Source organism: Pseudophryne corroboree, chromosome 1 (assembly GCF_028390025.1).
Source record: "Pseudophryne corroboree isolate aPseCor3 chromosome 1, aPseCor3.hap2, whole genome shotgun sequence".
NCBI lineage: Eukaryota > Metazoa > Chordata > Amphibia > Anura > Myobatrachidae > Pseudophryne > Pseudophryne corroboree.
Window position 1 is genome coordinate 54,686,224 of NC_086444.1, and position 115,000 is coordinate 54,801,223.

General features: G+C 47.2%; 1 long non-coding RNA gene across 1 annotated transcript; it reads right to left on the reverse strand.

The window, feature by feature from the left end:
• Positions 1-4,207: 4,207 nt before the first annotated feature.
• LOC134904534 (uncharacterized) lies at positions 4,208-111,379 on the reverse strand. The gene is made up of 5 exons (XR_010175759.1): positions 111,268-111,379; positions 92,104-92,149; positions 43,584-43,681; positions 20,882-21,052; positions 4,208-4,410 (listed from the first exon to the last, which is right to left on the reverse strand). It is a non-coding gene; the product is annotated as an uncharacterized LOC134904534 (long non-coding RNA).
• Between the last annotated feature and the right edge of the window lie 3,621 nt (positions 111,380-115,000).

The window sequence follows — 115,000 nt, forward strand, 5'->3', positions numbered from 1 at the left end:
GCTGGTCAGGTATGATGGTGATCGCTCAAAGTCTGTCTGGGAGATCATCAGTGATGAATCCTGCATCTACAGTTTTGACCTCGAGACCAAACAACAGTTGGCCCTAGTTGGAGGAGTGTCCCACAGAGGTTTCAATGTGAAAGGAGCGTTGATTAAGAGGTGGATACAGTTGCTTTCGCAAATGAGGTTTCACACGCAACAGATCTGTAATAGTATTGTAATGACTCAGGGCTACAGGGATTTATACAGAGACAACTGAACGTGCCTCTCATCGCTGCTTGCTTACAAGGTTGCGCATCACTTGCACCATTGCTTATGCCCTTCTGCTCCACGGGAGGCTCCTGATCTCTCTGAGCTCACCTTAGGATACTTGCACAGGAGGTTTCTGATCCCCCTGAGCTTATCTTAGGATACCTGTGTGGGGGGTTCCTGTTCCCCTTGAGCTCACCTTAGGGTAACTGCATGGGAGGTTTTTGTTCACCCTGAGGTAACCTTAGGATACCTGCATGGGAACTTTAAGTTCTCCCTGAGCTCACAATAGGGTACCTGCATGGGTTTTTATTGTTCCCCCTGAGATCACCTTAAGGTACCTGCCCTAGAGGTTCCTGTTCCCCCTAAGCTCACCTTAGGATACTTGCATGGGAGATTTTTGTTCCCCCTAAGCTCACCTTAGGATACCTGCATGGGAGCTTTAAGTTCTCCCTGAGCTCACCTTAGAGTACCTGCATGGGCAATTCCTATTCCCCCTGAGCTCACCTTAGGGTACACAGGAGGTTTCTGTTCTCCCTGAGCTCACCTCAGGATACCTGAATGGGAGGTTTTTGTTTTCCCTGAGCTCACCTTAGGGTACCTGCATGGATGGTTATTGTTCCCCCTGAGCTCACCTTAAGCTAACTGCACTAGAGGTTCCTGTTCCCCCTAAGCTCACCTTAGGATACCTTCATGGGTGGTTACTGTTCCCCCTGAGGTCACCTTAGAGTACCTGCGTGGGAGGTTCCTATTCCCCCTGAGCTCACCTTAGGGTACCTGCACAGAAGGTTCCTGTTCTCCCTGAGCTTACCTTAGGATACCTGCATGGGAGGTTCCTGTTCTCCCTGAGCTCACCTTAGGGTACCTGCATAGGAGGTTCCTGTTCCTCGTGAGCTCACCTGAGGATACCTGCAATGGAGGTTTCCATTCCACCTGAGTTCACCTTAGGGTATCTGTATGGTCAATTACTATTCCTCCTGAGCTCACCTTAGGGTACTTGCATGGTAGGTTCCTGTTCTCCCTGAGCTCACCTTAGGGTACCTGCACGGGAGGTTCCTGTTCTCCCTGAGCTCACCTTAGGGTACCTGCATGGGAGCTTCCTGCTCCCCCTAAGCTCACCTGAGGATACTTGCAATGGAGGTTTCCATTCTCCCTGAGCTCACCTTAGGGTACCTGCACGGGAGGTTACTGTTCTCCCTGAGCTCACCTTAGGATACCTGCATGGGAGGTTCTTGTTTTCCCTGAGTTCACCTTAGGACACCTGCATATGAGCTTTCTTTTCTCCCTGAGCTCACCTTAGGATACCTGTGTTACAGTTTGACAGGTGTCAAACTGTATTTTCTAATTAGGTATACCATTGACTATGTCCCATCCTTTATCTTGTAATACATGCAAGTTAGGAATACTCTGTAGTTTATTCCCTCTGTGTCTCTCCATCCTCATTGCGCCTGTGCCTCTCCAGCGTCATTCCTCGTATCCCTCCAGCCTCATGCACCTGTGCTTCTTCAGCCTCATTCGTTCTTTGTCTGTACAGCCTCATGCCCCTTGTGCCTCTCCAGCTCATGTCACCTGTGCGTTTGCAGCCTCATGCCTCCTGTGTCTATCCAGCCTCGTGCCCCCTGTGCCTCTCCAACCTCATGTCCCCAGTCTCTACAGCTTATCCCCCATTTTTCCCCAGCCTCATATTCCCTATTTCTCTCCAGACTCCTGCCCCCTGTGTCACTCCAGCCTCCTACTGTCTGTGTCTCTTCAGCCTCATCACTGTGTCTCTCCAGCCTCATGCCACCATGTCTCTCCAGTTCATCACCCCTCTGTCTCTCCAGCCTCATGCCCCCCTGTGTTTCTCCCATCTATTTTCCCCTGTGTCTCTTCAGTTTCATTCTCCTTGTCTCTCAAGCCTCATTCTCCTGGGTCTCTCCAGGCTCCTGCCCCTGTGTCTCTTCAGTCTCCTGCCCACTGTGTCTCTCCAGCCTCATGCTCCCTGTATTTCTCCAACCTCTTGCTCCTGGTGTCTTTCTCTGTATCTCTCCAGCTTTATGCCCACTCTGACACTGTAACCTCATGTCACCTGTGCTTCTCCAGCTCATGAGCACTTTGTCTCTCCAGCCTCAAGCCCTTGTGCCTCTCCAGCTTAATGCTCCCTGTGCCTCTCCAGCCTTTTGCTCCTCCTCTGTCTCTCCAGCCTCATGCTCTCCATGTCTCTGCAGCCTCATGCCCCTGTGCCTCTCTATCCTTGTGTCTCATGTAGGGTGACCATATTATCCCTTTTACCTGGGACGCTCACAGGTTCTGTGGTTGATTAAAACCAGCTGAAAGTCAGTGATTTATTAGAGCAGCACTCTGTGATTTAAAATCTGACAAACCCCCAGCGAGACATCTTCTCAACAAAACTCACCAAGTGTCCAGCCATAGATGTCGCCAGGTCCTCCATGTCCTGCGCTGTGACCCCCAGTGCAGTAAAGTGATGCTGCAAAGCGGCAGCTCACTTTACAGCACCGGGGGTGACAGCAGCGTACAGGATCCGGTGCCCGGCAGCCCTGCAGGAGCAACGATCACCGGCTCCCTGGACTAGTATGTACCGTTGGGGGGTGGGTCTGCAGCGCACGGGGGGGTAGTCGCGATGGGGGGGTCAACCCGGCGGTGGTGGTAGTGGCGATGACGGCGCATGCACAGCAGGATACTGTTGCTCATTGTCATCGTAGGGACAGAGCTTGCTCGCAAGCTCTGTCCCTGCATGTGATAATTAATACATCCGTGCGATGTAATCAATTATCGCAATGCAGATTCGGTCGATTTTATCACATGCCATCCGCATCCTTGGATGCAGATGGTGATAAAAAGGCCTCTAAGTTGTTTTACTGTGATCCATCATAGCTTTTGTAGCTTTTGCAGGGGATTAAGAGAAAGCCTGAATGGAACTCCGGACCGGACCAGCTACCTGCAGCAACCTCAGCTGCTGTGAAGCTCTCTGTGTACGTCTCTCTGCACCATTTGCTGTGTGACAGCTGTCACATACACAGAGACAGGCACAAGAGAGCTCAACACTGGCAAAAGTCGCTGTAGGATCCAGTCTGGTGTTCCAGAGTCTGGACCGTTCCGGCCGCGCTACTTCCATCCTCCCTGCCTGAGTGCAGCAGCTGCGAGTCAGGAGTGGGCTGTACATTTGCCTGCACCATATGCAGTGTGTCATACATGGGGACATGCACAGAGAGATCCACAGCAACACGGGTCGCTGCAGGGAGCCAATCCGACGTTCCGGAGTCCAGGTCATTCCAGCTTTCACCCAATCCCCTTATGCTGGGGCTCTTCATAAAAGAAGAAAAAACAAAAAGGTTTTTCCCACGCACCCCAAGGGCTAATAGTAACAAGACCTGTATACTATATGGTCATAGAAAATGTAGATATCTTGGTTACATATATGTTGCAAAAAATATCATAAGCCTCCAGCCCACATCAAGGCGTCTCTATTACCGGAGGTCCCTAATACTAAGTATAAAACCAGGGTGCGGGGGCTTATCATATTTTTTGCAAAATATATGGAACCAAGATCTCCAAATTTTCTATAACCATATAGTGCACAGGTCTCGTTACTAATAGCCCTTAGGGTGCATGAGAGGAAAAAAACTTTAGTTTTTTTGTCTAGAACCACCCCCTCCCGCAGCACCTGAGGAATGTTACCAGTTTGATTTGAGCAGTTTGCCATTATATATTGCGCTTCATGAAACAAACCAAGGAAAAAAAACAAATGGTGATTACCGAGCTGCTTATCCTAGCCAGGCACAGTGAAGAAACACCTCTTTTTTTTTTCCAGGCATTGCAGTTTAAGAATAAATGATTCAATAAGTAGGATCGCTCTATAAAAGTTTCTGAATATAAATACTGTATATAAAATTGAAAATAAAGTAACATCTCTATAAAAGTCACAACCCCATATTTAATGTTCTGCGTTGTACAGAGAGGTCTGACATGAAAAGAAAGTGTTTTACGGACCTCTTGCGCTGTGTTATTCTGTAAGTGACGAGCAATCCCCAGATCGCTTCCTTCAAGGGTCTGCAGTGATAACTTTATTCTTCCTGCTTCTCCTGCCAAGTAGAGTGGTGTTCTAGGAGTTTTACACCTTGTAAAGACATTCCAGCCGATCCTCGTGCACCCGGGCAGATGCTGTGAAAAGGATACAAAGGATAAAGACAGAACCTTCTGCCAGATGTTTGTGTATGCACAGTAACACCGCGCTCTCATAAACTAGCTCGCTGATATCATTGTTGTGAGCTGTGTTCTCCGAGCCAAGACATAATTCCACTGCCAAAGATAATAACTCCTTTAACTCTAAATGGGAAAAAAAACACATTCAATGGATAATGAAAGCAAGTATATAATGTGTGTGTGTGTGGGGGGGGGGGGGGGGGGGGGGTACACATATCTATATTCCATTTATATTTCCATGTATTCAACAATCAGCGATTTCTTTTTCCTTAAAAATATATTTATTTAAAGGGCTCGCTTTTGCCAAAGAGAGGGCGCGCTATTTTCCTAAACAGAGGACGTCCTTGCTGCCTTTTATTCTTGCTAGGTTTGGTCAAGTGTGGCTTCTGAGGGAATCTAAGTTGGTGTGTGTGGTCATCTTCCCTCTCACGTGTTCTCCTACTACAGAGGAGAGAAGATACAACAGAGGCCATGCACTTCTGGGAGATGGACACCTTTATTGCAACTTACTTCAATCGACTTAATAAAAGATTGTTAAGCTGAGATAGATAGATAGATAGATAGATAGATAGATAGATAGATAGATAGATAGATAGATAGATAGATAGATAGACAGACAGAGAGATGTGAGGCTGGCACTTTTCGTGTTTTGTGTTTTGGTTTTGGTTCTAATTTCCAGCTCGTGTTTTGGTTTTGGATTGGTTTTGCCAAAACCACCCTTTCGTGTTTTGGTTTTGGATCTGGATGATTTTAGAAAAAAACATAAAAACAGCTAAACTCACAGAATTTGGGGGTAATTTTGATCCTACGGTATTATTAACCTCGATAACATTAATTTCCACTCATTTCCAGTCTATTCTGAACACCTCACACCTCACAATATTGTTTTTAGGCCAAAAGGTTGCACCGAGGTGACTATGACTAAGCTAAGCGACACAAGTGTGCGGCACAAACACCTGGCCCATCTAGGAGGGGCACTGCAGTGGCAGACAGGATGGCACTTAAAAAAACTAGGCCCCAAACAGCACATGATGCAAAGAAGAAAAAGAGGTGCAAGATGGAATTGTCCTTGGGCCCTCTCACCCACCCTTATGTTGTATAAACAGGACATGCACACTTTAACAAACCCATCATTTCAGTGACAGGGTCTGCCACACGACTGTGGCTGAAATGACTGGTTTGTTTGGGCCCCCACCAAAAAAGAAGCAATCAATCTCTCCTTGCACAAACTGGCTCTACAGAGGCAAGATGTCGACCTCATCCTCATCCTCTTATTCCTCACCCTTTTCACTGTGTACATCCTCCTCCTCACAGAGTATTAATTCGTCCCCACTGGAATTCACCATCACAGGTCCCTGTGTACTTTCTGGAGGCAATTGCTGGTCAAGGTCTTTCCGAAGGAATTTATAATTAATTTTGATGAACTTCATCTTCTCCACATTTTGTGGAAGTAACCTCCGACGCCGATCGTTGACAAGGTTACCGGCTGCACTAAACACAAACACTCTTTCGGAGTACATACTGGGGGGGGGGGGGGGGGGGGGGTCAACTTAGGCAAAATAAAGCCAGTTTGTGCAAGGGCGTCCAAATTGCCTCTTTTTCCTGCCAGTATACGTACGGACCGTCTGACATGCCTACTTGGATGCTGTCACTTATATAATCATCCACCATTCTTTCAATGGTGACAGAATCATATGCAGTGACAGTAGACATGTCAGTAATCATTAGCAGGTCCTTCAGTCCGGATCAGATGTCAGCACTCGCTCCTGACTACCCTACATCACCGCCAGCAGGTGGGCTAGGAAATCCTATCCTTTTCCTCACAGCCCCAGTTGCGGGAGAAAATGAAGGCGGAGCTGTTGACGGGTCACGTTCCACTTGAGTTAACAATTTTCTCACCAGCAGGTCTTTGAACCTATGCAGACTTGTGTCTGCTGGAATGAGAGATACAACATAGGCTTTAAACCTAGGGTCGTGCACGGTGGCCAAAATGTAGTGCTCTGATTTCAACACATTGAATCCTGGCAAAGTAAATGAAGGGCTCCATCCACAAGTCCCACATACTTTGCAGAATCACTCCATCTTAGCTCCTCCTTCAATTTCTCCAGCTGCTTCTGCAAAAGCCTGATGAGGGGAATGGCCTGACTCAAGCTGGCAGTGTCTGAACTGACTTCACGTGTGGCAAGTTCAAAGAGTTGGAGAACCTTGAACAAGATGGAAATCATTCTCCACTGCGCTTGAGTCAGGTGCATTCCCCATCCTTTGCCTATATCGTAGGTGGATGTATAGGCTTGAATGGCCTATTGCAGCTCCTCCATCCTCTGAAGCATATAGAGTGTTGAATTCCACCTCGTTACCACCTCTTGCTTCAGGTGATGGCAGGGCAGGTTCAGGAGTGTTTGATGGCGCTCCAGTCTTCGGCACGCGGTGGCTGAATTCCGAAAGTGGCCTCCAACAGCACCTCCTGCATGCCCCTGCCATTTTTAAAAAAATTCTGCACCACCAAATTAATTGTATGTGCAAAACATAAGTTGTGCTGGAATTTGCCCAGATGTAATGCACGCACAATATTGGTGCGTTATCCGATATCAGAAAATCCCCAGGAGAGTCTAATTGGGGTAAGCCATTGTGCATGTCCGTTACGGAAAGCGGTGATACATAGCGTAGCCTGCTTAGGAACGGGTTGGCGTTTGCGAGATGCTGCTACTGGTGCCGCTGCTGTTGTTGCTGCGGGAGGCCATACATCTACCCAGTGGGCTGTCACAGTCATATAGTCCTTAGTCTGCCCTGTTCCACTTGTCCACATGTCCATGATTAAGTGGATAGTGGATACAACTGCATTTTTTAGTACACTGAGGACACTTTTTCTGACATCTCTGTACATTCTTGGTATCGCCTGCCTAGTGAAGTGGAACCTAGATGGGATTTGGTACCTGGGACAGTACCTCAAACAATTCTCTAAGTCCTTCTGAACTAATGGTGGATACCAGACGCACGTCTAACACCAACATAGCTGTCAAGGCCTCAGTTATCCGCTTTGCAAAAGGATGACTGCTGTCATATTTCATCTTCCTCACAAAGTACTGTTGGATAGTCAATTGCTTAGTTGAAGTAGTACAAGTGGTCTTCCAACTTCCCCTCTGGGATGACGATCGATTCCCAGCAGCAACAACAGCAGCGGCAGCAACAGCAGGCGTACTACTCAAGGATCCACCGGAGGAATCCCAGTTAGGAGAGGACTCCTCAGTCTTGCCAGTGACATGGCCTGGAGGACTACTGACGTTCCTGACTGAGGAGGAAGTTGACGTTGAGGGAGTTGGTGGATGTCACTTGCAGAAGCTTGGGTACAAGAGGAAGAAGGGATTCAGGTGTCAGTGGACTGCTTACGCTCTTACCCAAAGTTTCACAACACTGACTTCTGATGAATGCGCAGCAGGTGATGTATAAGGGAGGATGTTCCTAGGTGGTTAACATCCTTACCCCTACTTATTACAGATTGACAGAGGCAACACATGGCTTGACACCTGTTGTGTGGATTTGTGGAGAAATAATTCCACATCGAAGAGGGGGATTTTTTTATATTTTGCCCAGGCATCACAATGGGCTTCTTCATCCCACGGACAACAGGTGTCTCCCCCGGTGCCTGATTTAAACAGACCACATCACCATCAGAATCCTCATCGTCAACTTCCTCCTCAGCGCCAGCAACACCCATATCCTCATCCTGGTGTACTTCAATAGTGACATCTTCAATTTCAATATCAGGAACTGGACTGGCTTTTACACGCCCCTTAGTATCACATTGGGCGTCGGCCTTGGCAGATGACGTTGATGGGATTTCATTGTCTATGCCATGGCTAGTGGCAGCAGCTTCAGCACTAGGAGGAAGTGGTTCCTGATCTTTCCCTATTTTATCCTCCAAATTTTTGTACTCCATTATTTTTCTGGAGTTATATAACAATGGCCCTCATTCCGAGTTGTTCGCTCGCTAGCTACTTTTAGCAGAAATGCAAACGCAAAGCCGCCGCCCTCTGGGAGTGTATCTTAGCATAGCAGAATTGCTAACGAAAGATTAGCAATTCTGCTATTAAGTATTTCCTTGCAGTTTCTGAGTAGCTCCAGACCTACTCTTAGATTGCGATCACCTGTTTAGTTCCTGGTTTGAAGTCACAAACACACCCAGCGTCCATCCAGCCACTCCTGCGTTTTTTCCTGTCACGCCTGCGTTTTTTAGCACACTCCCTGAAAACGGCCAGTTTCCGCCCAGAAACACCTGTCAATCACACTACGATCAGCAGAGAGATTGAAAAGCTTTGTTCGCCCGTGAGTAAAATAGCATAGTTTTGTGTAAAATTGCTTAGCGCGTGCGCCCTGCTGTGCATATTAGCTGCCTATTAGCAATTCTGCTAAAAATAGCAGCGAGCGAACAACTCGGAATGACCACCTATATGCGGTACAGGAGATTGTACCTCTACACCACACAGGGCAAACCCAGTGAAAATTATTTGGATTAAATATTAATAACCCCTTTATTTGGAGTAAATAATAAACAGAACAGGAGAGCACCACTGAACTTATATGGTAGCACCACTGGACTGGATTTATACAGAATTATATGGAATTATACGGCAGTACCGCTGTACATATACGGCAGTTTCAATGGACATATACGGCAGTATCACTGGACATATACGGCAGTATCACTGGATTTATACGGCAGTATCACTGGACTGGACTTATACGCCAGTACCACTGGAATTATATGGCAGGATCACTGGACTTATACGCCAGTACCACTGGAATTATATGACAGGATCACTGAATTTATATGGCAGTACCGCTGGACATTTACGGAAGTATCAATGGACATATACGGCAGTATCAATGGACATATACGGCAGTATCACTGGACATATACGGCAGTATCACTGGACATATACGCCAGTACCACTGGAATTATACAGCAGGATCACTGGAATTATACGGCAGGATCACTGGATTTATACGTCAGTACCACTGGACATTTACGGCAGTGTCAATGGACATATACGGCATTATCACTGGACACATATGGCAGTATCACTGAACATTTATGTCAGTATCACTGGACTGGATTTATACGCCAGTACCACTGGAATTATATGGCATTATCACTGGAATTATACGGCAGGATCACTGGATTTATACGTCAGTACCGCTGGACATATACGGCAGTATCACTGGACACATACGGCAGTATCACTGGACTGGACTTATATGCCAGTACCACTGGAATTATACGGCAGGATCACTGCACTTATACGCCAGTACCACTGGAATTATATGGCATGATCACTGGAATTATAAGGCAGGATCACTGGATTTATACGGCAGGATCACTGGATTTATACGGCAGTACCACTGGACATATATGGCAGTATCAATGGACATATAGGCAGTATCAGTGGACTGGATTTATATGCCAGTACCACTGGAATTATACGGCAGGATCACTGGATTTATATGCCAGTACCACTGAATTATACGGCAGGATCACTGGATTTATACGGCAGTACAATTCACATATAGTGGCAAGCTGCTCAATCAGATTGTGATGTCACTCAGGTGCTAAAAGGGAGGGGTAATTCTGTAATTCTGCACCCCGGACCCATACCTAGTATTAGGGACCCCCAGTGACGGAGACGCCTTGCCGATCGGCATGGGGGCTTAACCCTATGGCCCTCATTCCGAGTTGTTCGCTCGGTAAATTTCATCGCATCGCAGCGATTTTCCGCTTAGTGCGCATGCGCAATGTCCGCACTGCGACTGCGCCAAGTAAATTTGCTATGAAGATAGGATTTTTACTCACGGCTTTTTCTTCGCTCCGGCGATCGTAGTGTGATTGACAGGAAATGGGTGTTACTGGGCGGAAACACGGCGTTTTATGGGCGTGTGGATAAAAACGCTACCGTTTCCGGAAAAAACGCGGGAGTGGCTGGAGAAACGGAGGAGAGTCTGGGCGAACGCTGGGTGTGTTTGTCATGTCAAACCAGGAACGACAAGCACTGAACTGATCGCAGATGCCGAGTAAGTCTGAAGCTACTCTGAAACTGCTACGAGGTGTGTAATCGCAATATTGCGAATACATCGTTCGCAATTTTAAGAAGCTAAGATTCACTCCCAGTAGGCGGCGGCTTAGCGTGTGCAATACTGCTAAAATCGCCTTGCGAGCGAACAACTCGGAATGAGGGCCAATATCTGCAGATATACGCAACTAAGATCTCCGTATTATCTGATTATTATGTAGTAATATTTTTCACTCAGTGTGCATTAGGGAACACATTGTTTTTTCATATACGGCAGTACCACTGGACCAGTGACGTGCGGTGATGTCAATGGCTGGGGAGGCACTGGCTTCTCCAGTACATCCCCAGTACATGATGTGCCTGGTGCGAGGCAGCACACGCACTGGCGTCTATACAGCCACTATGTTATAGTAATACTCAGGAGTCACGCATCGTCTGCTTGGAGCTCAACATTCTATTCTGGCTGCCAGTCCCCATTCCCCGAGTACATGTACTGAGGTCTCCCTTATAGGCACTCTAGATGTGATGGTATGTGACCCCTTATGTGTATGTATGGGCCATACACTTATGGGTGACTCCAGGGTCACTGTGCGTACTGTGCAGCGCCTGGTGACAGGCGGGCGCTGCTGAGGATGCTACCTGAAAGGAGGAGGAGAGCACCGGGCTGTACAATGCACTTCCAGCTTACCTCCGCCACTGCCTCCAGGTCCGGTGCCGCTGATTATCTGCACCTTGCTCTCCGGCCTCACTGGCACTGCCAGCTGAGGTGTAATGGAGAGCACCAGGCGCCGCTGCACAGAGCACTTCCAGCTTACCTCCGCCACTGCCTTCAAGTCCGGCGCCGCTGATTATCTGCTACTTGCGCTCCAGCCTCCCCGGCACTGCCAGCTGAGGGGTGTATCTATTGGTCTGTGCGCCCCTGCCAAAGTAAGGAACTGGCGCCTCCCATGTTACAAATAGGGACAGCGCACAGAGAAAAAGGGGCATGGTCTTGTGGGGAAGAGACATGGCCACAGAATAGTACCCCCAATTAAAATTACGCCACACAGTAGTGCCCCTTATTCACATAACAACACACAGTAGTCCCCTTATTCACATTACAGCCACAGTAGTCCCCTTATTCACATTACACGACAAAGTAGTCCCCTTATTCACATTACAGCACACAGTAGTCCCCTTATTCACATTACAGCACACAGTAGTCCCCTTATTCACATTACAGCACACAGTAGTCCCCTTATTTGCATTACAGCCACAGTAGTCCCCTTATTCACATTACAGCCACAGTAGTCCCCTTATTCACATTACACGACACAGTAGTCCCCTTATTCACATTACACAACACAGTAGTCCCCTTATTCACATTACAGCACACAATAGTCCCCTTATACACATTACAGCCACAGTAGTCCCCTTATTCACATTACACGACACAGTAGTCCCCTTATTCACATTACACAACACAGTAGTCCCCTTATTCACATTACAGCACACAGTAGTCCCCTTATTCACATTACAGCACACAGTAGTCCCCTTATTTGCATTACTCCATAGTAGTACCCCTTACTCACATTATACTGCATAGTAGTGTTCTTTATTCATATTACACAACACAGTAGTACCCCTTATACACATTACACCACACACTATAGCCCCTTATTCATATTACACCACACTATAGCCCCTTATTCACATTACACCACACAGTAGTACCCCTTATACATGTTATGTCACACACAGGAATAAATCCCCCACGAGGGAGCAGCAGTCAGCATCGTCTGCAGCTACGATTTGGCATCATTGATCCCTATGTAAAATGGATCTTCAAATGTACATGGGCTTATAAAACCAGAAGCATAAAATAATTAGAAGAACTGCCTTGACTTATTCTTTTTCTAAAATCATATTTACACTTAAAACCAGTTTTACATAGGTATTAACATTAACAAAATTCTCACTGCTCCGCTAATGCGATGCAGGTAAACAATGATCGGGACCACCTCCTACTGAGGATGCAATCTAGAACATCTAATAAAGTAGCAATCTGACATGTCATTCTACAGTGCCCACAGGCAAGGGCATAGCTACCATAGGTGCAGAAAGTGCAGTAGCTATCAGGCCCAAAGCTGAAAGGAGCCACCTTCCCTGTCACAGTTAAATGTGTTATATACATTTTACCCCATTGGGTGATACATAGGGGCCTTTACATCCTTACAAACTTTTGCCTTGGGTCCTAGAAAAAATAAGTTACGCCCCTAGACCTGCTCATTGTAATGTGGTATAATATGAACTGGGTAAATTGTATGTCGTAATGTGAATTGGGGGTACTATACTGTAACAACAATTCATGACATACACAGTTCTGTCCCACACACCACCATATATTCCCTTCTCCCTCCCCTCCCCTTCTGTGCCGCACTTGATAAATTAATATTAATTTCAGTATACAGACTGCAGTGTTTTCTTCTGTTATTTTAAGCCCCGTTATACCGTCTCGTCATGCCCCAGGACCGGTACCTGGAAGCTGCCTTTGTTGCCTTGCTTCTAGGGCAGCCCCAGCACTGTCCTACTCCTCCTGCAGTCTCCCCCTTATGATGAGCGGAGCCAGAGAAGCCCCCCTCAGCCAGCCCCCTGCGAACCAAGTAACAAAATCGGACAGCAGCCAGATGCAGTTCCCAGAGATCTCTGGGAAATGTAGTTCTCTAATCACCGTTCTGTGGCCTCCGGCACCTAGCTGAGCACCCGGGTCGGTCTACAGCTCCCATGATGCCTCATGGCCGCGGGTGGCACAGCCGGGCGGCGCTCCTCCCTCTGTCAGCGCCCCTGGCAAGTGCCGCTGCAATATGCACTCCCAGCTTACCTCCGCCACTGCCTCCAGGTTCGGCGCTGCTAATTAGCTGTACCTTGCTTTCCGGCCTCCCCGGCGCTGCCAGCTGCGGTGTAATGGACGCACCAGGCGTCAGGAAGGCTCACATCACCCCCAGCAGGACAGGTGTCAGGGGGAATGAAGAGAGGTGAGCCTTGCTCCGGTCTTCGTATCTGTGATTGGATCAGAGTATCCAGCACTGGATCCGCTGTCCAATCACATGTGCCTCGCTGGCACATGTATAAGTGCCGCTTTCACTGCTTTTTTTCAATGGGCTTTTAGAGCCCAGTGCTTGGCTCCGCCCCCCGCTCTATCCCGTTACCGTTGTCAACGGGAGGCACTTGCTATCAGTGCCTCCCAAGCTTATTTTATGCCTTAAAATTATTAGAATACTATAAAGAAGATACTTATGACACAGAATATGTGTCATAAGTATCTACTTTGTATTACTGTAATCATTAATGACAGGGGAGGCACTGCCTCCCCTGACTGCACGTCCCTGCTGACATATGCAGCAGCACAGGGACACCACCACTGGACTGATGTAGGACAACACAGCACCACTGCAATAGACTGGACTTACACAGCTACACTGGACATATGGCAGCAGAGGACACCACCACTGTGACTGGACTGATGCAGCACAAGACACCACCACTGGACTGATGCAGCACAACACAGCACCACTGGACTGGACTTATACAGCAGCACTGGACATATGGCAGCAGAGGACACCATCACTGTGACTGGACTGATGCAGCACAAGACACGGACACTGAGGACACTGAGAGGACGGAGACACGTCCTCTCTCTACACTCTCCAATGCCGGAGTGAAAATGGCGGGGACGCGCGGCTCCTTATATGGAATCCAAACCCCGCGAGAATCCGACAGCGGGATGATGACGTTTTGCCTCATTCTGGTTTCCGAGTCAGGCGGGAAAACCCAAGCCTGACTCGGTTCCGGGCTCATGACAGGAACTCCGGGGAGGTTCGGTTCTCTGAGAACAGAACCCGCTTATCTCTAATATATAAATATATATATATATATATATATATACACACAAGTGGATCAAGTGCCGGCACTCCCTCCTAATACGGACAATGCCCAGTTGCCTCCAAATAGGTCCAAAACCCTGATAAACATCTTGAAGCGGCAGTGGCACTCACGGGGCTTGATAGAAATAACGACTCAGGTCAAAGGTGCTAAATCAACATTTCGGTAATTTAATACCGTCTTCAGAATCAAACACATACGTGTAAAAAACGAGTTTTATGGTAAGAACTTACCCTTGTTAAAACTCTTTCTGCGAGGTACACTAGGCTCCACAAGTCTGGACAATGGGGTGTAGAGTAGGATCTTGATCCGAGGCACCAACAGGCTCAAAGCTTTGACTGTTCCCAGAATGCACAGCGCTGCCTCCTATATCACCCCGCCTCCCAGCACAGGAGCTCAGTTTAGTTAACCAGCCCAATGCAGTAGCAGGAAAAGAGATGACAACGGTTAGTAGCCACATACACCACACTCTCACGACAAGAGAAGTGTCAGCGGCTAATGCCATATCAACCCAAAGAAGCTAAGTGCGTCAGGGTGGGCGCCTTGTGGAGCCCAGTGTACCTCGCAGAAAGAGTTTTAACAAGGGTAAGTTCTTACCATAAAACTCGTTTTCTGCTGCGGGGTACACTGGGCTCCACAAGTCTGGACAATGGGGATGTCCTAAAGCAGTTCCTCATGGGAGGGGACGCACTGTAGCGGGCACAAGAACCCGGCGTCCAAAGGAAGCATCCTGGGAAGCGGCAGTATCGAAGGCATAGAACCTTATGAATGTGTTCCCGGAGGACCACGTAGCCGCCTTGCACAATTGATCAATGGTCGCACCACGTTTGGCCGCCCAAGAAGGTCCAACAGACCGAGTAGAATTGGCCGTAATATGAACAGGAGCTGACAGACCAGCCTTCACATAAGCATGCGCAATCACCATTCTAATCCACCTGGCCAGAATCTGCTTGTGAGCAGGCCAGTCACGTTTGTGAAATCCAAACAAAACAAAGAGAGAATCAGACTTTCGAATAGAAGCAGTTCTCTTCACATAGATACGGAGAGCCCGTACCACATCCAAAGACCGCTCTTTGGGAGACAAATCAGGAGAGACAAAAGCTGTAACCACAAACTCCTGATTAAGGTGGAACGAAGAAACCACCTTAGGTAAATATCCGGTACGAGTCCTAAGAACCGCCCGGTCACGGTGAAAATCAGATATGGGGAACTACAAGACAAGGCACCCAAATCCGACACTCTTCTAGCAGAGGCAATAGCCAGCAAGAACACCACCTTAAGGGAAAGCCACTTAAGGTCAGCTGAACCAAGAGGTTTAAATGGAGGCTCCTGCAATGCCTCCAAAACCACCGACAAGTCCCAAGGAGCCACAGGCGGGACATAGGGAGGTTGGATACGCAACACACCCTGAGTGAAAGTATGAACATCAGGTAAAGTCGCAATTTTTCTCTGAAACCACACCGACAAGGCAGAAATATGAACCTTGAGGGAGGCCAGACGCAGGCCTAAATCTAGGCCCTGCTGTAGAAAAGCCAAAAGTTTGGCTGTACTAAACTTGGAAGCGTCATAATGGCGCACCAAGTAGGAATGCCAGACCCGATGGTAAATCCGAGCAGAGCCCGGTTTCTGGGCCCGCAACATAGTTTTAATGACCTCTTCAGAAAAACCCTTAGCGCTTAAGACGGAAGCTTCAAGAGCCACGCCGTCAAAGACAGCCGGGCTAGGTCCTGGTAGACACAGGGGCCCTGAACGAGGAGGTCTGGGCGTTGTGGAAGTAGAAGTTGACGCTCTGCTCTGACGATAGGCCTTGCAGGTCTGAGAACCAGTGCCGTCTGGGCCACGCCGGAGCTTTGAGAAGCAGATTTCCTTTTTCTTGCTTGAACTTCCGAATTACCCTGGGTGTTATGATTCTAATACTCAGGTCTGGGGTGATCTTATATGAAAGGACCTGAATACCAGAACGTAATGCTGGGAAAGGGGAAAGGAATGGGAATAGCCCCTGGCGCCCTATCTCCGTTGTCTCGCCCGTGCTGTCAGTACACTCTTGCGAGACTATGGTTGCTTGGGCCCATGGCAGCCGCGTTTGAAGGGCGGATTACGTCTGCCCAACTCCGATGCCCCCTCAGGTCTTAATGAGAGACAAAGAGTGAACCGAGACAGGGTGATAACAAGGGGCCCTCTAACTAAACAACAAGGCCAGGGGCTACTAACAAACCTAAAACTAAAGTATGCGCGGATTACCGCCAGGGAAAAGAACAACCAAAATACTCCACTTGTCCACTCGCCGAGTTCCGGAGAGGACTGTGGAAGCGGATACCTCCGCAAATGCTCCAAAACCAGAACACAATATAAAGCGGCCTAGGCCGCAGCACGCGGCAGAGCCGCCACTCACGAAACCAAACGAGATCCTCTAAAGACTGTCACAGGTAAATGAGGACCAGGAGAACTCCTTGGGATGAGATAACAAACACCCAAGACTCAGGAACTCAGAGGACTGAAATGACCGGGCACAGCAGACCAGGAACAGACGTTCACCAACGTGAGCAGCATGCAGGAAACTATCACCGGCGTCTGTGTGAGGCACTGAGAAGGTATTTAGCAGGGAATCCTCCAATCAGAGTCCAGATCCTGATACAATGAATGTCGTACAGCTGCCTTGCTGCACGACCAGAAAACATGTGTGCACAGTTAAATAATCAACCCAGCAACGGGGAACGTGGTCCGTCCGTGGCGTCCCCGTTGCTAGGGTCTTGGCGGCTCGGCGCGCCCGGCGTCCTAGCGTTGCTAGGGAGCCGGCGGCTCAGCGCGCACGGCGTCCTAGCGTTGCTAGGGACCCGGCGGCTAAGCGCGCTCGGCGTCCCTAGTTGCTAGGCACCGGGCCGGGAGGAAGTCCCGGACCGCGGCCCCTAACAGTACCCCCCCTTGAGGAGGGGTCAACGAACCCCTAAAGCCAGGTTTCTGAGGAAATTCCTGAAAGAATAATCTCTTGAGTTTACGGGCATGTAGATCCTTATCCAAGACCCAAGACCTTTCCTCCAGACCATAGCCTTTCCAGTGAACCAAAAAATAAAGCCGACCCCGGGAAACTTTTGAATCTAACACCTTCTCTACCAAGAACTCCTGTTGTCCCTGCACATCCACTTTAGATCTACCCTGGGAGGTCCTCCGAGGAAATCTGCTGGAAGAAACATATTGTTTCAACAGGGAACAATGGAAAGTATTCCCAATTCTGAGAGATCTTGGCAAGCGTAGCCGAAAAGCAACTGGGTTGACCTTCTTAATGATAAGAAACGGTCCAATAAATTTGGGTCCCAGTCTAGCCGAGGGTTGTCGAAGCTTGATGTTGCGAGCTGACAACCATACCTTATCTCCCACCTTAAAAGTGCAAGGACGTCGGAGCCTATCAGAAAATTTATTTTCTCGGAAGGCCGCTTTTCTGAGGGCAAGGTGCACTTTTCTCCAAATTGCTCTGAGATGGGAGGTTAAGGTCAACGAGGAAACTGGAGAATGATGGAAAAAAGAGTTGGCTCTAGGATGAAAACCAAAGACTGAAAAGAATGGGGACTCCTTGGTGGAGGAATGACAAGAGTTATTATAAGCAAATTCGGCCAAAGGAAGAAACTCGGACCAATCATTCTGGAGTTTGGCCGAATACAAGCGTAAGTACTGTTTTAATGACTTAGTTGACTCGTTCGGTTTGCCCGTTAGACTGTGGATGGTAACCCGATGTTAAAGACAGTTTCATCTTCAAAGAGGCACAAAAACGTTTCCAGAATCGTGCGATGAATTGTGGACCCCGATCAGAGACAACATCAGTGGGCAAACCATGGAGCCTGAACACATGGCGGAGGAACAAAACAGCCAACCCTTGAGCAGAGGGTAATCGGGGAAGAGCAATGAAATGAGCCATTTTACTAAAACGGTCCACTACCACCCACCCTCATGCACCTGTGCTTCTTCAGCCTCATTCGTTCTTTGTCTGTACAGCCTCATGCCCCTTGTGCCTCTCCAGCTCATGTCACCTGTGCGTTTGCAGCCTCATGCCTCCTGTGTCTATCCAGCCTCGTGCCCCCTGTGCCTCTCCAACCTCATGTCCCCAGTCTCTACAGCTTATCCCCCATTTTTCCCCAGCCTCATATTCCCTATTTCTCTCCAGACTCCTGCCCCCTGTGTCACTCCAGCCTCCTACTGTCTGTGTCTCTTCAGCCTCATCACTGTGTCTCTCCAGCCTCATGCCACCATGTCTCTCCAGTTCATCACCCCTCTGTCTCTCCAGCCTCATGCCCCCCTGTGTTTCTCCCATCTATTTTCCCCTGTGTCTCTTCAGTTTCATTCTCCTTGTCTCTCAAGCCTCATTCTCCTGGGTCTCTCCAGGCTCCTGCCCCTGTGTCTCTTCAGTCTCCTGCCCACTGTGTCTCTCCAGCCTCATGCTCCCTGTATTTCTCCAACCTCTTGCTCCTGGTGTCTTTCTCTGTATCTCTCCAGCTTTATGCCCACTCTGACACTGTAACCTCATGTCACCTGTGCTTCTCCAGCTCATGAGCACTTTGTCTCTCCAGCCTCAAGCCCTTGTGCCTCTCCAGCTTAATGCTCCCTGTGCCTCTCCAGCCTTTTGCTCCTCCTCTGTCTCTCCAGCCTCATGCTCTCCATGTCTCTGCAGCCTCATGCCCCTGTGCCTCTCTATCCTTGTGTCTCATGTAGGGTGACCATATTATCCCTTTTACCTGGGACGCTCACAGGTTCTGTGGTTGATTAAAACCAGCTGAAAGTCAGTGATTTATTAGAGCAGCACTCTGTGATTTAAAATCTGACAAACCCCCAGCGAGACATCTTCTCAACAAAACTCACCAAGTGTCCAGCCATAGATGTCGCCAGGTCCTCCATGTCCTGCGCTGTGACCCCCAGTGCAGTAAAGTGATGCTGCAAAGCGGCAGCTCACTTTACAGCACCGGGGGTGACAGCAGCGTACAGGATCCGGTGCCCGGCAGCCCTGCAGGAGCAACGATCACCGGCTCCCTGGACTAGTATGTACCGTTGGGGGGTGGGTCTGCAGCGCACGGGGGGGTAGTCGCGATGGGGGGGTCAACCCGGCGGTGGTGGTAGTGGCGATGACGGCGCATGCACAGCAGGATACTGTTGCTCATTGTCATCGTAGGGACAGAGCTTGCTCGCAAGCTCTGTCCCTGCATGTGATAATTAATACATCCGTGCGATGTAATCAATTATCGCAATGCAGATTCGGTCGATTTTATCACATGCCATCCGCATCCTTGGATGCAGATGGTGATAAAAAGGCCTCTAAGTTGTTTTACTGTGATCCATCATAGCTTTTGTAGCTTTTGCAGGGGATTAAGAGAAAGCCTGAATGGAACTCCGGACCGGACCAGCTACCTGCAGCAACCTCAGCTGCTGTGAAGCTCTCTGTGTACGTCTCTCTGCACCATTTGCTGTGTGACAGCTGTCACATACACAGAGACAGGCACAAGAGAGCTCAACACTGGCAAAAGTCGCTGTAGGATCCAGTCTGGTGTTCCAGAGTCTGGACCGTTCCGGCCGCGCTACTTCCATCCTCCCTGCCTGAGTGCAGCAGCTGCGAGTCAGGAGTGGGCTGTACATTTGCCTGCACCATATGCAGTGTGTCATACATGGGGACATGCACAGAGAGATCCACAGCAACACGGGTCGCTGCAGGGAGCCAATCCGACGTTCCGGAGTCCAGGTCATTCCAGCTTTCACCCAATCCCCTTATGCTGGGGCTCTTCATAAAAGAAGAAAAAACAAAAAGGTTTTTCCCACGCACCCCAAGGGCTAATAGTAACAAGACCTGTATACTATATGGTCATAGAAAATGTAGATATCTTGGTTACATATATGTTGCAAAAAATATCATAAGCCTCCAGCCCACATCAAGGCGTCTCTATTACCGGAGGTCCCTAATACTAAGTATAAAACCAGGGTGCGGGGGCTTATCATATTTTTTGCAAAATATATGGAACCAAGATCTCCAAATTTTCTATAACCATATAGTGCACAGGTCTCGTTACTAATAGCCCTTAGGGTGCATGAGAGGAAAAAAACTTTAGTTTTTTTGTCTAGAACCACCCCCTCCCGCAGCACCTGAGGAATGTTACCAGTTTGATTTGAGCAGTTTGCCATTATATATTGCGCTTCATGAAACAAACCAAGGAAAAAAAACAAATGGTGATTACCGAGCTGCTTATCCTAGCCAGGCACAGTGAAGAAACACCTCTTTTTTTTTTCCAGGCATTGCAGTTTAAGAATAAATGATTCAATAAGTAGGATCGCTCTATAAAAGTTTCTGAATATAAATACTGTATATAAAATTGAAAATAAAGTAACATCTCTATAAAAGTCACAACCCCATATTTAATGTTCTGCGTTGTACAGAGAGGTCTGACATGAAAAGAAAGTGTTTTACGGACCTCTTGCGCTGTGTTATTCTGTAAGTGACGAGCAATCCCCAGATCGCTTCCTTCAAGGGTCTGCAGTGATAACTTTATTCTTCCTGCTTCTCCTGCCAAGTAGAGTGGTGTTCTAGGAGTTTTACACCTTGTAAAGACATTCCAGCCGATCCTCGTGCACCCGGGCAGATGCTGTGAAAAGGATACAAAGGATAAAGACAGAACCTTCTGCCAGATGTTTGTGTATGCACAGTAACACCGCGCTCTCATAAACTAGCTCGCTGATATCATTGTTGTGAGCTGTGTTCTCCGAGCCAAGACATAATTCCACTGCCAAAGATAATAACTCCTTTAACTCTAAATGGGAAAAAAAACACATTCAATGGATAATGAAAGCAAGTATATAATGTGTGTGTGTGTGGGGGGGGGGGGGGGGGGGGGGTACACATATCTATATTCCATTTATATTTCCATGTATTCAACAATCAGCGATTTCTTTTTCCTTAAAAATATATTTATTTAAAGGGCTCGCTTTTGCCAAAGAGAGGGCGCGCTATTTTCCTAAACAGAGGACGTCCTTGCTGCCTTTTATTCTTGCTAGGTTTGGTCAAGTGTGGCTTCTGAGGGAATCTAAGTTGGTGTGTGTGGTCATCTTCCCTCTCACGTGTTCTCCTACTACAGAGGAGAGAAGATACAACAGAGGCCATGCACTTCTGGGAGATGGACACCTTTATTGCAACTTACTTCAATCGACTTAATAAAAGATTGTTAAGCTGAGATAGATAGATAGATAGATAGATAGATAGATAGATAGATAGATAGATAGATAGATAGACAGACAGAGAGATGTGAGGCTGGCACTTTTCGTGTTTTGTGTTTTGGTTTTGGTTCTAATTTCCAGCTCGTGTTTTGGTTTTGGATTGGTTTTGCCAAAACCACCCTTTCGTGTTTTGGTTTTGGATCTGGATGATTTTAGAAAAAAACATAAAAACAGCTAAACTCACAGAATTTGGGGGTAATTTTGATCCTACGGTATTATTAACCTCGATAACATTAATTTCCACTCATTTCCAGTCTATTCTGAACACCTCACACCTCACAATATTGTTTTTAGGCCAAAAGGTTGCACCGAGGTGACTATGACTAAGCTAAGCGACACAAGTGTGCGGCACAAACACCTGGCCCATCTAGGAGGGGCACTGCAGTGGCAGACAGGATGGCACTTAAAAAAACTAGGCCCCAAACAGCACATGATGCAAAGAAGAAAAAGAGGTGCAAGATGGAATTGTCCTTGGGCCCTCTCACCCACCCTTATGTTGTATAAACAGGACATGCACACTTTAACAAACCCATCATTTCAGTGACAGGGTCTGCCACACGACTGTGGCTGAAATGACTGGTTTGTTTGGGCCCCCACCAAAAAAGAAGCAATCAATCTCTCCTTGCACAAACTGGCTCTACAGAGGCAAGATGTCGACCTCATCCTCATCCTCTTATTCCTCACCCTTTTCACTGTGTACATCCTCCTCCTCACAGAGTATTAATTCGTCCCCACTGGAATTCACCATCACAGGTCCCTGTGTACTTTCTGGAGGCAATTGCTGGTCAAGGTCTTTCCGAAGGAATTTATAATTAATTTTGATGAACTTCATCTTCTCCACATTTTGTGGAAGTAACCTCCGACGCCGATCGTTGACAAGGTTACCGGCTGCACTAAACACAAACACTCTTTCGGAGTACATACTGGGGGGGGGGGGGGGGGGGGGGTCAACTTAGGCAAAATAAAGCCAGTTTGTGCAAGGGCGTCCAAATTGCCTCTTTTTCCTGCCAGTATACGTACGGACCGTCTGACATGCCTACTTGGATGCTGTCACTTATATAATCATCCACCATTCTTTCAATGGTGACAGAATCATATGCAGTGACAGTAGACATGTCAGTAATCATTAGCAGGTCCTTCAGTCCGGATCAGATGTCAGCACTCGCTCCTGACTACCCTACATCACCGCCAGCAGGTGGGCTAGGAAATCCTATCCTTTTCCTCACAGCCCCAGTTGCGGGAGAAAATGAAGGCGGAGCTGTTGACGGGTCACGTTCCACTTGAGTTAACAATTTTCTCACCAGCAGGTCTTTGAACCTATGCAGACTTGTGTCTGCTGGAATGAGAGATACAACATAGGCTTTAAACCTAGGGTCGTGCACGGTGGCCAAAATGTAGTGCTCTGATTTCAACACATTGAATCCTGGCAAAGTAAATGAAGGGCTCCATCCACAAGTCCCACATACTTTGCAGAATCACTCCATCTTAGCTCCTCCTTCAATTTCTCCAGCTGCTTCTGCAAAAGCCTGATGAGGGGAATGGCCTGACTCAAGCTGGCAGTGTCTGAACTGACTTCACGTGTGGCAAGTTCAAAGAGTTGGAGAACCTTGAACAAGATGGAAATCATTCTCCACTGCGCTTGAGTCAGGTGCATTCCCCATCCTTTGCCTATATCGTAGGTGGATGTATAGGCTTGAATGGCCTATTGCAGCTCCTCCATCCTCTGAAGCATATAGAGTGTTGAATTCCACCTCGTTACCACCTCTTGCTTCAGGTGATGGCAGGGCAGGTTCAGGAGTGTTTGATGGCGCTCCAGTCTTCGGCACGCGGTGGCTGAATTCCGAAAGTGGCCTCCAACAGCACCTCCTGCATGCCCCTGCCATTTTTAAAAAAATTCTGCACCACCAAATTAATTGTATGTGCAAAACATAAGTTGTGCTGGAATTTGCCCAGATGTAATGCACGCACAATATTGGTGCGTTATCCGATATCAGAAAATCCCCAGGAGAGTCTAATTGGGGTAAGCCATTGTGCATGTCCGTTACGGAAAGCGGTGATACATAGCGTAGCCTGCTTAGGAACGGGTTGGCGTTTGCGAGATGCTGCTACTGGTGCCGCTGCTGTTGTTGCTGCGGGAGGCCATACATCTACCCAGTGGGCTGTCACAGTCATATAGTCCTTAGTCTGCCCTGTTCCACTTGTCCACATGTCCATGATTAAGTGGATAGTGGATACAACTGCATTTTTTAGTACACTGAGGACACTTTTTCTGACATCTCTGTACATTCTTGGTATCGCCTGCCTAGTGAAGTGGAACCTAGATGGGATTTGGTACCTGGGACAGTACCTCAAACAATTCTCTAAGTCCTTCTGAACTAATGGTGGATACCAGACGCACGTCTAACACCAACATAGCTGTCAAGGCCTCAGTTATCCGCTTTGCAAAAGGATGACTGCTGTCATATTTCATCTTCCTCACAAAGTACTGTTGGATAGTCAATTGCTTAGTTGAAGTAGTACAAGTGGTCTTCCAACTTCCCCTCTGGGATGACGATCGATTCCCAGCAGCAACAACAGCAGCGGCAGCAACAGCAGGCGTACTACTCAAGGATCCACCGGAGGAATCCCAGTTAGGAGAGGACTCCTCAGTCTTGCCAGTGACATGGCCTGGAGGACTACTGACGTTCCTGACTGAGGAGGAAGTTGACGTTGAGGGAGTTGGTGGATGTCACTTGCAGAAGCTTGGGTACAAGAGGAAGAAGGGATTCAGGTGTCAGTGGACTGCTTACGCTCTTACCCAAAGTTTCACAACACTGACTTCTGATGAATGCGCAGCAGGTGATGTATAAGGGAGGATGTTCCTAGGTGGTTAACATCCTTACCCCTACTTATTACAGATTGACAGAGGCAACACATGGCTTGACACCTGTTGTGTGGATTTGTGGAGAAATAATTCCACATCGAAGAGGGGGATTTTTTTATATTTTGCCCAGGCATCACAATGGGCTTCTTCATCCCACGGACAACAGGTGTCTCCCCCGGTGCCTGATTTAAACAGACCACATCACCATCAGAATCCTCATCGTCAACTTCCTCCTCAGCGCCAGCAACACCCATATCCTCATCCTGGTGTACTTCAATAGTGACATCTTCAATTTCAATATCAGGAACTGGACTGGCTTTTACACGCCCCTTAGTATCACATTGGGCGTCGGCCTTGGCAGATGACGTTGATGGGATTTCATTGTCTATGCCATGGCTAGTGGCAGCAGCTTCAGCACTAGGAGGAAGTGGTTCCTGATCTTTCCCTATTTTATCCTCCAAATTTTTGTACTCCATTATTTTTCTGGAGTTATATAACAATGGCCCTCATTCCGAGTTGTTCGCTCGCTAGCTACTTTTAGCAGAAATGCAAACGCAAAGCCGCCGCCCTCTGGGAGTGTATCTTAGCATAGCAGAATTGCTAACGAAAGATTAGCAATTCTGCTATTAAGTATTTCCTTGCAGTTTCTGAGTAGCTCCAGACCTACTCTTAGATTGCGATCACCTGTTTAGTTCCTGGTTTGAAGTCACAAACACACCCAGCGTCCATCCAGCCACTCCTGCGTTTTTTCCTGTCACGCCTGCGTTTTTTAGCACACTCCCTGAAAACGGCCAGTTTCCGCCCAGAAACACCTGTCAATCACACTACGATCAGCAGAGAGATTGAAAAGCTTTGTTCGCCCGTGAGTAAAATAGCATAGTTTTGTGTAAAATTGCTTAGCGCGTGCGCCCTGCTGTGCATATTAGCTGCCTATTAGCAATTCTGCTAAAAATAGCAGCGAGCGAACAACTCGGAATGACCACCTATATGCGGTACAGGAGATTGTACCTCTACACCACACAGGGCAAACCCAGTGAAAATTATTTGGATTAAATATTAATAACCCCTTTATTTGGAGTAAATAATAAACAGAACAGGAGAGCACCACTGAACTTATATGGTAGCACCACTGGACTGGATTTATACAGAATTATATGGAATTATACGGCAGTACCGCTGTACATATACGGCAGTTTCAATGGACATATACGGCAGTATCACTGGACATATACGGCAGTATCACTGGATTTATACGGCAGTATCACTGGACTGGACTTATACGCCAGTACCACTGGAATTATATGGCAGGATCACTGGACTTATACGCCAGTACCACTGGAATTATATGACAGGATCACTGAATTTATATGGCAGTACCGCTGGACATTTACGGAAGTATCAATGGACATATACGGCAGTATCAATGGACATATACGGCAGTATCACTGGACATATACGGCAGTATCACTGGACATATACGCCAGTACCACTGGAATTATACAGCAGGATCACTGGAATTATACGGCAGGATCACTGGATTTATACGTCAGTACCACTGGACATTTACGGCAGTGTCAATGGACATATACGGCATTATCACTGGACACATATGGCAGTATCACTGAACATTTATGTCAGTATCACTGGACTGGATTTATACGCCAGTACCACTGGAATTATATGGCATTATCACTGGAATTATACGGCAGGATCACTGGATTTATACGTCAGTACCGCTGGACATATACGGCAGTATCACTGGACACATACGGCAGTATCACTGGACTGGACTTATATGCCAGTACCACTGGAATTATACGGCAGGATCACTGCACTTATACGCCAGTACCACTGGAATTATATGGCATGATCACTGGAATTATAAGGCAGGATCACTGGATTTATACGGCAGGATCACTGGATTTATACGGCAGTACCACTGGACATATATGGCAGTATCAATGGACATATAGGCAGTATCAGTGGACTGGATTTATATGCCAGTACCACTGGAATTATACGGCAGGATCACTGGATTTATATGCCAGTACCACTGAATTATACGGCAGGATCACTGGATTTATACGGCAGTACAATTCACATATAGTGGCAAGCTGCTCAATCAGATTGTGATGTCACTCAGGTGCTAAAAGGGAGGGGTAATTCTGTAATTCTGCACCCCGGACCCATACCTAGTATTAGGGACCCCCAGTGACGGAGACGCCTTGCCGATCGGCATGGGGGCTTAACCCTATGGCCCTCATTCCGAGTTGTTCGCTCGGTAAATTTCATCGCATCGCAGCGATTTTCCGCTTAGTGCGCATGCGCAATGTCCGCACTGCGACTGCGCCAAGTAAATTTGCTATGAAGATAGGATTTTTACTCACGGCTTTTTCTTCGCTCCGGCGATCGTAGTGTGATTGACAGGAAATGGGTGTTACTGGGCGGAAACACGGCGTTTTATGGGCGTGTGGATAAAAACGCTACCGTTTCCGGAAAAAACGCGGGAGTGGCTGGAGAAACGGAGGAGAGTCTGGGCGAACGCTGGGTGTGTTTGTCATGTCAAACCAGGAACGACAAGCACTGAACTGATCGCAGATGCCGAGTAAGTCTGAAGCTACTCTGAAACTGCTACGAGGTGTGTAATCGCAATATTGCGAATACATCGTTCGCAATTTTAAGAAGCTAAGATTCACTCCCAGTAGGCGGCGGCTTAGCGTGTGCAATACTGCTAAAATCGCCTTGCGAGCGAACAACTCGGAATGAGGGCCAATATCTGCAGATATACGCAACTAAGATCTCCGTATTATCTGATTATTATGTAGTAATATTTTTCACTCAGTGTGCATTAGGGAACACATTGTTTTTTCATATACGGCAGTACCACTGGACCAGTGACGTGCGGTGATGTCAATGGCTGGGGAGGCACTGGCTTCTCCAGTACATCCCCAGTACATGATGTGCCTGGTGCGAGGCAGCACACGCACTGGCGTCTATACAGCCACTATGTTATAGTAATACTCAGGAGTCACGCATCGTCTGCTTGGAGCTCAACATTCTATTCTGGCTGCCAGTCCCCATTCCCCGAGTACATGTACTGAGGTCTCCCTTATAGGCACTCTAGATGTGATGGTATGTGACCCCTTATGTGTATGTATGGGCCATACACTTATGGGTGACTCCAGGGTCACTGTGCGTACTGTGCAGCGCCTGGTGACAGGCGGGCGCTGCTGAGGATGCTACCTGAAAGGAGGAGGAGAGCACCGGGCTGTACAATGCACTTCCAGCTTACCTCCGCCACTGCCTCCAGGTCCGGTGCCGCTGATTATCTGCACCTTGCTCTCCGGCCTCACTGGCACTGCCAGCTGAGGTGTAATGGAGAGCACCAGGCGCCGCTGCACAGAGCACTTCCAGCTTACCTCCGCCACTGCCTTCAAGTCCGGCGCCGCTGATTATCTGCTACTTGCGCTCCAGCCTCCCCGGCACTGCCAGCTGAGGGGTGTATCTATTGGTCTGTGCGCCCCTGCCAAAGTAAGGAACTGGCGCCTCCCATGTTACAAATAGGGACAGCGCACAGAGAAAAAGGGGCATGGTCTTGTGGGGAAGAGACATGGCCACAGAATAGTACCCCCAATTAAAATTACGCCACACAGTAGTGCCCCTTATTCACATAACAACACACAGTAGTCCCCTTATTCACATTACAGCCACAGTAGTCCCCTTATTCACATTACACGACAAAGTAGTCCCCTTATTCACATTACAGCACACAGTAGTCCCCTTATTCACATTACAGCACACAGTAGTCCCCTTATTCACATTACAGCACACAGTAGTCCCCTTATTTGCATTACAGCCACAGTAGTCCCCTTATTCACATTACAGCCACAGTAGTCCCCTTATTCACATTACACGACACAGTAGTCCCCTTATTCACATTACACAACACAGTAGTCCCCTTATTCACATTACAGCACACAATAGTCCCCTTATACACATTACAGCCACAGTAGTCCCCTTATTCACATTACACGACACAGTAGTCCCCTTATTCACATTACACAACACAGTAGTCCCCTTATTCACATTACAGCACACAGTAGTCCCCTTATTCACATTACAGCACACAGTAGTCCCCTTATTTGCATTACTCCATAGTAGTACCCCTTACTCACATTATACTGCATAGTAGTGTTCTTTATTCATATTACACAACACAGTAGTACCCCTTATACACATTACACCACACACTATAGCCCCTTATTCATATTACACCACACTATAGCCCCTTATTCACATTACACCACACAGTAGTACCCCTTATACATGTTATGTCACACACAGGAATAAATCCCCCACGAGGGAGCAGCAGTCAGCATCGTCTGCAGCTACGATTTGGCATCATTGATCCCTATGTAAAATGGATCTTCAAATGTACATGGGCTTATAAAACCAGAAGCATAAAATAATTAGAAGAACTGCCTTGACTTATTCTTTTTCTAAAATCATATTTACACTTAAAACCAGTTTTACATAGGTATTAACATTAACAAAATTCTCACTGCTCCGCTAATGCGATGCAGGTAAACAATGATCGGGACCACCTCCTACTGAGGATGCAATCTAGAACATCTAATAAAGTAGCAATCTGACATGTCATTCTACAGTGCCCACAGGCAAGGGCATAGCTACCATAGGTGCAGAAAGTGCAGTAGCTATCAGGCCCAAAGCTGAAAGGAGCCACCTTCCCTGTCACAGTTAAATGTGTTATATACATTTTACCCCATTGGGTGATACATAGGGGCCTTTACATCCTTACAAACTTTTGCCTTGGGTCCTAGAAAAAATAAGTTACGCCCCTAGACCTGCTCATTGTAATGTGGTATAATATGAACTGGGTAAATTGTATGTCGTAATGTGAATTGGGGGTACTATACTGTAACAACAATTCATGACATACACAGTTCTGTCCCACACACCACCATATATTCCCTTCTCCCTCCCCTCCCCTTCTGTGCCGCACTTGATAAATTAATATTAATTTCAGTATACAGACTGCAGTGTTTTCTTCTGTTATTTTAAGCCCCGTTATACCGTCTCGTCATGCCCCAGGACCGGTACCTGGAAGCTGCCTTTGTTGCCTTGCTTCTAGGGCAGCCCCAGCACTGTCCTACTCCTCCTGCAGTCTCCCCCTTATGATGAGCGGAGCCAGAGAAGCCCCCCTCAGCCAGCCCCCTGCGAACCAAGTAACAAAATCGGACAGCAGCCAGATGCAGTTCCCAGAGATCTCTGGGAAATGTAGTTCTCTAATCACCGTTCTGTGGCCTCCGGCACCTAGCTGAGCACCCGGGTCGGTCTACAGCTCCCATGATGCCTCATGGCCGCGGGTGGCACAGCCGGGCGGCGCTCCTCCCTCTGTCAGCGCCCCTGGCAAGTGCCGCTGCAATATGCACTCCCAGCTTACCTCCGCCACTGCCTCCAGGTTCGGCGCTGCTAATTAGCTGTACCTTGCTTTCCGGCCTCCCCGGCGCTGCCAGCTGCGGTGTAATGGACGCACCAGGCGTCAGGAAGGCTCACATCACCCCCAGCAGGACAGGTGTCAGGGGGAATGAAGAGAGGTGAGCCTTGCTCCGGTCTTCGTATCTGTGATTGGATCAGAGTATCCAGCACTGGATCCGCTGTCCAATCACATGTGCCTCGCTGGCACATGTATAAGTGCCGCTTTCACTGCTTTTTTTCAATGGGCTTTTAGAGCCCAGTGCTTGGCTCCGCCCCCCGCTCTATCCCGTTACCGTTGTCAACGGGAGGCACTTGCTATCAGTGCCTCCCAAGCTTATTTTATGCCTTAAAATTATTAGAATACTATAAAGAAGATACTTATGACACAGAATATGTGTCATAAGTATCTACTTTGTATTACTGTAATCATTAATGACAGGGGAGGCACTGCCTCCCCTGACTGCACGTCCCTGCTGACATATGCAGCAGCACAGGGACACCACCACTGGACTGATGTAGGACAACACAGCACCACTGCAATAGACTGGACTTACACAGCTACACTGGACATATGGCAGCAGAGGACACCACCACTGTGACTGGACTGATGCAGCACAAGACACCACCACTGGACTGATGCAGCACAACACAGCACCACTGGACTGGACTTATACAGCAGCACTGGACATATGGCAGCAGAGGACACCATCACTGTGACTGGACTGATGCAGCACAAGACACGGACACTGAGGACACTGAGAGGACGGAGACACGTCCTCTCTCTACACTCTCCAATGCCGGAGTGAAAATGGCGGGGACGCGCGGCTCCTTATATGGAATCCAAACCCCGCGAGAATCCGACAGCGGGATGATGACGTTTTGCCTCATTCTGGTTTCCGAGTCAGGCGGGAAAACCCAAGCCTGACTCGGTTCCGGGCTCATGACAGGAACTCCGGGGAGGTTCGGTTCTCTGAGAACAGAACCCGCTTATCTCTAATATATAAATATATATATATATATATATATATACACACAAGTGGATCAAGTGCCGGCACTCCCTCCTAATACGGACAATGCCCAGTTGCCTCCAAATAGGTCCAAAACCCTGATAAACATCTTGAAGCGGCAGTGGCACTCACGGGGCTTGATAGAAATAACGACTCAGGTCAAAGGTGCTAAATCAACATTTCGGTAATTTAATACCGTCTTCAGAATCAAACACATACGTGTAAAAAACGAGTTTTATGGTAAGAACTTACCCTTGTTAAAACTCTTTCTGCGAGGTACACTAGGCTCCACAAGTCTGGACAATGGGGTGTAGAGTAGGATCTTGATCCGAGGCACCAACAGGCTCAAAGCTTTGACTGTTCCCAGAATGCACAGCGCTGCCTCCTATATCACCCCGCCTCCCAGCACAGGAGCTCAGTTTAGTTAACCAGCCCAATGCAGTAGCAGGAAAAGAGATGACAACGGTTAGTAGCCACATACACCACACTCTCACGACAAGAGAAGTGTCAGCGGCTAATGCCATATCAACCCAAAGAAGCTAAGTGCGTCAGGGTGGGCGCCTTGTGGAGCCCAGTGTACCTCGCAGAAAGAGTTTTAACAAGGGTAAGTTCTTACCATAAAACTCGTTTTCTGCTGCGGGGTACACTGGGCTCCACAAGTCTGGACAATGGGGATGTCCTAAAGCAGTTCCTCATGGGAGGGGACGCACTGTAGCGGGCACAAGAACCCGGCGTCCAAAGGAAGCATCCTGGGAAGCGGCAGTATCGAAGGCATAGAACCTTATGAATGTGTTCCCGGAGGACCACGTAGCCGCCTTGCACAATTGATCAATGGTCGCACCACGTTTGGCCGCCCAAGAAGGTCCAACAGACCGAGTAGAATTGGCCGTAATATGAACAGGAGCTGACAGACCAGCCTTCACATAAGCATGCGCAATCACCATTCTAATCCACCTGGCCAGAATCTGCTTGTGAGCAGGCCAGTCACGTTTGTGAAATCCAAACAAAACAAAGAGAGAATCAGACTTTCGAATAGAAGCAGTTCTCTTCACATAGATACGGAGAGCCCGTACCACATCCAAAGACCGCTCTTTGGGAGACAAATCAGGAGAGACAAAAGCTGTAACCACAAACTCCTGATTAAGGTGGAACGAAGAAACCACCTTAGGTAAATATCCGGTACGAGTCCTAAGAACCGCCCGGTCACGGTGAAAATCAGATATGGGGAACTACAAGACAAGGCACCCAAATCCGACACTCTTCTAGCAGAGGCAATAGCCAGCAAGAACACCACCTTAAGGGAAAGCCACTTAAGGTCAGCTGAACCAAGAGGTTTAAATGGAGGCTCCTGCAATGCCTCCAAAACCACCGACAAGTCCCAAGGAGCCACAGGCGGGACATAGGGAGGTTGGATACGCAACACACCCTGAGTGAAAGTATGAACATCAGGTAAAGTCGCAATTTTTCTCTGAAACCACACCGACAAGGCAGAAATATGAACCTTGAGGGAGGCCAGACGCAGGCCTAAATCTAGGCCCTGCTGTAGAAAAGCCAAAAGTTTGGCTGTACTAAACTTGGAAGCGTCATAATGGCGCACCAAGTAGGAATGCCAGACCCGATGGTAAATCCGAGCAGAGCCCGGTTTCTGGGCCCGCAACATAGTTTTAATGACCTCTTCAGAAAAACCCTTAGCGCTTAAGACGGAAGCTTCAAGAGCCACGCCGTCAAAGACAGCCGGGCTAGGTCCTGGTAGACACAGGGGCCCTGAACGAGGAGGTCTGGGCGTTGTGGAAGTAGAAGTTGACGCTCTGCTCTGACGATAGGCCTTGCAGGTCTGAGAACCAGTGCCGTCTGGGCCACGCCGGAGCTTTGAGAAGCAGATTTCCTTTTTCTTGCTTGAACTTCCGAATTACCCTGGGTGTTATGATTCTAATACTCAGGTCTGGGGTGATCTTATATGAAAGGACCTGAATACCAGAACGTAATGCTGGGAAAGGGGAAAGGAATGGGAATAGCCCCTGGCGCCCTATCTCCGTTGTCTCGCCCGTGCTGTCAGTACACTCTTGCGAGACTATGGTTGCTTGGGCCCATGGCAGCCGCGTTTGAAGGGCGGATTACGTCTGCCCAACTCCGATGCCCCCTCAGGTCTTAATGAGAGACAAAGAGTGAACCGAGACAGGGTGATAACAAGGGGCCCTCTAACTAAACAACAAGGCCAGGGGCTACTAACAAACCTAAAACTAAAGTATGCGCGGATTACCGCCAGGGAAAAGAACAACCAAAATACTCCACTTGTCCACTCGCCGAGTTCCGGAGAGGACTGTGGAAGCGGATACCTCCGCAAATGCTCCAAAACCAGAACACAATATAAAGCGGCCTAGGCCGCAGCACGCGGCAGAGCCGCCACTCACGAAACCAAACGAGATCCTCTAAAGACTGTCACAGGTAAATGAGGACCAGGAGAACTCCTTGGGATGAGATAACAAACACCCAAGACTCAGGAACTCAGAGGACTGAAATGACCGGGCACAGCAGACCAGGAACAGACGTTCACCAACGTGAGCAGCATGCAGGAAACTATCACCGGCGTCTGTGTGAGGCACTGAGAAGGTATTTAGCAGGGAATCCTCCAATCAGAGTCCAGATCCTGATACAATGAATGTCGTACAGCTGCCTTGCTGCACGACCAGAAAACATGTGTGCACAGTTAAATAATCAACCCAGCAACGGGGAACGTGGTCCGTCCGTGGCGTCCCCGTTGCTAGGGTCTTGGCGGCTCGGCGCGCCCGGCGTCCTAGCGTTGCTAGGGAGCCGGCGGCTCAGCGCGCACGGCGTCCTAGCGTTGCTAGGGACCCGGCGGCTAAGCGCGCTCGGCGTCCCTAGTTGCTAGGCACCGGGCCGGGAGGAAGTCCCGGACCGCGGCCCCTAACAGTACCCCCCCTTGAGGAGGGGTCAACGAACCCCTAAAGCCAGGTTTCTGAGGAAATTCCTGAAAGAATAATCTCTTGAGTTTACGGGCATGTAGATCCTTATCCAAGACCCAAGACCTTTCCTCCAGACCATAGCCTTTCCAGTGAACCAAAAAATAAAGCCGACCCCGGGAAACTTTTGAATCTAACACCTTCTCTACCAAGAACTCCTGTTGTCCCTGCACATCCACTTTAGATCTACCCTGGGAGGTCCTCCGAGGAAATCTGCTGGAAGAAACATATTGTTTCAACAGGGAACAATGGAAAGTATTCCCAATTCTGAGAGATCTTGGCAAGCGTAGCCGAAAAGCAACTGGGTTGACCTTCTTAATGATAAGAAACGGTCCAATAAATTTGGGTCCCAGTCTAGCCGAGGGTTGTCGAAGCTTGATGTTGCGAGCTGACAACCATACCTTATCTCCCACCTTAAAAGTGCAAGGACGTCGGAGCCTATCAGAAAATTTATTTTCTCGGAAGGCCGCTTTTCTGAGGGCAAGGTGCACTTTTCTCCAAATTGCTCTGAGATGGGAGGTTAAGGTCAACGAGGAAACTGGAGAATGATGGAAAAAAGAGTTGGCTCTAGGATGAAAACCAAAGACTGAAAAGAATGGGGACTCCTTGGTGGAGGAATGACAAGAGTTATTATAAGCAAATTCGGCCAAAGGAAGAAACTCGGACCAATCATTCTGGAGTTTGGCCGAATACAAGCGTAAGTACTGTTTTAATGACTTAGTTGACTCGTTCGGTTTGCCCGTTAGACTGTGGATGGTAACCCGATGTTAAAGACAGTTTCATCTTCAAAGAGGCACAAAAACGTTTCCAGAATCGTGCGATGAATTGTGGACCCCGATCAGAGACAACATCAGTGGGCAAACCATGGAGCCTGAACACATGGCGGAGGAACAAAACAGCCAACCCTTGAGCAGAGGGTAATCGGGGAAGAGCAATGAAATGAGCCATTTTACTAAAACGGTCCACTACCACCCAAATGACTCGCAATCCGGCTGAAAGGGGAAGGTCCACCACGAAATCCATGGAAATATGAGACCATGGCCTGAGAGGAACGGCTAAAGGCATAAGTTGCCCGATAGGCAACGAACGAGGAACCTTATACTGTGCACAAACCTGACAGGAATGGACGAATTCCTTAACGTCTTTAGAAAGACTAGGCCACCACACTGAGCGAGAGACTAACTCCAAGGTCTTAGTGATACCCGGATGCCCCGAGACTTTGTTGTCATGAAACTCAGTTAAAACTGTGCCTCTCAAAAATTCAGGGACAAAAAGACGACCAGCAGGAGTAAGTCTAGGAGCTTGGTGTTAAAGCTGGTTTAACTGAGTAAATAAATCCTGTGTGAGGCCTGCCCGGATGACTGAAGATGGAACTATGGGGGTAGTAACAGGATTGCTATTGTGAACCGGAAGAAAGCAACGTGACAGGGCATCAGCTTTCGTATTCTTGGAACCAGGCCTGAAGGTGATTATAAACCTGAAACGAGTAAAAAACAATGCCCAACGTGCCTGCCGAGCATTAAGCCGTTTAGCTGATTCAATATATTGCAGGTTCTTATGGTCCGTAAAAACAGTAATAGTATGCCTAGCTCCCTCCATCCAATGCCTCCATTCCTCGAAAGCCCATTTTACTGCCAGTAATTCCCGATTACCAACGTCATAGTTGGATTCAGCGGAGGAGAATTTCCTGGACATGAAGGCACAAGGATGTAACTCCTGAGACTCCGGATCTTCCTGAGAAAGGATAGCCCCCACTCCAACCTCTGAGGCATCAACCTCCACAATAAAGGGAAGTTCCGGATTAGGATGTCTGAGGACAGGAGCTGAGACAAAGGCCTGCTTCAAGGCCCGGAAGGCTAACTCAGCTTCAAGCGACCAATTGGAGGGATCTGCTCCTTTTTTAGTCAAAGCTACTATGGGAGCGACCAGGTCAGAAAAAGTATGAATGAACCGCCTATAATAATTAGCAAACCCTAAAAAGCGCTGAATTGCTTTTAAATTAGTGGGTTGCGCCCAATTAAGGATGGCCTGGAGTTTTTTCGGTTCCATGAAAAATCCCTGGGGAGAAATAATGTACCCCAAGAAAGACACCTCTGTGATGTGAAAATCACACTTCTCAAGCTTGGCATATAAATGATTCTCTCGTAATTTTTGAAGAACCAGACGCACCTGGGTAACATGTTGTTCCATAGACTCAGAGTATATCAAAATGTCGTCAAGATAAACGACCACGAACTTCCCAAGGAAGTCACGGAGAACATCGTTAATGAGGTCTTGAAAAACCGCCGGAGCATTTGACAGGCCGAACGGCATCACCAGGTATTCATAGTGACCCGACTGAGTGCTGAAAGCCGTCTTCCACTCATCCCCAGATTTTATTCGGATGAGGTTGTAAGCTCCCCTAAGATCAATTTTCGAAAAGATCACGGCGGAGCGTAACTTATCAAAAAGCACTGAAATTAATGGCAAAGGATAGGTGTTTTTCACAGAGATCTTATTCAGAGCCCTAAAATCAATACATGGTCTAAGTGACCCATCTTTTTTCTCAACAAAGAAAAATCCTGCACTCAACGGAGATTTTGAAGGCCTAATAAAACCTTTTTTAAGGCTTTCCTGAATGTAATTATTCATGGCCGTGGTTTCTGGCCCGGACAGGGCATATAATCTCCCTTTAGGCAAAGTGGCACCTGGTACTAACTCAATTGCACAATCGTAGGACCGATGGGGAGGCAGAATGTCCGCATTGCCTTTGGAGAACACATCGGCAAAATCCTGATATTCCACAGGAATAAGCTCTGGGACGATTGCTGCAACCCGGACTGGATAAGAAATACATTCCTTAACACAAAAAGGACCCCATTGGGAAATCTCCCCGGACCACCAATCAATGGTGGGATTATGAAAGGCAAGCCAAGGGTGACCCAAAACTACAGGAACTGCCGGACAATGTGTAAGGTAGAATTCTATATCTTCAGAATGTAAGGCTCCTACTGTAAGTAATACTGGAGGTGTGCGGTGAGTAATTATCCCATTGGAAAGCGGACCCCCATCTAACTCGTGCATGGTGATACGTTTATCCAACGGTATCTGTGGAATGCCTAAGGCCTTAGCCCAAGTTAAATCCATAAAATTTCCTGCAGCTCCACTGTCGACAAAGGCCGACACCAATGAACTGAGGCTGCCAAAGGAAATCTTAACAGGGACTAAGACAGAGTCATTTGAGGAGATAAGCTGCAGACCTAAGTGAACCCCCTCACAATTCACTTGGTTAGAGCGTTTCCCGACTTGTTCGGGCAGTTGCGAGCAATATGTCCCTTACCACCACAGTACAAACAAAGACCAGAACTTAATCTTCTGGTTCTTTCCTCTGGGGACAGCCGGGAGAGACCCATCTGCATGGGCTCCTCGACGTCCTCTGGAAAGGTATAAACACAAGGACTAGGCCTAACAGTTGTTCCTCTTTCAGCCCTCCGCTTTCGGAGACGACGATCTATTTTTATAGCAAGCTCCATGAGTTTATCGAGAGTCTCAGGAGCGGGGTACTGGAGGAGACTGTCTTTAATAAGTTCAGATAAACCGAGGCGAAACTGACTGCGCAGGGCTGGGTCATTCCAGCCACAGTCGTTCGACCAGCGGCGAAATTCGGTACAATACACCTCTGCTGGATTTTTACCTTGTTTGAGAGCACGCAGGTGACTCTCAGCTGACGCCTCTCTATCTGGGTCATCATACAACAGACCTAATGATTTAAAAAAGGCGTCTACAGATAACAAAGCAGGATCTTCAGCTTTTAACCCAAACGCCCAGGTCTGTGGATCCCCCTGGAGTAACGACATAATAATCCCAACCCGCTGAGATTCAGTACCAGAGGAACTAGGCCTTAAACGAAAATATAGCTTACAAGCTTCTTTAAAATTAAAAAAATCTTTTCAGTTACCCGAAAAACGGTCGGGTAAATGCATCTTTGGTTCTGGGACCACCCTCGGGGAGGCTCGCAAAAGATCTTCCTGCGATCTCACCCGAAGAGAAAGGTCCTGAACCATCTGAGTAAGTTCTTGAATTTGGTTAACTAAAAGCTGACCGGGATTTGGTCCTAACCCTGCCGGATTCATGAAGCCGGTTAACTCTTACCAAAACTGAATAGGAAAAAATTTAAAAACCCCTTTTTTTTTTTTTTTTAAGTTTTTAGGGCCGGTGATAATGTTATGATTCTAATACTCAGGCCTGGGGTGATCTTATATGAAAGGACCTGAATACCAGAACGTAATGCTGGGAAAGGGGAAAGGAATGGGAATAGCCCCTGGCGCCCTATCTCCGTTGTCTCGCCCGTGCTGTCAGTACACTCTTGCGAGACTATGGTTGCTTGGACCCATGGCAGCCGCGTTTGAAGGGCGGATTACGTCTGCCCAACTCCGATGCCCCCTCAAGTCTTAATGAGAGACAAAGAGTGAACCGAGACAGGGTGATAACAAGGGGCCCTCTAACTAAACAACAAGGCCAGGGGCTACTAACAAACCTAAAACTAAAGTATGCGCGGATTACCGCCAGGGAAAAGAACAACCAAAATACTCCACTTGTCCACTCTCCTACACGGCACCGCCGAGTTCCGGAGAGGACCGTGGAAGCGGATACCTCCGCAAATGCTCTAAAACCAGAACACAATATAAAGCGGCCTAGGCCGCAGCACGCGGCAGAGCCGCCACTCACGAGACCAAACGAGATCCTCTAAAGACTGTCACAGGTAAATGAGGACCAGGAGAACTCCTTGGGATGAGATGACAAACACCAAGACTCAGGAACTCAGAGGACTGGAATGACCGGGCACAGCAGACCAGGAACAGACGTTCACCAACATGAGCAGCATGCAGGAAACTATCACCGGCGTCTGTGTGAGGCACTGAGAAGGTATTTAGCAGGGAATCCTCCAATCAGAGTCCAGAGCCTGATACAATGAATATCGTGCAGCTGCCTTGCTGCACGACCAGAAAACATGTGTGCACAGTTAAATAATCAACCCAGCAACGGGGAACGCGGTCCGTCCGTGGCGTCCCCGTTGCTAGGGACCCGGCGGCTAAGCGTGCTCGGCGTCCCTAGTTGCTAGGCGCCGGGCCAGGAGGAAGTCCCGGACCGCGGCCCCTAACACTGGGCAGGAGTGACACCGGAGGGAACATGTACAGCAGCCGAAACCTCCACGGCACTGCCAGCGCATCCACGAATGCTGCTTGAGGATCCCTTGTCCTTGCTCCGAAGACCGGAACCTTGTGATTGTGTCGAGACGCCATCAGATCCACATCTGGAAGACCCCACCTTTCCACGAGGAGTTGAAACACTTCTGGATGGGGGCCCCACTCGCTTCCCAATTCAGGACCCCCGGAATGAATATTGCCGATATTGCCGGTAGATGGCGTTCTGCCCACTGTAGAATCCGTGAGTCTACCTTCATAGCCAAACAGCTTCGAGTGCCGCCTTGATGATTTATGTAAGCCACTGTGGTGGCGTTGTCCGACTGTACTTGAACAGGACGGTTCTGAATCAAATGCTGGGCTAGGTTCAACGCATTGAAGACCGCCCGCAATTCCAGAATGTTGATCGAGAGGAGAGATTCCTCCTTGGTCCAACGACCCTGCAAGGAGTGCAGCACCGCGCCCCAACCTCTTAGACTGGCATCTGTCGTCAACAGGACCCAGTTGGATATCCAGAAGGGACGGCCTCTGCACAATTGTCGGTCCTGGAGCCACCAGAGCAGCGACAGACGGACCTCCGGAGTCAAAGAGATCATTTGAGACCCGACCCGGTGAGGCAGGCCGTCCCACTTGGCTAGAATCAGCTTCTGGAGGGGGCGAGAATGGAATTGAGCATACTCTACCATGTTGAATGCTGATACCATGAGGCCCAGCACCTGCATTGCCGAATGTATCGACACTTGCGGACGAGAAAGGAAGCAATGAATCCTGTCCTGAAGTTTCAGGACTTTCTCCTGAGACAAGAACAACCTCTGGTTGTGAGTGTCCAACAGCGCTCCCAGATGCACCATGCTCTGAGCAGGGACCAGGGAGGATTTCTTCCAGTTGATGAGCCACCCGTGGGCTTGTAGAAACCGGACCGTCATATCCAGATGACGCAGGAGAAGATCTGGGGAATTTGCCAGGATTAACAAGTCGTCCAGATACGGCAGTATCCTGACCCCTTGACGGCGGAGTACCACCGTCATCACCGCCATGACTTTGGTGAATACTCGCGGAGCCGTTGTTAAACCAAAAGGTAACACCCAAAACTGGTAATGGAGGTTGCCAATAGCGAACCTCAGGTATTGCTGATGTGACACTGCTATAGGAATATGCAGATAAGCATCCTGTATGTCCAGGGTTACCATGTAGTACCCAGGTTCCAAGGCCAGAACTATAGAGCGAAGGGTTTCCATACGGAACTTGGAAACCTTCACAAACTTGTTCAGTGCCTTGAGGTTGAGAATGGGCCGGGAGGACCCATTCGGTTTCGGGACTAGAAACAGCGGAGAATAGTACCCCCGGCCCCTCTGATCAAGAGGCACCTGTACTACGACTCCTGTATCCAGGAGGGTCTGTACCACCGAATACAGAGTGTTTGCCTTTGTCTGGTCCGACGGGACGTCTGTCTGGCAAAATCGATGAGGGGGCGGTTTTTGAAGGCTATGGCGTAACCTCGAGTGACGACTTCCCGTACCCAGGCATCTGAAGTGGTCTTCAACCATTCCTGGGTTTACCCTAGAAGCCGGCCCCCCACCCTGGGATCCCCCAGGGGGAGGCCCGCCCCGTCATGCGGCAGGCTTATCGGTCTTGGCTGCTGGTTGATGGGCAGCCCAGGCTCTTTTGGGCTTCGGCTTACCAGGTTTGGAAGTGCGGGCCTGCTTATGGTACGCCTGACCTTTTGCTTTACCTGAAGGACGAAAGGGGCGAAAGGACGTGCCTTTGGCCTTCAACACAGAAGGAGCTGTATTAGGCAGACAGGCAGTTTTGGCAGTAGCCAAGTCAGCCACTATCTTATTTAAGTCCGCCCCAAACAGAATATCCCCCTTGAAAGGAAGTACCTCCAGGAATTTTCTAGAGTCCAGATCCACAGACCAGGATCTCAGCCACAGTATCCTGCGAGCCAGGACTGACGTAATAGAGGCCTTGGCTGCTAGGATACCGGCATCAGAAGCCGCCTCTTTAATATAGCGAGAAGCTGTGACAATATATTACAAGCATTGTCTAGCATGGTCAGAGGAGATTTCAGCTTCTAACTCCAAGGCCCATGCTTCAATAGCCTCTGCCGCCCATGTTCCTGCAATAGTGGGCCTTTGTGCAGCACCCGTGAGGGTGTAAATCGCTTTCAGACAACCCTCGACACATTTATCCGTAGGCTCTTTTAGAGACGTGACGGTAGTGACAGGTAGAGCTGAGGAAACCACCATCCTAGCCACATGTGAGTCTACTGGAGGAGGCGTTTCCCAATTCTTAGACAGCTCTGGCGCGAGGGGATAGCGAGCCAGCATCTTCTTTTGAGGCACAAACTTCGTACCCGGGCTTTGCCAGGGTTCCTGACGTATATCCACTAGGTGGTCAGAGTGTGGTGAAACTTGTTTAATCACCTTCTGACGCTTGAACCTATCTGGTTTCTTAGGAGGAATGGATGGCTCGGGATCATTCGTAATCTGCAGAATTAACTTAATAGCCTCTAAAAGATCAGGAACATCCACATGTGAACTAGCCTCCCCATCAGCCGTATCTGAGTCAGAACCTGTGGGGTCAGTGTATGTGCTGTCTTCATCAGACGAGGTGTCAGTGACAGCAGTGGATTGCGAGGAGACGAGCGCTCGCTTAGAGGACCTCTTGGACTTAGGCGAGCGATGGTCAGACTTTTTAGTAGTCAGGGACTGGTTCAACTTCTTTAATTGAGCAGATAAATCGTCCGCCCACGGCAGGTTAGCCGCAGGGACCACATACGGTTGTACCGGCATTGGGGGTCCCATAGGGGGTGTTAGTTTATGAACTAGCGTATGCAGAAGCGTGGAAAAAGCGGCCCACGGAGGGTCAGTATGTGCCTCCGTTGCCACAGTCCCACTGGGGGGCAAAGAGCCCCCAGAACCAGAGCCCACAGCTGCTATATTCTCCCCATATGTGCCTGTGGCTTCAGCAACACCAGCAGTGTGTTCCGCCCCAGAACCGTTACCCTCAGAAGCAGACATGATATAACTTGCAGTATGAGGTAACACAGTACAATTATTAGCAGCACTATACCTCTAAACCCAAACCCCTGCGCAGTGTAGTCAGCACCAGCAGAGATAAAGGAGAGATATGGTGACTAAATCACAGAGAAAAATATGTAATACAGTATATCTTTGTGAAAATCCTATATTAGATAAAACCTGACGCACCAAGTCCCCTCAGGTTATAGAATATAGGGATAGCAGGTTGAGTGAAAGACACGAAATGGACACCACTCAGCTATCAATGCACACACAGATAGTCACAGTTTGTACAATGCAGAGGTTATTACAGACAATAATACTGCACTGGACTAGCTTACACAGCTATATAGTCAATAGCTATAACACTACACAGTAAGAACTGGATGTATATCACAGGGTAATTGTACTATAAACCCCTGACTAAATGCACTCTTTCTTACTAACACTGACTAAAAAGGCAGGTAGAATACTTAAGTGTCATGTAAAGGCACAGCACTGACAACCAGGCGGCTTTACATAGGATGATTTGTCCAAGCAGTCCCAGGAACAGTGAGCTGAGGGATAATGGCGCCGCAGACACTGACAGGGAGTGAGGAAAAGACAGAGATGCAGCTCCAGGGCGGGAACACTTGCTAGAAATGGCGCCCTGGGGCTGGGGGAGGGGCTTCAGGTCTAAGCCTTATCCCCCTTGCTGGCAAAACCACCGGGTACTGTGGGCAATATTAAAATCGGTTTTAAGAGAAAACCTGACCTGCGCCCATGCCCTGGTGATCTAGTGGGATCGCCTGTACTGCCACAGTGTCCACCGCCAGCGCGCGCGGCCTGCCTCCCACTGACCACGCCGGATCGCCTTAAAGACCGGGTCCCGCGAGCGGGACCCACTTACCACCTCCCGAAGCGCGGCAACGCGATCCTGGAGAGCCCCAGCCGTGTGTGTCTAACATGAAGAAAACCGGAGCCTCTGCTGTAGGTACCCGGCAACCAGGGCTCGGGAGTGTACAGCGCCGCTGGGGAGAGCTGGAGCTGCAGCAGTGAATGTCACAAGACATTTACCACCGCTGCTGCCCTTGAAGTCTTCACTTTTTACCTCATAAAAAGCTTTTCTCAGGGCTGCTTGGAGCAGCCCCTCTGTTCAGTGCCTGCTTACTGCAGCACCAACTGACAAACTGAGCTCCTGTGCTGGGAGGCGGGGTGATATAGGAGGCGGCGCTGTGCATTCTGGGAACAGTCAAAGCTTTGAGCCTGTTGGTGCCTCGGATCAAGATCCTACTCTACACCCCATTGTCCAGACTTGTGGAGCCCAGTGTACCCCGCAGCAGAAAACAGGTTTAAATACCCCCTTACCTCACCATGACTGGAGCTGCCGTCCCGCCAACCGTGTCCTCTGATGTCAAAACCCTGCGACGCGCACGTTCCATGCGCCCGTCCGTCAGGATGGTAGCCTAGCAACCAATAGCAACAAAAACAAATGTGAATAAACACATAACAGTGCCAGACATTGCAATATGGGCGCAGGCTGTAGAAACATCACACACTCATGATTTATATAATAATGCTCTTTATATTATATAAATCATGAGTGTGTGATGTATATATATATATATATATATATATATATATATATATAGCAACTTAGCACCAAAGTGCAAACATTATTGCAAATTGAACGTGCAGTAAAGATTAAATGTACCATCCAACGTCTGATTTTTTATATATTAACACCGGACCGGAGATAGAATAAAACACTTCGCCAGTAAGCTACAAAAACTTTAATGTTTGAAGAACAATGTTTAATCAGCCTCAGAGAAGCACTGTAGTTTGTAGACCGGAATAGTGCACTGTTAAATAAAAGCACAGAGACCAAATAAAACAGTATTTTAAATATTTAAAATAAATATTGTTGCAAATATATTCCAAATGGTAACAACATTTCTACGCAAAAAAAGACAGCCACTGTGATAAAATGGAAACGTGTTGGAAGTAATAAAAGGAAAGCATCCTACATCCTTAGTATTAGAAAGGGCCAATAAGTCATGGATTGTAGAAGTAGAAGGAATGTAGAAGATTAAGTTTAAAAAAAACAGAAACATCTTAGCAAAGGCTGAAATAAGTAAAACATTGTAAATGTAATACTGAAAAATGTTTCCAAATGCATAAAGAGCAAGAAAAGTAAAATTGGTAACACTGTGTCACTACATGGTAACGTAGGAAGACTAACTGCAAAAATATAAAGTGAAAGTTGATCAAATAATTATATCCTGCGTTTACAAAGGAGAAAGTATTTGGAAACATTGGGGGTCATTCCGAGTTGATCGCAGCCAGCAACTTTTTGCTGCTGCTGCGATCAACTAGTATACGCCTATGGGGAAGTGTATTTTAGCTTAGCAGGGCTGCGATCGCTTGTACAGCCCTGCTAAGCTAAAAAAATAAGATTTTAAACCTACCTGTAAATCTTTTTCTCCTAGTCCGTAGAGGATGCTGGGGACTCCGTAAGGACCATGGGGTATAGACGGGCTCTGCAGGAGACATGGGCACTCTAAAGACTTTAGAAGGGTGTGCACTGGCTCCTCCATCTATGCCCCTCCTCCAGACCTCAGCTAGAGAACTGTGCCCAGAGAAGACGGACAGTACGAGGAAAGCATTTTTGTTAATCTAAGGGCAAGATACATACCAGCCCACACCATCCACACCGTACAACATAGAATATACGAACCAGTTAACAGTATGAACAAAACAGCATCAGCCAAATACTGATCTAAGCTGTAACATAACCCTTATGTAAGCAACAACTATATACAAGCCTTGCAGAAAATTAGTCCGCATTGGGACGGGCGCCCAGCATCCTCTACGGACTAGGAGAAAAAGATTTACCGGTAGGTTTAAAATCTTATTTTCTCTTACGTCCTACAGGATGCTGGGGACTCCGTAAGGACCATGGGGATTATACCAAAGCTCCAGACCGGGCGGGAGTGTCCGGACGACTCTGCAGCACCGATTGAGCAAACATGAGGTCCTCATCAGCCAGGGTATCAAACTTGTAGAAGTTTGCAAAAGTGTTTGAACCCGACCAAGTAGCTGCCGTAGAATGAGCCTGCTGAATTGTGTTACAGATCCAGCGAGCAATAGTCTGCTTAGATGCAGGAGCGCCAACTTTGGACAAACAGTGCCTCTGTTTTTCGAACTCAAGCCGTCCTGGCTACATACATTTTTAAGGCCCTGACTACATCAAGAGACTTGGAATCCTCCAAGCCCCCCGTAGCCACCGGTACCACAATAGGTTGGTTCATATGAAACGACGAAACCACCTTAGGCAGAAATTGCGGACGAGTTCTCAATTCTGCTCGATCCACATGGAAAATCAGATAGGAGCTCTTGTGAGACAAAGCCGCCAATTCGGACACCTGCCTTGCAGATGCCAAGGCCAGCAACATGACCACTATCCAAGTGAGAAACTTTAATTCAACCGTTTGAAGAGATTCAAACCAGTGTGATTTAAGGAACTGTAACACCACGTAAGGTCGCATGGGGGCACAAAAGGAGGCCGGATGTGCAGCACTCCCTTTACAAAAGTCTGGACTTCTGGGAGAGAAGCCAATTCCTTCTGAAAGAATATTGATAGGGCCGAAATCTGCACCTTAATGGAGCCTAACTTCAGGCCCATATCCACTCCTGTCTGTAGAAAGTGGAGAACGCGGCCCAGGTGGAAATCTTCCGTAGGAGCATCCTTGGCTTCACACCAAGATACATATTTCCTCCAGAAACGGTGATAATGTTTCGCCGTTACCTCCTTCCTAGCTTTGATAAGAGTAGGGATGACTTCCCCCGGAATACCTTTCCTAGCTAGGATTTGGTGTTCAACCGCCATGCCGTCAAACGTAACCGCGGTAAGTCTTGGAACACGCAGGGCCCCTGCTGCAACAGGTCCTCCCTGGGAGGAAGAGGCCACGGATCTTCTGTGAGCATTTCCTGAAGATCTGAATACAAGGCCCTTCGGGGCCAATCCGGAACAATGAGTATTGTCTGCACTCTTTTTCGTCTTATGATTCTCAATATTTTTGAGATGAGCGGAAGAGGAGGGAACACATAGACCGACTGAAACACCCATGGTGTCACCAGGGTGTCCACCGCCACTGCCTGAGGGTCCCTTGACCTGGAACAATACCTCCAAAGCTTCTTGTTGAGGCATGACGCCATCATGTCCATCTGAGAAAGTCCCCAACGACTTGTTATTTTTGCAAAAACTTCTTGATGAAGACCCCACTCTCCTGGATGGAGATCGTGCCTGCTGAGGAAGTCTGCTTCCCAGTTGTCCACTCCCGGAATGAAAACTGCTGACAGAGCGCTTACATGATTTTCCGCCTAGCGAAGAATCCTGGTGGCTTCCGCATTGCCACTCTGCTTCTTGTCTCGCCTTGGCGGTTTACATGAGCCATGGCTGTGACGTTGTCTGATTGAATCAGAACGGGTAGGTCGCGAAGAAGATTCTCCGCTTGCCGTAGGCCATTGTATATGGCCCTTAATTCCAGCACGTTGATGTGTAGACAAGCCTCCTGGCATGACCATAGTCCCTGAAAATGTCTTCCTTGTGTGACTGCCCAACATCCTCGGAGGCTCGCGTCCGTGGTCACCAGAACTCAGTCTTGAATGCCGAACCTGCGACCCTCTAGAAGGTGAGCACTTTGCAGCCACCACAGGAGATACACCCTGGCCCTGGGGGACAGGCTTATTTTCTGATGCATTTGTAGATGGGACCCCGACCACTTGTCCAGAAGGTCCTACTGAAACGTCCTCACATGGAACCTGCCGAAGGGGATGGCCTCGTAGGCTGCCACCATTTTTCCCAGTACACGAGTGCATTGATGAACAGACACTCTTTTTGGTTTTAGCAGGTCTCTGACCATGTTCTGGAGTTCCTGGGCTTTTTCCGTTGGGAGAAAAACCCTCTTCTCTTCCGTGTCCAGAATCATGCCCAAAAATGATAGCCGAGACGTTGGAATCAACTGCGACTTTGGTACTTTTAGAATCCAGCCGTGTTGCTGCAGCACTCTCAGGGAGAGCAACACGCTTTTCAGCAATTGATCTCTCGATCTCGCTTTTATCAGGAGATCGTCCAAGTATGGGATAATTGTGACTCCTTGCCAGCGCAGGAGCACCATCATTTCCGCCATTACCTTGGTGAAAATCCTCGGGGCCGTGGAAAGCCCAAACGGCAATGTCTGAAACTGGTAATGACAGTCCTGTACAGCGAATCTCAGGTACGCCTGGTGAGGGGGATAAATGGGTACATGAAGGTATGTATCCTTTATGTCTAGTGATACCATAAAATCCCCCCCTTCCAGGCTGGAGATCACTGCCCGGAGAGATTCCATCTTGAATTTGAACTTTTTCAAATACAGTTTCAGGGATTTTAGATTCAGAATGGGTCTGACCGAGCCATCCGGCTTCGGAACCACAAATAGGGTTGAATAGTACCCTTTCCCCTGTTGCATCAGGGGAACCTTGATAATCACTTGTTGTTGACACAGCTTTTGTATGGCAGCTGAAACTATTTCCCTCTCTGGGGGAGAAGCTGGCAAAGCCGATTTGAAAAATCGTCGAGGAGGCACTTCTTCGAATTCCAGTTTGTAGCCTTGGGATACAATTTCGATCGCCCAAGGATCCACATCCGACTGAACCCAGACCTGGCTGAAGAGTCGAAGACGTGTCCCCACCGCCGCGGACTCCCTCAGTGGAGCCCCAGCGTCATGCGGTGGATTTTGTAGAAGCCGGGGAGGACTTTTGTTCCTGGGAACTAGCCGTAGCAGGCATTCTTTTCCCTCTGCCTTTACCTCTGGCGATGAAGGAAGAGCCCCGACCCTTTCTGAACTTATGCGACCGAAAGGACTGCATCTGATATTGAGGTATTTTCTTTTGCTGTGGGGGAACATAAGGCAAAAAAAGAAGACTTACCCACGGTAGCTGTGGAAACCAGGTCAGCGAGGCCCTCGCCAAATAAAACCTCACCCTTGTAAGGTAAAGTTTCCATATGTCTCTTTGAATCGGCATCACCCGTCCATTGGCGGGTCCACAGGGACCGCCTAGCAGAAATTGCCATGGCATTAGCTCTTGAACCCAACAGCCCAATGTCTCTCGCAGCCTCTCTCATATATAAGGCTGCGTCTTTAATGTGACCTAAGGTTAATAAAATGCTATCCTTATCTAAGGTCTCAATGTCAGATGACAAGTTATCTACCCATGCTGCAATTGCGCTACCCACCCATCCCGACGCTACTGCCGGTCTGGGCAAGGCACCCGTATGTGTATAAATCGATTTCAAGGTAGTTTCCTGTCTGCGATCAGCAGGATCCTTGAGGGCTGCCATGTCTGGAGACGGTAGCGCCACCTTTTTTGGACAAGCGCGTCAAAGCCTTGTCCACTGTGGGCGAGGATTCCCACCGTAACCTGTCCTGTGAGGGGAAGGGATACGCCATAATAATTCTCTTGGGAATCTGCAGTTTCTTGTCTGGAGTTTCCCAAGCTTTTTCAAATAAGGCGTTCAGCTCATGAGATGGGGGAAACGTTACCTCAGGTTTCTTTTCCTTAAACATGCATACCCTCGTGTCAGGCACAGAGGGGTCCTCTGTGATATGCAAAACATCTTTTATAGCCATAATCATATAATGAATACTCTTGGCCACCCGTGGGTGTAATCGTGCATCATCATAGTCGACACTGGAGTCAGAATCCGTGTCGGTATCAGTGTCTGCTACCTGGGAAAGGGGACATTTTTGAGACCCCAAAGGGCCTTGTGACACAGTCAAAGCCATGGATTGACTCCCTGCTTTTTCCCTGGACTCTGCTTTGTCCAATCTTTTATTTGCATTTAAAACATTCCACATATCCAACCAATCAGGTGTCGGCGGCGCCGACGGAGACACCACAATCATCTGCTCCACCTCCTCCCTAGACGAGCCTTCCGCTTCAGACATGCCGACACACACGTACCGACACCCCCACAGACACTGGGATAAATAAATATGGGGACAGTCCCCCAATAAGGCCCTTTGGAGAGATAGAGAGAGAGTATGCCAGCACACACCCAGCGCCACTGGACACTGGGACAAAATCCCAGTCTGTACAGCGCTTTATAGATCAATAATACACTCACTGCGCCAATTAAATGTGCCCCACCCCCTCATTTTTGCCCTCTGTACTTGCTCAGCAGGGGAGAGTCCGGGGAGCAGTTTCTCTGCAGCGTGCTGTGGAGAAAATGGCGCTGGTTAGTGCTGGAGGATCAAGCTCCGCCCCCTCAACGGCGGGCTTCGGTCTCGCTCAAATTCTTTATACTGGCGGGGGTTTTTTAATATACAGCCTCCGCAGTATATAATATGTCAGCCAGTGTCCCTTGAGGTAATTCTTGCTGCCCAGGGCGCCCCCCTGCGCCCTGCACCCTTACAGTGCCGTCAGTGTGTGTGAATGTGGGAGCAATGGCACGCAGCGTTACCGCTGCGCGGTACCTCAGTGAAGATCTGAAGTCTTCTGCCGCCTGTGAAGTCTTCTTTCTTCTTATACTCACCCGGCTTCTATCTTCTGGCTCTGTGAGGAGGACGACGGCGCGGCTCCGGGACGAACAGCGAGGATGAGACCTGTGTTCCGACTCTCTGGAGCTAATGGTGTCCAGTAGCCTAAGAAGCAGAGCCTATCAGTTAAGTAGGTCTGCTTCTCTCTCCTCAGTCCCATGATGCAGGGAGCCTGTTGCCAGCAGTGCTCCCTGAAAATAAAAAACCTAACAAAAGACTTTTCAGAGAAACTCAGTAGAGCTCCCCTGCAGTGCATCCAGTCTCCTCTGGGCACAGGATCTAACTGAGGTCTGGAGGAGGGGCATAGAGGGAGGAGCCAGTGCACGCCCTTCTAAAGTCTTTAGAGTGCCCATGTCTCCTGCGGAGCCCGTCTATACCCCATGGTCCTTACGGAGTCCCCAGCATCCTCTAGGACGTAAGAGAAAATGTCAAGTAAAACTAGACCAGCCCTGGACATACTTACCGGGTGGTCTTCAGTATGCCGACTGACGGGATCCCGGCGCCGGGATCCCGACAGCCGGCATACCGACACTTATTCTCCCTCGTGGGGGTCCACGACCCCCTGGAGGGAGAATAAATAGTGTGGCGTGCGTAGCGTGGCGAGCGCAGCGAGCCCGCAAGGGGCTCATTTGCGCTCGCCACACTGTCGGTAAGCCAGCGGTCGGGCTCCCGGCGCCGGTATGCTGGTCTCCGGGAGCCCGACCGCCGGCATATCGTAGTGAACCTATACTTACCCTGTGCGACGATCTCAGTGATGCTGGGGTCGGCTTTGACGTCAGACATCCGCCCTCCATTCTCCAGGACACGCCTGCGTTTTCTTATCCACTCCCCGAAAATGGCTAGCAACAGTCTGGTGACGCCCAGGTACGCCTTCTTTCTGTCAATCTTCTTGCGGTCGGCTCTGCGACCGCTTTCTTCGTTGTCCTGGGCGTAACCCAGCGACCTCTGTCGCCGGGCAACATCACGTGTGCGCAGTGCGGCCGCCGTGCAAGCGCATTCTGGACCCGTTCGCACCACAGCGGCAAACCGCTGCGTGCGAATGGGTCAGAATGACCCCCATTGTGTTGGCCATGTATATATTGTGTGGCCCATTGTGTGGCCCATGCATTATGTGGCCCATGTTATGCACACACCGAGGAGGATCAGTCACGCCTAAACAAGCGTAACACAGATAAAACACCTGGCCCAGATGGCCAAAGTAATTAAGGGGCTATTTACTAAGCTTTGAATGGAGATAAAGTGGACGGAGATAAAGTACCAGCCAATCAGCTCATAACTGTCATGTCACAGGCAGTGTTTGAAAAATGACAGTTAGGAGCTGATTGGCTGGTACTTTATCTCCATCTAGGGCTTAGTAAATAGACCCCTATGCTCAGTAATTGACGCTCCACTGTTACGGACTCATACAGGGATAAGCGCCAACAAAAGTGACACCAAAAAGAGAACAAAGCCAGAAACCGGATATTATAGACCTGCAGTCCCGTACTTTGACATGGGGAAGTTATATGAGTTCTGATGGATGTGATTCGCTAGTAATTGATACAAATGATTGTAGAAGTATTATCTTTATTGTGAGAAGGTAAGTTACAAACCATTTCTTTGTAGTACAACTGATGTACATTTGGATCTGCAAAAGATTCCGAGGCACTTCTACAAAAATGTCTTGTACAGTACATTAACTAGGAATTAGTATGGGGGCAGGGCTGCCATCAGAAATTATGGGGTCCGGGACTGACAAATTAGGCAGGGCCCCCCCACCACACACGCTGCCCCATAGCTGCTATACACTGCTTCATAGCTCCCTCCTGCATCACCCAAAGCTGACCTTTATGAGGGGGCCTGGGTCGCAGCAGTGAGGATTGGGGGCACACCAGCAGGCAGCCATGGAGGGACAAAGCCACTGCGGTATTCTGACTAAAGAGCCGGCGGTGAGCCAATTGGAGTTCGCGAACCGGCAGCCAATCAGAAGTAGCCACTAGGCTGGAGTACCAACCCCCCCCCCCCCCCCTTCTCTGGATGTTGGACCTGTTGGGGTGATTTGTACATGGAAGAGAACTTGGTTGAGGTTATACAGTAAGACAAAGGATAGTTATCACTGACCTTGTATAAATCATAGGCAGTATGGTATCCATATTTGCGGATGACACCAAGGGGGGACATGTACTAAGCAGTGATAAAAGTGAAGAATTGAGCCAGTGGAGAAGTTGCCATTGGCAACCAATCAGCTGCTCTGTATACATTTATAGTATGCAAATTCTAAATGTTACGTCAATGCTGATTGGTTGCCATGGGCAACTTCTCCACTGGCTCACTTCTCCACTTTTATCACTGCTTAGTACATGCCTCCCTAATGCTATATATGGTTATTGGGACAGAGCAAGATAGTAACATGCTACAGAAAAATACATCTTGGTAACGTGGCAGATGAAATTCATTGCAGATAAATGTAGGGCTATGTACCTAGGTCATAGTAATGACTGTACTTTCACATTACATGGAATACAGTTTGGGAAAACCCAGACAGAGAAGTACATGGGGATAGTAACTGGCAGAAAACTGAATGTGAGACAGTGAACTAAATTCTGGGGCTAAAAACAGAGGGTGTAGCTATAGTATAAAGGCCCATATAGATGGGCCGATGCGGGAGAGATGTGTGCTGAGCGAACCGCTCAGCACACATCTCTCCCCCTGCTCAGCACAGCGCGATCTGTGCTGAGCGTGCGGGGGGAGACGGGGGGGCCGCTCACTTCACCCAGCGGGTGAAGTGAGCGACCTGCTAGATTGGCCTGCATGCGGGCCAATCTAGCAGCAGCGATAGCGTTGTGCGGGGCTGCGCATCGCTAACGCTGTAGAGGGTACACACGGAGGGATAATGCTCAAATTCTAAGCAATCTAGTCAGATTGCTTAGAATATCGCTCCGTGAGTACCCCCCTTAACATTATGTAAATCACTAGACTGGTTGCTGTTAGCCATCTCACTGTGGAGGAGATGTACCTAGCCTTGGAGAGAGATAAAGTGGAGAAACTGCCCGAAGCAATCAATAACCTTTAGCACAGTCTATGAGATGACAGTCAGGAGCTGATTGGTTACTTTGGGCAATTACTCACCGCTATCTCTCTTCAAGGATTGGTACATCCCCCCTTATAGGAACAGTGGTTGGCAACCTCATTAATGGAGGAAATTAAAGAGCTCATTTATAAAGAGATGTCAGAAAACTAGACCAGTTTACATTGGAAAATTCCACAGTAGAGGTGACCCAATATACCTGAATGGTATGTAATGGGCTTGTCGCCATTCAGTCAGATCTGTGTAATGAGAGCTGGACAGCGCACAATACATTTAAGGTAAATGATAAAGGGTTCTATGTAGTTAAGCCTTGGAGAGAGATAAAGTAAATGGAGATAAAGTACCAGCCATTCAGTTACTAACTGCCATGACACAGGCTGTATTTGAGAAAGGGCAGTTAGGAGCTGGTTGGTTGGTACTTTAAATCTGTCCACTTTATCTCCACCCAAGGCTTAGTAAATAGACCCCCTTAAAAAACAAGTAACTGGGCAAAACCATGTGCACTGCAGGTGGGGCAGATGTAACATGTGCAGAGAGAGTTAGATTTGGGTGGGGTTTGCTGAAACTGAAATCTATTTTATAAGTGTAAAAGTAAAGCAGCCAGTATTTACCCTGCACAGAAACAATCTAACCCACCCAAATATAACTCTCTGCAAGACTGCACATGCAGAGCCGGTCCTAGGCATAGGCAAACTAGACAAATGCCTAGGGCATTTGGAATGCCTAGGGGCACAAGCAGATTCTGCTGATTAAAATGATATGCGGCATGCCTATATTCTGTGTGTGTGACTGCAGCTGTATCTGCATACGAAATGCTACGTTACAGTGTATTCCTAGAAATCACTGTAACATAGCATTTTGTATACAGAAACAGCCACAGTCGCACACAGAATATAGCCATGCCACATATCATTTTAATCAGTAGAAGCTGCTTGTGCATCCTAGTCACATAGCAATGAAAATAAGATTTCATTTCTGCAAAAAAAAGGAGCCCAACGTTAGCAGAGCTGGACAGGAGCTGCATGGAATGAGGCAAGATGTATGAGGACACATCTGTATCCAAGCAAAGGCAGAGGTCACAGTGTTAGCAGCTGTGTGAGTGCTGTGTGGGTGGGTAGATTCATTGTGCAATAGTGTTCGGCATATATGTAAGGGGCATTATGTGTGTCGTATATAAATGCATCAATAATGTGCAACATATGTGTAAGGGATATTATGTGTGTCATTATGTATATAAGGGCTTTAATAAAGGTAGCATAATGTGTAAGGTGCATTATGTTTATAAGGACATTAATAATGTGTGTCATATGTGTAAGGGGCATTACTGTGTGGCATTATGTGTATAAATGCATTACTAATGTGTGGCATTATGTGTATAAGTTGCTCTACTGTGTGGCGTAACGTATAGAAAGGCACTACTGTGTGGTCTAATGTGAATAACGAGCAATATGGTGTGGTGTAATGTGAATAAGGATCAATTCAGTGTGATATAATGTGAATGAGGGGCACTACTGTGAGGAGTAACGTATATAAGGTAAAGTGGTACTACTGTGTGATGTAACGTGAAGAAGGGACACTGGGGATAATTCAGATTTGTTAGCAGTTGGGCAAAACCATGTGCACTGCAGGTGGGGCAGATATAATATTTACAGAGAGAGTTAGATTTGGGTGGGTTATATTGTTTCTGTGCAGGGTAAATACTGGCTGCTTTATTTTTACCCTGCAATTTAGATTTCAGTTAGAACACACCATACCCAAATCTAACTCTCTCTGCACATGTTATATCTGCCCCCCCCCCTGTAGTACACATGGTTTTGCCCAACTGCTAACAAATTTGCTGCTGCGTTCAACTCTGAATTACCCCCACCATTGCATGATATAATGTGAACAACTACTCTGTGGCGTAATTTGAATTGGGGGTTCTATTGTGTGGTCATGGCCGTTCCCCAAAAAACACACCCCTTATTGGGTAGCACGCAGAATGTGCGTACTGTTCCTATTTAAAATCTAGGGGGTAGGAGCACCAAAATGAAGACTGCTATGACTGAGGGGTGATGGTGCTGGGAAAGGGGTGCAGAGTCAAAGGCGGAACTAGCAGCAGTGATAGGGGGCACCAGCCAAAATCTTGCCTAAGGCATCATATTGATTAGGGCCGGCTCTCTGCACATGTTACATCTGCCCCACCTGCAGTGCAACATAGTTTTGTCCAGTTGCTTGATTTTTTGGTTTGCTACCAACTCTGAATAACCCCGTTAGACAACAAATAATTAAACTGGTGCCGTTGTTAAAAACGGGGGGGTCTTCAGTTTGCTGGCTGTTAGGATCCCGGCGCACAGTACACCGGCACCGGAATCCCAACACCTGGCATACCGACACCTTTTCAATCTCTTGGGGGTCCACAACCCCCCTGGAGGGAGAATAGATAGCGTGGCGCGCGTAGCGTGCCACCGTCCCCGCAGCGCGGCGAGCCCGCAAAGGGGCTCATTTGCGCTCGCTCAGCTGTTGGTATGCCAGCGGTCGGGATTCCAGCGCCAGTATGCTGGCCGCCTGGAGCCTGGCCGCCGGCATACCATACTACACCCCTTAAAAACATAGTAATGTCCTTTAGTGTATTTAAAGCTACAGTGTAATCAACGAATATTTTGACTGCATCTACTATTGGACCTGAGACAAAGATCATTCTGAACGTGGATTCCCCGCAGTTTTCTGCTGCATAAACCCTGCTGCCCTTGGAAAAAATCCTCAGTATTCCCTGTTACAGGCAGAGCCGGCCTTAAGCATAGGCAAACTAGGCAAATGCCTAGGGCATTTGGTATGCTTAGGGGCACCAGCAGCTTCTGCTGATTAAAATGATATGCGGCATGCCTAGATTTTGCGTGACTGCTGCTGTATCTGCATACGAAATGCTACGTTTCAGTGTATTCCTGGAAATCACTGTAATGTAGCATTTCATATGCAGATACAGCCGCAGTCGCACACAGAATATAGGCATGCTGCATATCATACTAATCAGCAGAAGCTGCTTGTGCATCCTATCCACATAGTAATGCAAATAAGATGCATTTTCATAAACAAAAGGCGCCCGACCTTAGCAGAGCTGCCAGCTGACTCATGCCAGGCATCTCCTGCAGAACTAGCGGCGGTGCTATGGGGCACCAGCCAAAATCTTGCCTAGGGCATCAAATTGGTTAGGGCCGGCTCTGGTTACAGGATCACCCTGCCAATTACACTGAGACACCAGGATAATGTCAACATTATCCATGTAATCTGACATAGCCGTGAAATATGCAGACTGTAATAATATCTCCATAACGCCTCGGTATCAGCTGTCTGCGGAACAATAGTGGTAGGAAGTAACATAAACATAACATTCATTTTCTCAGAGAGTAATAAGAAAAACCTTTTTTGCTTTTTTTTTTTTCCTCCTTGGAACGTACTTTTGTAATGAGTGACACACTTATAATCTGTCTGTTTTATTATCTGTGAATTTAATGTGGAGGGAAAGTGGTCTTGGGGAGTAAAATATATGTTGCAAAGGTTACAGAGAAGTCACCAGGCAATTTTTATTGTCTATGCTTCATCAAGATAGCAAAAGTTGAAAATTTCCCCCAGTGTTAATAATACGGTATTAGTTACACATCAGTGGCTTATTGGAGGTAGGCCAACATGACTTCTGCCACAGAGTCCTGGATTTCTCTAGCGGCCAGTTATTTCAAAAGAGAAAATCTGCCGTAATCTGTTATATAGGTCAGTATGCACCAAGGAGAGCCGCAAAGAGATATTACATTATTTGGGATTCTGAGCTGAGCTGTTTTATAGCTAGCCATTAAAAAAAAAAAAAACAAATTACTCGTGCAATGCTCAAATGTAATAAATGCAATAGTGTAATTAATTGTTTAAATCTATTTTACTGAGAACGTGAAATGCAGTGATTCAATAAGAATACATTATGTTAAGTTAGAGAAATTAATACTGAAGCACGGGATGAGTGTGTTAGGTGGCCAGTTTTTGTTTTTTTGTTTGGAAAACAGGAACCAGACACCCTACAGTTTTGACTGGAATTAAAAAATATGTGGGGTCCAACTCAGCAGATTTCTTTTCAAAGGCAAGCGGGCATCAGGGAGCAACAGGAGAATTTATTTTTTTTTCCAAGTGGTGAAAAGAGACAGAATTCTAAAAGTCGGACAGATTTTAGGGACTCGTAAATGAATTAGAGACTTGGTTCAGATTTGCTGAAAATTTGATAAATAATTCAACCCCTTGAAGAATCGGGCCAATCACAGTGCATGGAACACCAAGTAGCCAATCAGCAGGCAGCAACAAATGTAACATGTCTGCTGCCTTATAAAAGGAACCTATAGTACCTTTACCACTCGCTCATTGGCTGTGATGGCAGCTGTGACTATCAATAGCCTGGCGCACAACAGCTCCTGCAGGGTTGTGGCTGGAGAGAATCCAGGCCAAGTATTTCTTGAGGCCAGTGTTGAGAAGCAGCTTATTACAGGCACCTGTCAGTTGCTGGTAAAAGGGCTTCAGACACAAAGAACATTGCCCCTGATGGTGAACAAGCTGCCCAGGTGATAGATGAGGGGGTAGTTACTGTTAGGGGCCCTGGACCTTAAGAGTCTACTGAAGAATGTCTTGGGTTCAGGAGTGCTCTTTTGTTCTGTTCTTATGGTCTCTGTATATGCTTGCTTTTTAGTTTCGTTGATTGTTCATGCATTTCTTTCTTGAACTATTGATGACAATAAAGTATTATTATTATTATTATTATTATTATTATTATTGCTGGATCTGAAAACTCTGAACATTGGCTATAAACAACTAACCTGTCCTGTGAATCCTGCAATTGCTTGTAAACTGCCTGTGGTGCTAATAGAACCTATCTTGGATTTCACTCTGGTCAGTGGCAAACGCAGGATTTTTAGAGAGAGGTTTCCGTACATGTTTTCTATCTATCTATCTATCTATCTATCTATCTATCTATCTATCTATCTATCTATCTATCTATCTATCTATCTATCTGTCACAGATAGATAGATAGATAGATAGATAGATAGATAGATAGATAGATAGATAGATAGATAGATAAAATAGAAGAGAGATGGCACTTCCGGGTGATAGTGGGACTGCATGTGTCAGATTTCTGACGTGCCCGTTATACGTTGCGATGTCAACCATATGCCCCTTATGTGCCCATCATATGTCCCCACCATGCTCTTTATATGTCTATTACATATCCTGCATGCCATTTATATACCCATCAGATGTCCCTCTTGCCCCTTACATGGCACTAGCCATCAAGCACATAGAAACATAGAATGTGAGAGCAGATTAGAACCACTTGTCCCATCTAGTCGGCGCTAAACACATGAACACACACACTTACACAATACGGTTACTTTTTTGTCATGAGCTAATTAACCAACCAGAATATCTGGATTGTGGGACGAAACCAAAGCACCCAGAGGAAACTCATGCAAGCACGAGGAGAACAGACAAACTCAACACCGTTAGGGCCATGGTAGGCATTGAAACAATGACCTCAGTGCTGTACAGGATGTTGATCTGTGACTATAAAACATTACAAGAATATTTAATGTATTTGTTTTCACCACCAGAATGACATAAATTAGGGATTGTTACGTAGGTAGTGTTAGAATTGCATTTAGCTACACAGTGAGAGTTTCTAGAGCATACAGGGGACCTGTAGTAATGTAATGTAGCTATACTGGGTTGCTGCTAGTATATATAAGCAAGTACTGTATTTGGAATGGGTGGTGTGGGCGGGCCCGGCCCAGTGCTGTTGGTGATGTAGTAGTGTAGTGTCTGGCAGCCCGCACAATGCTAGAGGAGGAGAGGAGGAGCGTGCACAAGCACACCTGCCAACACGAGTCCCCAACTACTTACTGCTCACCATGCGGGCTGCTGCGTCCCGGAACAATGGACGAGAAGAGAGGGTCACTCACACACAGCAGGAGCTTGACTGACGGGCGTGATGAGTGGCCTGCACCGGAAAGGGCATTCGCTGTAGCTTATGGTGCAGAGATGAAGACAAGACTGTCTACGTCTCTGAAAATAAATGTGGTCTCTCATGGAGGGTTTCTGGGTGCTCAGAAACCCCCCCTGCGTGCGCCACTGCTGGTCTATGTGATTCCTGTCAATATATATATATAATATATATACACACACACAGGTAGATAGATAGATAGATAGATAGATAGATAGATAGAGATGTACAGGCTGAATATTTGCATACTATAATGAGATATCTTGAGGATGGGACCCAAGTCTATACACAGAATACATTTATGTTTCATATGCACCTCATACACATAGCATGAATGTAAACATAGTTTTTATGCATTGAACTGTCAGAAAGCAAAGATGTCGGTCGCAAGTTGGAATTTTGTATATGGGAGACTCAAACTGTATATATATGGGATGGCCTGGAACATGTCAGGATTATGCAGAATGCTGACATTAGGGTTAGGCTGTAGGGGGGGAGGAGTTGGGTTATTATCAGGTGACCTCCATACACACAGTTTTGTCAGCATTCTAATTATATCAACATTTCATCTGTGTCAAGACGTAGAATGCTGACAATGCATGGTCACTGTTCACACGCTAAGCATGGCAATATTATTAATGTCGACAAAGCAAACCCAACGTATATATATATATATATATATCTCTGAATGTTATAAGCAGATATTTTATCTCTTTTATATAGGGAAGGCATTTTGTAATTTACATTTGCTAGTACTTTAAATTACACAACGTTAAATGATACATAAATTGTAAACCTTTTTCCCTCTCTCTGAAGTATAAGTGTTTTGCTTGCGGTATTTGTGGTGAGGTTAGGTGATTAATATTTAAAATATTGCCCGCAAATCACCGCGCATTAAGTAAAGGTCAAAGCATTCAAAGATGGATGGTGGTAAGTGAAATAAACGCAGCATTAATTGTAGAAATTTATTGTAATATTCTCCATTGTGCAAGTTGTGTTCCCAGCTTAGTCCTGTTCTAAAATTTGTCACAGGAGAAAAATAATTTGATGTCGTTAGTGTATAAACTGTGCTCGACTGGCCTAACGCAATGAGAGATCATCAGCGTTTTTCATTCACGTTTCAGCATTCATTTCCAGGCCGTGATATAGAGGGGGAGCCTACCAACCAAACCTCTCAGCATTTCAATTAAATAGACAAAAATAACAAGGCATTGGCTACGGTTTATCAGGATAAAACACTATTATTCATTAAACACACACACACAAAAAAAATATAAAATATAATTTGAGCCCAACATTTTCTCATCAGTAGCGGTGAAGTGGGAATAACAAAACAGACTTTATTTAGGAGACTCTGGAAAAGTCATGTATTTTACATTTATCATGATAAAATACTATTAATCCTGAAACATAATATGAAACGAACACAAATAAAATGAAATAGGAATTTGGGCACAACAGGACGCTGATTAGTAAAGCACATTTTGGGTAGCGTTAAAACGTGAATAAAAGACATAAATTATTATTACTTTTTATTTAGGTGTTTCTTTAAAAGCTTGGTATTTTATACTTTACAATAATAGGTAAAGTAATGATAAAAGTGCAGAGATAAATGGTCTCAAGACATAAATTGCTTTATTTAAATTGCATTGAGCTCTCAGTAATAGGAGGAGATACAAGTATAAATAATTCCATTGAACTATGGAAATTAATTTATGCTATACTTCTTGGAGCATCTACATAGAAATGGAGTGTGGTATGGAAGGTCGACCACTATTGGTCGACAATAACTAGGTCGACAGGGATTCTAGGTTGACAGGGTTTCTTGGTTGACATGTTCTAGGTCGACAGGTCAAAAGGACATGAGGGGTTTTTTTTGTTTTATTTTGGGTGTCGTTTTCTCCTTACAGTGACCGGGAACCCCAATTAGTTCACCGTGTCCACTCGCATGGCTCGCTTTGCTCATCTACCACTGCGTTCGGCACAGGTTACTATTCCCAATCATAGTCCACGTGGATCGTTAAGTATGAAAAAGTTCAAAAAAAGAAAAAAATTGCGAAAAACTCATGTCGACCTTTTGACCTGTCGACCTAGAACATGTTGACCTAGAAACCCTGTCGACCTAAGTGTGGGCGACCTAGAGACCGGATACCAGAGAAATGGTAGGTGAATGCTACTGGCAAGCGATACATCGATAAGATGTGAATGATAAAACTCGTTGCAAATGATAAATAGTGATCCAGCCAATCAGCTCCCATCTGTCATTTTTCAAACACATGACATTTGGGAGCTAATTGGCTGGAGCACCATTTATCATACCCAACAATGTTTTATCATTCACAACATGTTTTATCACTCATTGATAAATGAGCCCCTGTGCAGAGTGGGACTGACCCACAGGGGAATAGGGGAAACCACCGGTGGGCCCCACTGCCTGTGGGCACTCTTCCTCCTTTAGGGATCAGGTTCCAGACTCTATCCTACTGCACTTGAATTATGCATTATACATATGTTACATTATACGTCACAGGACTATGGTTTATTATGTATTTACCGTATGCTGTCTCTGTGATGGCTGGCCACTGGAGCCTGTCCACACCCTTAAAAATGGGCCCCTACAACTGTATTCCCCTGGCGGACCCTTCATGCCTCAGTCCGACACTGCCCCTCTGGCCCTGATTTTGAGTTGTCCGTGTCTGCTTCTTTTGCCAGACGCATATATGCGACTTTAAGCAGATGGCGCTACAATCTCCTTTTCTGGTGTATGTACATCCGTGCATTCAAATGTGCAGGGACTGAGACTCCCACTGTTAACATCCGGATATGCAAAAATACCAGTTGGCATGTCTTTTAGACAAATCATCGGTCACACCATCGAAACTTGAACCTGTCCTATGGCCAGGGGCAGCAACAGAAATCTTGGGGCCCGATATACTGATATCTCTGTGACTGTGAGTGGTCTGTCAGTTAGCCAAACAGTGGCCTGTTCCCATGGTAGAAGCTGTTGATAGAAGTGAAGGAACACACGTGGGTTCTTTCACTTTTCGGGGGCAGCGCTGTATGTACAGCAAACTGTATAAATGTCTGTTGGTTCTGGGTCGCGCTTTTTATTTTCCCACACATAGGCCCAGATTTATCAAGCCTTGGAGAGTGATAAATTACATGGTGATAAAGTAACAACCAAACTGTCACGAACCGATCTCTCACCTCTGCGGGTTCTGGGGTCCATCCGTTGCCGGTGCAGTTGCTCGCGGTGCTGTGCGGCCGTGTGGGGACGCGGCGTGGTCAGTGGCACAGGTGATGCAGGTTCTGGGAGCTGGGAGTGCGGGGACCAAATGGCCAAAGGCACCGCAGTGTGTCTGCAGTATAGGAGGCGGCCATGTTGGAGACCAAATGAGCACCAGAGAGCACTTGTGAAACACCTGTGGGTAAGTGTTAGCCAATCCCGTGCTTGTGCTGCCTTTAAGTAGGCTGGGATTATGTTACTCTGAGCCAGTGCTTTGTTGTATCTACTCTATGCCCTAGCTCTGTGCTCTCTCCGTGCATTCCCGTGTGATTCCCATGGTCCAGATATCGCCTCCGCTCCCAGAGGTCTACCTGCAGCCTTCACTGCTAAAGATCCACCAGCTCCCTGCTGTGCTGTCAGTCAATCGCTCTCCCAGTGGCAAACAAGTGGATTTCCAGAGTCTTGTGAGAGGTTACCCTATCTGCCTGCTTCAATCACACAGCCTTTGGAGGATTCTACTAAATTCAGGTGCTCGTTTGTTCAGCTCTAAACATTCATCACCATTGCCTGCTGCAGTTTCACAGTGCTGTGTTATCTTCAGAACTCGCAAGTAACCCATTTCAGTATTGTATTTTCATTGTTGCTGCAATCAAGGACAATTCTTCACAGCCTTTCAGTTTAATCTTTAAGCTTCAGTACAAGTCTCTACAGTTACTCATTTATGTCTGCAATATCCAGTTAACACTCCTTACAGTTTGGCACCAATCATTGTTTCTTTTGGACAATTCATCATTCATTCACAAGCCTGTTTAAAAACTCAGTTTTATGTAGAGATGAGCGGGTTCGGTTTCTCTGAATCCGAACCCGCACGAACTTCATGTTTTTTTTCACGGGTCCGAGCGACTCGAATCTTCCCGCCTTGCTCGGTTAACCCGAGCGCGCCCGAACGTCATCATGACGCTGTCGGATTCTCGCGAGACTCGGATTCTATATAAGGAGCCGCGCGTCGCCGCCATTTTCACACGTGCATTGAGATTGATAGGGAGAGGATGTGGCTGGCGTCCTCTCCATTTAGATTAGAAGAGAGAGAGAGAGAGATTGACCTGATTTACTGGAGCTTAGGAGTACTGTAGAACTGTAGAGAGTGCAGAGTTTACTAGTGACTGACCACAGTGACCACCAGACAGTGCAGTTTTATTTAATATATCCGTTCTCTGCCTGAAAAAAACGATACACAGTGACTCAGTCACATACCATATCTGTGTGCACTGCTCAGCCCAGTGTGCTGCATCATCTATGTATATATCTGACTGTGCTCAGCTCACACATCTTATAATTGTGGGGGAGACTGGGGAGCACTGCAGTGCCAGTTATAGGTTATAGCAGGAGCCAGGAGTACATATTATTATTAAAATTAAACAGTGCACACTTTTGCTGCAGGAGTGCCACTGCCAGTGTGACTGACCAGTGACCTGACCACACTGACCACCAGTATAGTTAGTAGTATAGTATACTATATTGTGATTGCCTGAAAAAGTTAAACACTCGTATCTGACTGTGCTCAGCTCACACATCTTATAATTGTGGGGGAGACTGGGGAGCACTGCAGTGCCAGTTATAGGTTATAGCAGGAGCCAGGAGTACATATTATTATTAAAATTAAACAGTGCACACTTTTGCTGCAGGAGTGCCACTGCCAGTGTGACTGACCAGTGACCTGACCACACTGACCACCAGTATAGTTAGTAGTATAGTATACTATATTGTGATTGCCTGAAAAAGTTAAACACTCGTCGTGTGACTTCACTTGTGAGGTGTTTTTTTTTTTATTCTATAAAAAACTCATTCTGCTGACAGACAGTGTCCAGCAGGTCCGTCATTATATAATATATACCTGTCCGGCTGCAGTAGTGATATATATATATTTTTTATATCATTATTTATCATCCAGTCGCAGCAGACACAGTACGGTAGTTCACGGCTGTAGCTACCTCTGTGTCGGCACTCGGCAGTCCGTCCATAATTGTATACCACCTACCCGTGTTTTTTTTTTCTTTCTTCTTTATACATACATACTACTACTACATCTCTTTATCAACCAGTCTATATTAGCAGCAGACACAGTACAGTACGGTAGTCCACGGCTGTAGCTACCTCTGTGTCGGCACTCGGCAGTCCGTCCATAATTGTATACCACCTACCCGTGGTTTTTTTTTCTTTCTTCTTTATACATACATACTACTACTACTACATCTCTTTATCAACCAGTCTATATTAGCAGCAGACACAGTACAGTACGGTAGTCCACGGCTGTAGCTACCGCTGTGTCGGCACTGGGCAGTCCGTCCATAATTGTATACCACCTACCCGTGGTTTTTTTTTCTTTCTTCTTTATACATACATACTACTACTACATCTCTTTATCAACCAGTCTATATTAGCAGCAGACACAGTACAGTACAGTAGTCCACGGCTGTAGCTACCTCTGTGTCGGCACTGGGCAGTCCGTCCATAATTGTATACCACCTACCCGTGGTTTTTTTTTCTTTCTTCTTTATACATACATACTACTACTACTACATCTCTTTATCAACCAGTCTATATTAGCAGCAGACACAGTACAGTACGGTAGTCCACGGCTGTAGCTACCTCTGTGTCGGCACTGGGCAGTCCGTCCATAATTGTATACCACCTACCCGTGGTTTTTTTTTCTTTCTTCTTTATACATACATACTACTACTACATCTCTTTATCAACCAGTCTATATTAGCAGCAGACACAGTACAGTACGGTAGTCCACGGCTGTAGCTACCTCTGTGTCGGCACTGGGCAGTCCGTCCATAATTGTATACCACCTACCCGAGGTTTTTTTTTCTTTCTTCTTTATACATACATACTACTACTACATTTCTTTATCAACCAGTCTATATTAGCAGCAGACACAGTACAGTACGGTAGTCCACGGCTGTAGCTACCTCTGTGTCGGCACTGGGCAGTCCGTCCATAATTGTATACCACCTACCCGTGGTTTTTTTTTCTTTCTTCTTTATACATACATACTACTACTACATCTCTTTATCAACCAGTCTATATTAGCAGCAGACACAGTACAGTACGGTAGTCCACGGCTGTAGCTACCTCTGTGTCGGCACTGGGCAGTCCGTCCATAATTGTATACCACCTACCCGTGGTTTTTTTTTTCTTTCTTCTTTATACATACATACTACTACTACATCTCTTTATCAACCAGTCTATATTAGCAGCAGACACAGTACAGTACGGTAGTCCACGGCTGTAGCTACCTCTGTGTCGGCACTCGGCAGTCCGTCCATAATTGTATACCACCTACCCGTGTTTTTTTTTTCTTTCTTCTTTATACATACATACTACTACTACATCTCTTTATCAACCAGTCTATATTAGCAGCAGACACAGTACAGTACGGTAGTCCACGGCTGTAGCTACCTCTGTGTCGGCACTCGGCAGTCCATCCATAATTGTATACTAGTATCCATCCATCTCCATTGTTTACCTGAGGTGCCTTTTAGTTGTGCCTATTAAAATATGGAGAACAAAAATGTTGAGGTTCCAAAATTAGGGAAAGATCAAGATCCACTTCCACCTCGTGCTGAAGCTGCTGCCACTAGTCATGGCCGAGACGATGAAATGCCAGCAACGTCGTCTGCCAAGGCCGATGCCCAATGTCATAGTACAGAGCATGTCAAATCCAAAACACCAAATATCAGTAAAAAAAGGACTCCAAAACCTAAAATAAAATTGTCGGAGGAGAAGCGTAAACTTGCCAATATGCCATTTACCACACGGAGTGGCAAGGAACGGCTGAGGCCCTGGCCTATGTTCATGGCTAGTGGTTCAGCTTCACATGAGGATGGAGGCACTCAGCCTCTCGCTAGAAAAATGAAAAGACTCAAGCTGGCAAAAGCAGTAGCACCGCAAAGAACTGTGCGTTCTTCGAAATCCCAAATCCACAAGGAGAGTCCAATTGTGTCGGTTGCGATGCCTGACCTTCCCAACACTGGACGTGAAGAGCATGCGCCTTCCACCATTTGCACGCCCCCTGCAAGTGCTGGAAGGAGCACCCGCAGTCCAGTTCCTGATAGTCAGATTGAAGATGTCAGTGTTGAAGTACACCAGGATGAGGAGGATATGGGTGTTGCTGGCGCTGGGGAGGAAATTGACCAGGAGGATTCTGATGGTGAGGTGGTTTGTTTAAGTCAGGCACCCGGGGAGACACCTGTTGTCCGTGGGAGGAATAGGGCCGTTGACATGCCTGGTGAAAATACCAAAAAAATCAGCTCTTCGGTGTGGAAGTATTTCACCAGAAATGCGGACAACAGGTGTCAAGCCATGTGTTCCCTTTGTCAAGCTGTAATAAGTAGGGGTAAGGACGTTAACCACCTCGGAACATCCTCCCTTATACGTCACCTGCAGCGCATTCATAATAAGTCAGTGACAAGTTCAAAAACTTGGGCCGACAGCGGAAGCAGTCCACTGACCAGTAAATCCCTTCCTCTTGTAACCAAGCTCACGCAAACCACCCCACCAACTCCCTCAGTGTCAATTTCCTCCTTCCCCAGGAATGCCAATAGTCCTGCAGGCCATGTCACTGGCAATTCTGACGAGTCCTCTCCTGCCTGGGATTCCTCCGATGCATCCTTGCGTGTAACGCCTACTGCTGCTGGCGCTGCTGTTGTTGCTGCTGGGAGTCGATGGTCATCCCAGAGGGGAAGTCGTAAGCCCACTTGTACTACTTCCAGTAAGCAATTGACTGTCCAACAGTCCTTTGCGAGGAAGATGAAATATCACAGCAGTCATCCTGTTGCAAAGCGGATAACTGAGTCCTTGACAACTATGTTGGTGTTAGACGTGCGTCCGGTATCCGCCGTTAGTTCACAGGGAACTAGACAATTTATTGAGGCAGTGTGCCCCCGTTACCAAATACCATCTAGGTTCCACTTCTGTAGGCAGGCGATACCGAGAATGTACACGGACGTCAGAAAAAGACTCACCAGTGTCCTAAAAAATGCAGTTGTACCCAATGTCCACTTAACCACGGACATGTGGACAAGTGGAGCAGGGCAGGGTCAGGACTATATGACTGTGACAGCCCACTGGGTAGATGTATGGACTCCCGCCGCAAGAACAGCAGCGGCGGCACCAGTAGCAGCATCTCGCAAACGCCAACTCTTTCCTAGGCAGGCTACGCTTTGTATCACCGCTTTCCAGAATACGCACACAGCTGAAAACCTCTTACGGCAACTGAGGAAGATCATCGCAGAATGGCTTACCCCAATTGGACTCTCCTGTGGATTTGTGGCATCGGACAACGCCAGCAATATTGTGTGTGCATTAAATATGGGCAAATTCCAGCACGTCCCATGTTTTGCACATACCTTGAATTTGGTGGTGCAGAATTTTTTAAAAAACGACAGGGGCGTGCAAGAGATGCTGTCGGTGGCCAGAAGAATTGCGGGACACTTTCGGCGTACAGGCACCACGTACAGAAGACTGGAGCACCACCAAAAACTACTGAACCTGCCCTGCCATCATCTGAAGCAAGAAGTGGTAACGAGGTGGAATTCAACCCTCTATATGCTTCAGAGGTTGGAGGAGCAGCAAAAGGCCATTCAAGCCTATACAATTGAGCACGATATAGGAGGTGGAATGCACCTGTCTCAAGCGCAGTGGAGAATGATTTCAACGTTGTGCAAGGTTCTGATGCCCTTTGAACTTGCCACACGTGAAGTCAGTTCAGACACTGCCAGCCTGAGTCAGGTCATTCCCCTCATCAGGCTTTTGCAGAAGAAGCTGGAGGCATTGAAGAAGGAGCTAAAAGGGAGCGATTCCGCTAGGCATGTGGGACTTGTGGATGCAGCCCTTAATTCGCTTAACAAGGATTCACGGGTGGTCAATCTGTTGAAATCAGAGCACTACATTTTGGCCACCGTGCTCGATCCTAGATTTAAAACCTACCTTGGATCTCTCTTTCCGGCAGACACAAGTCTGCTGGGGTGCAAAGACCTGCTGGTGACAAAATTGTCAAGTCAAGCGGAACGCGACCTGTCAACATCTCCTCCTTCACATTCTCCCGCAACTGGGGGTGCGAGGAAAAGGCTCAGAATTCCGAGCCCACCCGCTGGCGGTGATGCAGGGCAGTCTGGAGCGACTGCTGATGCTGACATCTGGTCCGGACTGAAGGACCTGACAACGATTACGGACATGTCGTCTACTGTCACTGCATATGATTCTCTCAACATTGAAAGAATGGTGGAGGATTATATGAGTGACCGCATCCAAGTAGGCACGTCACACAGTCCGTACTTATACTGGCAGGAAAAAGAGGCAATTTGGAGGCCCTTGCACAAACTGGCTTTATTCTACCTAAGTTGCCCTCCCACAAGTGTGTACTCCGAAAGAGTGTTTAGTGCCGCCGCTCACCTTGTCAGCAATCGGCGTACGAGGTTACATCCAGAAAATGTGGAGAAGATGATGTTCATTAAAATGAATTATAATCAATTCCTCCGCGGAGACATTGACCAGCAGCAATTGCCTCCACAAAGTACACAGGGAGCTGAGATGGTGGATTCCAGTGGGGACGAATTGATAATCTGTGAGGAGGGGGATGTACACGGTGATATATCGGAGGATGATGATGAGGTGGACATCTTGCCTCTGTAGAGCCAGTTTGTGCAAGGAGAGATTAATTGCTTCTTTTTTGGTGGGGGTCCAAACCAACCCGTCATATCAGTCACAGTCGTGTGGCAGACCCTGTCACTGAAATGATGGGTTGGTTAAAGTGTGCATGTCCTGTTTATACAACATAAGGGTGGGTGGGAGGGCCCAAGGACAATTCCATCTTGCACCTCTTTTTTCTTTTATTTTTCTTTGCGTCATGTGCTGTTTGGGGAGGGTTTTTTGGAAGGGACATCCTGCGTGACACTGCAGTGCCACTCCTAGATGGGCCCGGTGTTTGTGTCGGCCACTAGGGTCGCTAATCTTACTCACACAGCTACCTCATTGCGCCTCTTTTTTTCTTTGCGTCATGTGCTGTTTGGGGAGGGTTTTTTGGAAGGGACATCCTGCGTGACACTCCTAGATGGGCCAGGTGTTTGTGTCGGGCACTTGGGTCGCTGAGCTTAGTCACACAGCTACCTCATTGCACCTCTTTTTTTCTTTGCGTCATGTGCTGTTTGGGGAGTGTTTTTTGGAAGGGCCATCCTGCGTGACACTGCAGTGCCACTCCTAGATGGGCCAGGTGTTTGTGTCGGCCACTAGGGTCGCTTAGCTTAGTCATCCAGCGACCTCGGTGCAAATTTTAGGACTAAAAATAATATTGTGAGGTGTGAGGTATTCAGAATAGACTGAAAATGAGTGGAAATTATGGTTTTTGAGGTTAATAATAATATGGGATCAAAATGACCCCCAAATTCTATGATTTAAGCTGTTTTTTAGGGTTTTTTGAAAAAAACACCCGAATCCAAAACACACCCGAATCCGACAAAAAAAATTCGGTGAGGTTTTGCCAAAACGCGGTCGAACCCAAAACACGGCCGCGGAACCGAAACCAAAACACAAAACCCGAAAAATTTCAGGCGCTCATCTCTAGTTTTATGAACATTTCCTCAATGTATCTTTAAGACTGTTCCTGCTTATCATTCTACCACTCTATGCAATACGTCAGTATATATATGGTGATTAATAACTTGTCATTTAACTCCTAACTGGAATTGTTGCCTCTAATAAATATATGAAACGGAACTTTCTTCGTCCTCCCTGCTTTTCTCATACCCCTTCACCTTCGGTTGGTCCAGGGTTAACGGATTCACAAAAACACTCGGCCCTGACAGTAAGCACTGGCCACATGTATCCGTCGGGTGACCAATTCGCAGGAGGCGGTGCTACGACAAACATTCTTTCCCGTCTGGAGAATCAGGAGTCTATACAGACACAAATAGTTCAGTTTATGCAAACTATGGCAGATCATTTGGAGGTTCTTCATACGGCTATAAAGACACCTCAAGTCCAAGTTCCAGCTCCGGTGGTTTCGGCTACCACAACGGTTTCTCCAGTGACGTTGCCTATGTCCCGTTTGCAGTTACCCTCTCCAAGTAAGTTTGACGGGAGAGAGCATTTCCGAACCAATGCGAAATCCAGTTCGAACTATTGTCCGCTAGTTTTCCATCAGCACGTTCTAAGATCGCATATATTATTGCCCTCCTGTCCGGTCAGGCCTTGGAGTGGGCGTCGCCACTGTGGGAGAGGGGAGATCCTATTCTCTCTAATTATAAAGAGTTCGTATCCTTCCGGAAAATCTTCGATAAACCAGGTAGAACCACCTCAGCATCTTTGGAGATTCTTCGTTTACGTCAAGGTTTATATCCTGTCAGTCAATATATTATTCAGTTTCGCACGTTGTCTTCAGAGTTAAACTGGAATGAGGAGGCCCTGGTCGCAGCATTTTGGAATGGACTTTCAGAAAAAATCAAGGATGATTTAACCATTCGTGATGTGCCAACTAAGTTAAATGAATTGATTTCTATCTGTAATAAACTCGATCTACGCTACAGAGAGCGATGTTTAGAGAAATCCAAGACAGAGCGATCTAGTCCGCGCTATCGTCCTAGACCTCGACAAGATTCTTCATCTCAGTCTCCTGTAACGACAGAAGAACCTATGCAGATCGGGCGCTCTCGCCTCACAGAGAAGGAACGAATTCGTCATCGACAGGGTAACCTCTGCATTTACTGCGGGTCCTCCGAACATTTAGTTAAGTCTTGTAAACTCCGGCCGGGAAACTCTCGCTCCTAGCTTATTCAAGAGAGTTAAGCTAGGAGTTACTTTGGAATCACGTTCCGGGAAAGAGCCGACTTTGCCTATTCGTTTAAAAGTTCCGCGTTCTACAGTTAAAGTTTCAGCTCTCCTAGATTCTGGTGCAGCCGAGAACTTCATCACCTCAGCCTTTGTCATACGATCTAAAGTTCAAACCATGCCTCTGGAAGTAGCAGTTGCTGTTACAGCAGTGGATGGAAGTCGAATTCCAGACGGCATAATTACTCATCGAACCGTATGTCTCAAGATTAACGGATTCCCAAAAACACTCGGCCCTGACACAATCATCTCCTTTCATTTTTCAAGCATAGGCTGTAACATGGCAGTTAGGAGCTGATTGGTTGGTACTTTATCAACGTGCAGTTTATCACTCTCCAAGGCTTGATAAATCTGGGCCCTAGGATGCTACTGGAGAAGAGGACCAACCAGCACCTAAGATGTCTACTGAACAAGGGCACTGACCAGCGCTAGGGACAAGTATAAGGCACAGCGCCAGGAAGTAAGTGTTTTGCTTGCAGTATTTTTTTGCTTGCAGTATTTGTGGTGAGGTTAGGTGATTAACATTTAAAACATTGCCCGCAAATCACCGCGCATTAAGTAAAGGTCAAAGCATTCAAAGATGGATGGTGGTAAGTGAAATAAACGCAGCATTAATTGTAGAAATTTATTGTAATGTTCTCCATTGTGCAAGTTGTGTTCCCAGCTTAGTCCTGTTCTAAAATTTGTCACAGGAGAAAAATAATTTGATGTCATTAGTGTATAAACTGTGCTCGACTGGCCTAACGCAATGAGAGATCATCAGCGTTTTTCATTCACGTTTCAGCATTCATTTCCAGGCCGTGATATAGAGGGGGAGCCTACCAACCAAACCTCTCAGCATTTCAATTAAATAGACAAAAATAACAAGGCTTTGGCTACAGTTTATCAGGATAGTGTTGCATAGTTAGTGTGGATGGCACACTGACACTTGGGGTCCCAGAACAATGACACACTGACACTTGGGGTCCCAGAACAATGACACACTGACACTTGGGGTCCCAGAACAATGACACACTGACACTCGGGGTCCCAGAACAATGACACACTGACACTCGGGGTCCCAGAACAATGATACACTGACACTTGGGGTCCCAGAACAATGACACACTGACACTTGGGGTCCCAGAACAATGACACACTGACACTTGGGGTCCCAGGACAATGACACACTGACACTTGGGATCCCAGGACAATGACACACTGACACTTGGGGTCCCAGAACAATGACACACTGACACTTGGGATCCCAGGACAATGACACACTGACACTTGGGGTCCCAGAACAATGACACACTGACACTTGGGGTCCCAGAACAATGACACACTGACACTTGGGGTCCCAGAACAATGACACACTGACACTTGGGATCCCAGGACAATGACACACTGACACTTGGGATCCCAGAACAATGACACACTGACACTTGGGGTCCCAGAACAATGACACACTGACACTTGGGGTCCCAGAACAATGACACACTGACACTTGGGGTCCCATAACAATGACACACTGACACTTGGGATCCCAGGACAATGACACACTGACACTTGGGATCCCAGAACAATCACACACTGACACTTGGGGTCCCAGAACAATGACACACTGACACTTGGGATCCCAGGATAATGACACACTGACACTTGGGGTCCCAGAACAATGACACACTGACACTTGGGGTCCCAGAACAATGACACACTGACACTTGGGGTCCCAGGACAATGACACACTGACACTTGGGGTCCCAGGACAATGACACACTGACACTTGGGGTCCCAGAACAATGACACACTGACACTTGGGGTCCCAGAACAATGACACACTGACACTTGGGATCCCAGGACAATGACACACTGACACTTGGGATCCCAGAACAATGACACACTGACACTTGGGGTCCCAGAACAATTACACACTGACACTTGGGGTCCCAGAGCAATGACACACTGACACTTGGGGTCCCAGAGCAATGACACACTGACACTTGGGATCCCAGGACAATGACACACTGACACTTGGGGTCCCAGAACAATGACACACTGACACTTGGGGTCCCAGAACAATGACACACTGACACTTGGGATCCCAGGACAATGACACACTGACACTTGGGATCCCAGAACAATCACACACTGACACTTGGGGTCCCAGAACAATGACACACTGACACTTGGGATCCCAGGATAATGACACACTGACACTTGGGGTCCCAAAACAATGACACACTGACACTTGGGGTCCCAGAACAATGACACACTGACACTTGGGGTCCCAGGACAATGACACACTGACACTTGGGGTCCCAGGACAATGACACACTGACACTTGGGGTCCCAGAACAATGACACACTGACACTTGGGGTCCCAGAACAATGACACACTGACACTTGGGATCCCTGGACAATGACACACTGACACTTGGGATCCCAGAACAATGACACACTGACACTTGGGGTCCCAGAACAATGACACACTGACACTTGGGGTCCCAGAGCAATGACACACTGACACTTGGGGTCCCAGAGCAATGACACACTGACACTTGGGATCCCAGGACAATGACACACTGATACTTGGGATCCCAGAACAATGACACACTGACACTTGGGGTCCCAGAACAATGACACACTGACACTTGGGATCCCAGGACAATGACACACTGACACTTGGGGTCCCAGGACAATGACACTGACACTTGGGATCCCAGGATAATGACACACTGACACTTGGGGTCCCAGAACAATAACACAATGACACTTGGGATCCCAGGACAATGACACACTGACACTTGGGATCCCAGGATAATGACATACTGACACTTGGGGTCCCAGGACAATGACACACTGACACTTGGGGTCCCAGAACAATGACACACTGACACTTGGGATCCCAGGACAATGACACACTGACACTTGGGGTCCCAGGATAATGACACACTGACACTTGGGGTCCCAGGATAATGACACACTGACACCTGGGATCCCAGGATAATGACACACTGACACTTGGGGTCCCAGGACAATGACACACTGACACTTGGGATCCCAGGACAATGACACACTGACACTTGTGGTCCCAGGATAATGACACACTGACACTTGGGGTCCCAGGATAATGACACACTGACACTTGGGATCCCAGGATAATGACACACTGACACTTGGGATCCCAGGAAAATGACACACTGACACTTGGGGTCCCAGAACAATGACACACTGACACTTGGGATCCCAGGACAATGACACACTGACACTTGGGGTCCCAGAACAATGACACACTGACACTTGGGGTCCCAGAACAATGACACACTGACACTTGGGGTCCCAGGATAATGACACACTGACACTTGGGATCCCAGGATAATGACACACTGACACTTGGGATCCCAGGATAATGACACACTGACACTTGGGGTCCCAGGACAATGACACACTGACACTTGGGGTCCCAGAACAATGACACACTGACACTTGGGATCCCAGGACAATGACACACTGACACTTGGGGTCCCAGGACAATGACACACTGACACTTGGGGTCCCAGAACAATGACACACTGACACTTGGGGTCCCAGAACAATGACACACTGACACTTGGGGTCCCAGGATAATGACACACTGACACTTGGGGTCCCAGGATAATGACATATTGACACTTGGGGTCCCAGGATAATGACACACTGACACTTGGGATCCCAGGATAATGACACACTGACACTTGGGGTCCCAGGACAATGACACACTGACACTTGGGGTCCCAGAACAATGACACACTGACACTTGGGATCCCAGGACAATGACACACTGACACTTGGGGTCCCAGGACAATGACACACTGATACTTGGGGTCCCAGGATAATGACACACTGACACTTGGGGTCCCAGGATAATGACATATTGACACTTGGGGTCCCAGAACAATGACACACTGACACTTGGGATCCCAGGATAATGACACGCTGACACTTGGGGTCCCAGGACAATGACACACTGACACTTGGGGTCCCAGAACAATGACACACTGACACTTGGGATCCCAGGACAATGACACACTGACACTTGGGGTCCCAGGACAATGACACACTGATACTTGGGGTCCCAGGATAATGACACACTGACACTTGGGGTCCCAGGATAATGACACACTGTCTCTTGTGGAACTACTCCATACTGAAATTTGGAGTCAAGCAAATTGTTCAGCGTTGCTGTAATGGCACCAGTCCTCTCGCTTTTGTTGCAGCTATGTGTCCCTAAAATATTTTTTTCTTTTTAATAGGAGCATTTAAAATGAACAAGTATGACGTTCTAACCAAGGCCAGTAAACGTATAGTACAATTAATTTGATTCTATGAAACAAATGCCAGCCTAGACAGTACAGTGGTTAGTGTGCGTAGATGCATCTGCCTGTTAGCAGTGAGGCGCAGGAAAATATCCTAACATGTCGCAAGTTTACAGAAGCCATTGTAATTTCAGAGAATATTGCTGCTAACATTTTCCATAAGCTGATATCTTTATGTACAGTATTTGCACCATAACTGGTCATTTTTGGTGTCTGGCCATAGTGTGGGGTGTGGTCAGGTCGCTGAAGGCTTGGTGCATGAGGAAAAATCTATAAGACTATAGGCCTAATACAGACCTGATCGCTAGGGTGCGTTTTTTGCACTGCTGCGACCAGGTAATCGCCGCCTACAGGGGGAGGGGGAAATCACTGTGCAGGGGTGCGATCGCATGTGCAGGAGAGCTGCACAAACAGAAGTTTGTACAGTCTCTGCACAGCCCAGGACTTACTCTTCCAGTGCGATGATCGGGGCCGGAGCTGACGTCAGAAATCCTCCCTTCAAACGCCGCGTCCCTCCTGCATTTTTCCGGACACTCCCTGAAAACGGTCAGTTGCCACCCACAAACGGCCTCTTCCTGTCAGTCACCTTGCGTTCGCCCATGCGATCACTTTTCTCACACTATCCCATCGCTGACCGGCGCTCCCCGGTGCTGCAGACCGACGCGCCTGCGCATTGCGGTGCATACACATGTGCAGTTCAGACCTGATCGCAGGCTGTACAAAATTGCAGCCTAGCGACAAGGTCTGAATTAGGCCCAATATAAGAACTACAGTATGTGGAGTTTGTAGGCTCAACCCATCTGTACATGGGTTTCCTTTGGGTGCTTCCATTTTCTCCCAAATATACTGGTAGACTAGTTGTCTGCTTTATATAATGGACCCTAGTGTGCGTGTGTGAATGTGTCTGCATTATAGGAAGTATAGGTTGTAAGAGAAACCAAAGTTGTCTGAACCAATCAAACAATAGAGAGAGCGCTTCAGCAAAAATATACCAATTTATTATTGGGTAAAACTCTTAAAATACAATATACTAATCATTTACAATTAAATGAATGAAACCGCACAAAAGGAGACCACTGAACTGACAATTATATATGATTGTATTCCCAAATATTATGGGAAAGAGGCAAAAGTTCACAATGCCACTGAAAGAAGAAAATGTTCAATGTCCCACCAAGCAGGTGTTGGCTGATAAGCAGGGTTATAGAACCATGGCAGGTCCACTTATTCCTCTTAAAAGATATATAACATGTATTATGTTGCAGTGCAAATTCCACTGATTCCTCCCACAGCGAATAGGTAGGCTACAGCCCCCCGCCGCAATCTGACAGTGTGGTGGCTCACCGCTGTAGATGTAAAGAACAGTCCGCTTCCAGGGCTCCTGGGCAGTGCGGTGATGACAGGTACGGCGGTCAGATGCGGACAAAGTCCCAGCAAGGGAGAAGGGGGGGAACCCACACCACGGCTGGAGCTGGTAACTGAGGATGATAGTGACGGTGCTGGATCAGCGCTGCGGCTGTGTAGATGCAGTAGTCAGGGCTTACGATGATGCGGTTAACGTCCCTTATCCTTAACGCGTTTCTCCGACATAGGGCAAGTCGGTTTCATCAGAAGGTAATTTTGAGGCTGCAGAGTTGCACTATTTAAGGTGATTGGTAGCCTATCAGCATTTTGCCACACCTTAATTACAATGAAAATAACATGTGCATATCAGGTGTATATAATCATTGCGGTTTCAGACATCTTTATACATACAAAGAAAAAAGGAAGAGAACCATAATGGTTCTATTATTTAAAAAACTTATAACAGACTTATCAAATCTGATTAAATACATAAAATATTTAATAAGTAATATAATAGTATTCTATTAGAGTGATATGGCATCACGGAGAAAACCAATTTTATGGAACCTAAATACATATAGAATATATCTTCCAGCATAATCGCTGTAACGTTAATCAGTGTGGCACACCACACTAATGCCTAGGACGGAAAATACTATCAAATGACAGAGACCCCGAGTTCGAGTCCCCATCCACACATAACTATAAATTAGTGATAAATACATACATATAGAATCATATATACTACACAAAAAATCCCAACTTTTTTAGGGACATAATTAACCATAAATGATAAGTATAAATTTTAGATAGTACAGAAAAGGGTAGTGCGGTGGAATTCTCTAGCATGTTTCTTATACTATCACCCCAATATAATTGATTTATATTAGCATATTTATAGGGGATATTAAGGATATTGCCCAAGTATAATGAGGGTTACATATTGGCCCACATTCCGAGTTGATCGCTCGCAAGGCGAATTTAGCAGAGTTGCTCACGCTAAGCCTACGCCTACTGGGAGTGTATCTTAGCTTCTTAAAATTGCGACCGATGTATTCGCAATATTGCGATTACAAACTACTTAGCAGTTTCAGAGTAGCTTCAGACTTACTTGGCATCTGCGTTCAGTTCAGTGCTTGTCGTTCCTGGTTTGACGTCATAAACACACCCAGCGTTCGCCCAGACACTCCCCCGTTTCTCCGGCCACTCCTGCGTTTTTTCCGGAAACGGTAGCGTTTTTATCCACACGCCCCGAAAACGCCGTGTTTCCGCCCAGTAACACCCATTTCCTGTCAATCACACTACGTTCGCCAGAGCGAAGAAAAAGCCGTGAGTAAAAATACTATCTTCATTGTAAAATTACTTGGCGCAGTCGCAGTGCGAATATTGCGCATGCGTACTAAGCGGAATTTCACTGCGATGCGAAGAAAATTACCGAGCGAACGACTCGGAATGAGGGCCATAGATCATTCAGATGGACAATTACAATACGTATATGTACTTATAACTAGAATGGATTAATGAAGTCCTGAAAATGGGTCATCAACACTCCAATAACACCAATAATAACCAAATTAAGATATATATGGCTATACATTAAAGAAAATTGAAATGCAATGTTGCCAAACATAGTCTAAATATTATGTCTGGACCAACATAATACGGCAAACACTCCATTACAAGACAGAGATGAATGGATAATCCTGCCTAAATATTGTTCATCTCTATACAATCATTGAGACCCCTGGGGAATAAAGTACCTAAAGTGTAGATCCAGAAAGCCTCACGTTTACATAATAAATTAAATCTATCCCCTCCTCTAGTAGTAGGCTTAATGTGTTCTACACCCTGCACCTTTATACATTTAATATCCCCATCATGTTCCTGTAACACATGCCTCACAAGGCTGTGTTGGCTGGTACCCCTCCGTATGTTGCCCCTATGCTCTAAAAATCGTATGTGTAGCATACGTGTGGTGCGACCCACATATTGTACACCACACATGCAACTAATGACATATACAACATAACTGGTACGGCAATCGATCACACTACATAAATCAAATTGGGTCCGAAATGTCGATGAATATATCTTAGTAGTCTTATCCATAATATATTCACATGTAGTGCATTTGCTTCTATTACATTTATAGCACCCCTTTGGTTTTATCATGTTTCTTAACCCAGTACCTCTGTTAGGTTCCACATTTATCTCCGTTGAAGAGAAATGAATAGGAGCTAAGAAGGTTTGTAAGTTTGACGCTTTTTTAAAAATGATACACGGTTCATCATCTAATACGGTGGACAAAATCCTATCAGTTTTTAAAATAGGATAATTTTTACGAATAATATTTTTAAGTTCTCTGGAGCATGTATTAAATTTGGTGACAAACCTAGGTTGATGTATATTAAAGGAGGGGGCCTTTATATCTCTCCGAACCAATAGGGAGTCCCTATCTTTGTGGCGTGCTTCCACTAATGCTTCCTCGATTATGTTCCCAGGATAACCTTGATCTTTAAACGATGTAGTTAATTCAGATGCTTGTATCTCAAATTGTTCAATGTACGAACAATTGCGTCGGATTCTATAGTATTGACTTTTCGGAATATTATTTAGCCATGGACGAAAGTGGCAACTTCCATAGTTCAAAAAATTATTAATGTCAACTTCTTTACGGTACGTTGAAGTGACCACTTGCTGATTACAGATAGAGATATCGATAGCTAGAAAATTAATGCGTGATTCATGAGTGGTGCTCGTAAAGTGTAAACCAAAATTATTAGAATTAAGGTGCTCTAAAAAAGATACAGTGGAAAGAAAATCCCCATCCCAAATGAAGAACAGGTCGTCAATGTAGCGACCATAGAGGACCAGGTTCGCCCCGAATGGGCCTCCCCAAATGAGGGATTCCTCAAGGCGGCCCATGTAGAGATTGGCAAAACTCGGGGCGAACCTGGCACCCATCGCCACACCGAGGACCTGTAAATAAAAGTGATCATCAAACGTAAAATAATTGTGAGATAAAATAAATTGAATAGCATCAATGATAAAAATGCGGAGTGAATCATCAACAGACTCATCTTGTTCCAAATAGAATTTTGTAGCTCATATCCCTTGATCATGAGGTATATTGCTATAAAGGGATTCCACATCACACGTCATGAGCCTATAGTCTTTTTTCCACTCCACATTTTTAATCAAATTCAAAAAATGTGTGGTGTCTCTAATATATGATTTAAGTGCAGTGACGTGTGGCTGTAAAAAGAAATCAACAAATGACGACAAATTAGAAGTGAGGGACCCTACACCAGAAATAATAGGACGACAAGGGGGTGCTTGGAGGGACTTGTGTATCTTAGGGAGGTGATAATACGTGGGGATAACGGGATGTTTATTAAATAAAAAAGCATATTCAGTTTTGGAGATTGTACCAGCTTTGACAGCCCTATCCAAAAGGGATTTACATTCCAACTGAAAGGCTTTTGTGGGATCAGTCTTTAACTGTGTGTAAAATAAAGTGTTAGTTAATTGTCTATACGCTTCCTTCAAATAATCAACCCGATCCTGTACTATGGTCCCACCCCCCTTATCGGCTGCCTTTATAATAATATTTTTATCTCTCATAAGGCTATTGAGGGCGGCTCTCTCTCTAGGATGTAAATTGTCCCTTTTATGGTTTTTGGATTTCGATACAGCACATAAGGCTTGGAAATCATTTAATGTAAGGTTGTAAAAAGCTTCAATATTACCACTCATGTGTTGTGTGGGATAAAATTCTGATCTATTTTTAAACAGAGTCTCCTTCTTTTGAGATCTATTAATATCATACACCTTGGAGATTGATTGATTGATCTACTGGCCCACTTTCTTTCTCTAATTCTAATAATATATTGAGACCCACTGTATCCGTGGAGTCCAGAACAATAGGGACACCCGACTCATGTCGTTTCTTAAGATTTTTCTGAGTAAAATAACGTTTTCTACACAGGTCCCTGGTAAACCTATTTAGTTCTACAAAGAGCCCAAATAATTCAGGGCTCTGTGATGGAACAAATTTTAGGCCTTTCGCTATTATGGCCTTCTCGCTCTCAGTAAGTATTCGTGATGACAAATTGAATAAGCCTTTATGTCTTAAGCGTTTCTTGCATTCTTGGATGCGTTTCCTTCGGCCTCCTCTGTTTCCTCTAACTCGAACTCCTTTCTTTTTGGTGTATCCTGTTGTAATGCTCTGTACCTGTTCTTGTTCTTCCAAATGGGATATAGTTCCTGATCTAAAAAAGTATCCTTATCGGTTCGTTTGGTATTTGGTTGTATCTTAGGCCTAGCACCTTGTTGATTAGTAGGGGATATACTTCTATCGTGATTAGATGGAGCAGAGCCACCCAATTCTTTTTTATTAGTCATATCTCTGACTGCCTGGTAGAATTTGGGATGATTTCTCTCATTCTTCCTAGTCATTTCAGGGCCCCTAGGACTCCTAGTAAAGTGAGTGAAATTTCTAGAATCCCGATATCTATTCCCCGATCTCGACCTATTGGGATACTCTCCAGATGCAGAACGATTGGGTCTCTGAGATCTATTGTAGGTTCTAACCTGACCCCGTTTATAATCAAATTGGTCTCGCTGAAATTTTTTATTTTTGATTGCAATTAATGACTGTTCATATTCTTCAATCCTACAATTAACTGTATAGTCCAAATCTCTATAATCTGACCTCACATCGAATGGTTTAAGTAATTTCTGGATCTTACTGTAAGAGAGACTGGTTTCAATGATTAAATACTGTATACTCTGCACAGTTCTCTGCAATATTATGGTAAATAAGCAATAATAAAAAAAATAAGATTTTACTCACCGGTAAATCTATTTCTCCTAGTCCGTAGTGGATGCTGGGCACTCCGTAAGGACCATGGGGATAGCGGCTCCGCAGGAGACTGGGCACAACTAAAGAAAGCTTTAGGACTACCTGGTGTGCACTGGCTCCTCCCCCTATGACCCTCCTCCAGACCTCAGTTAGGATACTGTGCCCGGAAGAGCTGACACAATAAGGAAGGATTTTGAATCCCGGGTAAGACTCATACCAGCCACACCAATCACACCGTATAACTCGTGATACTATACCCAGTTAACAGTATGAATAATAACTGAGCCTCTCAACAGATGGCTCAACAATAACCCTTTAGTTAAACAATAACTATCTACAAGTATTGCAGACAATCCGCACTTGGGACGGGCGCCCAGCATCCACTACGGACTACGAGAAATAGATTTACCGGTGAGTAAAATCTTATTTTCTCTGACGTCCTAGTGGATGCTGGGAACTCCGTAAGGACCATGGGGATTATACCAAAGCTCCCAAACGGGCGGGAGAGTGCGGATGACTCTGCAGCACCGAATGAGCAAACTCAAGGTCCTCCTCAGCCAGGGTATCAAACTTGTATACTTTTGCAAAAATGTTTGAACCCGACCAAGTAACAGCTCGTAGAGATGAGCGGGTTCGGTTTCTCTGAATCCGAACCCGCCAGAACTTCATGTTTTTTTTCACGGGTCCGAGCGACTCGGATCTTCCCGCCTTGCTCGGTTAACCCGAGCGCGCCCGAACGTCATCATGACGCTGTCGGATTCTCGCGAGGCTCGGATTCTATCGCGAGACTCGGATTCTATATAAGGAGCCGCGCGTCGCCGCCATTTTCACACGTGCATTGAGATTGATAGGGAGAGGACGTGGCTGGCGTCCTCTCCGTTTAGAATTAGAATAGATTAGAGAGACACTTGATTTACTAATTTTGGGGAGCATTAGGAGTACTCAGTAGTGTACAGTGCAGAGTTTTGCTGATAGTGACCAGTGACCACCACTTTTATTTATAATCCGTTCTCTGCCTGAAAAAAGCGATACACAGCACACAGTGACTCAGTCACATACCATATCTGTGTGCACTGCTCAGGCTCAGGCCAGTGTGCTGCATCATCTATTATCTATATATAATATTATATATATCTGTCTGACTGCTCAGCTCACACAGCTTATAATTGTGGGGGAGACTGGGGAGCACTACTGCAGTGCCAGTTATAGGTTATAGCAGGAGCCAGGAGTACATAATATAATCCGTTCTCTGCCTGAAAAAAGCGATACACAGCACACAGTGACTCAGTCACATACCATATCTGTGTGCACTGCTCAGGCTCAGGCCAGTGTGCTGCATCATCTATTATCTATATATAATATTATATATATCTGTCTGACTGCTCAGCTCACACAGCTTATAATTGTGGGGGAGACTGGGGAGCACTACTGCAGTGCCAGTTATAGGTTATAGCAGGAGCCAGGAGTACATAATATATTATATAGTGAGTGACCACCAGACACACAGTGCAGTTTATTTAATATATCCGTTCTCTGCCTGAAAAAAGCGATACAAACAGTGACTCAGTCAGTCACATACCATATCTGTGTGCACTGCTCAGGCTCAGGCCAGTGTGCTGCATCATCTATATATATTATATATCTGTCTGACTGCTCAGCTCACACAGCTTATAATTGTGGGGGAGACTGGGGAGCACTACTGCAGTGCCAGTTATAGGTTATAGCAGGAGCCAGGAGTACATAATATTATATTAAAATTAAACAGTGCACACTTTTGCTGCAGGAGTGCCACTGCCAGTGTGACTAGTGACCAGTGACCTGACCACCAGTATATATAATATTAGTAGTATACTATCTCTTTATCAACCAGTCTATATTAGCAGCAGACACAGTACAGTGCGGTAGTTCACGGCTGTGGCTACCTCTGTGTCGGCACTCGGCAGCCCGTCCATAATTGTATATACCACCTAACCGTGGTTTTTTTTTCTTTCTTTATACATACATACTAGTTACGAGTATACTATCTCTTTATCAACCAGTCTATATATTAGCAGCAGACACAGTACAGTGCGGTAGTTCACGGCTGTGGCTACCTCTGTGTCGGCACTCGGCAGCCCGTCCATAATTGTATATACCACCTAACCGTGGTTTTTTTTTCTTTCTTTATACATACATACTAGTTACGAGTATACTATCTCTTTATCAACCAGTCTATATATTAGCAGCAGACAGAGTGTTTAGTGCCGCCGCTCACCTTGTCAGCAATCGGCGTACGAGGTTACATCCAGAAAATGTGGAGAAGATGATGTTCATTAAAATGAATTATAATCAATTCCTCCGCGGAGACATTGACCAGCAGCAATTGCCTCCACAAAGTACACAGGGAGCTGAGATGGTGGATTCCAGTGGGGACGAATTGATAATCTGTGAGGAGGGGGATGTACACGGTGATATATCGGAGGGTGAAGATGAGGTGGACATCTTGCCTCTGTAGAGCCAGTTTGTGCAAGGAGAGATTAATTGCTTCTTTTTTGGGGGGGGTCCAAACCAACCCGTCATATCAGTCACAGTCGTGTGGCAGACCCTGTCACTGAAATGATGGGTTGGTTAAAGTGTGCATGTCCTGTTTTGTTTATACAACATAAGGGTGGGTGGGAGGGCCCAAGGACAATTCCATCTTGCACCTCTTTTTTCTTTTCTTTTTCTTTGCATCATGTGCTGATTGGGGAGGGTTTTTTGGAAGGGACATCCTGCGTGACACTGCAGTGCCACTCCTAGATGGGCCCGGTGTTTGTGTCGGCCACTAGGGTCGCTAATCTTACTCACACAGTCAGCTACCTCATTGCGCCTCTTTTTTTCTTTGCGTCATGTGCTGTTTGGGGAGGGTTTTTTGGAAGGGACATCCTGCGTGACACTGCAGTGCCACTCCTAGATGGGCCCGGTGTTTGTGTCGGCCACTAGGGTCGCTAATCTTACTCACACAGCTACCTCATTGCGCCTCTTTTTTTCTTTGCGTCATGTGCTGTTTGGGGAGGGTTTTTTGGAAGGGCCATCCTGCGTGACACTGCAGTGCCACTCCTAGATGGGCCCGGTGTTTGTGTCGGCCACTAGGGTCGCTAATCTTACTCACACAGCTACCTCATTGCGCCTCTTTTTTTCTTTGCGTCATGTGCTGTTTGGGGAGGTTTTTTTTGAAGGGACATCCTGCGTGACACTGCAGTGCCACTCCTAGATGGGCCCGGTGTTTGTGTCGGCCACTAGGGTCGCTAATCTTACTCACACAGCTACCTCATTGCGCCTCTTTTTTTCTTTGCGTCATGTGCTGTTTGGGGAGGGTTTTTTGGAAGGGACATCCTGCGTGACACTGCAGTGCCACTCCTAGATGGGCCCAGTGTTTGTGTCGGCCACTAGGGTCGCTTATCTTACTCACACAGCGACCTCGGTGCAAATTTTAGGACTAAAAATAATATTGTGAGGTGTGAGGTATTCAGAATAGACTGAAAATGAGTGTAAATTATGGTTTTTGAGGTTAATAATACTTTGGGATCAAAATGACCCCCAAATTCTATGATTTAAGCTGTTTTTTAGTGTTTTTGGAAAAAAACACCCGAATCCAAAACACACCCGAATCCGACAAAAAAAATTTGGTGAGGTTTTGCCAAAACGCGTTCGAACCCAAAACACGGCCGCGGAACCGAACCCAAAACCAAAACACAAAACCCGAAAAATTTCAGGCGCTCATCTCTAACAGCTCGGCAAAGTTGTAAAGCCGAGACCCCTCGGGCATCCGCCCAAGAAGAGCCCCTTTCCTCGTGGAATGGGCTTTTACAGATTTAGGGTGCGGCAGTCCAGCCGCAGAATGTGCAAGTTGAATCGTGCTACAGATCCAGCGAGCAATAGTCTGCTTAGAAGCAGGAGCACCCAGCGTGTTGGGTGCATACAGGATAAATAGCGAGTCAGTTTTCCTGACTCCAGCCGTCCTGGAAACATATATTTGCCAGGCCCTGACTACGTCCAGTAACTTGGAGTCCTCCAAGTCCCACGTAGCCGCAGGCACCACAATAGGTTGGTTCACATGAAAAGCTGATACCACCTTAGGAAGGAATTGGGAACGAGTCCTCAATTCCGCCCTATCCATATGAAAATCAGATAAGGGCTTTTGCATGACAAAACTGCCAATTCTGATACACGCTTGGCCAAGGCAAACAGCATGACCACTTTCCACGTGAGGTATTTTAGCTCTACGGATTTAAGTGGCTCAACCCAATGCGGCTTCAGGAAATCCAACACCACGTTGAGATCCCACGGTGCCACTAGAGGCACAAACGGGGGCTGAATATGCAGCACTCCCTTAACCAAAGTCTGAACTTCAGGCAGTGAAGCCAGTTCTTTTTGGAAGAAAATGTACAGAGCCGAAATCTGGACCTTAACGTAACCCAATTTTAGGCCCGTAGTCACTCTTGACTGTAGGAAGTGCAGAAATCGACCCAGTTGAATTTCCTCCGTTGGGGCCTTCCTGGCCTCACACCAAGCAACATATTTTTGCCATATGTGGTGATAATATTTTGCAATCACATCTTTCCTAGCCTTAATCAGCGTAGGAATGACTTCCTCCGGAATGCCTTTTCCTTTAGGATCCGGTGTTCAACCGCCATGCCGTCCAACACAGCCGTGGTAAGTCTTGGAACAGGCAGGGCCCCTGCTGTAGCAGGTCCTGTCTGAGCGGCAGAGGCCATGGGTCCTCTGAGATCATTTCTTGAAGTTCCGGGTACCAAGCTCTTCTTGGCCAATCCGGAACCACGAGTATAGTTCTTACTCCTCTCCTTCTTAGTATTCTCAATACCCTGGGTATGAGAGGCAAAGGAAGGAACACATACACCTACTGGTACACCCACGGTGTTACCAGAGCGTCTAGAGCTATCGCCTGAAGGTCCCTTGACCTGGCGCAATATCTTTTTAGCTTTTTGTTGAGGCGGGACGCCATCATGTCCACCTGTGGCCTTTCCCAATGGTGTACAATCATTTTGAAGACTTCTGGATGAAGTCCCCACTCTCCCGGGTGGAGGTCGTGCCTGCTGAGAAAGTCTGCTTCCCAGTTGTCCACTCCGGGAATGAACACTGCTGACAGTGCTAATACATGATTTTCCGCCCATCGGAAAATCCTTGTGGCTTCTGCCATCACCATCCTGCTTCTTGTGCCGCCCTGCTGGTTTACATGGGCGACCGCCGTGATGTTGTCTGACTGGATCAGCACCGGCTGGTGTTGAAGCAGGGGTCTAGCCTGACTTAGGGCATTGTGAATGGCCCTTAGTCCCAGAATATTTATGTGTAGGGAAGTCTCCTGACTTGACCATAGTCCTTGGAAGTTTCTTCCCTGTGTGACTGCCCCCCCAGCCTCGAAGGCTGGCATCTGTGGTAACCAGGACCCAGTCCTGTATGCCGAATCTGCGGCCCTCTATAAGATGAGCACTCTGCAGCCACCACAACAGCGACACCCTGGCCCATGGATACAGGGTTATCAGCCGATGCATCTGAAGATGCGACCCGGACCACTTGTCCAACAGATCCCACTGGAAGATCCTTGCATGGAACCTACCCAATGGAATTTCTTCGTAAGAAGTTACCATCTTTCCCAGGACTCGCGTGCATTGATGCACCGACACCTGTATTTGTATTAGGAGGTCTCTGACTAGAGATGACAACTCCTTGGCCTTCTCCTCCGGGAGAAACCCTTTTTCCTGTTCTGTGTCCAGAACCATACCCAGGAACAGTAGACGCGTCGTAGGAACCAGCTGCGACTTTGGACTATTCAGAATCCAGCCGTGCTGTTGTAGCACTTCCCGAGATAGTGCTACTCCGACAAACAACTGCTCCCTGGACCTCGCCTTTATAAGGAGATCGTCCAAGTACGGGATAAGTATAACTCCCTTTTTTTTTTTAATTGAGTAACATCATTTCGGCCATTACCTAGGTAAATACCCTCGGTGCCGGGGACAGACCAACGGCAACGTCTGGAATTGGTAATGACAGTCCTGTACCACAATTTTGAGGTACTCCTGGTGAGGAGGGTAAATGGGGACATGCAGGTAAGCATCCTTGATGTCCAGTGATACCATGTAATCCCCTTCGTCCAGGCTTGCAATAACCGCCCTGAGCGATTCCATTTTGAACTTGAACCTTCGTATATAAGTGTTCAAGGATTTCAATTTTAGAATGGGTCTCACCGAACCGTCTGGTTTCGGTACCACAACATTGTGGAATAGTAACCCCGGCCTTGTTGAAGGAGGGGTACCGTGATTATCACCTGCTGGAAGTACAGCTTGTGAATTGCCGCCAGTACTACCTCTCCACGAGGGCAGCAAGCAAGGCTGATTTGAGGTAACGGCGAGGGGGAGTCGCCCCGAAACTCCAGCTTGTATCCCTGTGATACTACTTGCAGAACCCAGGGATCCACCTGTGAGCGAGCCCACTGGTCGCTGAAGTTCCCGAGACGCACCCCCACCGCACCTGGCTCCACATGTGGAGCCCCAGCGTCATGCGGTGGACTCAGAGGAAGCGGGGGAAGATTTTTGATCCTGGGAACTGGCTGTCTGGTGCAGCTTTTTCCCTCTTCCCTTGTCTCTGTGCAGAAAGGAAGCGCCTTTAACCCGCTTGCTGTTCTGAAGCCGAAAGGACTGTACCTTATAATACGGTGCTTTCTTAGGCTGTGAGGAAAACTTGAGGTAAATTTTTTCCTTCCCAGCTGTTGCTGTGGATACGAGGTCCCAGAGACCATCCCCAAACAATACCTCACCCTTCATGTGCCTTCTAAAGTCAGCATCGCCTGTCCACTGCCGGGTTCCTAATACCCTCCTGGCAGAATGGACATTGCAATAATTCTGGATGCCAGCCGGCAAATATCCCTCTGTGCATCCCTCATATATAAGACGACATCTTTAATATGCTCTATGGTTAGCAAATAGTATCCCTGTCCTGACAGGGTAATAGACCACACTGCAGCAGCACTATCCATGCTGAGGCAATTGTAGGTCTCAGTATAGTACCTGAGTGTGTATATACAGACTTCAGGATTGCCTCCTGCTTTTTATCAGCAGGTTCCTTCAAAGTGGCCGTATTCTAAGACGGCAGTGCCACCTTTTTTGACAAACGTGTGAGCGCCTTATCCACCCTAGGGGATATCTCCCAACGTGACCTATCCTCCGGCGGAAAAAGGTACGCCATCAGTAACTTTTTAGAAATTACCAGTTTCTTATCGGGGGAACCCACGCTTCTTCACACACTTCATTCACTCATCTGATGGGGGAACAAAACACTGTCTGCTTTTTCTCCCCAAACATAAAACCCCTTTTTTGTGGTACCTGGGTTAATGTCAGAAATGTGTAACACATTTTTCATTGCCGAGATCATGCAACGGATGTTCCTAGTGGATTGTGTATATGTCTCAACCTCGTCGACACTGGAGTCAGACTCCGTGTCGACATCTGTGTCTGCCATCTGAGGTAGCGGGCGTTTTTGAGCCCCTGATGGCCTTTGAGACGCCTGGGCAGGCGCGGGCTGAGAAGCCGGCTGTCCCACAGCTGTTACGTCATCCAGCCTTTTATGTAAGGAGTTGACACTGTCGGTTAATACCTTCCACCTATCCATCCACTCTGGTGTCGGCCCCACAGGGGGCGACATCACATTTATCGGCATCTGCTCCGCCTCCACATAAGCCTCCTCATCAACCATGTCGACACAGCCGTACCGACACACCGCACACACACAGGGAATGGTCTGACTGAGGACATGACCCCACAAAGTCCTTTGGGGAGACAGAGAGAGAGTATGCCAGCACACACCAGAGCGCTATATAATGCAGGGATTTACAGTCACTACCCACAGTGATTTTTCCCTTATAGCTGCTATAATACACAGATTTGCGCCTAAATTTAGTGCCCCCCCTCTCTTTTTAACCCTTTGAGCTTGAAAACTACAGGGCAGAGCCTGGGGAGCTGTCTTCCAGCTGCACTGTGAAGAGAAAATGGCGCCAGTGTGCTGAGGGAGATAGCCCCGCCCCTTTTTCGGCGGACTTTCTCCCGGTTTTTATGGATCTCTGGCAGGGGTATTTTTCACATATATAGCCTCTAGGACTATATATTGTGATTAATTTGCCAGCCAAGGTGTTAATATTGCTGCTCAGGGCGCCCCCCCCCAGCGCCCTGCACCCATCAGTGACCGGAGTGTGAGGTGTGCATGAGGAGCAATGGCGCACAGCTGCAGTGCTGTGCGCTACCTTGTTGAAGACCGAAGTCTTCTGCCGCCGATTTTCAGGACCATCTTCGTGCTTCTGGCTCTGTAAGGGGGACGGCGGCGCGGCTCCGGGACCGAACGATCGAGGTCGGGTCCTGTGTTCGATCCCTCTGGAGCTAATGGTGTCCAGTAGCCTAAGAAGCCCAAACTATCTCCAGTCAGGTAGGTTCGCTTCTTCTCCCCTTAGTCCCTCGTAGCAGTGAGTCTGTTGCCAGCAGATCTCACTGAAAATAAAAAACCTAAAATATACTTTCTTTTCTAGGAGCTCAGGAGAGCCCCTAGTGTGCATCCAGCTCAGCCGGGCACAGGATTCTAACTGAGGTCTGGAGGAGGGTCATAGGGGGAGGAGCCAGTGCACACCAGGTAGTCCTAAAGCTTTCTTTAGTTGTGCCCAGTCTCCTGCGGAGCCGCTATCCCCATGGTCCTTACGGAGTGCCCAGCATCCACTAGGACGTCAGAGAAAATGAGAATGCTGCCTATAAATTCACTATGAACCAGTGACATCACTGACAGAAGTCTCACTGCGTGATGCCACTAGGATCCAATGACATCACTGTCAGACTTCTGCCTCAGTGATGTCACCAGTCCCTAGAGAATAAAGGTCAGTCAAATAAAATGGCTATACAAGTTAAGGTCCAAATCTCTTCTCCTCCCATCCCTCATGAGCAGACTCTGCAAACTTAAATTATAACTGAGGGGCCAATTCAGACCTGATCACTAGCAAGCAATTTTTGCACTGCTGTGATCACATAGTCGCCACCTACAGGGGGAGTGTATTTTAGCTGTGCAAGTGTGCGATCGCATGTGTAGCAGAGCTGTACAAACAGATTTTGTGCAGCCCAGGACTTACTCAGCTGCTGCGATCACATCAGCCTGTCTGGGACCGGAATTGACGTCAGATACCCGCCCTGCAAACGCTTGGGCACGCCTGCGTTTTTCCATACACTCCCTGAAAATAGTCAGTTGCCACCCACAAACGCCCTCTTCCTATCAATCTCCTTGTGATCGCCCGTGCAAACGGATCTGTCGCACAAACCCATCGCTGAGCGGCGATCCGCTTTGTACCCGTGCAACGCGCCTGCACATTGTGGTGCATACGCATGCGCAGTTTGGACCTAATCGCCCTCTGTGTGAAAATTCACAGCAGAGATCAGGTCTGAATTACCCCCTGAGGGTGGAGAAGTCCAACCTCTTATCTCTCTAGCAATACACCGCCCAATTAATGTGAGTTAGGGCCATAGGCCTATTAGGGGGTGCACCATCGGAGGGGTGTGTCTAGCACCACCTTTTGGGCGTGTCTAGCACCATTTATTGACAGTCAACGCGATATAAAATATCCACCCTTGTACCAATCCTAATAAAGCAGATACATTGTCAGATGTTGTGGTGTGTACCAAACAAACACCCCTGATGGCACTCACTGCAATTACACTGCTCCTCCTCAGCCTGGTCTGGCTCCCCCTCTCTTTCCCCTGCAAGCTGCAGCAGCTTACTTACAAGTCAGTCACTCACTGACACTGACAGTCGCAGACTAGTACTGCTGCTGCTGCTGGAAAAACGAGTGACGTGTCAATGCGGCTGCCAACTGCCTGCCAGTATTGAATTTGTCTTCCTAAGAGGAACGCTGGCTGCATGCTGATCCTCATCAGTGGCTGGCGTTGACATAGCATAGAAAGAGAGAGGTGGGCATGTGGCGGGGGGGGGGGGGGGCGTGCGAGCAGCATGACGTAATCACATCACGCTGTTTTTGTACATGGAGGTGGAGTCGGGAGTTTGAAAGCCGGTGGCAGTGGCACCCTTGATTAACCCAGGCGTCCGGTCAGTAATGCAGTCCTGACAGGGTGCAGCGCAGAGGGGACAGTAATCAGCCTGCTCGGCAATTGCTGCATCAGGCTTGTGAGATCGGGGTGCCAGACATTAGGGGGTGCCTGTGCGCACCAGGCACCCCGCTTGCGCACACCTATGGTTAGGGCACATTGACTCTATTACATGTGGTCATTTGTGTGTATGAAGCTTTGTATTATTTTGCTTGCAATTCACCTACAAATAGTCTTTACTGCCAAACACTTGGTACTCAGATTACATAATGCCACATAAATTACTCACTTAAGAAAAAATCACTCGGTCATCTGAAGCTTAGAATAAAAATCAATACCTTACATTTCCAAACACAAACTACATCCATACCCTGGCCTGCTGAGAAATTTTCTGAAGTTAGGGACCAGCTTAACATTTACATTACAAACCAACGATAGAACTTAAAAGGTCCACCAACTTACCGTAATAAATAGTACCCCAGTAGTCCCCATATAACGTTCATAGCCCCTACAAAAGAATAATAATAATAATACTTTATTGTCATCAATAGTTCAATGAACAATCAACGAAACTAAAAAGCAAGCATATACAGAGACCATAAGAACAGAACGAAGAGAGCACTCCTAAACCCAAGACATTCCCAATTGTCAATTTATCTCAGTCCTATCTGGTTTAACATGTTTATTGCTTTTGGGAAAAAACTACCCCTTAACCGGTTTGTCCGACAAAGAATAGAACGGTAACGCCTATTAGATGGCAACACAGTCACCTTATAAAAAACAAATAGCCCCCATAAATGGCTACATTACATGAATAGCCCCCCTACCACATTGCATTTATGTCCACATTACATTAATACCCACCACTATACTTACCTTCGCTCTAGAAGGCAGCATTACCTGTTTTGAGGGATGGAAAGGAACTGGCTCAAATATATAGCAGGGACAGGGCAGTTGAGGGCCTGGCTGGGCCCAGGTACTTTTCAGGGGGAGTGGCCTAATCACAGGAGGTGTGGTCATGCATCCTAAGAAAAAAATACTGAAAAAAATTGTATTTGTTTTTAAGCACTTCCATGGCCATACTGCAGCCCAGCACACAGTAGCATTTGCCGGGCTGAGGAGAAGACCCTCAGCTGCTGCTGCCAGGTAATGGGGAGGGAGTCTGGGCCCCTCCATCAGACCTGGGCCCGGGTAATTTGTACCAGCCCCCCCCCCCCCCTCTCGGTTCCACTGGACGGGGAGAAGTAGTGGGATGGGAGTTGAAAGTGAGATCCAGGGATAGAGGGGACAGTAGGACCAGCCACAGTCAGGATGACTGGACCTGCCTGGCTCTGTACCCTGTTTGTCAGCCTTGGCATTCTACCCTAGGATGACAATCACTGGGCTGAGCCAATAAGGGACAGAGACCACATTACAGCTGTGGATACATGTGTGCCCAGAGGTCAATGATCGGATACCTGAGCCGATGACTTATTGCCCTGTGTGCACTACACGCCCTGCACCTGTTTAAGTTGGAGAGTGCTACTGCACATACTACATGCTTAAAGTTCCATTAGAGAGGCTTCAAGCCCCTAACCAAGATGGCTGCTGACCCTACTGCTGTGCTTGCGTGGAGCCATCTTGTCACTGTGTTAGCGCGCCACTGTGGGAGATCTGCATCTACCACTTAGCTCCAGAGAGACCCTGAGATTTCTGCATCTTCAATAGTTAGACGCTGCCATTACAGCTTGAGAGGCTGCTACCGATTGCATCTTGCTCCAGTGCTGAAATACAGTCACCGACTGGTAAACTGTATGATCCGCTCAAGCTCTGTTCCATGCAACAAGTCTGTGTATGTGTATAACTGTGAGTGCAGCTGTACAGTCACATTGCTGCTAAATAAACCACCCCACCGGTTAAGTACTGGGCTGTTTGTTGTCCCAGAGCTTCCGCTAGTATGTAGCTACACTCTGCCATACCGCCTCCACCTGTACACACATATTCCAACAGCACCTGTAAAGGATGGCTACTACTCTTACACGCCAGAGTTCACCTTCAAATTTTCTCATTATACTCTTACACTCAGTTTATATAATAATCTGCTTACGCAAGCCCAGAGACGGACATTCACAGTGGGTGAATTGGATGCCCTCTCCCCACCAAGAGCTGTCACTGCCACAATGGAGATGGGTGGATGCAGTGTCGGACTGGGGCATGTAGGGCCCACCGGGGGAATGCAGTGGTAGGGGCCCATGTTAGGGGTGTGGCCAGTCTGCACCTCATTGGTTTGACTAATCATTAGAAAGTGCAACGTCTGGGCCCCTTCATAAATATATACAGTAAATTCAGCTGCTGCATGCATGATAATGTACCAGATTAATAACAGCAATGCACTGTAGAAAATACATCATAGTCCAGTATAAGGTAACATATGTATAATGTATAATTCAAGTGCATAGTCTGTAACTTGATCCTTAGAGCAGGAGGTGGGGCCCACCGGTGGTTTCACCTGTACCCCAGTGGGCCAGTCCAAGCCTAGGTGGAGAGAAAAGGTATAGGGAATATATACTAGTGATGAGCGGGTTCGGTTTTACTCGGTTTTACTCGGTTCTCAAAACAGAACCTTATGGGCTATCCAAAACACGTGACATCCGTGAGCCAATAAGATGATGTTTTGAGAACCGAGTAAAACCGAGTAAAACCGAACCCGCTCATCACTAATATATACTCCTGTACATCGGGCGCTAGAGTTGTTAAGAATTTAAAAAGCACACCTGATTGACAATTAATTAATATAATATAATAGCAGCTCCTAGAGGGCACCTGGATGCCTAATACAAGAGTATACTAATTAATGTTCTATACAAAACATTAAAGGAGCGCTGTTTTCAGATAAAAAGTCATTTATTAATAGATATGGTGGAAAGACCACCTGAATAATAAGAATAAATTTAGAGAAAACACACAGTGCAAGTATAGTTGCATATACAATAATCACATACACAGTTGGCGAATATATCGCCAACTGTGTATGTGATTATTGTATATGCAACTATACTTGCACTGTGTGTTTTCTCTAAATTTATTCTTATTATTCAGGTGGTCTTTCCACCATATCTATTAATAAATGACTTTTTATCTGTAAACAGCGCTCCTTTAATGTTTTGTATAGAACATTAATTAGTATACTCAAGCCTAGGTGGATGTGTGGCGGGCTGAGGTGACCAGCCTATATTCTAGTATGAAGATATTCCAATAAACTATATTCCTCAATTCTGTACATTTCTGAGTGGCATACATTGTTCTATTATTTGTCTTCCACACTCCATACAAATACAGAGCATGGTGTTTTAGCCATGAGATTAGATTTAAAGCAGCCATTTTTAAAAGATTGTTACTTTTATTCTTGCACCTAAATTGCCAAAATCAACACTATGGGGGTATCCAATTAGCAGCTATAACGCGATCTGAGATCGCGGCCAGGGCTACCATAAGAAATTATAGGGCCCGGGACTGACAAAATAGACAGGGCCCCTCCCTCCCCCCAAAAAAAAGATTCTGCCGCACTGCTCCACCCCTATGTGATGTCATAAATTGTGACGTTACATAAAGGTGGACTGTTGTGGCTGGTTTACAGAGAGCTGATGCGCAAATACGGCTTGTGTTAAGAAGTTCTCCTTGCGCATCAGAAGTTTTCCTTGCACGCTAGCCCAGGAAGGCAGAGGGAGATCAGGGAGGTAAATGTGTGGCTTAGAGACTGGTGTAGGAAGGAGGGGTTTGTGTTCTTGGAACACTGGGCGGACTTCTCAGTCAGGCACCATCTTTTTTGTTGTGATGGATTGCACCTGAATGAGGAAGGGGCTGCGGTGCTTGGGGGTAGGATGGTTAGAAGGTTGGAGGAGCTTTTAAACTAGGAGCCTGGGGGGAGGGTTTAGCTAGAATCAATGGGACAAACAGGGAGAACAGTAAAGATTGGGGTAAAGAACAATTTGGGGGAGGAGAAGGGGGGAGCGAAGGATCTGCAGGCAAGGGTATCTGCATGGGTATTGACACCAGATTTACGGACACTACTGGTATTGTCCGAGATATTCCAAATTTATTACCTACGGATGAGTATTCTACAACAATACGGAATATAGAAAAGGATATCCAAAGCATAAGTGAAGACACTAGCATCAGGGGGCGGGACTTAGAAAGACTTATTACGTCAAATAGTGCTAGTAGTGAGGAAGGAGGTATTAAATATGATGGGGTGGTAATGGAGGGAGGAGATTAACAATAGGTAAGAGTAATTTCAGAAAGACACTTGTAAATACAAACAAGATACCATTAAAACAAACCGTCAAGGGAAACACTAAGCTAAAATGTATGCATGCGAATGTAAGAAGCCTATCGGGTAAAATGGAAGAATTGGAATGTCTTGTATCAAAATTCAAATGCGATATTCTAGGTATTACGGAAACATGGTGGGACGACTCTCACGACTGAGTTGCGTTTTTGGAGGGTTATTCTCTTTTTAGGAGGGATAGGGCTACCAAAACCATCTCTTAAACCATGCGTAATAGATACTATCTGCAAGGGGATTGGAGATAATGTGGAGTCGCTATGGGTTGAGATCACAAGCGAGGGCACTGAAGCAAAGAAGCTAGTCATTGGCACATGTTACAAGCAACCGGATATCCGCATACATGAGGAGAAACAACTCTTACAGCAAATAGAAAAAGCAGCAGGAATGGTGGACATCCTTTTGTTAGGCGATTTTAACTATCCTGATATAAATTGGAGGAACGATTCGTGTTTAAAAACTAGGAGCAGCAGGTTTTTAAATACATTAAAGGATCAATTCCTGACTCAATTAGTCGAGGACCCAACTAGAGGTAAAACTATTCTGGACCTAGTTATTACCAATAACGTGGACATTTTATCAAACATTAAAGTTGGGGAGACCTTGGGAAACAGCGATCACTATATGATCACATTCGACATCAGTTTCAAGAAAAATAGCTATAAGGGAGCAACCAAAACATTCAACTTTAGAAAAGCTAACTTCAGTATGCTGAGACGGGCACTAAACGGCATTGACTGGGAAGAGTTGTTTCATGGCAAGGACACTCCGGAAATGTGGGATGCTTTAAAAGGGGTGCTTGAAAGCAATATTCTCAAATTCATTCCAATGAGCACTAAATGCAGGAGTATTAAGCACAAACCAATGTGGCTTAATAAGGAGGTCAAAGAAGCAATGGCTAATAAGAGGCGTGCTTATAAAACATGTAAATCTAATGGAGGGGAGGAGTCATTCCAGTTTTACAAGGAATGCAATAAAAGATGCAAAAAAGTAATAAGAGCAGCTAAAATTGCAAACGAAAAGCAAATCGCTATAGAGAGTAAAACCAATCCTAAAAAGTTTTATAAATATATAAACAGCAAAAGGTTGAAGAAGGAAAACGTGGGCCCATTAGAGGATGCATTGGGATCATTGACAAACGATGACAAATTAAAAGCAGAAATATTGAACAATTTTTTTTCGTCAGTATTCACCAGGGAGGATGCACAGGTGACAGCAGTGCTTCACGACAGTGAAGGTAATGACTCTTGGCTAGATACCTGTTTAAGTGGGGAAGTAGTCCTGGAGAGACTAAGCAAAATAAAGATTAATAAATCACCAGGCCCAGACGGTTTTCATCCAAGGGTTATTATGGAGCTTAGGACACAGCTAGCAAAACCCCTGTACCTGATTTTCAATAGTTCGATTAGATCATGCATGGTACCATAGGATTGGCGCATAGCTGAGGTAGTGCCTTTATTTAAAAAGGGAACTAAAAATAATCCTGGAAACTATAGACCAGTTATTTTAACCTCTATAGTGGGTAAAAAATGAGAAGACATTTTGAGGGATAGCATAGAGGAGCACCTACAGGCAACTAAGTTTATTACTAAAAATCAGCATGGGTTTGTAAGGAACAGATCTTGTCAAACCAACTTAATTAGCTTCTACGAGGAAGTGAGCAAGAATCTTGACCATGGAAAAGCAGTGGATGTGGTTTACTTAGATTTTGCAAAAGCCTTCAATACAGTGCCACATAGGAGACTGGTCCACAAACTAAGAGAACTTGGCCTCAGAAATACTATTTGTACATGGATAGGTAATTGGCTGGATAACAGGGTACAACGAGTAGTGGTAAATGGGATGTTCTCCAGCTGGGCACCAGTAGTCAGCGGAATACCACAAGGGTCCGTTCTTGGCCCACTGCTGTTCATTATATTTATCAATGATCTAGGAATAGGCCTGGAAAGTATAGTGTCAATCTTTGCAGATGACACTAAACTGTGTAAGGTAATTAACTCAGAAACCGATGTGGAGTCTCTACAGAATGACTTAGTTAAACTGGAATTCTGGGCGTCTAAATGGAAAATGAGGCTCAACATAGAAAAAATAAGAATTTACTTACCGATAATTCTATTTCTCGGAGTCCGTAGTGGATGCTGGGGTTCCTGAAAGGACCATGGGGAATAGCGGCTCCGCAGGAGACAGGGCACAAAAAAGTAAAGCTTTACTAGGTCAGGTGGTGTGCACTGGCTCCTCCCCCCATGACCCTCCTCCAGACTCCAGTTAGGTACTGTGCCCGGACGAGCATACACAATAAGGGAGGCATTTTGAATCCCGGGTAAGACTCATACCAGCCACACCAATCACACCGTACAACTTGTGATCTAAACCCAGTTAACAGTATGACAACAGAAAGGGCCTCTTAAAGATGGCTCCTTAACAATAACCCGAATTAGTTAACAATAACTATGTACAAGTATTGCAGATAATCCGCACTTGGGATGGGCGCCCAGCATCCACTACGGACTCCGAGAAATAGAATTATCGGTAAGTAAATTCTTATTTTCTCTATCGTCCTAAGTGGATGCTGGGGTTCCTGAAAGGACCATGGGGATTATACCAAAGCTCCCAAACGGGCGGGAGAGTGCGGATGACTCTGCAGCACCGAATGAGAGAACTCCAGGTCCTCCTTTGCCAGGGTATCAAATTTGTAAAATTTTACAAACGTGTTCTCCCCCGACCACGTAGCTGCTCGGCAGAGTTGTAATGCCGAGACCCCTCGGGCAGCCGCCCAAGATGAGCCCACCTTCCTTGTGGAGTGGGCTTTTACAGTTTTAGGCTGTGGCAGGTCTGCCACAGAATGTGCAAGTTGAATTGTGTTACAAATCCAACGAGCAATCGACTGCTTAGAAGCAGGTGCGCCCAACTTGTTGGGTGCATACAATATAAACAGCGAGTCAGATTTTCTGACTCCAGCCGTCCTTGCAATGTATATTTTTAAGGCTCTGACAACGTCCAACAACTTGGAGTCCTCCAAGTCGCTAGTGGCCGCAGGCACCACAATAGGTTGGTTCAGATGAAATGCTGATACCACTTTAGGGAGAAAATGCGGACGAGTCCGCAGTTCTGCCCTATCCGAATGGAAGATTAGATAAGGACTTTTATAAGATAAAGCCGCCAATTCAGATACTCTCCTGGCAGAGGCCAGGGCTAGTAACATAGTCACTTTCAATGTGAGATATTTCAAATCCACCTTTTTCAATGGTTCAAACCAATGGGATTTGAGGAAATCTAAAACTACATTTAGATCCCACGGTGCCACCGGAGGCACCACAGGAGGCTGTATATGCAGTACTCCCTTGACAAAAGTCTGGACCTCAGGGACAGAGGCCAATTCTTTTTGGAAGAATATTGACAGGGCCGAAATTTGAACCTTAATGGATCCCAATTTGAGACCCATAGATAATCCTGATTGCAGGAAATGTAGGAAACGACCCAGTTGGAATTCCTCCGTCGGAACCCTCCGATCCTCGCACCACGCTACATATTTTCGCCAAATGCGGTGATAATGTTTCACGGTGACTTCCTTCCGTGCCTTAATCAAGGTAGGAATGACTTCTTCTGGAATGCCTTTCCCTTTTAGGATCTGGCGTTCAACCGCCATGCCGTCAAACGCAGCCGCGGTAAGTCTTGAAAAAGACAGGGACCCTGCTGTAGCAGGTCCCTTCTCAGAGGTAGAGGCCACGGTTCGTCCGTGAGCATCTCTTGAAGTTCCGGATACCAAGTCCTTCTCGGCCAATCCGGAACCACTAGTATTGTTCTTACTCTTCTTTGCCGTATGATCTTCAATACCTTTGGTATGAGCGGCAGAGGAGGAAACACATACACTGACTGGTACACCCAAGGAGTTACCAGTGCGTCCACAGCTATTGCCTGTGGATCTCTTGACCTGGCGCAATATTTGTCCAGTTTCTTGTTGAGGCGAGACGCCATCATGTCTACAATTGGTCTTTCCCAACGGTCTATTAACATGTTGAAGACTTCTGGATGTAGACCCCACTCTCCCGGATGAAGATCGTGTCTGCTGAGGAAGTCTGCTTCCCAGTTGTCCACGCCCGGGATGAACACTGCTGACAGTGCTATCACGTGATTCTCCGCCCAGCGAAGAATCTTGGCAGCTTCTGCCATTGCACTCCTGCTTCTTGTGCCGCCCTGCCTGTTTACATGGGCGACCGCCGTGATGTTGTCCGACTGAATCAACACCGGCTTTCCTTGCAGGAGAAGTTCCGCCTGGCTTAGAGCATTGTAGATTGCTCTTAGTTCCAGAATGTTTATGTGAAGAGACTTTTCCAGACTCGTCCATACTCCCTGGAAGTTTCTTCCTTGTGTGACTGCTCCCCAGCCTCTCAGGCTGGCGTCCGTGGTCACCAGGATCCAATCCTGAATGCCGAATCTGCGGCCTTCTAATAGGTGAGCCTTCTGCAACCACCACAGAAGTGACACCCTTGTCTTTGGTGACAGGGTTATTCGCAGGTGCATCTGCAGATGCAACCCTGACCATTTGTCCAACAGATCCCTTTGGAATATTCTTGCATGGAATCTGCCGAATGGAATTGCTTCGTAAGAAGCCACCATTTTTCCCAGGACTCTTGTGCATTGATGTACTGACACTTTTCCTGGTTTTAGGAGGTTCCTGACCAGATCGGATAACTCCTTGGCTTTTTCCTCTGGAAGGAAAACCTTTTTCTGAACCGTGTCCAGAATCATTCCTAGGAACAGCAGACGAGTTGTCGGGATTAAATGGGATTTTGGAATATTCAGAATCCACCCGTGTTGTCTTAGCACCTCTTGAGATAGTGCTAAAGCTGTCTCCAGCTGTTCTCTGGACCTTGCCCTTATTAGGAGATCGTCCAAGTATGGGATAACTAATACGCCTTTTCTTCGAAGAAGAATCATCATCTCGGCCATTACCTTGGTAAAGACCCGAGGCGCCGTGGACAATCCGAACGGCAGCGTCTGAAACTGATAGTGACAGTTTTGAACAATGAACCTGAGGTACCCCTGGTGTGCGGGGTAAATCGGAACGTGTAGATACGCATCCTTGATGTCCAAGGATACCATAAAGTCCCCTTCTTCCAGGTTCGCTATCACTGCTCTGAGTGACTCCATCTTGAACTTGAACTTTTTTATGTAGAGGTTCAAGGACTTCAGATTTAGAATAGGCCTTACCGAGCCATCCGGCTTCGGTACCACAAATAGAGTGGAATAATACCCCTTTCCTTGTTGTAATAGGGGTACTTTGACTATCACCTGCTGAGCGTACAGCTTGTGAATGGCTTCCAACACCCTCTCCCTTTCGGAAGAGACGGTTGGTAAGGCAGACTTCAGGAAACGATGAGGAGGATCCGTCTCTAATTCCAACCTGTACCCCTGAGATATTATCTGCAGGATCCAGGGGTCTACCTGCGAGTGAGCCCACTGCGCGCTGTAATTTTTGAGACGGCCCCCCACTGTCCCCGAGTCCGCTTGAGAGGCCCCAGCGTCATGCTGAGGTTTTTGCAGGAGCCGGGGAGGGCTTCTGTTCCTGGGAAGGAGCTGCCTGTTGGTGTCTCTTCCCTCTTCCTCTGCCTCGTGGCAGGTACGACAAGCCCTTTGCTCTCTTATTTTTGTAGGAGCGAAAAGGCTGCGGTTGAAAGGTCGGTGCCTTTCTCTGTTGGGGAGTGACTTGAGGTAAAAAAGTGGATTTCCCGGCAGTAGCCGTGGCCACCAAGTCTGATAGACCAACTCCAAATAACTCCTCCCCTTTATACGGCAAAACCTCCATGTGACGTTTTGAATCCGCATCGCCTGTCCACTGTCGTGTCCATAAGGCTCTTCTGGCTGAAATGGACATAGCACTCACCCGAGATGCCAGTGTGCAAATATCCCTCTGTGCATCACGCATATAGATAAATGCATCCTTTATTTGTTCTAACGACAGTAAAACATTGTCCCTATCTAGGGTATCAATATTTTCAATCAGGGATTCTGACCAAACTACTCCAGCACTGCACATCCAGGCAGTTGCTATAGCTGGTCGTAGTATAACACCTGCATGTGTGTATATATTCTTTTGAATAACTTCCATCTTTCTATCTGATGGATCCTTAAGTGCGGCCGTCTCAGGAGAGGGTAACGCCACTTGTTTGGATAAGCGTGTGAGCGCCTTGTCCACCTTAGGGGGTGTTTCCCAGCGCGCCCTAACCTCTGGCGGGAAAGGGTATAATGCCAATAACTTTTTTGAAATTATCAACTTTTTATCAGGAGCAACCCACGCTTCATCACACACGTCATTTAATTCTTCTGATTCAGGAAAAACTGTTTGTAGTTTTTTCACACCATACATAATACCCTGTTTTACGGTATCTGTAGTATCAGCTAAATGTAACGTCTCCTTCATTGCCAAAATCATATAACGTGTGGCCCTACTGGAAAATACGTTTGAATTTCTACCGTCGTCACTGGAATCAGTGCCCGTGTCTGGGTCTGTGTCGACCGACTGAGGCAAAGGGCGTTTTACAGCCCCTGACGGTGTTTGAGGCGCCTGGACAGGCATTAATTGATTGTCCGGCCGCCTCATGTCCTCAACTGACTGTTTAAGGGAAGATAAACCATCACGTAATTCCACAAATAAAGGCATCCATTCTGGTGTCGACCCCCTGGGGGGTGACATCTGCATATTTGGCAATTGCTCCGCCTCCACACCAATATCGTCCTCATACATGTCGACACCACGTACCGACACACACCGCAAACTCACAGGGAATGCTCTAATGAAGACAGGACCCACTAGCCCTTTTGGGGAGACAGAGGGAGAGTCTGCCAGCACACACCACAAAGCGCTATATATACAAGGGATATCCTTATATTAAGTGCTCCCTTATAGCTGCTTTAATATATATATATATAGCCATTAATGTGCCCCCCCTCTCTGTTTTACCCTGTTTCTGTAGTGCAGTGCAGGGGAGAGACCTGGGAGCTGTTCTGACCAGCGGAGCTGTGACAGAAAATGGCGCCGTGTGCTGAGGAGATAGGCCCCGCCCCTTTTTCGGCGGGTTCTTCTCCCGCTATTTTTCCAGTCAGGCAGGGGTTAAATATCTCCATATAGCCCCTATGGGCTATATGTGAGGTATTTTTAGCCTTGTATAAGGTTTATATTTGCCTCTCAGAGCGCCCCCCCCCAGCGCTCTGCACCCTCAGTGACTGCCCAGTGAAGTGTGCTGAGAGGAAAATGGCGCACAGCTGCAGTGCTGTGCGCTACCTTATGAAGACTGAGGAGTCTTCAGCCGCCGGTTTCCGGACCTCTTCACGCTTCAGCATCTGCAAGGGGGTCGGCGGCGCGGCTCCGGGACCGGACTCCACGGCTGGGCCTGTGTTCGATCCCTCTGGAGCTAATGGTGTCCAGTAGCCAAGCAGCAAATCCACTCTGCATGCAGGTGAGTTTACTACTTTCCCCCTAAGTCCCACGTTGCAGTGATCCTGTTGCCAGCAGGACTCACTGTAAAGAAAAAAACCTAAACTAAACTTTCTCTAAGCAGCTCTTTAGGAGAGCCACCTAGATTGCACCCTTCTCGTTCGGGCACAAAATCTAACTGGAGTCTGGAGGAGGGTCATGGGGGGAGGAGCCAGTGCACACCACCTGACCTAGTAAAGCTTTACTTTTTTGTGCCCTGTCTCCTGCGGAGCCGCTATTCCCCATGGTCCTTTCAGGAACCCCAGCATCCACTTAGGACGATAGAGAAATGCAAAGTTATGCATTCTGGGACAAAAAACACACTTGCATCCTACACTCTAGATGGAGAAAATCTAGGGGTAACTATGGTGGAAAAAGATTTGGGGGTGCTCATAGACAATAGGCTTAGTAACAGTACACAATGCCAAACTGCAGCAAAGAAGGCAAGTAAAGTGCTTGCGTGCATTAAACGGGGCATTGAGACCAAGGATGAGGATGTAATCCTGCCGTTGTACAAATCATTGGTACGCCCACATCTGGAATATTGCGTTCAGTTCTGGGCCCCATATTACAAAAAGGATATCCGGGAACTGTGAAGAGTTCAGAGACGAGCTACTAAATTAATTAAAGGGTTAGAGACACTGGAATATGAGGAGAGACTTACTAAATTAAATATGTATTCACTAGAAAAGAGGCGTCTAAGAGGAGACATTATTAATATCTTCAAATATGTAAAGGATCATTACAAGGAGCTAGCAGCGGATTTGTTTATTAAAAGAACTCTGTATAGGACGCGTGGGCACTCGCTGAGGCTAGAGGAGAGAAAATTCTGTACACAACGTAGGAAAGGGTTCTTCACGGTAAGGGCAATAAAGATTTGGAACTCACTGCCGGAGAAGGTAGTAATTGTAGACTCTGTAAATGCATTTAAAAACTAATTGGACACATTTCTAACAGGAAAACGTATCAAGGGCTCTAGCATTTAGCATATTGACATTAAAATTATCTGGAAGTGGTAGGAATCATTGCTGTAAATCGGTACTAAACCGTTACTTCAGCAGGTACATTATAATATGAACAGATTAACGAGGATTACAGGTTGAACCCGATGGGCATTTTGCCTCTTTTCAACCTCACTAACTATGTAACTATATATATGTAGACTGCTGTTGATTCACAGACTGGTGCAGCTCTACTGGTATTGGCGATAGGAGCCATGGGTGGGCCCCCCTCCCTGCAAGGGCCCGGGACACTAGTCCCCACAGACCCCCCTGATGCCTGCCCTGATCGCGGCTAATGTTATCACACCTATCTCCTGAAAAATCGGTTTATTGCAGCCTGCGCTTTCCCATTTATCGCACTTATCCTATTCCAAAACGGAGATGGGAATGGCGCAATAATTCTTGCTGGCAAAAGCTGAGATAAGCGTAGGAGGAAATGGGGAAATCTGCCTGTACCCCCAAAAACAGCCAAACTAACATAGGAAAACATTATATTAGTGGCCATAAGAAAACTATTTGGTGTCATTAAATTGGGTCAAATGGCTGTTATATGCATTTTTTTTTTTAAACGTGGAAAAACGATAGAAGGCTATTTTTTTTCAGCAAAATAAGTGCTCTCATTAAATTCGGGGTACAGAAAAATGTTTATAAGTATATATTTGGGTCATTTTAGGGGACTTTTTTTAAAAAGTGGAAACAGACCGATTACTCCCATCTGCAAGCCTAAAAACACTTGTCCCACTCATAAAGCACCCCAATATATATGTCCCATATCTTGTACCCCAATTGCCATCACTTAGCATTTTTTTACCCAAAAACATGTCATGCCTTTATTAAAAACAATTAAAAACTTCAAAGTGTCTAATTAGTCACTTGGGGGTGTCCCAGGGGTTCAAAACCAAATCCTGACATTTTTAGCTTAAAATAGGGATTTTGCACTACTTGTCTCCTGTTTAGAGATGGTGAATGGAAATTTGCGATAAACCCTATGGAGACTTATCGACGATAACTTATCGAGGCTAACAGGATAACCGAGTTATCGCTTTTGCAATAATTTATTGCAAAACCGTGATATCGCAGCTGATAGGATATCCCCCATTATCCAAATCCCGCAGGCTATAATATTATACCAATATCTCTATTTTAAATACACTATGAATAACAACTTACAGTACCTAGTAGGTCCTTAAACACATTTGAATTTTTTTTGTTTTCAACATGAAATCTCCAAATTTGTATAAGTTCTTTTTACCGCTGGTATTTTATTCCCATTAGACTGTATAAAATGTTTTGATCCGCATCAGAAAGGTGTTGGAGATGTTGTTCATCTGTTATACAATGGACCTACTGTAATGTCTGTTTAGGACATGTCCCCTCACAGCCAGGGTCTGCATGGACTATAGGGGTACATAGGAAACCCCCCGGTGGTTCCCAGTGTCTGAGGGCCCATCCCTTCCTCTAGGGTCTGGTTCAACACTGTGCCCAACACTGTGCCCTTAAATTATACATTATACATACTGTATGTTATACTCTACTGTACAGGACTATAGTGTATTTCATGCATGGACCAGCAAGTCAGACACAAGTCTCGAAGCAGTGAGCAGAGTATCTGGAGTCTCTCTCCCCTAGTGGTGATTCTGGGCTATAGAGATGGGCCTAAAGGTGGGTACACACTGGAAAGATATATCAATTGATCTGCAGATATATCTATGGACGGATCGGGCAGTGTGCTGTGCATACACACTGCCCGATCCATCTGGGACTGACGTCATGAACTGGGCGGGCATGTACACACGCCCGCCCAGTTCAGCTGTCAATCACCGCAGCATGTGTACAGGCGGTCGGCCAACTGCCCTGTACACACACAGCGACACGCCAATATATCGGTAGATATATTGGCCGTCGGCTGTGCTGTGGGGCCGACGCGATACGTCTGTGAACGACGGAGTTCACAGACGTATCGGCCGTACACACTAGCCGACGGTCCCGCGATACATCGGCCGTTTAATAGAACGGCCGATATATCGGCCAGTGTGTACGGGCCTTTAGGCTCTCAGGGACGTGTTGTGAGGTAAATGGCTCAGGAGGCAGTGGATAGTACCAGAGCCAGATTTACACACAATACTGTATATGAGACAAAGGGTTCATGTGGGCATTATATATAGGTTCAGCAGTATATACATGTGGGCATTATACACAGGTGCAGCTGTATATACTTGTGGGCATTATACACAGGTGCAGCAGTATATACATGTGGGCATTATACACAGGTGCAGCAGTTTCAGCGCCCCGGGCGGGCAATAGGGGCGTGGCTTCATACAGGGGGCTACGCGTCTAGTTCCCTTCACAGCGGGGGGCAGCGGGACAGTCCGGGCAGCGGGGGGCACAGCAGCAGCGGATTTTGCCATGGTGCGGCGCCCTCCGGAAGGTGGCGCCCCAGGCAAAAGTCCTGCTTGCCCGTGGCAAGATCCGCTACTGGTGCTGGGGAAGGTAATGCCCAGGTCTTTCCAACAGTAGGAGGTGAGAGGAGGGACCAGCCAGTGCTTAAAGTGGTCCAAGAGAGGTGGTGGAACTCACCCCCCTAACCCTCCCTCCCTGTGGATCTCTAGTCCCTCCCACCGGGCAGATGCCACACCACTAGTCCCTCTGTGTCACATATGTTCCTGCTCTTTAAATTTGCTGTTGGACCTGAAACTATAACCGTACAGTAGAGCCTATTTATCAACAAGTGATAAAACTTGTTGTGAATGAAACAACTTCTTGCGTATGATAAATGGCGCTACTCCTCCAAGTCCTGCTTCATATATTAGGCAGCAGCCACAGCTGTGGCGTGTAAGGTGGTTGGTCGGAGGCAGGGCAGCCAGTTAGAAGCCCGTGCAGTGCCCACTCCCGAGTGTAGTGTCCAGTCCTTCATAACCAGGCAGCTGTCTGCACCGAGATCTTCTGGGCAGGCGGGGCCGGGGCAGCGAAGAGAGAAGCATGCAGACAGTGCTGCACAAAGTTGCTGTGGCCGGGCAAGATGGGCGGGTGGAAGCGTAACGGGTTCTGCCTCCAGTTACAACTGACGGAACACCGCTCTGCCCCACTTTAGCCCCTGGGTGCCAGCCCACAGTAAACAGCCACACATGGTAGGGGCTGAAGCTGGGCAGAGGAGGGCTCCGGAGATGGGCGGAGAAGGGCTGTGTTGAGGGAGGAAGTGGAGCAGCCAGAAAGGGGATTATCACCATCCTGACACTGCTGTGGTAATTTTGGCCCGACACATTGGCTGAAACATCTCAAATATTTGCCCCGCCTCCATAGGACCCCCTAATGACACCTATGATAGTTGTCCTTTATAAGATATCATATACTGTGTAAAGCTTGAAAGAAGAACTTAATAAAGCAGTAATCCTTTATATTAAGACGTCGTGTACGGCTGGCGTCTGATCTGAGCAAGCGGCAGCACTTGTCACAAGATTCTTCTTTATTCGTTGCACGCAGAAGTCACAATTCTCAGTACTTGAGAGCAGTTTTGATTCTGTCACTTCATTGTTTTCAATTAGACTCTTTTTTCTTGCGATGTACCCAGGGAGATGGAACACTTAAATTACCAACTGAGGTACTTCCAGTGACAAATATGATTAATGGTATAATCTTGTAGATTACAATAGTTAGAGGCAGTTCCTGCCATTTGATAATCTCCAAGGACTGACACTGCTCAGACACATTGCAAGCAGCTGCAGATTTCTAAATAGCAATATTATAAACGTGGGGCTGGAATGATATCCGCTAGGTGCCGGTAAAATACTATAAGGTCTTTCCGTAACTAAACATGGCTTTAGCATGCTTTTACAGAATGTCTAACACGCAAACATTACAGGGAATGTACTGCCGGGTAAGGTAAAATATTATGTGGAAATATAAATGCTTAATTCCTATATGTAATTAGCTAAATTCTGTACTTTCACAGAAGCTAAAACTAGCGTTGTGCGGTTCGGTTCTTCAGCAATCCGAATTCACCGGAATTTTGTGGATCCGAACCAAAACCCGGTCAGGATCTCCCGTGGAGAATGGAGATCTGATCTGAACCGAGTCCCAGTTTGGATCTTCCCATGATTTAGAATTTGGATTTTAAATCTGAATGTTGGGTTTTGGACTGCAAAGATTACATGATTTTAGCTGGTTTTATAGATTTTTATTCATGATTATCTATTTTTTTTATTGATTTTAAAACAAACCGAAATTTGAATCTGAACCAAAACACGAGGATGATATTAGAAGCAAAATCAAAACACGGAGGTCCGCGTCCATTATAGCGAAAAAACATATGTAAGTGGAATTAAGTATACATTTATAGGTTATTTTAAACCTGTAAATCATTATCACCCAAATGAGGAATTCTTTATTGTTATGCGGGCAATCACTTGGCATGGTTTTGCCTTGTAAGTGTTTGACCCTTTAAAAAAAGTCCAAGATCGCCAGCATCCCGCTCCTCCGGCGATCCCGGACTACATTACATCCCACCGCAAGTTTTTACACACTCTCTGAAAACTAATTTCTTTATTAGCACTTACTTAACTCCCAGCTATACAGTAATACCTATACTGACACAGGGCCTAATTCAGACCCGATCACTGCAACAGCAGCAATCGCAGTCTGAAGCCCTTTACCTAGTGCGCTCGCGCAGCGGGCATACTGCACGTACGCACCCAGTGAGATGCGAAAGCAAAGTGGGCGACATATCTTTAGTCAGTTGAGTACTTTTGTCTATGGGAGTATCTATAGGCTTGGCATCCAACATTTCATACTTCTCAGGTATGTTTTCAACTAGCTGGGATACCTGGCATTGCCCATGTTGAAGAATGGACCTATCAAGTACATCTGCAGCCTTCACTTATTTACATTGTCCTCACATATATCCCCATTGATCCAGAAAAGGACCCCACAGTTTGTTAACATGGTTTTAACCATGAAAAGGCCCTATCTAGCCGTTTCTACAGAGAATTCAGACTCTGTTACCTCAACCATGAGGTCTAAACAATGTTGTTTGGTTTTCCATTAGAAGCCGGAATGAGAAGGCTGTTGGAAGCCACCCTCTCTTGAACATGCCACAAACAACAGCCCATGGGAAAAACAAGGAGTTTGCAGGCCAATACCTGCTTCTATCAAAGATTGACCTTGGGCCTAATTGATGTTCATTGCAAAAGAGAACCGGATTGGAAATTGCAATCACTTGAATTCAAATGGCATGTCTGTTGGTATGAGAGGGATGTGAGGAATGAACACATAGGGGTATATTCAATAAGAGTCGGATCCATTCCGACATGCATTTGTCGGAATGGATCCGACAACCCCTATTCAATAGAGTGGCCAAATCCGACTGTCGGATTTGAGCCTAATCCGACTGTCGGATTTGGCCGGTGTCCGTGCGGCTGTCAGCAGCTCCCCGTGTGTGAGAACACAGGGAGTTGCTGGAGGCGCACATCACGGCCGCCCAGTGCCGCACTGCAGGGAGAGAGGTGCCTGGCCGGGGGACGGCCGCCAAGGTTCCTCTCATCCCCGCTCCCCGTAGCCCTGCCGCACCGCTCCCCGTCTCCTCACCTCAATCCGACTTTTTTTAAAGTCAGATTGAGATTGTCGGAAAGGGGGCCAAAACCTGTTGGTTTTAGCCCCCTGCAGAACAGAAACTATTGCCGAGCAAAAATCTCTGCAGACCAACATTGGAGACCATAGCTAGTAACTGTCAGTGCAGTGTGACAGTTGATCTCAATGCTCTTCCATTGGAGCTCTGCCTACCCCCCCCCTCCCTCCACACACACACACACACACACACACTTGTACACACCAGCCTGTGCCTTCCGATCAGTGCACTTTTTGGCACTAGGTGACATCCTGAGCAAAGTTGCTTAACTGAAAATTTCAATTCAGAGACTCCACGGCCTAATTGGTGGCCATCACGTAGACCTCTGTGGCTCTGATGAAGTTCAAACATGGGCATAAACCGAATTTTGGTCAAACTACACCACCATGTTAAATTTGGTGGAACTAGGTACAAAACTCTTACCGTACATAAAGGACAAACAGATAGACTCACGCACACACACATACTTTTTTAATTATTATATAGATCTAGGTCTGTGGTCGACGGATATGGAACCTTATTCCAGATTTTGCTTGATCTTCAGGCCTAATAAGTATACGCTGGACCCAAGCCTTTTAATTTAACCTTTGTCCTAGTGACTCCTTTACTTCTCCAATTTGTTCTCTCTGGCCTGCCAATAGTAAATAATTAAGTATACAACAACGGTGAAGTATGTCTCCTGTATACAGTGGCGTAAGTTCTCCCCAGTCACCCGGAGGCATGATAAAATGTTGGTGCCCCCAACCCCTATACATATAGGGGTGTGTGTGTGTGTGTGTGTGTGTGTGTGTGTGTGTGTGTGTGTGTGTGTATATATATATATATATATATATACACGCTATCACTGACCTGGTTTGGGAGTGTTGTGGACTCGGGGTTTCTTCCGGTCACTTACGCACACACACACACACACGCCTCTTTCACTTACACACACATGCCTTTCACTTACACACACACACATGCCTTTCACTTACACACTTATGCCACTTTCACTTACACACACACACAATTACACACACGCATGCCACTTTCACTTACACACACAACTTTCCTTTAAAAAACACAGACACAAAGGCACCTCACTTAAAAACATTCACACACATAAACACAGTGCTGCCAACATTTATTAAAGACAGCCTCGGTAATCACCCCCCAATACACCACACATAGAGTGCAGCAGCTTGAGGCAGGTGGTGCCAGTGCCTACCTGTTCCTATCAGCAGGACGGAGGAAGAGAGTCCTTCAGCTGGCCAGCTCTATTGGAAGTCCCTGTGAGCAGCTGTGCCCTGGAGCTCCCCCTAGCTGCAGCCAGCTGCCAGCTCGTCTCTGTAAATACGAGGAGGCAGCTGCTGCTGCCGTGTCATGTCTCCTCCATCATTCCAGTCAGATGCAGCAATGGATTGTCGGGCAGTGGGAGGCAATGGAGGAGAAGTGTCCCCTGCAGGTCAGGAGGCCAGCGGCAGCCAACTCCACTGCCTCCCTCAGTTCCAACTCTGCCTTTATATACTTATGGTATGGTCCTTCATTGAGCATTCAAAGGCCATTTCCTGTATTGCAGCATTCAATTTTATGTACCAACATCGCCCATTCTGTCTAAGGCCATTTTGTAGAAGATAAACGTCCTCTTTAAACATATTCTCATTAGTGTTCTGCAGTTCCATATACTGTAGATCAGTTCACCATTCAGGAATGCTGAATCAAAGTCCAGCTGGTACAGTAATATGTCCTATAATGCTGATATGGCCATGACTAGTCATATTTTGCCACGGGGGAATAAGTTTCACCATAATCAATTCCTGACCTTTGGGTGTAACTGTTTATGACTAAGCGGGCCTAGGGCCTAATTCAGATCTGATCACAGTAGCTAATTTGTTAGCTAATGGGCAAAACCATGTGCACTGCCGGGGGGCAGATATATGTGGTGCACACGACCCAAGTGTAGATGTAATTACTTTGTCGGTGCGGGGAATACCCCAGTTCTTGTTATCCGGCAGTTCAGAGACACCTGCTGGGGACTCAAGGAGCAAGTAACACTAGGGCTATTCAATCAGGGTCTTTTATTATTCCACAATTGTTACAATCTGCATGTGTCACTGGGGCGAGAACCCCTGAATTTCTCTATGCTGTCAGACATCTGGTTAATAAACAGGTCACTTCAATACTGCTTCTGCACTTGTAACAAACACGTCAGATCTGAATTACCCATAGTTGCCGACTTTTGGGCTGCTCTTGTGGAAATGTGTCCTGTTTTACAGGACACATTCCAGCTGCAGCAGCCAGGGCGCCTGTGTCCCCTGCGGGACAATGTCTCTGACAGCGCGGGGACAGCTTGTCTGTCCCCAGCGCCTGTCAGTGTGTGGCGGCGGCGGGTGTCCGGTGCAGGGATTTCCTTTTTCCCTGCACCGGACCAGAGACTGCAGGGGCATTTGAATCTTGGCGCTCTCCGGGAGCCAATCGCGGCTCCCGGAGCGGCAGCCAATCGGAGGGGGGCGCGGCAAACCAATCGGCGCTCGCCGCATCATAGGCCCCGCCCCCGGCGTCTGACGTCAGACGCCGGGCGGGAGCCTGAAGGAAGGACGGCGCGCAGGAGCGCGAAGAGGAGAGACGCCGGGCGGGAGCCGAGAACACCGCGCGCGCGGAAGAGCGCGAGGAAGAAGAGATCGTGGTCGGAGTTCGGGTGGCCGCGGAAGAGGCCTGAAGACGTCCGGCGGCAGGAAGATGTCCAGCGGCGGCTGGACGCGGCGAGGCGACGGCGGCGCCGCTGGCCAGGACGGGCCAGCGGCCGAAGATTGAAGAAGAGCGGCGGAGAGGTCACCAGGGGTGGGAAGAAAAGAGCTGACGAAGCTCCCCCCTGGTGCCTCTCCCAGCGGGTCAGGTAGGCCCTTTTCAGGTGCCCCTGTACCCGCTCCTCCCTAGACCACCGGGTGTTCGGGCAATAGGCCCGTGGGCACAGTCAGGCCCTCCCGGCCTGTGGGCATGTAGTCGGGCCCTCCCGGCCCGTGGGCATTTAGTCGGGCCTCCTGGCCCGTGGGGCATGTAGTCGGGCCCTCCAGGCCCGTGGCCAAGATAGGCAGGCACTAGGCCTGGGGGCACAGGTTGGGCACTAGGCCCATAAGGATAGTCAGGCCACCGGCCTGTGGGACGGTTAGGCGGGCATTAGGCCCGAGGGGCATATCAGGCAATAGGCCTGTGGGGCATTAGAGGGCATTAGGCCCTAGTGTATTCTGGCCAAATAGGGTAACATAAGGTGACCCTGGGCGCTAGGCCCAGGTCACCCAACGGGTGACAAGTTAGGCGGGCACTAGGCCCGTGGGTGAAGTCAGGCCTCCGGCCTGTGTGTAGTCAGGGGGGGCGCTAGGCCCAGTGGGTAAGTGCCCCCGAGGTGAATAAAGGTGGCACTGGGCGCTAGGCCCAGGCCACCCTGAGGTGTTAGGTAGGCAGGCCCGCTCGGCCTGAGCCCCTAAGAAGAGAGTACGGTAGGTGGGTGAGCTGTGCGGCCCCCCCTCCCCACTACTGGGTGTTCTGAGTCGGGTAACTAAAGGGACCGTACCGTCGCTTGCATTGTGTATCGTGATGTATGTTACCGTGCGGGGCAAAGTGTGAGCTCGTTAAGTGTGTTTAGTTTTGTTGCACCACACCCACAGACCTAGTTCGAGGGCTCTGCCGTTGTAGTTAGTATAGGGTGTGACACTAGGTTAGAGTTAGGCCCTGCACGGCTGTTTGCTTGTTTGTTTACCTCCTTACAGGGACCTGTAAGAGAAGAAGACGTTTGCAGTGCGAAACTGACGGTGAGTAACATCTGTGTGCGTTTGTCCCTTGTCTGTCCCCGAGCGCCGGAGTCGGGATTGCTCACGGACGTGAGAATCCTTTTCATCACACTACGTGCGAGAGCGCGAGTGTGTGAAATCTGGGTGGCTGAGGCCTTGTGCCGGTGATGACCTTTCACCCAACCGGTGAAGGTCGCGGTCACCCCTGGGGGTATCCCCTCTTCCAGTGGAAGAAGGGTCGATACCCCCTTTAAGGTAAACCATTCTCTCCTCAGCTCGGTCAGCTCCGAGAGGGAATCGCCGTGTCCGGATCCGATTGAAGATTTCCAGGTCCGTTGAGGGTTCCGGTACCTGAAGGTGAGAGAGCGGCGCCTGGTGAGTACCGAGTCTACACCTGCATGGCAGCAGGCACCACACGCACCGCAGTCGCACCTCTCACACTTGGCGTAGTCGGCAGGATCAGAGAGACTGGATCACGGACACGATGTGGAACGCCACCAAGAAGACCTCCCTGCGGATGGCTCCGGAACAGACTCACCCACGGACGCGTGCGGACCAGAGCGACTGGGTGACGGTGTCTGGGGCAGACCTCCTGAAGATGGTGCAGCGGTCGGTCCAGCGTGGAAAGGAAGAGCGCCGGGAGAAGGGGCGCAAGAAGGCCGCTGTGACGCCCTGCAAGAAATGTCGGCAAACCGGGCACTTTGTCGGCGAGTGTACTTGGCGAGAGACGTCCCCAAAGAAGGTGGTCCAGGAAGCGGACCGAAGACGTCAGAAGGGCCAAGCAAAGAAGGAGACCTGGTGTTTGCTCTGCGGAAACTACGGGCATGAGCACAACAGTTGTCCCTGGGACGAAGAGTTGAGCGAAGACGAGGTTGATCCCTGGTGTGAAAGCTGTGGAGATCCCCGACATCGGCTCCTGGAATGTCCATGGTCGGAAGACAGGACGGACTACGAGGCCACGGTGAAGCAGATGACGGAGTCTCCTCAACAGCTTTAGGACCGGGTGGCTGCAGAGCCTGTGTGTGCGCTCTGCGAGGCGAGAGGACATGCGCTTCCCGATTGTCCGTGGAATGAAGACCGGATGATTGCGGATGGTCGCGCCCAGAGATGGGAGGAGGAAACCAGGGAAATGGAGCGGAAGACCCTGCTTGAAGTTAGTTCGCAGGTGCCCAT